Raw genomic sequence first — 113,126 nt, forward strand, 5'->3', positions numbered from 1 at the left:
TAAGACTCACACACACAAACACACTCTCACACACACAAACACTCACACACACAAACACTCTCTCACACAAGCTCTCTCTTACACACTCACACAAACTAACTCTCACACACTCTTACAAATAAGACTAACACACTTTTAAACACTCTGTCACACAGTTTCTCTCACATATATTCTCACTTTCTCACACACACATCTTATTTCTCACTCTCATATTCTCATTATATTCACACACACAAACTCTCTTACACACAATTGTTTTGCAGTTACTGTGGATAAGTGGCACATTTATTACTGTAACACCCCTACTTCTTAAAGCCATACCTTTACAAGGTAGTTTTTTTACATATCCTATGCTACAACAGGACAAGGGAAATGATAAATAAGAAAAGTAGGAATAAGTAAATATAATACTTTCTGCCATCTCTACTGTGCAGCCATTGATAAGGTACTAGCTTAGGTTGGAAAAAAGTGTAGAACCCAGCTCTAATATAGAAAAACTTTTAACCATCATCTTCTTCAGGCAAGGCATATTTATACTGACCAGATTAGGGGATTCATTCCTCATGTATTATAGACACCTTGTTTTCTGTTATATATCCGCCTATCAATTGAGAATATTAGCCTGAGAGGTGCAGTGTTACTGTGAATATACTGCAAAAGCCTCTACAATGACTTTATTTGTTATCTGAAAATTGTTGTTATGGGCAGTATTAGAAAAAGTAGTAATAGGAAAGAAACAATCAGCTGCACTTGCGGTACAAAAATATGTAAAAAATTCATTTTTATTGGAATTCCTTAAAAACAAGGTACATACAGGCTTAGCAGGATGAACATCCTAACATGTTTTGTGCCTGACACGGCACTTAATCACAGGACCTTAATCGCCTGGCGAGCTTGTGATGAAACGGCAAGTTTACTACATATCTGGTGGTCTTGCCCAAAACTGGGAAAATGTAATAGCACATATAAATAAAACACTAGCATCTCAACTCCCAATATCTCCAAATATCTTACTCTTCCATAAACTACCGAAACTCAAAGATGACATTAAGACAGCTTTGCTATATATTTTGGTTAATAGTGCTAAAATACTAATACGACAAAGATGGAAATCACAAGAAACACGTACACTAGCTCTGTGGAAGGCACAGGTAGAAAGCATTCTGGCCCTAGAGAGGTATCACTTTTACAAAACAGACAGGATTGGCACTCATGAATTGATGCTCATGAGATGGAATGCTGCCAAGATTTGAGGGCAGTGGGCGTCGCTAAGTACCTTTGTGGCAGTCAAGACGTTCGAGGCGTTCACCTTCCCCCTCTAACCCTCCTCTTCACCTCCCTTCCCGCTCCTTTCTTCATCCCACCCCCTCCTCGCTAATGGCAATGCTGGTCACTGGTTTGCATCTTACATTTCTTTTCATACTCTATTTAAAAGTTCAATTAAATGTACAATTACTGTTTTTATTGTTATATCACATTTGTCTATAATGTATCGTTATCTTATGTATTCTCAATAAAAAACACCAGCTGGCTCTTTATCATAACACGAAGGGGATGCACTCTCCCCGAAGAAAAAGACTCTGTCTGGAACTTTGGACTTTACACTGGCTTATAAGAGATGCATGGACTGTATAGTTTGTATCCTAAATTGTAACTGTGATATTTGGACAGATCGCTGTGTTGCTACACAGAACGAGCAGTCGTTTTGAATCTTGTATTTTCTATACATGATTTTAAATAAAGCATTTTGAAAAAGAAAAAAAAATATGTGACACACTATGGCCCTGATATTCAAAGTATCTACAGACCAACAAGAAAATGCCTTTTGGGCCATGCAGTCCTTCAATATGTCGATATATTTAAAAAAAAGGGGGCGGACCGGTTAAGTACCAACGAGTGGCGATGTGTCTCCCATTGGAAATAATATGGATTGCGGCTTCTGCTAAAGTCAGTTGCCGCCCCCTCCACATTCACGGCCAATTGGCCGCAAGCAGGGGGTCAGTTGACATGAAGTGCACAAACAGCGCTCTCACTGAAACCTAACACAGTTTCCATGTATGAACACTTCAAATAATTCCTGTGTAACCTAACTGTAACTACACCTACACTACCTGCCTCACACTGTAAAGTCTCACCAGTGAAAAGGGGGTGAGACAAGCATGACTGAAACCGTATACGTAACCTGAACTTCCGAGATTGGAATAAATCGCACTACTGGCAATGTATCCCAATCAAAATGCAGGTTACTCCCCTGAAACGCCCAGCTAACTCCCACAGAACTACATCTACGTCATGTCTTCACTATAATTAACTAATAAAGACAAAAATACCCTCTTTCTATTATAACTATAGGAGCTATGTCAATACATGTATACACAATGTTTAAATAATACGCATTTTCCTGTATAATGCATATTAATTTTCAACCCTAACTAACTTGGGACAGTATGGAAGATGCAAAAAAACAAACAAAAAGAGTAATTTTAAAATGTATTTCACCCTGTACTGTATTGAAACACATTATTAACACATATCTTTAAACCCTTAGAACTTTTTTATTTCAATTATTTTAAAATCATTTTTATTAGAAAGTATTATGAGTGTAACTTTACTTTTAAATCTATCTTTGATGTGTTTTGTGCAACATTTTATTCGAGTGTAACAGTTAGTTAACCAGTTAATCTCTTAAATTGAGCATGAAAATACTTGAAATTATATATTTGTTCTATAATCTCTTCAAATATCTTAAATATGTATGACTAGAAAAGGAAAAATTAAAATAGATACAAATTAGATTTGTATTAGCTTGAATTGTGGCTATGATAGAATGAAAGGAACACACAAATAATGCACGTGCACACATGTGCAACTATATATATATTAGGCGGGATCAGGTTTAGGATTAGGAGGGATCCTGGACTAAAAGAAGTTGCACCCAGGTGGTAAATCACCATAGAACAGGCTAACAATGGTATTGAGCTGGTTGTTCATTCCTGTGAGTGCATTTCTCTCTGTGTGTATGTATATATATATATATATATATATATATATATATATATATATATATATATATATATATATATAAATTAGTTATTTTGATTTATTTGTTTTCATTAGAGTCGTCTTCTTTGACTTATCTGGTGGACACTACCGGATCCATGTCTGATGACCTTCAGCAGTTAAAATTAGTCAATGGATGGCTCCTTGACAGAGTTTCACAGAGATTCCCGTGTGGCGTGAGGCAGTACACCATGGTGGAATTTAATGATCCAGGTATAATATTTTATTTAACATACTTGAAATTATTTACATTCTAGCTCTGATCTCAACAAGCTTTATAAGTATTTTTCAGAAGTAAATGACACAAATCTCTACTTCAACATATTGGAGAGAATTACAAACAACATATAACACAAATAATGTCTGTCGATCATAAAAAATGAATCAATACACAAACAAAAAATCCAATTGAAAAAATCCAAACTCTCCTCACAAGTAACATGGCTCCTGTTGGTGAGAATTTCCCCGTTTCCACAACTTTTTTTTATGGATCCTTGAAAAAGATGTGGAAACGGAGAAACGGATCCTGGATGCTTAGGAGGTGTGTCGCTGGGAAGGGTGAGACCACCGTAAATATTAGCAAACAGAGACTGATTGACTTTCAGTGTATCTTCTTATAGCAGTTCCTTTGTATAAGTGTAACAGTCATTACTGTATATAGATATTGACGGCAGATAAGAGCCATAAACCCAACAAGTCTGCCGATATTTCCTAAAAGTATAAACTTATCTAGTCCGTAGGATAGCCTTATGCTAATCCCAGGAATTCTTAAAGCCCCCCACAGTGTTTAGTATAATACAGGAGTATTTATTTATCTATTTATCTGTACACATTTTTATTATTTGCAATTTTACTAATTCTGTATTTTGGGTGAACACATAGATTTTTTTATACATTTGAATTATTTTCTTCTTCCTGTCAGCTGTTGGGCCTGTAAAATATACTGTTTCAAAATCTGAATTTGGAGACTTCTTCAATAATATCAAGGTGTATGGAGGAGGAGATTGCCCAGAATTGGCTGTTGCTGGGCTGGAACTAGCCCTGAAATCTTCACCCCAAAATTCATTCATTTTGGTCCTGACGGATGCTTCTGCTAAAGATTACAATAATGCAACCCTAGTAAATGACGTCTACTCACTGATAGCTGAAAAGCAATCACAGGTACAGCATTCTGTAAGATGCAGATTGATTGTTTTTAAACTGACATGCAGTTTTCAGTAACATGAGATAATGCCATGAACAGAGTGCATTACATGAAGCAATGTGGGTTTCTAAAGAGACAATTAAAGTAAAAATTAAAATTAATAAAAAATAATAATCTAATAATAAATAAAATAAAAAATTGATTGCGTGCTAACTGCGCTCAACTGCGCGGACAGGTTAGCACGTGTATTACAAGTGAAAAGGAAATTGGAATGTAAAATATTTCTTTTTCAAGACACATTAATATATATATATAAAAATTGATTTGAAGTTATATTGCATATTTCAAGGTATTTAACAGAAAATGGCTTAAAAGCTAAATATATATATTTACAGTATATATATGTTTATGTATGTGTGTATATGTGTTTATGCAGTATGTATATGTGTGCATACATATTTACACATATAAACACATAAATACACATGAATATACATATATGCAAATAAAAATACACACATATATAGTACATATTTAGAAATAAATATATACATAATCATATAATAGACCTTTTCCAGTTAGATTGTCATATACCATATCCCTTTTAACCTTTATAAAACATTTTTATCAATATTTATATGATTTTTTTTATCAGAATATAATTTTATATATGAGTGTAATCGTTTATTTTAATATGTTTTGAATGTGTTTTGTAAACTTTTTTGTGTAACCCTATTACACTAGGGGGCTGATTCATTAATGTTCATACACTGTCTGCATTTATCATTCCACAAGCATTTCTCACAAAATGCCGCCCCCTCCACATTCACGGCCAATTGGCCGCAAGCAGGGGGGTATAAATAAACCCGATCGTATCTGATCAGGCTGATTGCTGTCCGCCGCCTCAGAGGTGACGAACGAGTTAAGGAGCAGCGGTCTTAAGACCACTGCTTCTTAACTTGTTTCCGGCAAGTCTGAAGGCTCGCACGGAAACAGCAGCATACGCTGCTTCTTAAATCGTCCCCTATGTATCCAGTCACACTAATCGTGCACAGTTTATGTTTGCGCTTGAGCGTAACCTTTTACTTCCTACATGTAATATGCTTGTTAGTTAGCGTGGTCACCATTTGCAGTTTAGCCCTATGTTTTCACATGTCCCTTTAAATGAAAACATGGCTGGTAGGCGTCTTGCTCTGCTTTTGGCAGCTGTTCAGTTCAGTATTAATAATGTGCAATGTTTTGTCTAAAATGCACTTAAAGAGACAAAAAAAGTTTAAAATGCACAATACAACACTACTGTATTCTTTAAAGCAATGGTAACCTTTTTTTTTCAGTAATTTTTATAACATGAAATAACATTAATAAAACATCTTTTAAATGCATTTTGTTTGCAGAAAAAATATATATTTGAATTCTCTTTTTTAATCCCCCTCATGCTAAATCTTACAGCCAATAGTAAGACTAGTACCTCCCACCTGCCCTTTGTAATTCTATAGAAGCCTGCTCTTCAAGTGATAGTACATCCTAGTGTTTGTGAAATGCTAGCATTTACCAGTGCAACAAATAAAAGAGGACTTTCAGTCATGAAGTATAAACTACTTCATGCTGAAAGTTCCTTTATTTGTCTGCAGCATTCGCAGCACTAAGCGCCTCAGGCCGCCCACGGCAGAACGTTATTTTATCACTGAGGTGATCTTATCCAATAGCATGCTAGCTACCCGGCATAATGCCAGCTGGTCTGCATGGCTATTAGCTAAGAGGTGTAAACGTCACCTCATTTAAATAATAGCATTCTGCCGTGGGCTGCCTGAGGTGCTCAGTGCGGCGAACGCTGCAGAGATAGAAAGGAACTTTCAGCATAAAGTATTTAATACTTCATGACTGAAAGTCCCCTTTATTTGTTCCAATGGTAAATCCTAGCTTTTCACAAACACTAGTATTTACTTTCACTTTAACACAGTATAGTATAACATTGTGTGCTCTCTTAGGAGATAAGCATCATGAGTATTCACAGATACTACAGCATTAAGAAAATAGTTAAAGTCACAGCCCTAAACTAAGCAGGCACACATACATTATCATTAGAAACAACTCAGCACATGAGTATTCAGATTCAAATTTAGCTACCTTGATTTTGGTAGATATGAAATCCTTGTTTCCATAACTTAGTAATGATTTTGTCCGTAAAACTCTCTATATCAAACCTAAGCAAGAAAAAAAAGCGCTGCTCCATTTAGAAGTTAGAATATATTATTTTTATTTTTGTCAAGAGGTTCTTCCCTGTCCCATGAATCCTCCTGAACCTAGGTATCCAATCAGGGCACAGTTCCAGAATAAGTGTATATGCGTGCATGCAGTATTAAGCAGTGACAAAATAAAACGGACATAATTGGCCTATTGCATTTGTCAACCACAGTGTTATCACATACCCTCTTTGACCAGGTGGACCAGGAAAATAATTCCTGTATTCTGTATTATTCACTATGTGCTCTTTCTCAAAAGTGACTTTGAGAAACCGCAATGAAGCACAAAATGCGTTAGGGACTCAAGTGTCTGCTTTTAGCACATTGAAATAAAAGTAACATATTACCATGTTTACCTGGGTTACAACTTCTACCTTGGTTACTGTTGCATTTTCTCCTCCTACCTTATAAGTTTGTCCCACTTAAAGCCCCCAGAATCTACCCATAGGTTGCTTGGTGCCTGTCGATTGGACATTAATACCTTGATTTGTTACTTGACTTTTCTGCAAGATTCAAATAAATTTGAATGACTTCTTTTTACTAATTCTTTTTTTGACAATTTGTGTTCTACAGTTTCATTTTTTTGTTTTTTCCTTTATCTCTAGGTGTACTTTTTAATTACCAATCTTTGTTCAGGTGTATATGCTCCTGATTTTATGATATACAGAGAGATTGCACAAAGGAGCTTTGGACACGTATTTGAAGTTAGTCTATCAGAGCTGGGAAAAGTAAGTTGGTAACCTTCAGTTTGACATCCACCTGTGCTAAGAACATGTATTTACAAGGCTGTTAAATATTGAACAGGACATGAAAATGTATGACATTAATTTGTGTAAAATATAGATATTTCAAAATTCCAACCACTACCCCATAATGGTTTCTATTTGTGAAGATCGATGTATGTTGGCCTGCCCGTCACCCACCCTATTCTACTAAATATTCTCAGTTCTCTAGGTGCTTGTGAGACTGCCAATCATGGTTTAAATAATTTATCTCAACAAATGCTTCAGTGATTTCTTTTATGGTAATACATCAGTTTTGTCGTTATCAAAAGAAGTTAAAGTGATGATAAATCTGAGCATTTTAAAAACCCTAGGATTTACCATCACTAAAAATAAAAAGGACTTTCAGTGATCACTTTGTTACAAAGGGAGCTAAACTTACCCATTCTGTGTAGTGACCGCCTTACTTTCTTCCAGGATATTAGCGTTTCCGGGCTCCCATGGCACAGCACTCTTTTTTTCGATCTGGCCACCTTACTACCTCTAAACCAATAGCCTTGCTAGTCATATGACTTTATGCTAGCATGCCAATTGGTTTAGAGGTGGAAAACGTCACCTCACTGAGAACAGAGCACTGTGCCGTTGGCAGCCAGAGCTGCTGAGTTTAGCGAGGAGATTGTGGCACAGAAAGGGTAAGTTTAGCACCCTTTTTTACAAAGTGATGACTGAAAGGCCTGTTGTTTTATAGTGATGGTAGACCACAGAATGTTTTAACCACTTGGATTTACATCAGTAAAAGGCTTTTTATTGGGTCCTTCAATCTATGATCTATTGTCTTTGCAGCATTTCTTCCAGGATATCACCACCTCATAATCAATAAATTAAAAAATGAAATCTTAGTAATTTATGTTTCTAAAACAACAACAATACATGAAATCCCCATTATTGTTGAGACTTCCAGGAAAATATAAACTTTTTACATCATCTACTTTGGAGTAATGCGTTTTCCATTAGTAACCACATCCAGTCTTCCACCAAATACTGTCATTTCCACTTGCAAAATATTTCTAAAATATTATTTCATTGGTTTACTTTTCAACAGAATTTCATATTTTCCCTTATTATAAATTTGTCTTCAGACTCAACCACTATTCATCTTCTGCCACACCTATATATGATGGTCTATACTGGCAGCTATTAGACAACAGGATCAAATTAAAAAACCTTCTTCAATACTGTACACAATACTATGGTTATAAATTCTTCAAATACTCCCCCCTCACTATATCTGTGACCAGGGGTGGAACTACCATTGGTGCAGCAGGTGCAGTCGCACCAGGGCCCAAGAGCTGGAGGGGGCTCATAACAGCCCGTCTATACATAGTTGTGTGCAGAATGTTTACAATCCTAATGCGGGGGAGCCTTTTATTAGTGCAGGTTGTAGGTCCATCTGTCTATCTATCCTAAAAATCATTATACAGAGCAGAATGTATATTAATACTTTTGCTTTCTACTGAGTTACCTTTGGGGGGTCCCAAAACAATCTTGCACCAGGACCCTCTGTTGAATAGGTCCGTTACTGTCTCGGACCCTACCCTTCTCTGACCGAACATCACTCTCGCTAACAGAACTTTTCTCATGCTGATCATGTGCTGTAGAACTCTTTACCTTTATATATTGCACTCTTCTATAGTCTTGAAGTTTCTTTTATCAACACCTGACTGTTCAGAGAACCTTTAAATTCCCTAAGTTGCATACAAGGCCAATTCTTTAATCACTCATCATTCAGACATCAACCAGTCTCCTCAACCTTTGTTCTCCAACAACCTCTTAGATTGGATGATGATGATAATAATGCTGAACACATTTTCACATTTACATTAGTGTGCACTACTGAATTTACTAATAATATTGCTTTTTTATTACACATTTCCTAGGTGATGTATTATTTGGACTTTACACTTTCCAGGCCTGTTAACAGCTCCAGACGACTGTTCTCAAAAGAATATAATGGGGGCAAACATGCTGATAATTTTTCAGTTACAGATATTTTTACTGCTCTAATAGTGACCACAGATGGAGTGTTTTACTCAATAAAGCTAACTGGACCAGACAGTATGTATTAAAACAACTATAAACTGTGGCAATAGCTTATCTATCTATCTATCTATCTATCTATCTGTCTGTCTGTCTGTCTGTATATTTGTTTGTTTATCTACGTATCTGTTTATCTTAAGTCTTTTTTAAAGTTTAAAACCTCTATCTTATGTCATACATTTGTTCTCATCTTAAGATAATGAATGTTCAGGCCTACTTTTATTTAACACAATGCTTTAAAGGAATACTCTAGTCAAAATTAAACTTTCATGATTCAGATAGAGCCGGCAACATTAAGCAACTTTCTAATGTATTCCTATTATCAAATTGAATTCTTTCTCTTGGTATTCAGCACCTGGGAAGCACTTTCTGATTGGTGTCTAAATGTAGCCACCAATCAGCAAGAGTTACCCAGGCTCTGAACCAAAAATGGGCTGGCTCCTAAGCTTACATTCAAATAAAGATATCAAGAGAACGAATAAAAAGTGATAATGGGAGTAAATTAGAAAGTTGCTTAATATTGCTGCTCTATCTGAATCATGAAAGTTTAATTTTGACTAGACTATTCCTTTAAGCCATATGTGCCCAAAAGGTAGGTTCCAGCAAAACTGACCAGTGGATCACAACATTGTTGGGTGACTTTGCCAATTAAAGGGACATTGAACCCAATTTTTTTCTTTCATGATTAAGATAGAGCATGCAATTTTAAGCAACATTCTAATTTACTCCTATTATCAAATGTTCTTCATTCTCTTGGAATTTTTTTTAAAAAGCTTACATGCCGGCCCCATTTTGGATGAACAACCTGGGTTGTTTTTGCTGATTGGTGGATAAATTCATCCACCAATAAACAAGTGCTGTCCGGGGTTCCAGGCTTTCTTTTTTCAAATAACGATAGCAAGAGAACGAAGAAAAATTGATAATAGGAGTAAATTAGAAAGTTGCTAAAAATTGCATCCTCTATCTGAATCACGAAAGAAAAAATTTGGGTTCAGTAACCATTTAATGATGTTAATATGGTTCTACTAAGGCAAAAATAGACAAAATGTGCTTGAATAAATTCTTCACCACAACTGTGTATTGTTTAAATTAACAATAATAATAATAACAACAATAATAATATTTTCCTCTAAACTCCAGGTTCTGATGTTAAAACAAAAGTCATTGTATCTGAAACTTGGGGATCCATGCACCTTGTGAAAAAACCTACTCCAGGAAATTGGAAAATGAATGTCCATGTTGAAAGTTCAGGTTCTGTACGTGTGGAGGGCTTTCAAGGTATGTTAGCTTTATACTTCTAATGCAGTTTTAACTTGTTGTTTATATTTATATTGCTGAGATCGCTTGGCTGTTATTTGTTTTGCTCATTTTAAAATGTACAAAAGAATCACAGAGCTCCAATGATGACGCTGTAGACACATTTTGCTCACTCATGCAGGTGAAATGGACACTAAGCTCTCTGAGATTTTACATCCATTTATATTTATCCTCAAGAGGAGAGGTTAACAAAGAAGAGGCTTTTTTAACATAGGATAACATTGCAGCCCCATTACTAAAATGATACTTGGGGGTCAAATTATCAAGCTCCAAATGGAGCTTGATGCCCCTGTTTCTGTCGCTGGAAACAGTCGTTTTGAAGCAGCAGTCGAAAGACAGCTGCTCCATAACTTGTCCACCTGCTCTGAGGCTGTGGTCTTCAATCCGACCCGATGCTATAGGATCAGGCTGATTGACACCCCCTGCTAGCGGCCGATTTGCTGCAAATCTGTAGGGGGCGGCATTGCACAAGCAGTTCACAAGAAGTCCAGTCTAATAGAAGGAGGAAAAACACCCAATATTAAAGAGTTTTAATTCCTCCCACTTTTCCATGATCCCGCAGTCATACATATGGTTAAGAAGGAGACATTTTAAGAAGTGCAAAATGGTACTGCTGACTGTATATAAAATACAAGGGCAGATCTTGTGGACTCTCACCATAATGAAATAATTTCTTTCTCAATATTGTTAGAGTCCATGAGCCATCACATGTGGGATCCTATGCCCAAGCTTTGAAGTCCATGAGACCAACATGAAATAAGGTGGGAAAAAACAGTTAAGGCACATAAAGGCATTATATAAGCACTGTGACCTGCAGAAATTTACTACCAAAAGCAACCTCAGAAGAAGCAAACATGTTGAAATGGTGAAATTTGGTAAAAGTGTTCAAAGATGACCAAGTAGCTGCCTTACAAATATAATTAATGGAAGCTTCATTCCTGAAAGCCCAAGAGGTAGCAACTGCTCTAGTAGAATCAGCAGTAATTCATTCTGGGGAGACTTCACGACAGCCAAGTATGCATTGTGAATTAAAGCTTTAAACCATGCTGCCAATGATATTGCTTTAACTTTTTGTCCCTGCGGGGACCAGAAAAAATGGATAAACAAAGGAGATAAATTTCTAAATTCTTTTGTAGATTGAAGATAAAATGTAAATGCCCTGACTACATCCAAATTAGAATGTTGCCTTTTTAGGAGTTGGACTGGGAGATCGAACTACAATTTTCCTGTTATCCCAAGATACAACCAAAGGAAGGAAAGAGTAGTTAGTTCTTTAAACTGCTTTATCCTGATGCAAAAATCAGGTAGGAAGAATCACAAGAGAGAGCAGAAAGTTCAGGCACCCTTCTGGCCCAAGAGAAAAAGTACTTTCTAAGAGAACCTTGGATCATTAAAAGAGGTACTGTCCTCTAAAGAAATGATAGTCCACCTAGAGATAGTGATGTCCACCTTTGGAATAGTCTACTATGCCTTAAATCTTTCAGAGGGTAAAGGGAACATGTTTTTGAATTTGGCCGAGGGAAGAAAGGGGATGGCTGGTTTGTTCCATTCCTTGTTATTTAGGTCAGAAACCAAATCAAGAACAGGAAAGGTAGATGGCTTCTTAGGGACTGCCTTATGGAACTTTTCCACAGATTGTCTGCAGATGGCAGGTCCTCAACCTCCAAGGCTATTAAAATCCCCAGTTAGAGAGCATGTATGTGCTCTGACCTGAATTTAAAGGACACATCTTCTGCTAATTCGTCAGCCAAGGGTTCTCCTGGGTTTTTGAATAATTATCCTCAGCAGAGGAGGAAGATTCTGTTTTAATTGTACTCCTGACTACTCTTTGGGATGTCACACATTAACTTAGGGCCAACGAAGAGTGATTTTCTGCCCTTTGCATGTGTTTGCATTTAACTGATGGAGACATGAAAGCCATCAGTTAAGAAATTGCAGAGTAAATATAATGTTTGAAACTAGGAGACAGCGCTGTAGAGCTGTCCTGGAAATAAACCTGGAAGTAGTAAATCCCTGAGCACTCAGCTGCAAATGCAATTCTGCATGACCCTGTCTAGCATTACTCATAGACTCTGAGTATAAATGGCATAACTGAATGGGGGGGGGGGCACCAACAAATACTACATAGCAAACATTTTTGTGAAGGGGTTAAATTGTCAGTAGATTGCCTTTCCAAGGGGTCATCATGATGTCCGGAGATGTGAGCTGCACCAGTTTTCTCCATAATATGTAGAATATAGTAAAAAAAAAGTCAAGAATCTACAAGTAGATAGCAGCATAGAAATACATTAGAGGCCAAGAAAGGTGTTACCCCCTAAGGGGAACACAGTATAACTGGCACAATGTAAAACTGAAGTCCCTAGAAGGGAATAAAAAAAAATAGACACGTCTCTTTAAAAAGAAAATATGTGTTTTAAAATGTAAAAGTGTAAGGCTTACAGTAGTTGTGTACTGTCCCCTTTAAACAATAAGACATTTTAATGAAATAGCTATTTTAATCAGGCCCAACAAAGAAGAGGTTAAAATAAGGAAATGTGCCCCTGTTCTGTTAGGCCTGAGTGTCTAATTAACCTTTCCTCCTGAGAGCTTCTTCCCTGCTTGAGAAGATGGCTACAACATAGAAGAGCAGATTAATTTATATTTAAAGTGGTAAATATAAAAAGACAATATTCAATTTTTTAGATATTTTTTTCTTTTTAAAAGTGCCTAAAACTGTGTTATCTGGTGTACATGACTATGTCACCAGGCTATGTGACACATGATCATGCTAATAGCCTGCGTGCTATGAAGGTAAATGGTTCTTACCTGTTAGCCCCTTTGTCTACCATGCTCCCCTTAGTTGCAGAAAACTATTTTCAACAGGTAGGCCTATCTGAGGCAGCGTAAGCACAGTGTCAAGGATATCTAAGGAACAGTACACTGTAGACCACAGGATTGGTGGGTATGCCCACATTTCACCAGGGAGGCTTGTGGTATCTCCACACTGGGAAAAGATTTTCACTGCCTGCCTGAACTCCTGTCCACTCCTCTGCTCTGTTTGTAGGTTTTCAGAGAAGAATACAGGATCTAAATGTTGTGCTGATCAGCGCTTCAAGTTTCATCATCACTCATTGCTGGGGGCTAAAAATTGATTAAGTGGGAGGGATTAAAACTCTGTTACGTTGTGTGTTTTGTCTCTCTTATTAGACTTGACTTTAATAACTGAAAGGTGACCCTGAAGGAAGTCTATGTAAGGGTGATTAAGGAAGCTAGACGTGGACCCATTGCTCAGTGTACCTAAAGAGATATGGCTGCATCTCACTGACGAGGCTCACACTAAGCTGAAATATACATCTGGGGTTTTGCCGTTTCTCTCGTTCAGAGAGGGACTGCCTGGTATTTCAGGGCTGGACTGTACTGTTAAGTAAGGATCAGACTGATTTACTACAGGAAAGTTCTCTGTGAAAGGCACATGTTGAGAAAAAATGAGGCTGCTCCTAGGGTAGTAACTAGCCATAGAACAGGCTATTATGCTGTTGTTCGTTCCCAGGTTCAGCGCTTCTCTCTTTTGTAGATAAATAGCAGAGATGTTTATTATATGGAGTAAAATTAGTTAATTTCCAACAAGAAACAAAAAAATGAATTCCTCTAAAACTTGAATCCTTTTCTATTGTAATCAAGAGCAATAGCCTTTCCTATTTTTACCCACTCTAGTACAAACAATCTGTAGATTGACATAAACCCAAAGTGCCAGATTACAAGTGTAGCGCTAAATATCGCTTGCGAGCACACTATAATGTGCACTGGTATTACAAGTAAATCGAAATGCGAATACAACCTCGCGTTCGCATTGCTAGGAAGCATTGTGCTCACGAGAATGCGCTTCCATGGGCTCCTAAGGGGGCCTCTTTCAGATGCTGTCACAGACAGCATCAGAACCTTGCGCAGTGAAGGGGGTAAGTAGTTGGTCCATTTGTTTGAATATCCGTTTTTCCTTACGAGTTTGCATTCGTACTGAAACGAATGTACGTGTCTACAGCTTATTATTATCATTAAGGTAAATGGTTTAGCCAAACAAAAGGTGTCAACTTGCCCCAATAGATTTTTAACAGCACACTCAGTCATATTACTTCATTGTTTCATGTTTTTAGGATATAGGAATCTACTGAACTTTAGTTCAGTATAATTTGTACTTTCCCTTTAAGTACGATAGATTGCTAAGCATTGTTTTTAGAGAAATATGACGTCATTGAATGTTACAATATTTATATTTTACTCCAAGATATAAACCCTAATTTTATCTTCTCTATTTTCTTTTAGCAACGAACACGACATGTAAGTAATGCTTGTTTTCTTATTCCTAAAACAAAATGAGAAATTATTTTACATCACTTGTTAATTCTTACAGTTAAAATATGGACAAAAAAGTAACATGTTTATATTGTATAGCTTCCGAGTGTAGAGTGACATGTTTATATTGTATAGCTTCCGAGTGTAGAGTGACATTCTTATATTGTATAGCTTCCGAGTGTAGAGTGACATGTTTATATTGTATAGCTTCCGAGTGTAGAGTGACATTCTTATATTGTATAGCTTCCGAGTGTAGAGTGACATGTTTATATTGTATAGCTTCCGAGTGTAGAGTGACATTCTTATATTGTATAGCTTCCGAGTCTAGAGTGACATTCTTATATTGTATAGCTTCCGAGTGTAGAGTGACATTCTTATATTGTATAGCTTCCAAGTGTAGAGTGACATTCTTATATTGTATAGCTTCCAAGTGTAGAGTGACATTCTTATATTGTATAGCTTCCGAGTGTAGAGTGACATTCTTATAATGTATAGCTTCCAAGTGTAGAGTGACATTCTTATATTGTATAGCTTCCAAGTGTAGAGTGACATTCTTATATTGTATAGCTTCCAAGTGTAGAGTGACATTCTTATATTGTATAGCTTCCAAGTGTAGAGTGACATTCTTATATTGTATAGCTTCCAAGTGTAGAGTGACATTCTTATATTGTATAGCTTCCAAGTGTAGAGTGACATTCTTATATTGTATAGCTTCCGAGTGTAGAGTGACATTCTTATATTGTATAGATTCAGAGCATAGAGTGAGTGTAGAGTGACATTCTTATATTGTATAGATTCAGAGCATAGAGTGAGTGTAGAATGACATTATTTATATTGTATATTCAGAGAGTAGAGTGACCTATTTATATTGTATAGATTCAGAGTGTAGAGTGACATTATTTATATTGTATAGATTCAGAGTGTAGAGTGACCTATTTATATTGTATAGCTTCAGAGTGTAGAGTGACCTATTTATATTGTATATTCAGAGTGTAGAGTGACCTATTTATATTGTATAGATTCAGAGTGTAGAGTGACCTATTTATATTGTATAGATTCAGAGTGTAGAGTGACCTATTTATATTGTATATTCAGAGTGTAGAGTGACCTATTTATATTGTATAGATTCAGAGTGTAGAGTGACCTATTTATATTGTATATTCAGAGTGTAGAGTGACCTATTTATATTGTATATTCAGAGTGTAGAGTGACCTATTTATATTGTATATTCAGAGTATAGAGTGACCTATTTATATTGTATATTCAGAGTGTAGAGTGACCTATTTATATTGTATAGATTCAGAGTGTAGAGTGTCATTTTTATATTGTATAGATTCAGAGCATAGAGTGACCTATTTATATTGTATAGATTCAGAGTGTAGAGTGACATTTTTATATTGTATAGATTCAGAGTGTAGAATGACATTATTTATATTGTATATTCAGAGTGTAGAGTGACCTATTAATATTGTATAGATTCAGAGTATAGAGTGACCTATTTATATTGTATATTCAGAGTGTAGAGTGACCTATTTATATTGTATAGATTCAGAGTGTAGAGTGACCTATTTATATTGTATATTCAGAGCATAGAGTGACCTATTTATATTGTATAGATTCAGAGTGTAGAGTGACATTTTTATATTGTATAGATTCAGAGTATAGAGTGACCTATTTATATTGTATAGCTTCAGAGTGTAGAGTGACCTATTTATATTGTATATTCAGAGCATAGAGTGACCTATTTATATTGTATAGATTCAGAGCATAGAGTGACCTATTTATATTGTATAGATTCAGAGTGTAGAGTGACCTATTTATATTGTATAGATTCAGAGTGTAGAGTGACCTATTTATATTGTATAGATTCAGAGCATAGAGTGACCTATTTATATTGTATAGATTCAGAGCATAGAGTGACCTATTTATATTGTATAGATTCAGAGCATAGAGTGAGTGTAGAGTGACATTATTTATATTGTATAGATTCAGAGTGTAGAGTGACCTATTTATATTGTATAGATTCAGAGCATAGAGTGACCTATTTATATTGTATAGATTCAGAGTGTAGAGTGACCTATTTATATTGTATATATTCAGAGCGTAGAGTGACCTATTTATATTGTATATATTCAGAGTGTAGAGTGACCTATTTATATAGTATAGATTCAGAGTGTAGAGTGACATTATTTATATTGTATATTCAGAGCATAGAGTGCCCTATTTATATTGTATAGATTCAGAGTGTAGAGTGACCTATTTATATTGTATATATTCAGAGCGTAGAGTGACCTATTTATATTGTATATATTCAGAGTGTAGAGTGACCTATTTATATTGTATAGATTCAGAGTGTAGAGTGACATTATTTATATTGTATATTCAGAGCATAGAGTGACCTATTTATATTGTATAGATTCAGAGTGTAGAGTGACCTATTTATATTGTATAGATTCAGAGTATAGAGTGACCTATTTATATTGTATAGATTCAGAGTATAGAGTGACCTATTTATATTGTATAGATTCAGAGCATAGAGTGACCTATTTATATTGTATAGATTCAGCGAGTAGCGTGACCTATTTTTTATATTGTATAGATTCAGAGTGTAGAGTGACCTATTTATATTGTATAGATTCAGAGTGTAGAGTGACCTATTTATATTGTATAGATTCAGAGCATAGAGTGACCTATTTATATTGTATAGATTCAGCGAGTAGCGTGACCTATTTTTTATATTGTATAGATTCAGAGTGTAGAGTGACATTTTTATATTGTATAGCTTCAGAGTATAGAGTGACCTACTTATATTGTATAGATTCAGAGCATAGAGTGACCTATTTATATTGTATAGATTCAGAGTATAGAGTGACCTATTTATATTGTATAGATTCAGAGCATAGAGTGACCTATTTATATTGTATAGATTCAGAGTATAGAGTGACCTATTTATTTTGTATAGATTCAGAGCATAGAGTGACCTATTTATATTGTATAGATTCAGAGTGTAGAGTAACCTATTTATATTGTATAGATTCAGAGTGTAGAGTGACCTATTTATATTGTATAGATTCAGAGTGTAGAGTGACCTTTTTATATTGTATAGATTCAGAGTGTAGAGTAACCTATTTATATTGTATATTCAGAGCGTAGAGTGACATTTTTATATTGTATAGATTCAGAGTGTAGAGTGACCTATTTATATTGTATATTCAGAGTGTAGAGTGACCTATTTATATTGTATATTCAGAGTATAGAGTGACCTATTTATATTGTATATTCAGAGTGTAGAGTGACCTATTTATATTGTATAGATTCAGAGTGTAGAGTGTCATTTTTATATTGTATAGATTCAGAGCATAGAGTGACCTATTTATATTGTATAGATTCAGAGTGTAGAGTGACATTTTTATATTGTATAGATTCAGAGTGTAGAATGACATTATTTATATTGTATATTCAGAGTGTAGAGTGACCTATTTATATTGTATAGATTCAGAGTATAGAGTGACCTATTTATATTGTATATTCAGAGTGTAGAGTGACCTATTTATATTGTATAGATTCAGAGTGTAGAGTGACCTATTTATATTGTATATTCAGAGCATAGAGTGACCTATTTATATTGTATAGATTCAGAGTGTAGAGTGACATTTTTATATTGTATAGATTCAGAGTGTAGAGTGACCTATTTATATTGTATAGATTCAGAGTGTAGAGTGACCTATTTATATTGTATAGATTCAGAGCATAGAGTGACCTATTTATATTGTATAGATTCAGAGCATAGAGTGACCTATTTATATTGTATAGATTCAGAGCATAGAGTGACCTATTTATATTGTATAGATTCAGAGCATAGAGTGACCTATTTATATTGTATAGATTCACAGCATAGAGTGAGTGTAGAGTGACATTATTTATATTGTATAGATTCAGAGTATAGAGTGACCTATTTATATTGTATATATTCAGAGTGTAGAGTGACCTATTTATATTGTATAGATTCAGAGTGTAGAGTGACATTATTTATATTGTATATTCAGAGCATAGAGTGACCTATTTATATTGTATAGATTCAGAGTGTAGAGTGACCTATTTATATTGTATATATTCAGAGCGTAGAGTGACCTATTTATATTGTATATATTCAGAGTGTAGAGTGACCTATTTATATTGTATAGATTCAGAGTGTAGAGTGACATTATTTATATTGTATATTCAGAGCATAGAGTGACCTATTTATATTGTATAGATTCAGAGTATAGAGTGACCTATTTATATTGTATAGATTCAGAGTATAGAGTGACCTATTTATATTGTATAGATTCAGAGCATAGAGTGACCTATTTATATTGTATAGATTCAGCGAGTAGCGTGACCTATTTTTTATATTGTATAGATTCAGAGTGTAGAGTGACCTATTTATATTGTATAGATTCAGAGTGTAGAGTGACCTATTTATATTGTATAGATTCAGAGCATAGAGTGACCTATTTATATTGTATAGATTCAGCGAGTAGCGTGACCTATTTTTTATATTGTATAGATTCAGAGTGTAGAGTGACATTTTTATATTGTATAGCTTCAGAGTATAGAGTGACCTATTTATATTGTATAGATTCAGAGCATAGAGTGACCTATTTATATTGTATAGATTCAGAGTATAGAGTGACCTATTTATATTGTATAGATTCAGAGCATAGAGTGACCTATTTATATTGTATAGATTCAGAGTATAGAGTGACCTATTTATTTTGTATAGATTCATAGCATAGAGTGACCTATTTATATTGTATAGATTCAGAGTGTAGAGTAACCTATTTATATTGTATAGATTCAGAGTGTAGAGTGACCTATTTATATTGTATAGATTCAGAGTGTAGAGTGACCTTTTTATATTGTATAGATTCAGAGTGTAGAGTAACCTATTTATATTGTATATTCAGAGCGTAGAGTGACATTTTTATATTGTATAGATTCAGAGTGTAGAGTAACCTATTTATATTGTATAGATTCAGAGTGTAGAGTGACATTTTTATATTGTATAGATTTAGAGAGTAGTGACATTTTTATATTGTATAGATTCAGAGTGTAGAGTGACCTATTTATATTGTATAGATTCAGAGCATAGAGTGACATTTTTATATTGTAAAGATTCAGCGAGTAGAGTGACCTATTTATATTGTATAGATTCAGAGAGTAGAGTGGCATTTTTATATTGTATAGATTCAGAGTGTAGAGTGACCTATTTATATTGTATATTCAGAGCGTAGAGTGACCTATTTATATTGTATATTCAGAGTGTAGAGTGACCTATTTATATTGTATAGATTCAGAGTGTAGAGTGACATTTTTATATTGTATAGATTCAGAGTGTAGAATGACATTATTTATATTGTATATTAAGAGCGTAGAGTGACCTATTTATATTGTATAGATTCAGAGTGTAGAGTGACATTTTTATATTGTATAGATTCAGAGCATAGAGTGAGTGTAGAGTGACATTATTTATATTGTATATTCAGAGAGTAGAGTGACCTATTTATATTGTATAGATTCAGAGTGTAGAGTGAGTGTAGAGTGACATTATTTATATTGTATATTCAGAGCGTAGAGTGACCTATTTATATTGTATAGATTCAGCGAGTAGCGTGACCTATTTATATTGTATAGATTCAGAGTGTAGAGTGAGTGTAGAGTGACATTATTTATATTGTATATTCAGAGCGTACAGTGACCTATTTATATTGTATAGATTCAGCGAGTAGCGTGACCTATTTTTTATATTGTATAGATTCAGAGCATAGAGTGTAGAGTGACATTATTTATATTGTATATTCAGTGCGTAGAGTGACCTATTTATATTGTATAGATTCAGAGCATAGAGTGAGTGTAGAGTGACATTATTTATATTGTATATTCAGAGCGTACAGTGACCTATTTATATTGTATAGATTCAGCGAGTAGCGTGACCTATTTTTTATATTGTATAGATTCAGAGCATAGAGTGTAGAGTGACATTATTTATATTGTATATTCAGAGCGTAGAGTGACCTATTTATATTGTATAGATTCAGCGAGTAGCGTGACCTATTTTTTATATTGTATAGATTCAGAGTATAGAGTGACCTATTTATATTGTATAGATTCAGAGCATAGAGTGAGTGTAGAATGACATTATTTATATTGTATATTCAGAGCGTAGAGTGACCTATTTATATTGTATAGATTCAGCGAGTAGCGTGACCTATTTTTTATATTGTATAGATTCAGAGTATAGAGTGGCCTATTTATATTGTATAGATTCAGAGCATAGAGTGAGTGTAGAATGACATTATTTATATTGTATATTCAGAGAGTAGAGTGACCTATTTATATTGTATAGATTCAGCGAGTAGCGTGACCTATTTTTTATATTGTATAGATTCAGAGTGTAGAGTGACATTTTTATATTGTATAGATTCAGAGTATAGAGTGACCTATTTATATTGTATAGATTCAGAGTATAGAGTGACCTATTTATATTGTATAGATTCAGAGCATAGAGTGACCTATTTATATTGTATAGATTCAGAGCATAGAGTGACCTATTTATATTGTATAGATTCAGAGTGTAGAGTGACATTTTTATATTGTATAGATTCAGAGTATAGAGTGACCTATTTATATTGTATAGATTCAGAGCATAGAGTGACCTATTTATATTGTATAGATTCAGAGCATAGAGTGACCTATTTATATTGTATAGATTCAGAGTATAGAGTGACCTATTTATATTGTATAGATTCAGAGCATAGAGTGACCTATTTATATTGTATAGATTCAGAGCATAGAGTGACCTATTTATATTGTATAGATTCAGAGTGTAGAGTGACATTTTTATATTGTATAGATTCAGAGTATAGAGTGACCTATTTATATTGTATAGATTCAGCGAGTAGCGTGACCTATTTTTTATATTGTATAGATTCAGAGTGTAGAGTGACATTTTTATATTGTATAGATTCAGAGTGTAGAGTGACATTTTTATATTGTATAGATTTAGAGAGTAGTGACATTTTTATATTGTATAGATTCAGAGTGTAGAGTGACCTATTTATATTGTATAGATTCAGAGTGTAGAGTGACCTATTTATATTGTATAGATTCAGAGTGAAGAGTGACCTATTTATATTGTATAGATTCAGAGTGTAGAGTGACATTTTTATATTGTATAGATTCAGAGTGTAGAGTGACATTTTTATATTGTATAGATTTAGAGAGTAGTGACATTTTTATATTGTATAGATTCAGAGTGTAGAGTGACCTATTTATATTGTATAGATTCAGAGTGTAGAGTGACATTATTTATATTGTATAGATTCAGAGTGTAGAGTGACCTATTTATATTGTATAGATTCAAAGCATAGAGTGACATTTTTATATTGTATAGATTCAGAGCATAGAGTGAGTGTAGAATGACATTATTTATATTGTATATTCAGAGAGTAGAGTGACCTATTTATATTGTATAGATTCAGCGAGTAGCGTGACCTATTTTTTATATTGTATAGATTCAGAGTGTAGAGTGACATTTTTATATTGTATAGATTCAGAGTATAGAGTGACCTATTTATATTGTATAGATTCAGCGAGTAGCGTGACCTATTTTTTATATTGTATAGATTCAGAGTGTAGAGTGACATTTTTATATTGTATATATTCAGAGTGTAGAGTGACATTTTTATATTGTATAGATTTAGAGAGTAGTGACATTTTTATATTGTATAGATTCAGAGTGTAGAGTGACCTATTTATATTGTATAGATTCAGAGTGTAGAGTGACCTATTTATATTGTATAGATTCAGAGTGTAGAGTGACCTATTTATATTGTATAGATTCAGAGTGTAGAGTGACATTTTTATATTGTATAGATTCAGAGTGTAGAGTGACATTTTTATATTGTATAGATTTAGAGAGTAGTGACATTTTTATATTGTATAGATTCAGAGTGTAGAGTGACCTATTTATATTGTATAGATTCAGAGTGTAGAGTGACATTATTTATATTGTATAGATTCAGAGTGTAGAGTGACCTATTTATATTGTATAGATTCAAAGCATAGAGTGACATTTTTATATTGTATAGATTCAGAGCATAGAGTGAGTGTAGAATGACATTATTTATATTGTATATTCAGAGAGTAGAGTGACCTATTTATATTGTATAGATTCAGCGAGTAGCGTGACCTATTTTTTATATTGTATAGATTCAGAGTGTAGAGTGACATTTTTATATTGTATAGCTTCAGAGTATAGAGTGACCTATTTATATTGTATAGATTCAGAGCATAGAGTGACCTATTTATATTGTATAGATTCAGAGCATAGAGTGACCTATTTATATTGTATAGATTCAGAGTATAGAGTGACCTATTTATATTGTATAGATTCAGAGTATAGAGTGACCTATTTATATTGTATAGATTCAGAGCATAGAGTGACCTATTTATATTGTATAGATTCAGAGTATAGAGTGACCTATTTATATTGTATAGATTCAGAGTGTAGAGTGACCTTTTTATATTGTATAGATTCAGAGTGTAGAGTAACCTATTTATATTGTATAGATTCAGAGTGTAGAGTAACCTATTTATATTGTATAGATTCAGAGCATAGAGTGACCTATTTATATTGTATAGATTCAGAGTATAGAGTGACCTATTTATTTTGTATAGATTCAGAGCATAGAGTGACCTATTTATATTGTATAGATTCAGAGTGTAGAGTAACCTATTTATATTGTATAGATTCAGAGTGTAGAGTGACCTATTTATATTGTATAGATTCAGAGTGTAGAGTGACCTTTTTATATTGTATAGATTCAGAGTGTAGAGTAACCTATTTATATTGTATATTCAGAGCGTAGAGTGACATTTTTATATTGTATAGATTCAGAGTGTAGAGTAACCTATTTATATTGTATAGATTCAGAGTGTAGAGTGACATTTTTATATTGTATAGATTTAGAGAGTAGTGACATTTTTATATTGTATAGATTCAGAGTGTAGAGTGACCTATTTATATTGTATAGATTCAGAGCATAGAGTGACATTTTTATATTGTAAAGATTCAGCGAGTAGAGTGACCTATTTATATTGTATAGATTCAGAGAGTAGAGTGGCATTTTTATATTGTATAGATTCAGAGTGTAGAGTGACCTATTTATATTGTATATTCAGAGCGTAGAGTGACCTATTTATATTGTATATTCAGAGTGTAGAGTGACCTATTTATATTGTATAGATTCAGAGTGTAGAGTGACATTTTTATATTGTATAGATTCAGAGTGTAGAATGACATTATTTATATTGTATATTAAGAGCGTAGAGTGACCTATTTATATTGTATAGATTCAGAGTGTAGAGTGACATTTTTATATTGTATAGATTCAGAGCATAGAGTGAGTGTAGAGTGACATTATTTATATTGTATATTCAGAGAGTAGAGTGACCTATTTATATTGTATAGATTCAGAGTGTAGAGTGAGTGTAGAGTGACATTATTTATATTGTATATTCAGAGCGTAGAGTGACCTATTTATATTGTATAGATTCAGCGAGTAGCGTGACCTATTTATATTGTATAGATTCAGAGTGTAGAGTGAGTGTAGAGTGACATTATTTATATTGTATATTCAGAGCGTACAGTGACCTATTTATATTGTATAGATTCAGCGAGTAGCGTGACCTATTTTTTATATTGTATAGATTCAGAGCATAGAGTGTAGAGTGACATTATTTATATTGTATATTCAGAGCGTAGAGTGACCTATTTATATTGTATAGATTCAGAGCATAGAGTGAGTGTAGAGTGACATTATTTATATTGTATATTCAGAGCGTACAGTGACCTATTTATATTGTATAGATTCAGCGAGTAGCGTGACCTATTTTTTATATTGTATAGATTCAGAGCATAGAGTGTAGAGTGACATTATTTATATTGTATATTCAGAGCGTAGAGTGACCTATTTATATTGTATAGATTCAGCGAGTAGCGTGACCTATTTTTTATATTGTATAGATTCAGAGTATAGAGTGACCTATTTATATTGTATAGATTCAGAGCATAGAGTGAGTGTAGAATGACATTATTTATATTGTATATTCAGAGCGTAGAGTGACCTATTTATATTGTATAGATTCAGCGAGTAGCGTGACCTATTTTTTATATTGTATAGATTCAGAGTATAGAGTGGCCTATTTATATTGTATAGATTCAGAGCATAGAGTGAGTGTAGAATGACATTATTTATATTGTATATTCAGAGAGTAGAGTGACCTATTTATATTGTATAGATTCAGCGAGTAGCGTGACCTATTTTTTATATTGTATAGATTCAGAGTGTAGAGTGACATTTTTATATTGTATAGCTTCAGAGTATAGAGTGACCTATTTATATTGTATAGATTCAGAGTATAGAGTGACCTATTTATATTGTATAGATTCAGAGCATAGAGTGACCTATTTATATTGTATAGATTCAGAGCATAGAGTGACCTATTTATATTGTATAGATTCAGAGTGTAGAGTGACATTTTTATATTGTATAGATTCAGAGTATAGAGTGACCTATTTATATTGTATAGATTCAGAGCATAGAGTGACCTATTTATATTGTATAGATTCAGAGCATAGAGTGACCTATTTATATTGTATAGATTCAGAGTATAGAGTGACCTATTTATATTGTATAGATTCAGAGCATAGAGTGACCTATTTATATTGTATAGATTCAGAGCATAGAGTGACCTATTTATATTGTATAGATTCAGAGTGTAGAGTGACATTTTTATATTGTATAGATTCAGAGTATAGAGTGACCTATTTATATTGTATAGATTCAGCGAGTAGCGTGACCTATTTTTTATATTGTATAGATTCAGAGTGTAGAGTGACATTTTTATATTGTATAGATTCAGAGTGTAGAGTGACATTTTTATATTGTATAGATTTAGAGAGTAGTGACATTTTTATATTGTATAGATTCAGAGTGTAGAGTGACCTATTTATATTGTATAGATTCAGAGTGTAGAGTGACCTATTTATATTGTATAGATTCAGAGTGTAGAGTGACCTATTTATATTGTATAGATTCAGAGTGTAGAGTGACATTTTTATATTGTATAGATTCAGAGTGTAGAGTGACATTTTTATATTGTATAGATTTAGAGAGTAGTGACATTTTTATATTGTATAGATTCAGAGTGTAGAGTGACCTATTTATATTGTATAGATTCAGAGTGTAGAGTGACATTATTTATATTGTATAGATTCAGAGTGTAGAGTGACCTATTTATATTGTATAGATTCAAAGCATAGAGTGACATTTTTATATTGTATAGATTCAGAGCATAGAGTGAGTGTAGAATGACATTATTTATATTGTATATTCAGAGAGTAGAGTGACCTATTTATATTGTATAGATTCAGCGAGTAGCGTGACCTATTTTTTATATTGTATAGATTCAGAGTGTAGAGTGACCTATTTATATTGTATAGATTCAGCGAGTAGCGTGACCTATTTTTTATATTGTATAGATTCAGAGTGTAGAGTGACATTTTTATATTGTATAGATTCAGAGTGTAGAGTGACATTTTTATATTGTATAGATTTAGAGAGTAGTGACATTTTTATATTGTATAGATTCAGAGTGTAGAGTGACCTATTTATATTGTATAGATTCAGAGTGTAGAGTGACCTATTTATATTGTATAGATTCAGAGTGTAGAGTGACATTTTTATATTGTATAGATTCAGAGTGTAGAGTGACATTTTTATATTGTATAGATTTAGAGAGTAGTGACATTTTTATATTGTATAGATTCAGAGTGTAGAGTGACCTATTTATATTGTATAGATTCAGAGTGTAGAGTGACATTATTTATATTGTATAGATTCAGAGTGTAGAGTGACCTATTTATATTGTATAGATTCAAAGCATAGAGTGACATTTTTATATTGTATAGATTCAGAGCATAGAGTGAGTGTAGAATGACATTATTTATATTGTATATTCAGAGAGTAGAGTGACCTATTTATATTGTATAGATTCAGCGAGTAGCGTGACCTATTTTTTATATTGTATAGATTCAGAGTGTAGAGTGACATTTTTATATTGTATAGCTTCAGAGTATAGAGTGACCTATTTATATTGTATAGATTCAGAGCATAGAGTGACCTATTTATATTGTATAGATTCAGAGCATAGAGTGACCTATTTATATTGTATAGATTCAGAGTATAGAGTGACCTATTTATATTGTATAGATTCAGAGTATAGAGTGACCTATTTATATTGTATAGATTCAGAGCATAGAGTGACCTATTTATATTGTATAGATTCAGAGTATAGAATGACCTATTTATATTGTATAGATTCAGAGTGTAGAGTGACCTTTTTATATTGTATAGATTCAGAGTGTAGAGTAACCTATTTATATTGTATAGATTCAGAGTGTAGAGTGACATTTTTATATTGTATAGATTTAGAGAGTAGTGACATTTTTATATTGTATAGATTCAGAGTGTAGAGTGACCTATTTATATTGTATAGATTCAAAGCATAGAGTGACATTTTTATATTGTATAGATTCAGAGCATAGAGTGAGTGTAGAATGACATTATTTATATTGTATATTCAGAGAGTAGAGTGACCTATTTATATTGTATAGATTCAGCGAGTAGCGTGACCTATTTTTTATATTGTATAGATTCAGAGTGTAGAGTGACATTTTTATATTGTATAGCTTCAGAGTATAGAGTGACCTATTTATATTGTATAGATTCAGAGCATAGAGTGACCTATTTATATTGTATAGATTCAGAGCATAGAGTGACCTATTTATATTGTATAGATTCAGAGTATAGAGTGACCTATTTATATTGTATAGATTCAGAGTATAGAGTGACCTATTTATATTGTATAGATTCAGAGCATAGAGTGACCTATTTATATTGTATAGATTCAGAGCATAGAGTGACCTATTTATATTGTATAGATTCAGAGTATAGAGTGACCTATTTATATTGTATAGATTCAGAGCATAGAGTGACCTATTTATATTGTATAGATTCAGAGTGTAGAGTAACCTATTTATATTGTATAGATTCAGAGTGTAGAGTGACCTTTTTATATTGTATAGATTCAGAGTGTAGAGTAACCTATTTATATTGTATAGATTCAGAGTGTAGAGTGACATTTTTATATTGTATAGATTTAGAGAGTAGTGACATTTTTATATTGTATAGATTCAGAGTGTAGAGTGACCTATTTATATTGTATAGATTCAGAGCATAGAGTGACATTTTTATATTGTAAAGATTCAGCGAGTAGAGTGACCTATTTATATTGTATAGATTCAGAGTGTAGAGTGACATTTTTATATTTTATAGATTCAGAGTGTAGAGTGACCTATTTATATTGTATATTCAGAGCGTAGAGTGACATTTTTATATTGTATAGATTCAGAGTGTAGAGTAACCTATTTATATTGTATAGATTCAGAGTGTAGAGTGACATTTTTATATTGTATAGATTTAGAGAGTAGTGACATTTTTATATTGTATAGATTCAGAGTGTAGAGTGACCTATTTATATTGTATAGATTCAGAGCATAGAGTGACATTTTTATATTGTAAAGATTCAGCGAGTAGAGTGACCTATTTATATTGTATAGATTCAGAGAGTAGAGTGACATTTTTATATTGTATAGATTCAGAGTGTAGAGTGACCTATTTATATTGTATAGATTCAGAGTGTAGAGTGACATTTTTATATTGTATAGATTTAGAGAGTAGTGACATTTTTATATTGTATAGATTCAGAGTGTAGAGTGACCTATTTATATTGTATAGATTCAGAGCATAGAGTGACATTTTTATATTGTAAAGATTCAGCGAGTAGAGTGACCTATTTATATTGTATAGATTCAGAGTGTAGAGTGACATTTTTATATTTTATAGATTCAGAGTGTAGAGTGACCTATTTATATTGTATATTCAGAGCGTAGAGTGACATTTTTATATTGTATAGATTCAGAGTGTAGAGTAACCTATTTATATTGTATAGATTCAGAGTGTAGAGTGACATTTTTATATTGTATAGATTTAGAGAGTAGTGACATTTTTATATTGTATAGATTCAGAGTGTAGAGTGACCTATTTATATTGTATAGATTCAGAGCATAGAGTGACATTTTTATATTGTAAAGATTCAGCGAGTAGAGTGACCTATTTATATTGTATAGATTCAGAGAGTAGAGTGACATTTTTATATTGTATAGATTCAGAGTGTAGAGTAACCTATTTATATTGTATAGATTCAGAGTGTAGAGTAACCTATTTATATTGTATAGATTCAGAGTGTAGAGTGACATTTTTATATTGTATAGATTTAGAGAGTAGTGACATTTTTATATTGTATAGATTCAGAGTGTAGAGTGACCTATTTATATTGTATAGATTCAGAGAGTAGAGTGACATTTTTATATTGTATAGATTCAGAGTGTAGAGTGACCTATTTATATTGTATATTCAGAGCGTAGAGTGACCTATTTATATTGTATATTCAGAGTGTAGAGTGACCTATTTATATTGTATAGATTCAGAGTGTAGAGTGACATTTTTATATTGTATAGATTCAGAGTGTAGAATGACATTATTTATATTGTATATTAAGAGCGTAGAGTGACCTATTTATATTGTATAGATTCAGAGTGTAGAGTGACATTTTTATATTGTATAGATTCAGAGTGTAGAATGACATTATTTATATTGTATATTAAGAGCGTAGAGTGACCTATTTATATTGTATAGATTCAGAGTGTAGAGTGACATTATTTATATTGTATATTAAGAGCGTAGAGTGACCTATTTATATTGTATAGATTCAGAATGTAGAGTGACATTATTTATATTGTATAGAATAGATTCAGAGTGTAGAGTGACATTATTTATATTGTATATTCAGAGCGTACAGTGACCTATTTATATTGTATAGATTCAGAGTGTAGAGTGACATTATTTATATTGTATATTCAGAGCGTACAGTGACCTATTTATATTGTATAGATTCAGAGTGTAGAGTGACATTATTTATATTGTATATTCAGAGCGTACAGTGACCTATTTATATTGTATAGATTCAGAGTGTAGAGTGACATTATTTATATTGTATATTCACAGTGTAGAGTGACCTATTTATATTGTATAGATTCAGAGTGTAGAGTGACATTATTTATATTGTATATTCAGAGCGTACAGTGACCTATTTATATTGTATAGATTCAGAGTGTAGAGTGACATTATTTATATTGTATATTCAGAGTGTAGAGTGACCTATTTATATTGTATAGATTCAGAGTGTAGAGTGACATTATTTATATTGTATATTCAGAGCGTACAGTGACCTATTTATATTGTATAGATTCAGAGTGTAGAGTGTCATTTTTATATGGAATAGAGTGTAGAGTGACATTGTAGAAGGGGTTAGAGAGGACAGGCTTAGAGAACTAAGGTGCATGAGTTGAATATTTTTATATAAATCGCTATTTTTGTACATAAATTCATGTGTTTCATTCCTTTACTTTCACCATATTTAAACTTAATTTTCATCTATGTTCTCTATTTGCTTTATAATTATTATCAAATCAAATACTGATTCCTTAGATTTGTTTTGAACTTATAGTTGTATAAAGTTATCAATTATTATTATATTGATTTTTATGATATGCTTTTCTGTAAATGATTTTTTTCAACTGCATGTCCCATGCTTCCTAGTAAAGGCAAAAAGCAAGTTATTTAACCTATGTTTTCAAAATGCTGCAAATCAAATAGCTAGGACAAGCAATTTGCAGCATTTTGAAGAAATCTAGATTACAAAATGAATTCTACTATATATAGAAAACAATTTTGTATTATTTAAAAATGTTTTAGGCAGAACAAGCAATATTAAAAACGTCCTAGTCTACTTTCATTATCAAGCATTTACAGTATATAAATATATGGAATTGGCTTATGACTGTCCCCTGATACAATGGTCAAGGAAATGGAAGAGAACTTTGAAATTTGCCATAAAATAATCTACTGTTCATTTGAAATACAAATAACGTTTTACTGCATTATCTGTTTGTAATGTATGTACTGTTTCTGCAATTCCACTGCATTTAATGGCCCTTTGAAGACATGGCTAAATTAAGTCTGTTGTTTTTGTATTCTATGCTTTTAAGGGTGTTTGAAACACCTAGCAGTTCATGAAGGACAGATAAAAGTTAATTAACTAATTTTTTTATATTTCTTCAGCAGCAGTAAATTGCTCACAGTGTCACCCATATGCTACTTGTGAAGAATATCTTAATATCCAAGAGTGTTCCTGCAATGATGGTTTCATTGGAGATGGATCCACATGCTCTGATATTGATGAATGCGAGTACGATTGGTCCAACAATTGCTCTTCACCTTTTAGTGTCTGTACAAACACTTTTGGTTCATACAGATGTGACTGCATTAGTGGATACACCAAAAACTCAAGTAATGAATGTTTTGACCCAAATGAATGTTTGAACTCTAGCCACAGCAGATGTGATGGTATAGCCAAATGTATGAAAACCAATAGTAACTGGTCCTGTTCATGCCCACCTGGCTATTATGGAGATGGGTTCCATTGTGAGATTGATGAATGCACAAACAATGTCTGTGGACAAGGAATGGAGTGTATCAAACAAAAGGGATCCTACCAATGTTCAGATCCGTGTTTCAACCATACCATTCTTGAAGAACCATGGAGAAGCATGTCCAACCCAATGGATAGCCATTATTGTGACATTGATAAATTTGGGTGGTATAGATTCTTAGGCAGTGGAGGAATTCGCATGTCAGAAATCTGTGTACCACAAGAAAGATGTGGCACTAGTGCCCCAATGTGGATAAGTGGTACACACCCCATACTCTCTGATAGAATTGTAAATCGTACAGCTTGTGCTCACTGGAATAATAACTGTTGTCAATGGTCAACCTCAGTTCAAATTAAGGCTTGTCCAGGTGGATACCATGTCTATAATTTACACGGAACTCCATTTTGCAGATTGGCTTATTGTACAGGTAAAGTCCTTCATAAAATATCACAAACTAACAAATAATATCTAATTTTGCAAACCTGATGTTATTGATGTCTATTTATTGTACTTTTTATCTAGATCCTTCTTCTCTAAATGACTCCTGTTCATTATGTGCATCAGATGAAGAATGCCGTCTGGTGGATGGAAAATATGGTTGCTATTGTAAAGCTAGACATGAAATAGTTGGTACGTTTAAAAACATGAATTTTACAGAGCTTGCACAGTTTCACATACTGCAGAATTTTCACAGATTGGGAGCTCTGTCCTATTGTCCATTCCTCAGTGTTTGCTTCAGTGCTAGTGTCCTTGTTTCAAAAATATAACCAGATACTGCACAGACTCCGCCCACTAAACATCCACAACTTCCACCTCAAACCAGTTGGGGCTCCACACCTATACCTCCACCAGCAATGCTTCCTCACACAGCCTAGACCTCCCAGTATCCAAAGGAGCTTGGGAAGTATAAAATAACACAGACTAAATGGCAAAATGGACATGGAAGTCAAGATTAAACTTTCATGATCTAGATAGTGTGATAGTGTGTGCAATTGAAAAGATCTTCTGTTATTGAATTGTCTTTGTTGTCTTGAAGTCCTCTGTTAATGAGCATACCTAGGTATGTTCAGGAATGTGTATGTGTCTTGAGCACCATATGCCAGCAGTGTTTTTATGTAAGCAGCCTATAGAGGGAGCTGCAGTAGGCAGTGCTAAATAACAGCAGAGATCACTCACAGCTCTGCTTTCACTTACTGCTACTGCACACAGTATTTGGATGTCTCATATCCAAAGACAGATGCTCAAACAGCCTTTATTAAGCACAGGATTCTACAGTTAACTATCGGCTAGATTACGAGTTGTGCGTTAAGGTAAAAAAGCAGCGTTTACAGGTCCAAACGCTGCTTTTTTACGCCCGCTGCTATTACGAGTCTTGCAGGTTTAGGGGCACCGCACACTCTTTTGGCCTTACCGCAAAACGACTTACATAAACTTTGTAAACCCTTTTTTCTATGGGACTTCCATAGCGCCGGTATTACGAGTCTGTCCTGGGAGGCCAAAAATTGAGCGGTACACCCTCTACCTCCAAGATTGCTAACGCATTCTAAAGTCAGTAATTATGAGTTTTACATTACAACGCTGTAGCATAAAACTCATAACTAAAGTGCTAAAAAGTAAACTAAGACCCATAAACTACCTATTAACTCCTAAACTGAGGCCCTCCCACATCGCAAATACTAAAATAATATTTTTAACCCCTAATCTGCCGCTCCAGACATCGCCGCCACTATAATAAACATATTAACCCCTAAACCGCTGCACGCCGCAAACACTAGTTAAATATTATTAACCCCTAATCTGCTATCCCAAACATCGCCGCCACCTACCTACATTTATTAACCCCTAATCTGCTATCCCTAACATCGCCGCCACCTACCTACATTTATTAACCCCTAATCTGCCGTCCCCAACGTCGCTGCCACTATATTAAATGTATTAACCCCTAAATCTAAGTCTAACCCTAACCCTAACACCCCCTAACTTAAATATAATTGAAATAAATCTAAATAAAATTCCCATTATTAATTACATTATTCCTATTTAAAACTAAATACTTACCTATAAAATAAACCCTAAGATAGCTACAATATAACTAATAGTTACATTGTAGCTAGCTTAGGGTTTATTTTTATTTTACAGGCAAGTTTGTATTTATTTTAACTAGGTAGAATAGTTACTAAATAGTTATTAACTATTTAATAACTACCTAGCTAAAATAAAGACAAATCGACCTGTAAAATAAAACCTAACCTAAGTTACACTAACACCTAACCTAACCCTACAATTAAATAAATTCCCTAAATTAAGTACAATTAAATAAATTAAATTAGCTAAATCACAAAAAAATACTAAATTACAGAAAATAAAAAACAAATTACAGATCTTTAAACTAATTACACCTAATCTAATAGCCCTATCAAAATAAAAAAAGCCCCCCCAAAATAAAAAAACCCTAGCCTAAACTAAACTATCAATAGCCCTTAAAAGGGCCTTTTGCAGGGCATTGCCCCAAAGTAATCAGCTCTTTTACCTGTAAAAAAAAAAAAATACAACCCACCACCCACACAACAAACACCCCAAATAAAAACCTAACTAAAAAAACCTAAGCTCCCCATTGCCCTGAAAAGGGCATTTGGATGGGCATTGCCCTTAAAAGGGCAGTTAGCTCTTTTGCAGCCCAAAGCCCTAACCTAAAAATAAAAACTACCCAATACACCATTAAGAAAACCTAACACTAACCCCCTGAAGATTGACTTTCTGTTCTGAAGACCGGAAATCCATCCTCAAGGAAGCAGCAGAAGTCTTCATCCAACCGGGCCGAAGTCCTCAATGAATCCGGGAGAAGTCTTCATCCAAGCCGGGTGAAGTGGTCCTCCAGACGGGCAGAAGTCTTCATCCAGACGGCATCTTCTATCTACATCCATCCGACGCAGAGCGGCTCCATCTTCAAGACATCCGACGCGGAGCATCCTCTTCATCCAGAGTCTTCTTACTGAATGAAGGTTCCTTTAAGTGACGTCATCCAAGATGGCGTCCCTTAGATTCCAATTGACTGATAGAATTCTATCAGCCAATCGGAAGTAAGGTAGAAAAATCCTACTGGCTGATGCAATCAGCCAATAGGATTGAAGTTCAATCCTATTGGCTAATCCAATCAGCCAATAGGATTGAGCTCGCATTCTATTGGCTAATTGGAACAGCCAATAGAATGCAAGCTCAATGTACCCAGACTTTTTTTTATGCACACTTTCTTCTGAGGCACCAGATCCTACTAAGCATGTATGTTTCTGTGATTGGCTGATTGGTGTCACATGATATAGGGGGCAAGTAAATGGAAGGAAATTTTGACATATCTCAGAAAAAATATACTGCTTATTTGGAATTATGCAATTCCATTGTATTTAATAATCCTTTAACCTCTTAATGACCACGACATAACACGGCATACCACAACATAATACCCTGTGTGTCACTTGTCATTAAAGGGACACTGTACCCAAATTTTTTCTTTTGTAATTCAGAAAGATCATGCAATTTTAAGCAACTTTCTAATTTACTCCTATTATCAATTTTTCTTCGTTTTCTTGCTATCATTATTTGAAAAAGAAGGCATCTAAGCTTTTTTTTGGTTTCAGTACTCTGGACATCACTTTTTTATTGGTGGATGAATTTATCCACCAATCAGCAAGGACAACCCAGGTTGTTCACCAAAAATGGGCCGCCATCTAAACTTACATTCTTGCATTTCAAATAAAGATACCAAGAAAATGAAGAAAATTTGATAATAGGAGTAAATTAGAAAGTTGCTTAAAATTTCAGGCTCAATCTGAATCACAAAAGAAAGATTTTGGGTACAGTGTCCCTTTAAGGATTTTTCGTCCTGCAATAGTGCGGGTCTCATCGCCACACTATTACAACCTCCCTCCAGCAGGCCGCACTTTTAAAAAACCATCCCCATTGAAAGATCAGCAACGTACAGGGTTGTTAAGGGGTTAAAAAATAATTATAATGCTTTGTCTTTAACATTCTTTTTCAAGGCATTGAAGACTTAGATGTGGATCTGATCTGTAATCAACATGAAATGAAAGCTTCCGTCAGAACCTGCCAGCTGAAGAGTCTTCATCTAAATACCACAAGTGTGCACCTTGCAGACAATAACTGTGTTGGATTTAAAGATGTCGGAAAGACCAGTTTAATTTCTGCTGTGTCTCCTCTTAAAGTGGGAAAATGTGGTACTCAGCTATCTGTAAGTATGTCATGATAAAATGTTAGGTCTAATAATTAATTGGACATGAAATAACTTGTTGATTAAAAGACAATAAATTTACAGGTTTAGTGTCAACAATTTACAAATACACCTTGTTGGCTGCAAGTGTTTTTCAATGTGCCAGAATCCCTTACCACTCCTTTTATTTACAGAAGCGGTCCACAGCACCTTGTGTAAACTTAATCTTTTATTGGAGACTGCTTAAAAACTAAGTGACGTTTCGGGGTCTCCCCCTTAATCATACATGTTTCACACATATCACACAATGACTTATAAAGTCAAATTGGTGCTAGATTTCTCAGTAAATTGTGTTGCACTGCCATCTATTGGACTTAGAGTGCGACTACATGTCCATGATACTTTGTATATTTATATATTAATTAATTTTTGTTACAAGTATCCAATAGCCCTACCATTCTCAAAACATTATTATCCCTCAAATTAAAAACATATTATGTCCTATGCATATACAGTTTGGACAAGGCATAAGAGTATATATACAGAAAAATTATTATTCTAAGAACACAGATAGATCATAATCTTTATCTAGACCCTTAGCCCTAAGTTTTTTAACCTGTGAATCCATTCCATTTCCCTTTGTTTCAATAATGTATCCCTGTTCACACCATTGCGTTGTGGCCCTACATGATCAATTACCTGCCATCTTAATTGACTCACTTAATGTCCCTTTCTCTTGTTAAGTGTATCCAGTCCACGGATCATCCATTACTTATGGGATATTAACTCCTCCCCAACAGGAAGTGCAAGAGGATTCACCCAGCAGAGCTGCTATATAGCTCCTCCCCTAACTGCCATTACCAGTCATTCTCTTGCACCCAACGAATAGATAGGATGTGTGAGAGGACTGTGGTGATTATACTTAGTTTCATACCTTCAATCAAAAGTTTGTTATTTTATAATAGCACCGGAGTGTGTTATTCCTTCTCTGGTAGAATTTGAAGAAGAATCTACCTGAGTTTTTCTATGATTTTAGCCGGAGTAGTTAAGATCATATTGCTGTTTCTCGGCCATCTGAGGAGAGGTAAACTTCAGATCAGGGGACAGCGGGCAGATTAATCTGCAAAGAGGTATGTAGCAGCTTATTATTTTCTGACAATGGAATTGATGAGAAAATTCTGCCATACCGATATAATGTAAACTCAGCCTTAAATGCAGTAGCAGCAACTGGTATCAGGCTGTCATGTATGTATATTTTACACTTCAGTATTCTGGGGAATGGCACTTCACTGGAATTATACTGTATGCATAAAACTTTAGCCTAATTTGCAGGGACTAGCAACAGGCTTTTTAATAACACTCAATTTATTAATGTTAAACGTTTTTTGCTGGCATGTAAAATCGTTTAATTTTCTGAGGTACTGGGTGAAAAAATGTTTTGGGCACTATTTTTTTCCACTTGGCAGTCGTTTTATTTAATTTATGACAGTTTACTGATCTCTCTCACTGTTATGTGTGAGGGGGAGGGACCTTTTTTGGTGCTTTTGCTACGCATCAAAAAATTCAGTCAGAAGTTTATTGTCTTCCCTGCATGATCCGGTTCATCTCTACAGAACTCAGGGGTCTTCAAAACTTGTTTTGAGGGAGGTAATCACTCACAGCAGAGCTGTGAGATTGTAGTTGACTGTGATAAAAAAAAAAAAAAAAAACGTTTATTTCTGTATTTTTTTTTTTTTTTTCTGCTATCAGGGTTAGTTATCCTTTGCTAATGGGAGCAATCCTTTGCTAAAATTGTGTTTTTTACAAAGATTTGATGCTATAACTTTTCAGTTTATTAATTTTCAACTGTCATAACTTTTTCTGTGCTTCTTATAGGCACAGTACGTTTTCATATTATAGTAAATTACTTGAAAAGTATTTCCAAGTTGCTAGTTTATTTGCTAGTGTGTTAAACATGTCTGATTCAGAGGAAGATATCTGTGCTATATGTGCTAAAGCCAAAGTGGAGCCCAATAGAAATTTATGTACTAACTGTATTGATGCTACTTTAAATAAAAGTCAATCTGTACAAATTGAACATATTTCACCAAACAACGAGGGGAGAGTTATGCCGACTAACTCGCCTCACGTGTCAGTACCTGCATCTCCCGCTCGGGAGGTGCGTGATATTGTAGCGCCGAGTACATCTGGGCGGCCATTACAAATCACATTACAGGATATGGCTACTGTTATGACTGAAGTTTTGGCTAAATTACCAGAACTAAGAGGTAAGCGTGATCACTCTGGGGTGAGAACAGAGTGCGCTGATAATATTAGGGCCATGTCAGACACTGCGTCACAATTTGCAGAACATGAGGACGGAGAGCTTCATTCTGCGGGTGACGGTTCTGATCCAAACAAACTGGATTCAGATATTTCAAATTTTAAATTTAAGCTGGAAAACCTCCGTGTATTACTAGGGGAGGTGTTAGCGGCTCTGAATGATTGTAACACAGTTGCAATACCAGAGAAAATGTGTAGGTTGGATAAATATTTTGCGGTACCGGCGAGTACTGACGTTTTTCCTATACCTAAGAGACTTACTGAAATTGTTACTAAGGAGTGGGATAGACCCGGTGTGCCGTTCTCACCCCCTCCGATATTTAGAAAGATGTTTCCAATAGACGCCACCACACGGGACTTATGGCAAACGGTCCCTAAGGTGGAGGGAGCAGTTTCTACTTTAGCTAAGCGTACCACTATCCCGGTGGAGGATAGCTGTGCCTTTTCAGATCCAATGGATAAAAAGTTAGAGGGTTACCTTAAGAAAATGTTTGTTCAACAAGGTTTTATATTGCAACCTCTTGCATGCATTGCGCCTGTCACGGCTGCAGCAGCATTTTGGTTTGAGTCTCTGGAAGAGACACTTGAATCAGCTCCATTAGATGAGATTACACACAAGCTTAAAGCCCTTAAGTTAGCTAACTCATTTATTTCAGATGCCGTAGTACATTTAACTAAACTTACGGCTAAGAATTCCGGATTCGCCATTCAGGCACGCAGAGCACTGTGGCTAAAATCCTGGTCAGCTGACGTTACTTCTAAATCTAAATTGCTTAATATACCTTTCAAAGGGCAGACCTTATTCGGGCCCGGGTTGAAAGAAATTATCGCTGACATTACAGGAGGTAAAGGCCATGCCCTGCCTCAAGACAGAGCCAAACCTAAGGCTAGACAGTCTAATTTTCGTTCCTTTCGTAATTTCAAAGCAGGAGCAGCATCAACTTCCTCTGCACCAAAACAGGAAGGAGCTGTTGCTCGCTACAGACAAGGCTGGAGACCTAACCAGTCCTGGAACAAGGGCAAGCAGGCCAGGAAACCTGCTGCTGCCCCTAAGACAGCATGAATCGAGGGCCCCCGATCCGGGAACGGATCTAGTGGGGGGCAGACTTTCTCTCTTCGCCCAGGCTTGGGCAAGAGATGTCCAGGATCCCTGGGCGTTAGAGATCATATCTCAGGGATACCTTCTAGACTTCAAATTCTCTCCCCCAAGAGGGAGATTTCATCTGTCAAGGTTGTCAACAAACCAAATAAAGAAAGAGGCGTTTCTACGCTGCGTACAAGATCTTTTATTAATGGGAGTGATCCATCCGGTTCCGCGGTCGGAACAAGGACAAGGGTTTTACTCAAATCTGTTTGTGGTTCCCAAAAAAGAGGGAACTTTCAGGCCAATCTTGGATTTAAAGATCCTAAACAAATTCCTAAGAGTTCCATCGTTCAAAATGGAAACTATTCGGACAATTTTACCCATGATCCAAAAGGGTCAGTACATGACCACAGTGGATTTAAAGGATGCTTACCTTCACATACCGATTCACAAAGATCATTACCGGTATCTAAGGTTTGCCTTTCTAGACAGGCATTACCAGTTTGTAGCTCTTCCATTCGGATTGGCTACGGCTCCGAGAATCTTCACAAAGGTTCTGTGTGCTCTTCTGGCGGTACTAAGACCGCGAGGAATTGCGGTAGCTCCGTACCTAGACGACATTCTGATACAAGCTTCAAGCTTTCAAACTGCCAAGTCTCATACAGAGTTAGTACTGGCATTTCTAAGGTCGCATGGATGGAAGGTGAACGAAAAGAAGAGTTCTCTCTTTCCACTGACAAGAGTTCCCTTCTTGGGGACTCTTATAGATTCTGTAGAAATGAAGATTTACCTGACAGAAGACAGGTTAACAAAGCTTCAAAATGCATGCCGTGTACTTCATTCCATTCAACACCCGTCAGTAGCTCAATGCATGGAGGTGATCGGCTTAATGGTAGCAGCAATGGACATAGTACCCTTTGCACGTCTACATCTCAGACCGCTGCAATTGTGCATGCTAAGTCAGTGGAATGGGGATTACTCAGACTTGTCCCCTACTCTGAATCTGGATCAAGAGACCAGAAATTCTCTTCTATGGTGGCTTTCTCGGCCACATCTGTCCAGGGGGATGCCATTCAGCAGGCCGGACTGGACAATTGTAACAACAGACGCCAGCCTACTAGGTTGGGGCGCTGTCTGGAATTCTCTGAAGGCTCAGGGACAATGGAATCAGGAGGAGAGTCTCCTACCAATAAACATTCTGGAATTGAGAGCAGTTCTCAATGCCCTTCTGGCTTGGCCCCAGTTAACAACTCGGGGGTTCATCAGGTTTCAGTCGGACAACATCACGACTGTAGCTTACATCAACCATCAGGGAGGGACAAGAAGCTCCCTAGCAATGATGGAAGTATCAAAGATAATTCGCTGGGCAGAGTCTCACTCTTGCCACCTGTCAGCAATCCACATCCCGGGAGTGGAGAACTGGGAGGCGGATTTCTTAAGTCGTCAGACTTTTCATCCGGGGGAGTGGGAACTTCATCCGGAGGTCTTTGCCCAAATACTTCGACGTTGGGGCAAACCAGAGATAGATCTCATGGCGTCTCGACAGAACGCCAAGCTTCCTCGTTACGGGTCCAGATCCAGGGATCCGGGAGCGGTTCTGATAGATGCTTTGACAGCACCTTGGACCTTCGGGATGGCTTATGTGTTTCCACCCTTCCCGATGCTTCCTCGATTGATTGCCAGAATCAAACAGGAGAGAGCATCAGTGATTCTAATAACGCCTGCATGGCCACGCAGGACTTGGTATGCAGATCTAGTGGACATGTCATCCTGTCCACCTTGGTCGCTACCTCTGAAACAGGACCTTCTGATCCAGGGTCCCTTCAAACATCAAAATCTAATTTCTCTGAAGCTGACTGCTTGGAAATTGAACGCTTGATTTTATCAAAACGTGGTTTTTCTGAGTCAGTTATTGATACCTTAATACAGGCTAGGAAGCCTGTTACCAGAAAGATTTACCATAAGATATGGCGCAAATACTTATATTGGTGCGAATCCAAGAGTTACTCATGGAGTAAGGTTAGGATTCCGAGGATATTGTCTTTTCTACAAGAAGGTTTAGAAAAGGGTTTATCCGCTAGTTCCTTAAAGGGACAGATTTCAGCTCTGTCCATTCTTTTACACAAACGTCTGTCAGAAGTTCCGGACGTTCAAGCTTTTTGTCAGGCTTTAGCTAAGATCAAGCCTGTGTTTAAAACTGTTGCTCCACCATGGAGTTTGAACTTAGTTCTTAATGTTTTACAGGGGGTTCCGTTTGAACCCCTTCATTCCATTGATATCAAGTTGTTATCTTGGAAAGTTCTGTTTTTAATGGCGATTTCCTCGGCTCGAAGAGTCTCTGAGTTATCTGCCTTACATTGTGATTCTCCTTATCTGATTTTTCATTCAGACAAGGTAGTTCTGCGTACTTAACCTGGGTTCCTACCTAAGGTGGTCACTAACAGGAATATCAATCAAGAGATTGTGGTTACATCTTTGTGTCCTAATCCTTCTTCGAAAAAGGAACGTCTGCTACACAATCTAGATGTAGTCCGTGCCCTGAAATTTTATCTACAGGCAACTAAGGATTTTCGACAAACGTCTTCCCTGTTTGTCGTTTATTCTGGTCAGAGGAGAGGTCAAAAAGCTTCGGCTACCTCTCTCTCCTTTTGGCTTCGTAGCATAATACGGTTAGCCTATGAGACTGCTGGACAGCAGCCTCCTGAAAGAATTACAGCACATTCTACTAGAGCTGTGGCTTCCACTTGGGCCTTTACGAATGAGGCTTCTGTTGAACAGATTTGCAAGGCTGCAACTTGGTCTTCTCTTCATACTTTTTCCAAATTTTCCAAATTTGACACTTTTGCTTCTTCGGAGGCTGTTTTTGGGAGAAAGGTTCTTCAGGCAGTGGTTCCTTCCGTATAAAGAGCCTGCCTGTCCCTCCCGTCATCCGTGTACTTTAGCTTTGGTATTGGTATCCCATAAGTAATGGATGATCCGTGGACTGGATACACTTAACAAGAGAAAACATAATTTATACTTACCTGATAAATTTATTTCTCTTGTAGTGTATCCAGTCCACGGCCCGCCCTGTCACTTTAAGGCAGGTAATTTTTCCATTAAACTACAGTCACCACTGTACCCTATGGTTTTCCTTTCTCTGCATGTTTTCGGTCGAATGACTGGTAATGGCAGTTAGGGGAGGAGCTATATAGCAGCTCTGCTGGGTGAATCCTCTTGCACTTCCTGTTGGGGAGGAGTTAATATCCCATAAGTAATGGATGATCCGTGGACTGGATACACTACAAGAGAAATAAATTTATCAGGTAAGTATAAATTATGTTTTTCAACAAAATGTAAGGATAAGGGAGCCTCTAAGTTTTTACATCAGATGTTTGATCTATGTTGGCTCATTTTTCTAGGTGTTTCCCCTACATAGACCATAGAGCATGGGCATTTGATAAGATAAACCACAAACTTTGACTCACAGGTAAAAAAGCCATTGATTTTACATTTTTTTACCATTAAGTGGGTGGTAAAAGGATTCCCCTTTAATGATTAAGCTGCAGCTCATGCAACTAAGACAGGGGTAGATTCCTATTTTCTTACTTCCTATGTATGTTTGCACAGATTTTTTTCTCTGGACCCATCGGTACTTAAGTGGTCTCTGAGGTGTTTAACCCTTCTATGAGCCTTAAGTGGAGAATGGGATATTTTCATTACAGCCACATAATATATGCCAGTGTTTAGTGACTATCCACTTGATATTGTGGCTAAGAGGACTATATTGTGAAACAAACACCATCCTATCTTTATCTTCCTTCCTCCTGTGAGTTTGTTCCCCCTTCTTGATTTCTTTTTTTTTTTTTGCTGTAATAGTCCCTTAGGATATCCTTTACTCACAAATTTGTGTTGCATCTCCTCTAACCTTTGTTCCACCCTGTTCTTCCTACTCACAATCCTTTGTACCTTTAGTAAAGAGTCTATAAGGTTCCTAGGGTGGAAACTATTGTAATGCAATAGTGTATTCCTGTCTAGACTCCTTGCCCAATGTATTTAGAGGAACATGGCTGCACCTCACTGACGAGGTCTACAGAAGGCTGAAATGATCATCTGGGGTTGTCATGTTCCTTGCTCAGAGTCGAATTGCCTGGTATTTCTGGGGTGGGCTGACCTAACTTGCAGGTAACTCACGCTAGAACAAGCTACTAAGCTGTTGTTCATTCCTGGTAAAGCGCTTCTCTCTATGTATGCTCTTGCAGTTGTAGTTTGCATCCAAGCACAAATGCAGTTCTGTTGTTAAAAGTATTCACTATGATTTTCACATGAGTATCTAATATGTATCATTATTTCTCTGTTTGCAAATTTAAATATGAGGTTTGTTTTTGGTACTCACAGCTCAGCACCTTTCCTGGATCGAATACAGGAAGCGTAAGACATTCAGGAGACAACCCCCCTGATTCACTTTTATAGGTTATAGATTTGCAAATATGTAGTAATGCCAACACAACCTCTGGTACTAAATTGAAAATAATCACAGAGGAGTATATGGAATCTGTCTTTATTTTAACTGTGATTCCACTGGAACTTTAACAGATGGCCAGGATATAATTATAATAAAAATCCTTCATTAAAAGAAACATTAGAAACTCAGCCAGCTTTATGCGTTTTGGCTAAACAGTGCCTTTCTCAAGAACATGTATTCAGATTTAAAATGTTAGATTTGATTAAATTTTTTTGAGAAAGGCACTGTTTAGCCGCAACGCGTAGAGCAAGGTGAGTTAACATTTTTACCATCATTGTTATATCCTGACCGTGTTTTAAAGTTCCAGTGGAATCACTGTTAAAATAAAGACATATTTCATATACTCCTCTGTGATTATATTCCATTTAGTACTGTAGGTTGTGTTGATGTTATTACACTATTTGTTGATCTATCTCTTAAAAAAGAACATTGACCTGAAGATCTGATGTTTCCTATATGCAATCCAGAGGAGGAGCATAGCTGGTAGTATTGAACATTGGGTTGGAGCAGAGAACTGATTTGCCATTTTTTGTGTTTTCTACACGCTACATATTTTTCTTTATTTATGAATTATGAGGCTACCTAGTTTGATAGAAAAATCTCATAAACATGAAGTAAACTACATGAGCAATATTGAATTTTCATTTATTTTTTCAGTTCAATCTGTGAGTTTTAGCGGCATAAGGTGTTGCCATATTAACTCTTGCATTTACTGTGAGACACTGCTGTCTTGTAATCTGTTTTATTTCTTACAGGAAGTAGAATTTAGCCAGTTTTATCTAACTTAGAAGCTCTAAAAAACACTAGCACATCAAGCAGGGAGGAACTACCATGGGTGCTGCTGAGCCAATGGCAAAAGGCATATGTGCATAGTCACCAATTACTAGCTAGCTTGCAATATTGCTCTGGAGAATCTTTGCAGAGGATAAACACACAATTATATGCACGTAAAAGTCCAATAAAGAAATGCTCTTACATATTACAGCATTTAATTTTGCACTTTTATGTTTTTTTAAGTATCATTCTTCATATTCGAAATTATTCTATTACTGTCAATCATATTGCACCATCCAATTAGGGTTGTCAAATATTTTTGAACAAAATAAGAGAGGCTGAGGAATCAACAGATTTTAACAGTAGTTACTAAAAAAAACACTTTGAGGCCTATTTAACAAGGTGCGGACGGACATGATCCGATATTGCAGATCATGTCCGCCGCACATCAATAAATGTTGACAGCGTACGCTTTCAGCATTTATCATTGCACCAGCAGTTCTTGTGAACTGCTGGTGCAACGCCGCCCCCTGCAGATTAGCAGGGGATGTCAATGAACCCGATCGTATTGCGAGTTCTGTCCGCCTCCTCAGAGGTGCTTGATAAATAGGCTCCTTTATTCTACAATGTGATTCAGTTGGGTACAACACAATTCTTCATTCACGTAGTCAACAACTTTCTGCTAATCTGTAAAATCTGTTGCTCATTTAAGACACAGTGGGAGAGAAGACATTAAACTGTCAGATACATCAAAATTTTAACTAAATAAGATTACAAAATTACGTGTGAAATTCATTTTTTACATGGTGTAAAAAGAAAATAAGGTAGAAAAATGTTCTGAGAGCAGATAAATAAGAGAGCCTGAGAGACTGTAAAACGGTTTGGCCAATTAATGGAGGGTTGGCATCTGTACCTCTAATATACTGTGGGGCTGATGTATCATGCCCTTTATGCATCTTAATGCATCTTTTTCCGTGCGAGCCTTCAGGCTCGCCAGAAACAGGAGTTAAGAGGCAGCAGTCTTAAGACCGCTGCTCCTTAACTCGTCCGCCCCCTCTGAGGCGGAGGACAGTAATCCGCACAATCCCATATGATCGGGTTGATTGATACCCCCTGCTAGCGGCCGATTGGCTGTGAATGTGCAGGGGGCAGCATTGCACAAGCTTTTCACTAGAAATGCTTGTGCAATGATAATTTATCGATGTGCGGCGGACATGATACGCTACAGTGGATCATGTCCGTCTGCACATTTGATAATTCGGCCTCCCTGTATCTGCACTTATCTGCAAATATTTTCCTATCTGCCCCTTCATTTTGACCAAGATCTGCATTTTTGCTTTCCTAACTTCAAACATTTTGCCATTCAGAACCTTTTTAGACCAGCACCTATTTTTGTGATATTCTCTTCCTCTCTCCACAAGACTTGCCCCAAGCTTTCAGAGCTTCAAGGATGTCCTATAACACTACTGCCGAGGGACTATACAACCTATTTCCTACCTTAAATCCTTCTTCTTTTGTCATCATTTTCCCTTTTAACCTCTTTAGCGTTTACACTAATTAATCTCCCTGTCCTTACACCAGCTTTTTGCAGGTGCTCTACATTAGCTAATAACTCACTGGCAGAACACATTACATCTTCATATTGCATGTATTGTCTTTTGTAATTTTAACCCTGTCAGCCTGTAACTAATGTCAGTAGCTGTGTATATATAATTGCACTCTATTTTTTCAGAGGAATAAAACACATGCTATCTACTCAAACACTTTGCATGTGTCTTTGGAAACAAACCAGATTATCATGAGAAATCAGGAATTCCAGGTGCGATTTGCTTGCGCCTATCCATTGGATATGAAGCTCAGCCTTGAAACTTCCTTAAAACCAGTACTCAGGTACTTTATAAACCGATCCACTATCTCTTTAATTTCAGAAATGGAAATGCACAGGTTAGCTATTAGTTTATAAATAATGTTATGCTATAACATATAGATTGCAAGAGAGTGATACAACTTTATACAACCATAGTGTGTAATTAACAAACATACTGGCACTTTCATGGTGTTGGTTAAATGTCAGCGATGAATATGTTAAAAGTTTTTCTTATAACAAGAAAACAAATGAATAAAAAGGGGCACTGAAGTGGGAATGAGCATAACTGTATAGTTTGTTTAGGATAGTGCCCACCTACCTGTGACTCATATCTTTTAATGCTTCCAGGTAAGTAGCAGTACCTATGGCCAGAAGGTTGGGAGAATAAACAGAGCATTGTGGGCAGATTCCCTGTAACTTCAAGTAGGTTGAGGGTGGGCTATGGTATATGTCAGGCTTACTATGGGGCAGGGTAAAAGGCACACCTGAAAGGTAACAAGTTTAAAGGGCCATAATACCCAAATGTTTAAACACTTTAAAGTGATGCAGCATAGCTGTAAAAAGCTGACTAGAAAATATCACCTGAACATCTCTATGTAAAAAAAGGAAGTTATTTTACCTCAAAAGTTCCTCAGTAGCCACCTCCCATTGTAAAGGATTTCTAAGCAGCATATTAGTGTGTCTGTCCTGGGACAGCTGAAAGGATGAGCCTCGTGCACTCTCATATTATTTCACCAATCAGGTAAAGGAAGCTTACTATGAAATCTCATGAGAGTTAAGTCAAATCTCATGAGATTACAGTAAGAGTTCATGACCTCAGCACTGCTGATGCTGATTGGCTGTTATTCATTTCTTCATTTTTTTATTTTTTTTTTACCTGCAGCTGGGAGCAGGTGAAGTATAACTTTTTACACAGAACTTACTCTGCTGAGCTGAGGAAATTGTGAGGTAAAATATCTTCCTTTTTTACATTGAGATGCTCAGGTGATATTTTCCTGTTAGCTTTTTACAGTTATACTGCATCAGTTTCAAGTGATTTAGCATATGAGTATTATGTCCCTTTAAGTTTGCAAAACTGGTAAAAGTTAGAGCAAAGAGAGTGCAGTGGCGGGGACAGTTGTACAGAGGTCTCAAACTTGGGCGATACTGCAAAGTGCCTGATGTTTAGGGCTTCTACTTAAGTGTAGTTTTATAAAAGAAATACTTGAAAAAGAATTGTCCTTCACCCAGAAGAAAATGTAATTTTTTGTTAAAAAATTCTATATATCTATATAGCTATCTAGCTATCTATGTATAAATATAAATATATATATATATATATATATATATATATATATATATATATATATATATATATATATATATATATATATATATACATGTATGTAAATAGATAAGAACAATGCTATTTCAAGTATTTCTTAAAACACCTTCATCTTTAGCCGACTTGGCTTAGCTCACCTTAGTGCTTGAGCGAACGCCAGAACAGGGTTTTGTAGTGTGACCCATAGAAGTCTATGGGGTGAAGGACTTAGCCCAGCCGCACTGGGCTAAGTGCGACCTCCAGATGTAAGCACGCCTGAGTGGCTCAGCTCACCTTCAGGTTAGTGCTTGAGTGAAAACCAGAACAGGGTTTGCAGCGTGCCCCATATTGGGTGAGGGACATTCAACTTGTAATAGGAGCACAAGAGTTGGAGCGCTGTTCATTTAAATTGAGCGGTGTTAGTGATCCATAGTTCTAATATTTTTGAGCTCCGCTTGTAATCTATCCTTAGGGGCCGAATTATCAATGTTCACCGCACGTCAATAATGCCGACAGCATGCACTGTTGGCATTTATCATTGCACAAGCATTTCACTAGAAATGCTTGTTCAATGCCGCCCCCTGCACATTCGCAGCCAATGGGCCGCTAGCAGGGGGTGTCAATCAACACGATCATAGCTTATCGGGCTGATTGCTGTCCGCCTCTTCAGAGGTGGCAGACGAGTTAAGGAGCAGCGGTTTTAAGACCGCTGCTTCTTAACTCCAGTTTTCGGTGAACTTGAAGGCTCATGCGGAAACAGATGCATTCTGTTGCATTTGGGGCTTATTAATTGGCCACTTAGTGTGTCCTAACCTTTCAATGGAAATCTCAAAGCCGTAGTCTTGTTCTTTTTTTGCGCATATTACAAGTCGCTTGTTAAGTGTGTGCGGGTGTGTAATCTGAGATATTGCTTTCTCTTTTAATGCTTTTGAAAACCTAATAATAACTAAAGCTGTTGTGCTTTGAAATACATATTAAAGGGACATTAAAGTCAAAATTAAACTTAAATGGATTGGATAGAGAATGACATTTTAAACAAGTTTCCCATCTACTTTAATTCTTTTTAGTTTCTTTTGTTAAAGAGTAATTCTAGGTGAGCTCAGGAGCATGCATGTGTCTATAGTTATCTGACAGCAGTGTTTGCAACATTGTTTATTGCTGTGTTATACAATGTTGCAAATACTGCTGCTATAGACTGCTAAAGACACATGCATGCTACTAAGCTTCTATCAGCCTGCCTAGGTTTATGCTTCAACAAAGGATACCAAGAGAAGAAAGCAAATTTGATCATAAAAGTAAATTGGACAGTTGTTCAAAATTGCATGCTATAGGGCCAATCTATCAAGTGTCGGTCGGACATAATCCACTGTAGCGTATCATGTCTGTCCGACCGTCTTCACCAAAATTGTTATTGTTTAAAAAGATAGATAATCCCTTTATTACCCATTCCCCAGTTTTGCATAACCAATACAGTTATATTAATACACTTTTTACCTCTGTGATTACCTTGTATCTAAGCCACTGCAGACTGCCTCTTATTTCAGTTCTTTTGATAGACTTGCATTTTAGCCAATCAGTGCTGACTCATATATAACTCCACGGGAGTGAGCGCAATGGTATCTATTTGGCACACATGAACTAGCAATGTCTAGCTGTGAAAACTGTCAAAATACACTGAGATAAGAGGAGGCCTTCAAGGGCTTAGAAATTAGCATATGAGCCTACCTAGGTTTAGCATTCAACAAAGAATATCAAGAGAACAAAGCAAATTTGATGATAAAAGTAAATTGAAAAGTTGTTTAAAACTGCATGCCCTATCTGAGTCATCGAAGTTTAATTTCAACTTGACTGTCCCTTTAACTCACCACTTAATGTAACTGTAATATGAGCACAATAAGCGCGCTAAGAGAGCTTCCTGCACTATCCATGAAAAGCATAGGAAGCGCTAAAAAGAGTTGTGGCTGCATTAAGTTGATTTAGTTAAAATATTAACAGCACACCACATGTAATATGGATTTGAGTGTAAATAAGTATGATAACGCTCCACTTATAATCTAAGCCTTAATCATCTACTTATAATACCGATTGTGCGTTAGTCTTTACGCTATTGATTATCGTCCATTTGTACTGTAATCTAGGACAAAATATTTAATATTAAAGGGACATTGTACTAAATGTTTCTAGATTCCATCCAAAATAGAATAGCTCAAAATGTTTTACAGTGATTTGTTGTTTAAAAACAAAAGATGATCTTCCTGTGCTGTATAGACCAACTTTTCTATTCAACTTGTCCCAATCAGGCTATGAACAATAGAGAGCTGTGTACTGGGTGTATATTCACTTTCTGTTATTTTGCATTTACATTTAAATACCTTTTACAATTTTCATACAGAGATCAATTTAACATATTTAACTTCTGCTGTATGATATAAATTATAGAAACATACTGTTTCCCTTTAATGGTGCTGACTAAAACCGTGCAATCAAATAATGCATGAACTTTATTTATCATTTCTTAGAATTGGTCATCAATCACAGGAAACAGGGTGTTAATGTATTATGAAAGTTTTCACACTTGGTTGTTATCCTAACCAATTACATCAATAGAGAAAAGTCTTGAAATGACCATGTATTTTATGTGACCTATCAGCAAATCTTTTTTTTTTAACCTTTAAACCTATTAAATTTTGTATATCACGTATAACATTATGAATGTTGCAGTGCCATGAGTTTTACCCTTGAAGGAACAGGAACATTTACGATGCAGATGGCAGTCTACAAAGATCAGAGCTTTCTCTCCCCTTATGAGGGTAAAGAAATAGCGCTATCAACACAATCATCATTATACGTTGGCGTCATCCTGGATGAACCAGATACTTCTCAGTACGCCGTGGTGATGAAGAATTGCTATGCCACTCCAACCAGGAACGCTGATGATCCCGTTAAATATTACATAATAAAGGATAGGTAAGGATGAGAGAGTTACACATTTAAAGGGACATGAAACCCACATTTTTTCTGTCATGATTCAAATAAAGCATACAATTTTAAATAAATTTCCATTTTATTTCTATTATCAAATCTGTTTTGTTCTCTTTGTATCCTTTGTTAAACTATATCTAGGTAGGCTCAGAAGCTGCACATAAATGCATTTTGTCATAGCTCCCAGTACTGTATTGCTCCTCCTTCAACAAAGGATTCCAAGAGAATGAAGCAAATGTTTATGTTTTAAAATATTGCAAGCAACCACTGACAAAAATAATAAATTCCTGGGTGTAGTGTTTACATTTTATAAATTACTATTGAAAATGAACTTGTTTTCGTTATGCCCATTGCAGCCTGTATGATCATGACGAGCTGTTCTAGTAATGTCCAGGGGGGTCGCTGATCAGAAGCTGTTTTTGGCGATTTCCTCTGCACTACATGCCAGGGGTGATTGTTGGCCTAGTGAGCAGCACTCCCAAGCTTTCACTAGGAGTGTCACTCATATTGCCACAATCAAGAGGAGATGTCACAAAGGGGCGGAGTTAGCATAGCTGCAAAGGAACTAGATGAGGGAAGGTGGTTCAAACCCCTTGATCTCAGCTCCCTTAGCAGCTACAGATGATATAGACCCATCATTAGAAAGAACATTTCCTTGAATAGAGATATCTTAACAAGTCCCTAAAAATAACACATTTGGTGACACACAAAAAATCTGAAATGTGTTCAGAACCCCAATATTTTTTTATTTTTTTTATAGCTGACAAATCAATTTTTAAATGTCTGTATAGTCAGGTGATCTCCATGGTAACAGTGATCAGCTGGCAAAAAAACGTGCTTTCATTTCTTCTCTGGCACAAATGGGACCCTCTAGTTTTAATTACAGTATTAGCCCCATTTTAAAATTTGGGTGCCTTTGATAACAATTTAGCAAGGTGATCACAACGAACTATTGTTATTTACTAAAACCCTAACAAAAATATACACTTTTCAAAATCAGCTTAGCACAGGGTTGTGAAAAAGCCTAGCACCAGAGGGGTTAAATAATTGTGACCATTTGACCAACATAAAATAGACAATTGCAAACAAAAATGTGAGGAAAAACAGAGAGAAAATATATCTAAAATTGAATTTGATGACCACAATACTTTGGTATCATCAACTGAACAGTCACTGCTCCAACTTCAGAACATAACGGTTAAAGTGACTAAAGGGGAAATGAAACCCATTATTATTTCTTCATTTGTTGTATTAATTGCCTTATGATCTTTTATTATTTAAATATGTTCCGTTTAGCTCATGTTATTTTGATTCTAGTAATACTAGAGTTTGATCATTAAAGGGACACTGAACCCCAAAAAAATTATTTCAAGATTCAGATACAGCATGCAATTTTAAGCAACTTTCTAATTTACGCCTATTATCAATTTTTCTTTGTTCTCTTGCTATCTTTATTTGAAAAATAAGTCATCTAAGCTAAGGAGCCAGACAATTTTTGGTTCCAACCTTGGAGAGCACTTGTTTATTGGTGCTGTCCAATCAGCAAGAACAACCCAGGTTGTTCACCAAAAATGGGCCAGCATCTAAACTTACATTCTTGCTTTTCAAATAAAGATGCCAAGAGAATGAAGAAAATGTGATAATAGGAGTAAATTAGAAAGTTGTTTAAAATTGCTGCTCTATCTGAATCACGAAAGAAAAAATGTGGGTTCAGGGTCCCTTTAACCAAGAAATGGTGACTTTTAAATAGATGATATTATTTTGCCTATAGATATAAAGTGGCTTTTTCCCTTCATTCTGCTATTGGCAATTCGGTAACATTTTATTTGTTGTTACAGATGTCCTAACAAGCAGGACTCATCTATAAGAGTGTTTGAAAATGGCGTCTCTGCAATTGGAAAATTTTCGGTTCAGATGTTCAAGTTTGTGGGAGATTATGACCGGGTTTACTTGCACTGCGAAATTAATCTGTGCAATATTACAACAGGAATGTGTCAGCCTGTAAGTGTGTGTCTATCATAATGTGTTATCAATAGAAACTCAACATTAAAAGGACAGTAACATCCAAATTAAACTCTCAAGATTAAGATAGAGCATTAAATCTTTAATAATAATAAAAAAAATCCAATTTACTTCTATTAACAAATTTTGGCTGCTAGCAGGGGGTGTCAATTAACCCAATTTTATGCGATTGGGCAGAATGCTGTCCACCACCTCAGAGGAGACGTACGAGTTAAGGAGCAGTGGTCTTAAGACCGCTGCTTCTTAACTCCTGTTTCCGACGAGCCTGTATGCTCACGCGGAAACAGTTACATTCAGGGCAGTTCGACCCTTGTTAAATGGGCCCCATTGTGTTATCATTGCTAGCTACAAGTGAGCTTGACATACTAATATATATATATGTGTGTGTGTGTGTGTATCTATATATGTGCATATATTTAATATATACATATCTTCCAACATTCATTCCTACATTCTACAGTTTTGCTCCACCCCATACTTCCAGCGTTCTGCTATCATAACCTTTTATGTTTTGACTCCAGTAGAAGGTACATGAGAGTGCACGTCTGTGATAGTATTGTATGCAACAATGTATAACATTTCTAGAAAAATTGTTGCAAGCACAGCTACCATAGAGTGCTAAAGAAATGTTTATGGTGCAGAGCTCTTATGAGCCTTCCTATATTTATACTTCAACAAAACATACCAAGTGAATGAAGCAAATTTGTTAACGAAAAAAAAATTACTTTTTTTTTTCTTTCTTTCTATTTTTTTTAAATTGCAAGCACTAGCTAAACCATTAATGTTAAAATCTGACTTTGGCTTTACTGTCCCACTGAATCTCAAATTTACAAGTAAATCATTCAATCTTATTTGTAATAATGTTGCATCATATATATATATATATACTGTTAATAACTTGCATATTATTAAACACTAGAAATTTCTATTTAATTAATTTATTTATTTTATTTTTTGTAGACTTGTTCTGGAATTCGACCTCGCATTTTTATCCCTGAAACTGACTATGCTTTGTTCTTGGGACCCATCATTTTAGGTGAGCTAAGAATCTGGATTTAAGTAGAAGTGTTGCTAAAATCAGATTTAAATGCTATTATGTCCTGCGATCACTTTCTGAGTAGCACATCATTTGTACGTGACTATACTCTCTCACTCTCTCTCTCTCACACACTCTCTCTCACACACTCTCTCTCACACACTCTCTCTCACACACTCTCTCTCACACACTCTCTCTCTCACACACTCTCTCTCACACACTCTCTCTCTCACACTCTCTCTCTCACACTCTCTCTCTCTCACACTCTCTCTCTCTCACACTCTCTCTCTCTCACACTCTCTCTCTCTCTCACACTCTCTCTCTCACACTCTCTCTCTCACACTCTCTCTCTCACACTCTCTCTCTCACACTCTCTCTCTCACACTCTCTCTCTCACACTCTCTCTTTATATATATATATATATATATATATATATATATATATATATATATATATATATATATATATATATATATATTAGATGTATATGAAGAACAACCAATCTAAAATGCTTTAAAGGACCCCAAAGATGTGTTTCATATTTGTTTTTCTCTTAAAGGACAGTCTACAACAGAATTGTTATTGTTTTAAAAGATAGATAATCCCTTTATTACCCATTCCCCAGTTTTGCATAACCAACACTGTTATATTTATACACTTTTTACCTCTGTGATTGCCTTGTATCTAAGAACCTTCTTCCAGCCCCCTGATCACATTACTTTTTATTTATTATCTATTGACTTGCATTTAGTACTGTTTTGTGCTAAACCTTAAATAACTCCTCGGACGTGAACACAATTTTATCTCTATGGTCCACATGAACTAGCAGTCTCCTGTTGTGAAACACAAATAAAAAAGCATGTGATAAGAGGCTGTCTGTAGTGGTTTAGAAACAGGCAGACATTTAGAGGTTAATATGTTATAAAGTATATTAATATAACAATGTTTTTTGTGCAAAGCTGGGGAATGGGTAGTTAAGGCATTATCTATCGTTATGAACAATAACAATTTTAGTGTAGACTGTCCCTTTAAATTGCCTGCTAGTAAACTTTATTAACTATTTATTTTTGTCCTTGCCAGACCAATATTCAGCATTTTCAGCCGCTGTTGGTAAGTACACTGCAGAATTATTAATACAAACAAAATATTAACTGTTCCTTTGTTTTCCTTAGAATAAATCAAATGATTATACAGAATAAAGGCTCATTACAGTTAGTAATAACGGAGTCATAAGCTACTGAAGTTGTACAGCTAAAAGTCATTTACGGCTCCATTTAAGTACCAGGATTCAATTAAAATATTCTAGGCAATGCATTCAGTCAGTCTGTTCGTGTATGCGTAATTTAATGTTGTGTTAACCCTTCCATCAGAAGTTAGATCTCTCACCCGGCCCCTTACACTTCCTGCTTTTCAAATAAAGATAGCAAGAGAATGATGAAAAATTTGATAATAGGGGCTTAAAATTACTGCTCAATCTGAATCATTAAAGAAAACATTTGGGTTTAGTATCTCTTTAATTATTTTCTATGGGACACAAAATGGTATTTGGCAGCAGTAATGCCTTCCGACAGCGGCTTTTTTTGACTTTGTGAACTGCACAAACCCAATTGCGGCTCAGTGAAAGCGAGCCCTAAGTTGGCAATGATTATCGGATAAACAGAGAGAGATATAAAATATTTTATAAATTAAACAGTGATATCCTAACACAATTATAAGCAATGTTTCCCCCCATAATTGGGATGCTCTAGATTTCCTTCCTCTTGACCAATCAACTCTTACACCTGACTAATGTGTAAACACTCGCTGATTTCCAAAACATACCCTATAACGTTGAAAAGCAGAGACAAATTTCAAGTCATATTTAGTAACAAACTGTCAGTAAATTTTGAAAGATTTTAACACTTTTATTTCTAATACACACATACTTTTAATAAACATAATTGCAATACATTTCTATTTAAAGTATTGTAATTTATTATTATCATTTATTTGTATAGTGCCGTCAAATTCTGTATCGCTAAATTTATCTGTCCATTCGCTTTTAGAAAAAAAGTGCTTTGCACTGCTCTACAATATTTTAATGTTTGCATTTTTTTGCATTTAAAGGAACTGTCTACACCAGAATTTGTATTGTTTAAAAAGATAGATAATCCCTTTATTACCCATTACCCAGTTTTGCAAAAAGGCACGACAGAGAAATACAGTTTTTACCTATGTTACCTTGTATCTAAGCCTTTGCACACTGCCCCCTTAGTTCAGTTCTTTTGATAGACTTGCATTTTAGCCAATCAGTGCTGACTGCTAGGTAACTCCACGGGTGTGAGCACAATGTTATCTATATGGCACACCTGAACTAACGCCCTCTAGTTGTGAAAAATGTAAAAATGCATTCAGATAAGAGGCATATGAGCCTCCTAGGTTTAGCTTTAAGCTAAGAATACCAAGAGAACAAAGCAAAATTGATAATAAAAGTATATTGGAAAGTTGTTTAAAATTACATATTCTATCTGAATCATGAAAGTTTACTTTTGGCTAGACTGTCCCTTTAAAGACTAATTTTTGTTTTATCTGAGTGTAAACACATAGATTATAAGATGTTTTTATAAATTAAAAAAATATATAAATGCACAGTTAGGGTTCAATGTAACTTGCTGATATCCCCTAAAATTGCAAAAAGGCACGACAGAGAAAGGAAAAAAAGTAGAATTATTTTATAAAATTCATGATCAAAAACATTATGACTCCACATTCATTTACTTTTCCTAAGTAGCAACATTTAGGATTTTACAAAGTAGTAACTGAAAAAAAGAAACATTAAATTGACTTGTTTAGATAATGTAGCAAGAACTAAAATAAATAAAGCATTCTAGCACAATAGCTGGAATTCCAATTCACTAATCATCCCAAGGTGATAAGTGTTTTTTTTTTTTTGTTTGTTTTGGAAGAATTGCTGAAAAATTAAACAAACAATAAAATCATTATATTTTAATTATTATATAATTGTGCAGTATTGATGCCGCTATGTATCCCTTTAAAGAAATGTTGTTTAATGTATAAGTAACTTATTATAACATTAAATCTAATATATATATATAAAGTCCCAAAAGATATTGCACTCCTATTCACCAAATATGGCAACTGCTGGGGTGCATATGTCAAAAACTGATACAAAGTACAAAAAAGGCAGCACTCACCGGTGTTAGCAAAAAATAAAAATTAACTTTTAATATAGCATATTAAAAAACAAAGGGAGATTGCATGACGTTTCTGGGCTGTACTGGCACCTTTATCAAATTATCCCAAAGTGGAGACAGTCCCAAAGTCAGTTCATCCTCAATGTGATGCCCCACAAAAGAAAGTATGAAAAGTACATATATATACAGTATATACACACACAGTAGATATATGTATTCGTTAAGTAATGGATTAGGAAGATGGCTGCCGCAAGCCACAATTATTCTTGTGAGAGTGAAACACACTAAGATCTGGATTTGCATGGAACGATGTGCACAAATGCATTCACATAAATTGAGAGCATATGTATATATTATATATGTGTATGTGTGTGTATATATATATATATATATATATATATATATGCAGTGCTTAATTATTAATATATATATACAGTGCTTAATTATTAATATATATATATATATATATATATATATACAGTGCTTAATTATTAAACATATATATATATATATACACAGTTCTTAATTATTACTATATACAGTATATGTGTGTGTATATATATATATATATATATATATATATATATATATATATATATATATATAGTAATAATTAAGCACTGCATTGCAAATGATCTGCATACAAAAAAACTACTTTTACAGCATTTTAAGATATCACTTTTTTCAGCAAAAATCTCTTTGTTTTGCAGTCAAGGGATATATACTCCTTGTAAATCCTTTTGAATAATGTACCTTGTTGCAGATGAAGTTCTGAATCACGCATTGTTCACTCCAGGCTCACTAGGGGTAGTGGAAATAAAACACAGTTATCAGACTTAAATTACAGATAAGGAAGGCAAAATAAATAAAAGTTTTTTATATATATATTTACTATGCATAAGTAAAATGTTATGGGCAATTACATTTTGAGTTTAATGTCTGTTTAAAGGGACTTGAAAGCCCATTTTTTTTTTTCTTTTATGATTCAAATAGCACAAACACTTTTACATTAATTTATTATTTTATTATCAAATTTGCTTTATTCTCTTTATATCCTTTGTTGATGGAGCAGCAATGCACTACTGGGAGCTAGCTGAACACATTGGTTGACCCAATGACAAGAGTCATATATGTGCAGCCACCTATCAGCAACTACCTACGTATACTTTTCAACAAAGGATATCAAGAGAATGAAGCAAATTAGATCATGGAAATAAATTGTGAAGTTATTTAAAATTACAATTAGCTCTACCTGAATCATGAAAGTTTAATACTGACTTTACTGTCCCTTTTAGTAAATAGCAATATTACACTTATGTACTTGTGTGATCCTTTGTAAATCTCAGATCTGCAAAGGATTATGCGTTAAAATTAAAATGTAATTCTTCATAAAATGCTACTAACAATGCAAATATAACAACATTACATTATACATTTGTTATATATTATTTTGCTTGCTAATTTAAAATACATATGAACATTGTGCTTGTTCCACAGCGTGAGTTCAAAATGTGAATTACTTTTCTGAGCCATAGCATTTACCCAACAGTCTTCTCAGTCATGTGTTCTCTTAAGGTGGATTAGAAGTTTGCAATATCAGTGAGGGTACAAGATAGTTTATTTGTTATTACTACAGAACATACTCACACAAGCAAACCCACAAACAATTCATAAAAAGCAGTGATCAGCAGTGATTAAATAACCATTAAATGATGTAAAATTGCATATTAAACATGTGCATAATAAAATGTTAAATGACCAATAGTTTTTAACAATATTAAAAAAATCCTTTAATTTCCCTGCCCCATGTGTCATGTGACAGCTATTAGCCAATCACAAACTTATATATATATATATATATATATATATATATATATATATATATATATATACTGTATGTACTGTGTATATACTGTATGTACTGTATGTATATCTATATATATATATGTGTGTGTGTGTGTGTGTGTGTGTGTGTGTGTGTGTGTGTGTGTGTGTGTGTGTGTGTGTGCATATATATATATAATCATAATCATGAAAGTTTAATTTTGACTTTATTGTCCCTTTAAGACCACTGCTTCTTAACCTCAGATTAAATGTAGGTGACGCAATTCTACCTGTTCCCAGGAGAACAGGTTCCCTAGTTGGGAACCTTGTCCAATGATAAACTGTGCCTGATGTGGGCTTTTACAATGCAATACAGAGAGTAGGTGCCTTTCAAAACTGTGAGCCTGTAAGCATATCAATATAAAGTATTGTGTATATATCAATATGTATATTTAGTGATGAAGTAGAGATTTTAAATTAGATTGTATCTGCTTGTTTAAAAAGAAAAAAAAGGTTTAATACATTATATTTAACTATGTGTGCAGAATTAGTGTTAAGATGATAGAAGAGGGATTTCACCCACTATTTCATCTACTGCCCATGGGGTCGATTTATGAAGCAGCGGATGCTGATTCCGACCCACTTTGCTTCAGGTCCACCTGAAGCGGAAGTTAACAGCCCTATCAGATACTAGCGAATGTGCAGGGGGCAGTATTGCACAAGCATTTCACAAGAAATGCTTGTGCAATGATAAATAAAGCATTTATCGATGTCCGCCCGCACAATAATAAATCGTCCCCCTTGTGTGAACAACAATGCTTGTTCATTCACCATATATATGGACAGGATTGTACAGGCTAGAGAGGCTCCTTTTGTTCTCTAGGAGTTAGAAGATTCAGTGAAAATAAAAAGCATACAAATATACCCATTTGACAAAACAAAGGTGCATTTTGCTGATTTTTGCAGTATCCAATTAACATTTAAAGGGACATGAAACCCATATTTCTTCTTTCATGATTCAGATAGAGAATCCAATTTACTTCTATTGTCCAATTAGCTTCATTCTCATGCTGTTCTTTGTTGAAAGATATCTAGTTAGGTATGTCTGGAACACTACATGAAAGGACATAGTGCTGCCATCTAGTGCTTTTGCTAATGTATAATATTGTTATAAAACTGCTGCCATCTAGTGTTCTTGCTAATGTATAACATTGTTATAAAAACTGCTGCCATCTAGTGCTCTTGCTAGTGTATAACATTATTATAAAACTGCTGCCATCTAGCGCTCTTGCTAATGTATAACATTATTATAAAACCGCTGCCATCTAGTGCTCTTGCTAATGTATAACATTCTTACAAAACTGCTGCCATCTAGGGCTCTTGCTAATGTATAACATTGTTATAAAACTGCTGCCATCTAGTGCTCTTGCTAATGTATAACATTGTTATAAAACTGCTGCCATCTAGTGCTCTTGCTAATGTATAACATTGTTATTAAACTGCTGCCATCTAGTGCTCTTGCTAATGTATAACATTGTTATAAAACTGCTGCCATCTAGTGCTCTTGCTAATGTATAACATTGTTATAAAACTGCTGCCCTCTAATGTTCTTGCTAATGTATAACATTATTATAAAACTGCTGCCATCTAGTGCTCTTGCTAATGTATAACATTATTATAAAACTGCTGCCATCTAGTGCTCTTGCTAATGTATAACATTATTATAAAACTGCTGCCATCTAGTGCTCTTGCTAATGTATAACATTGTTATAAAACTGCTGCCATCTAGTGCTCTTGCTAATGTATAACATTGTTATCAAACTGCTGCCATCTAGTGCTCTTGCTAATGTATAATATTGTTGAAAAACTTCTGCCATATAGTACTGCAGACATGTGCACAGTCCTGACTCCTGATCATACCTTCCTGCTTTTCAACAAAGAATAACAAGAAAACAAAGAAAATGTGATAATCAAGTACATTAGAAAGTTGTTTAAAATTGTATGTTCTATCTGAATTATGAAAGAAAATTTTGGATTATATGTCCCTTTAATGTAACTTTTAACATTGAGCATTTCATAGGCAAATTGTAAATTTTTACAGCTCTGCAAGACTGGATCTATTCAGTATATGCACCATTTTTTAAAGGAAGAAACTGAAAAAAAAAAGATATATGAGTTATGGGGAGAGATACCTTTTCATTACAGCAAATTTCCAATGCTCACTGGTAAATTTGAGACAAAAACTAATTATATATATTTTTTTTTTTCTTCAGGAACATCTTTTGATCTTCTGACATCTCTCGCTTTGCTTTGGATTGTACATCTACTTCTCTAACATCTGTATTAAAGTTTTGCATAAAATATATTATATTCCTCATCAGCTGAATAAAGGTTTTCTCCAATATGCTGAATACTGTATGCTAAAGGAAGTTGCAATACCCTGTTTACTAATGTATTTACAGCACTGATTTCTGACATTTATATCTTGCCTCTGTGTGTAAAATATTTTTATTTAATTTTAATACCATAACTATAATGAAAGAGATATATATTTGAGTACACTCCATCTATAGAGTTCTGTAAACTAGCGTGTTTGTTTTGCTGTTTGCTGTGGAAATATTTCAATAAATGTGATATTTAAAAAAACAACCACATTGTTTATATGAAGCTGAAAATAGTAAAGATATGTCCAAAATTTTTAGTCAGTTTTAAAATTGCCTTGACTCTGCCCAATATATTGTACTGATCATGGCCTGCACACTTGCTCCATCTTCTAACTGGTCCCATATAGGGATGGGCGAATGTTTCTAAAAATTCAAAATTTAAAATGAATTTTGATACATTCGTTTGTTCGTTCGTTCAAATCGAATTTCGAATGTATTATATAACATTCTAACATTCTAATTTTGAATTTTCGTTTTAGAATTTTTCAATAAAATTCGAAAATATTGGTTCAAATAATAGAATGTTTAGCTATGTATTCATTCAATTTCGAAATGTAATATATGTAACATTCGAATTCGAAATAGTATTTCAAGTCTACAACTGTGTTGTATAAATGTAACATTTGAATTCAAAATAGTATTTCTAGTCTAATACTGTGTTTTATAAATGTAATATTCGAATTTGAAACAGTATTTCTTGTCTAATACTGTGTTTTATAAATGAGACATTCAAATTCGAAATAGTATTTTTAGTCTACAACTGTGTTTTATAAATGTAATTTAAGAATTTGATGTGACATTCGAAAACCGTAAATAACATTCGATAATAGAATTTAAGAATATTCGTTCTTTTCAACATTCTATTATGTTAATCAAATTTTTACAATAACCTTCATTCTAACATTCGCCCATCCCTAGTCCCACAATGTCTGGTTCTGGCCTAACATACACAGTTGTGACTTTTTGCTTGCTCATTGGCTTTTGTCTCTGATTAACCATTTGGTATCTAGAAATTACTCTGGCTATTCCATTATTATGTGGGGCCTTTATATAATTCTAAAATAAAAGTCTGGTCTAAAAATATTACAGTCAAAGAGCTTTTGTATCACAAGAAAACACTTTAATAATTACCAGAAATGATAGGTTCATGGTAGTACACCTGAAAATTCAATGTTAAACCCTATTTTTTAGGTGCTTATAACATTGTATTGTGTTAACAAATGTCTGACAAATTTGGTGTTCCTGTGGGGTAGCTCAGTTGCTGAAAAAATTCAAATTTTGAAATAAATTGGTTTAGTATTTTTAGAGTTAAGCTATGAAATTAAAGTTATTTTTTTCCTATCTCAACATTAGAGATGTTGCCTAAGATTAAAACACTAAAAATGCTGCTTTTTGTATGAGAAAGCCCTCCAAAGAGAAAATCTGTGATGAAGATTAGAGGATTGAATGCTGTGAGAGAACGAGTTATTTTATTTTTAACAGTGTGATTTTTTAAAAATCCCTTACAGTTGCTTAAAGGGATACTAAACCCAAATGTTTTCTTTCATAATTCAGATAGAGCATGCAATTGTAAGCAATATTCTAATTTACTCCTACTATCAACGTTTCTTTGTTCTCTTGGTATCTTTATTTTAAAAAGCAGGAATTAAACTTTGAGCCAGCACATTTTTTGTTCAGCACCCTGGGTAGCGTTGCTGATGGGTGACTGCATTTAGCCACTAATCAGCAAGCAGTACCCAGGTGATAAACCTAAAATGGGCCGGCTCCTAAACTTTCATTCCTGCTTTTTCAAATAAAGATACTAAGAGAACAAAGAAAAATTGATAATAGGAGTAAATTACAAAGTTGCTTAAAATTGTCTGCTCTATCTGAATCATGAAATAAAAAAAATTGGGTTTGTTTTCCCTTAAATTTAGGAAAAGAACCTAATATGGCTTTAGAAATGTAAGAAACTATTTTGTGACAGAGGGTGATTATGGGTGTACTGTCGAGCAGTTGTTTCAGTGCCTGAATACATTGCAGAGCTGGGTGCAGTTTCAGTTCAGCAACAGATTTTTTTCTGAACTGTGTGGGATGTGCTTGTGAAGGGTAAAAAAACGTTTACCTCATTGCTTGTAGAAGATAGCAAAATTCAACCCGTTCTCTTTCTGTGCCAGATTACTGCAGCATGTTGTTGTTGCATCTCCTACAGGTATGCCCTCTACATAGGGTTGCCACGTCGGCCATATTTTGCTTGATACTTATGAGTAGGCTGACAATATTGCCGCTTTAAAAAGGGACACATGAGAAATACATATGTCAGGGCTGTTTAAAGAAATGGTTTGGAATAATGTTTCATTAGGAGAACCCTGACTTATGTATTTTTCATATGTGTCCCTTTTTAAAGCGGCAATATGGTCAGCCTACTTATGAGTAACACATGCTGCAGGGTGTGCAGAGGGGAACATAAATTGCACCCCTGTACTGCACACAAATAGTGATCCTGGAAGGCACTATTCATGTTCCTCCCTTCATACCCTGCAGCATGTGTAACTCATAAGTGTCCAGAAAAACATGGCCGAGGTGGCAACCCTACCTCTATAGCCTTCACTGCAACAACTTGTTAGAGCAGTCCAGCGCAGAAAGAGAAAAGAGTGAACTTAGCTATCTTCCACAATCAATGAGATAAACGCAGCAGTGTGTATTAATGTTTTACAAGCGACCTGTAGAGGGAGCTTTAAAATGCAGTAGCTTCTGGCATTGTAAAACAGTGATAATTTTAACTGTAGAATCATGTTTAATAATGGCTGTTTGAGCACAAATTAGAGTGTCTGTCTATGGAGAGAAATACTGTGTGCTGTAATAGTAAGTGAATAGAGAGCTGTGAGTGATCTTTGTTGCTACTCAGCACTTCAAGCTGCAGCTCCCTCTACAGGCTGCTTGTATAAAAACACTACTGCCCTATAGTGGCCAAGACATGTGTACACTCCTGAACCTACCTATGTATGCTCTTTAACAGAAGATTCCAAGAGAACAAAGTCAATTTGATAAAAGTTTTTTTTTTTTATTGCACACTCTTACCAACATTTCCCAAGCTCCTTTGGATACTGGGAGGTCTAAGCTGTGTGAGGGAGTCTTGAGCATGGGGCCATAGGTGGTATGTGGGTGGATCACAACTGGCTGGGGTGAATGTTCTGTGAGAAGGGTTTTTTTCATGACATGGGGAAAGTTTGTGCAGTACCTGGTTTCCTTTTTAAATCAGGACAAATTCATTAAAGCAAAAGAAGCAAGAGGGAAAATAGGACAGAGCTCCCAATCTGTGAAAATCCTGCAGTATGTGAAACTGTAAATTAGACATGTGCATGGCGAAAAAATTTGGTTCGGTTCGGATTTTTTCGAATTTCGGTTCGGAGCGATTCGAATTCAGAAAAATTTGAATCAATTCGGTTCGGATTTGTTTCGGATTCATTCGGATTCAAATAAATTTGGTTCGGATTTGTTTCGGATTAATGCGGATTCGAATAAATTCGGCTGGATTCGGTTCGATTCGGTTCGGAAATTCGGAATTTCGGTAAGTGTTAGGTGGGATTAGACTAGTATTATGTACTGTACATTAGGTGTAACCCATAGCAGAGTGATATAACCTAATATACTGTACAATACTAGTGTAATCCATGACTATCCGAATCTACCGAATAAATCCGAAGTAATTCGGATTTATTCGGTAGATTCAGCACTATTTTAATTCGGAGATTCGGTTCAATCCGAATCTCCGAATCGAACCGAATCGAATCGCACATGTCTACTGTAAATTCATATTTCTAATGTACCAACTATTTCATGTCTTGTATAGTAGTAGTCATAGTCATTATTGAAAGAGGCTTCTAGATAAAAAGTGAAATAAATAGACATAAATAACATCAGGTTTGCAAAATTAGACATTATTTGTTAGTTTGTGATGTTTTATGAAGGATTTTACCTGTACAATAAGCAACTCTGCAAAATGGAGTTCCGTGTAGATTATAGATATGGTATCCACCTGGACAAGCCTTAATCTGAACTGTGGTTGATGTATAACAACAGTTATCCTTCCAGTGAGCGCATGCTGTACGGTTTACAATTCCATCAGAGAGTATAGGGTGTGTACCACTTATCCACATTGGAACGTCAGTGCCACAGCTATCTTCTGGTACACAGACTTCTGACATGCGAATTCCTCCGCTGCCTATGAATCGATACCACCCAAATTTATCAATGACGCAATAATAAATATCCTCTGAGCTGGATGTGCTCCTCCATGGTTCTTCAAGAACAGTATGGTTGAAACATGGATCTAAACATTTATAGGACCCCTTTTGTTTGATACACTCCACCCCTTGTCCACAAACATTGGTTGTGCATTCATCAATCTCACAATGGAACCCATCTCCATAATAGCCAGGTGGGCATGAACAGGACCAGTTACCATTGATTTTTATACATTTGGCTATACCATCACATTTCTTGTGGTTGGAGTGCAAGCATTCATTTATGTCAATACATTCATTCCATGAGTTTTTGGTGTATCCATTAATGCAGTCACATCTGTATGAACCAAACGTGTTTGTACAGACACTAAAAGGTGAAGAGCAATTGTTGGACCAAGTGTACTCGCATTCATCGATATCAGAGCATGTGAGTCCATCTCCAATAAAACCATCATTGCAGGAACACTGTTGGATATTAAGATGTTTTTCACACGTAGCGTCTTGGTGACACTCTGAGCAATTTACTGCTGCTGCAGAAATATGAAAATGGTTAATGAACTTGTATCTGTCCTCCAAAAAACTGCTATTAATTTACAAATAGCCTTAAAAAGCATTGTCTACATAAACAAAGAGGCTTATTTTAGCCATGTCCTCAAAGGACTTTTGTATACAGTAGAACTGCATAATCAACACATACATTATATAAAAACAGAGCATGCAATTTTAAACAAGTCTTCAATTTACTTCTAGCATCAAGGTTGCTTTAATATTTTGGTATCCTTTGTTGAAGGAGGAGCAATGCAATTCTGCTAGCTAACTGAACCGTACACATCAGGTGAACCAATGATAACAGGCATATGTGTGAAGCGTCCAGTAGTGAATTGCTGCTCCTGAGCCTACCAATGTGTGCCTTTCAACAAAGGATACCAAGAACGCAAAGCAAATTAGATAACAGAAGTAAAGTTGGTTAAAGTTGTTTATAATGGCCTGCTCTATATGAATCACAAAGGAAAAAGTTTGGGGTTTCTGTGTCCCTTTAATTTAAACTTCAAACGAGCAGTAGATTATTTTCAAAGTTGTCTTCAATTTATCTGACCTCTGTATCATGTGACAGTCATCAGTCAATCTCATATGCGTATCAAATGTAAATTTTGCACATGCTCAGTAGGAACTGGAGCCTCACAAAGTGTGCACATAAAAAGATTGTGCACAACTTGATAATGAAAGTAACTTGGGAAGCTTTTTAAAATGGCTTTTTCTCCTTTAATTCTGAAAGCTTAATTTAGACTATACTCTCCCTTTCATAACATTTCCTAAAAATGCTACAAATGACCTAAACTAGCTATTTGAGTTGCAGCATTTTGAAAGCCTGGGTTAAATCATTTGCTCTTTGGCCTCTCTAGGAAGCGTGGGACGTGCATCATTTGCACACGAAATAAAAACGGTGCTTCATGGTCCTTTCACTTTAACAAGTTTTCAAGGAGATCCATTTACAGCAGAGTGTGTCTATTAAAGAGTAATGAAAGGAATCAGGTGGTGCTGACATCACTCAGAAAGTTTACAAAAAAGTGTTATTCTAAATCATAACATCTTTGTGCTAACAAACTCACGAAAACAGAAGTGGTCTCAAGGACGTGGATTAATAGAGAAAATACTTTGGACCTGAAGGGCCCAATAATCATGTTGTGAAAAACCATGTTGACACAGCAGGGGCAGCCTTCATGGAGTTATCTAAAAAAAAAAAGGCTGTCCCTGTGAGTGGCGAGATGTCTCCCATAAATGTAATGGAGCTCACTGGAAAAGGAAACTTAAGGGGACAGTCTACACCAGAATTTTTATTGTTTTAAAAGATAGATAATCCCTTTATTACCCATTCCCCAGTTTTGCATAACCAACACAGTTATAATAATATACTTTTAACCTCTGTGATTATCTTGTATCTAAGCCTCTGCAAACTGCCCCTTTTTTCAGTTCTTTTGACAGACTTGCAGTCTAGCCTATCAGTGCATGCTCCCAAATAACTTTGCGTGCACGAGCACAGTGTTATATATATGAAATACGTGAACTAACACCCTCTAGTGGTGAAAAACTGTTAAAATGCAATCTGAAAAGAGGTGGGCTTCAAGGTCTAAGAAATTAGCATATGAACCTCCTAGGTTAAGCTTTCAACTAAGAATACCAAGAGAACAAAGCAAAATTGGTGATAAAAGTAAATTGGAAAATTGTTTAAAATTACATGCTCTATCTGAATCATGAAAGTTTATTTTGGCCTAGACTGTCCCTTTAAAGTGAAAGTAAATCCTAGCGTTTTACAAATGCTAGGATTTACTATTGAAACAAATAAAGGGGACTTTCATTCATGAAGTATAAAATACTTCATGTAGAAAGCTCCTTTATTTGATTCAATCGATCGCCATTTTTACCTTGTACAGGAACCCACGGCAAAAAAAAAATTTGGCTAAGAGGTGACATTTTCACCTCTTAGCCAATAGCCGTGCGGTAAATCCGGCTCCCATGGGCACCAAGCCAGATTTACTGCACGGCTATTGGCTAAGAGGTGAAAACTTCACCTCTTAGCCAAATTTTTTTTTGCCGTGGGCTGCTGTACAAGGTAAAACGGCGATCGATTGAATCAAATAAAGGAGCTTTCTACATGAAGTATTTTATACTTCATGAATGAAAGTCCCCTTTATTTGTTTCAATAGTAAATCCTAGCATTTGTAAAACGCTAGGATTTACTTTCAATTTAACTAGGGAGAGAGGTGTTAGCATGGAGCAGGTGGAGTACATTAAAAAATAAATATTGCAGTCAATACAAATCAGATTGCTCTGCTTTTAGTGTATAATGCCTTACAATCCCCTCTATATTTGTAGACGTGTTTTTATATTAGGGTTATAAGCGTTTAATATATTTTTACACAATCTCTCCACCTTTTAGTTTACGGGGGGGGAAACAGCGAGATCTGCAGGGGCGGAAATGTTTAGATAATAAGCAAGACTTGGAAAAACATTTTTAGCTACACTCGTGGAACGCCTTTGTTTAGCCCACTAGCAGAGGCAGGGAAAGTCATTAACAATACGGTTTAAATTTTGTTTTTTTAATATGAATTTCCAAATGTTTTTTTTTTTCATGTGCAGTGAAGTTTTATTATGATTGCACCCTCAATAGTTTTTTTCCTTTATAATTTCAATACAAAGTTTAATTTTTCCATAAAAAATGATTTTTGCAGAACACTTTTGCTACATTTTTTAATGTGATTAAACAATACAATTTTTGACTATGTATTTTTATTTAAATATTTAATTTATTTGATTTATACTCTTCTTTAAATTACAATTTTTTGGTGATCCCTATTGTAATATATGCAAATGCCTTCACATAGTCTTTGAGAGACACAGTGCTCTCAAGATAGAAACTGCCTTTTGAAAATTAGGACAGGGGCTTCAGTACTGGTGAGATTTCTTAGAAAATCTTCCAAACCCAGAGAGCTTTAGAGCATTGGGTCCACAGTCAAAAAATTACTTCTAAACATTTAAGACTTACAAAGTATGTTGCAAAGTTTTATATTGTCAGTTGAGACTTTTCTGGTAGATATAAACATTTTGGACTTTTTAACTATCAGTTATATCATTTTATTGATAAGTTCATGAACATGATACATACTACAGCTACTGTGGGTTCAGGTGTCATGATTGAGGGCCTGTTGATAAAACATCCATCTGAGAGAAACTATACTGCAGATTTCACAGGGGCTGAACTCACTGATTGCTATAAAAAAAAAAAGGTGGAACTTGGACCTCCCAGAGAGATGAGAGATTCCTCCCTTAAAGCTCTCCACTCAAATTATTTAAAATGATCCTCCAGCACTCGAGATACTTCTCTAAGGAGTGATCTCTGCATTTACACTTTGTGCTTTATATTTTATATTATTTTATACTTCAGATTAGGTCCTTTCAATATTATTAAATTTTAAGCGACAGTCTAGTCAAAACTAAGCTTTCATGATTCCAATAGGACATGAGATTTTAAAGAACTTTTCAATTTACTTCTATCATCTTTAGACCGCTGCTTCATAAACTTCTGTTTCCGGCGAGCCTGATTATTTTCTGATATGACAAATTTGTCTGAATCTGAATTCACAAATCTAACTACTATTGTAAATCAGAAGCGAAATATAAAGTATCATAAAGATTTCTAAACAACTTTTTTGTCCATATTTTAACTGTGCTACAGAATTTTGCAGCGCTATACAAATTAATAGTAATAATAACTGTAATATTTCAGAAGAATTAACAAGGTTTGTAAAATAATTTCAAAAGATTTATCATTATTGTTTTTTGAATAAGAAAAAAGAAGTATTACTTACATGCCGTGGTTTTTGCTAAAAGAAAATAAAGAAGAGAAAATTAGGGATTATATTTTGGAGTAAAATATAGTAAAAACAATACTAAGCAATCTATTTTACTTAAAGGGGCAATAAACATTATAAGAGCTGCTGTTTAAAATCTACCGGGGCAAGCTCATACCTTTTGGTTGGCTCCCTCCTTATTACAAAAATAAAAAAGCTGCAGCAAAGTGGGCGGACGGAGGCGCCAGCGATATGACACATTTGAAAGTAAATTGTAAGGAAAAACCTGCAAGTGTGATTGCTATTTACAGGGATGTTACACGTTTTTATGATAAATTAATCTACTAAGCTTTAGTTTAGTATAACATTTAAAGAGACATAAAACAGTATGAACTAACATAAGTTTCTAAACATATAATGCAGTCAAAGCTTACCTGCAAAGCGGTTTCTGTTTTAGTTTTCTCATTCTATCTCCTCAATATTTAACGGGGTGCTATGTGTTCAAGAAGTGTTCCTTTTAGAGAGGTTGGGTTTTGATTATGGACTTTCTTGTAGTGTTAAGATAAATTGTGTCTCTTATATCCTGCTTCAATATTTTTAATATGTTCTAATATTCTCGTTTAGAACGTCCAATGTACTGTAGATTACAACCACACTCTATACAATAACCTCTTAAGAAAGTCTAGTTGTAACCAGAGGAAACGCGTCAAGGAGTTTGCAGGTCCTATCCGACGCAAGCTGTAATACCCTTGCGTTGCTCCGCTCACCTAGGACATATAAAGCGGTCATCACACGCTGAAACTGCACGACCGAAATAGCGGACCGAGGTAAAGACTTTATAGCTTACAGTCAAGGACTTCATGGTGATATCTTTTATTGCACACTTTGTTCTGATATCTTGTACGTCTGTTTTTTACTTGCGCTGTTTTATTTCATTAAAACTTTTACCTTTAGAGTGGTTTTGCGCTTGTTTCTCCTTTTGTCTTTTTCAGTGCTTTTTGGGAGGTGAATCACAGATTTCCCCCTGTTAACTGAGCGGCATCCACTGCAATTTGGATCTGAGATTCGTCATTGGACTTTTTATCACAGACACCTGAGTGGAAGGATATCCTTTATAATAACCTTAGGAACCTCTATATATCCGGGTGTGACTGACTAGGTTTCTAACACACAGATCCATTGAATTTATATTCAGCCTTTTATTCAGCAATTTATTTTATTTTATCCATATACTATTGCTGTTATATTATATATTATTAGTGACACATGTCATATAGTTTTATACTGTGATTGGGAAGCGCAGCCTTTGCTATTTTTTGTTTTTACACTCTATACAATATACTCAGTTTTACAGCTGGTAAGTGTATTGAAGGTACAGATCTTATTACTGGAGTTGGACTTTATTGTTTGGGTTGTTTGTCGCTGTTGTATGCATGTGTGCATCCAACACATTGTGGCATTTTAAAAAAACTCTACTATTATTTTCCAACCAATTCTTTTAGGAATGAGTTGTTTTAATTTACTTGGAGTTAACATATGTTTATAGATTCTTATTTTTTCTAAAATTTGTTGAAAGGAAATCTCCTAATGATAATGGATCATTATTTATTTATAATTATATATATATATATATATATATATATATAGAGAGAGAGAGAGAGAGAGATAGATAGATAGATAGATAGATAGATAGATAGATAGATAGATAGAATATTGGAATGTGAAATATTAGTATTTATTAAAGCTGAACTAGAACACAGGTGAAATAATCAACTAATGGCTGAGAGCAGGTTAGTTACCATGGTTACAGATCAGCTGATTATTTCACCTGTGCTCTAGTTAAGCTATAATGAAAACCTGGACTGTTGGGGGTACTTGAGGACCACGGTTGAGAAACACTGGGTTAGAGCACTTAAAAATATGCAATATCGTTTACATGCGAGTAGGGTGGATTTTTTTTTACTTTTTGTGCACATCGGGTTAGCTTGCAAGCAAAACGTTTTACTTTCAACTTGTAATACAAGCTCTACCCGACGCACGCAAAAAGCTCACTTCTAGTGGTGTTAAATACCGCTCCATTTGTAATCTAGCCCTAAATGCACAAATTAATAGCCCGACTGAAGAGCTCATGCAAAGGTTAAGGGAGTTTAGAAAAATATGCACCAAACACAATATAAATACATTTAAAAATACAGTTACCCTCATATAAACAATATCTAATAAAAATGATTCATATAAAGGTCCATAATAAATGCCCCAGATTTGAATACCAATAAATTAAAAACATTACATTATATTTAATTTAATGAACTTAAAACAAAAGAGTGCTAATAGTACCCTAAAATCTCAAAGTATGAAAAATAGTCCCAAAATTATCCTCTGTAAAACGCCCATAAAAATGGGCAGTTTTTCTCCCCTCTCTGCCCGTGTCCAATCAGCATTGACTTGCTGATCAGACATGGAAGCAGGCACACAACAGCACACTGGCAGAGGATCAAAGTGAAAGCCCACTGGCACGTTAGCAGAGCAACTGGTTGCCCCTAGCAACATGTACACAAGCGCTCCTAGCGTGTCAGTTTAGGCAGCCTGCTGTACCCGGATCCATTTTCCCTACCACTTTTGTAATAAAAACTCTAACAAATACATTTTAAAGCCTCTTAAGTGCCACAGAATAGGAATAATAAATATATAATAACAGTTTATTCTAGTATATAAAATACAATTTGCCATTATACATGTTTAAAAATTATAACTTTCAATCCAAGCAAGAACTGAACTAAGCTTGTAAAGTATCCAAATAGCAGCAGGATCAAAATGAAAATATAGCAGCTATTAAATTAAATAAAAGCACCTGGCAAACTCAAAAACCAAAGACCATTTAAAGTGAATGTAAACTTTGATGAATGAAAGCCCGGTTTTTAAAAATATTATTAAAAACATGGGCACTTTCATTCATCGAAGTTTAGAAAGCAGCCGTTTTGTTTAAAAACTTACCTTTGTTCTTTTCACAGCCAGAGCAGCTTCCCCCACCCGGAGATCCTCTCTTCACACATCAGCAATGACTAATACGAATTCCTCCAATCATAGCATGGCCTCAGGCAATGACTCCCCTGGGGGGAAAGCCATGATTGGAGGAAGCCGGATTAGTCATTGCTGATGTGTGAAGAGAGGATCTCCGAGTGGGAAAGCTGCTCTGGCTGTGAAAAGAAAAAAGGTAAGATTTTAAACAAAACGGCTGCTTTCTAAACTTTGATGAATGAAAGTGCCCCTGTTTTTAATAGTATTTTTAAAAACCGGGCTTTCATTCATCAAAGTTTACCTTCACTTTAAATTATTTCACTCAACGATGCAGAAGGCTTCAAGGGTTGCCATAGCGCAACCATTGCCGATCGGCTCCTTAGTGAATGCAAGCAGACGGGTCAGATTGTTTTTTGATTGAAATCTGGCAGCCTGATCTTTTTCCATTACGCTGCGAGGAGATGAGGAAAAACTTGACTGCGCATGCTTCAATTTACATGTCAGTCGTGTGACTCACAGAATAATTGGAAGCTGAATAGCAGCTGTCCATGGGCAGTGCAATCATTTTAACTTTGTAAGTAAATTATCTTTTAAACACCAAATTATTTTTAATACATGTATATTAGTAATGTGTTAATCCGGTTATCAACTTTTTATAAACCTCTAGATAAAAAAACAATTATAGTGACCCTTTAATTTAGAAAAGTTTTAAGGATTCAAAGGTATATGGTTTATAAAAAGGTGTTTGAATGGAAAGGCCAATCATGTACTGTATGTACTATATATATATATATATATATATATATATATATATATATATATATATATATATATATATATATATATATATATATATATATATACATATATATATATATATATATATATATATATACACACATACATATAAATGTATACATGTCTAAATATGTGTATATATGTATGTGTGTGTGTGTATTTATATATATATATACATACATATATATACACATATAAATAGATAAATATATATGTATACACCACACACACACACACACACACACACATATATATATATGTATATATGTGTGTATATGTGTATTTATATATTTATATGTGTATATATGTATATACAGACATATATACACATATAAATACATAAATACACATGTACCCCCCCCCCCCACACACACACACACATATATATATATACCCTTTGACACCTATATATATATATATGTATATATAGATAGATAGATAGATAGATAGATAGATAGATAGATAGATAGATAGATACAGTATATACACACATTTGCTGTTAAAAAAGCCAATTCTTCTTAGCTGATCTTTCCTGCTGAGGATAAAAATGGATGGTTGTAATGAGCTGACACATACAAATCTCAGAGAGCTTAGTGTCCCTTTAGCATGAGTGAAACTGTAACCACAAGGGCTCAAAAATTGTGTCTGCAGCTTCGCCAATGGAGCTCTGTGAATCTTTTGTACATTTAAATATGAGCAAAACAAATAACAGCCAAGCAATCTCAGCAATATAAATTTAAACAACAAGTTAACCCTGCATTACAAATCTAACATACCTTCAAAGCCCTCCACGCGCACAGAACCTGGACCCCCAGCAGTCACATTCATTTTCCAATTTCCAGGAGCAGGATTTTTCACAAGATGCATGGATCCCCAAGGTTCAGATACAATGACTTGTGTCTCAACACCAGCATCTGTAGGTTAGAGGAAAATATTATAATTGTTATATTTGCTGTTATTATTATTGTTAATATAAACAATACAAATAATCCTATTGAGTTTAGCCTTTTACACATAAAGATTATGGGCTAGCACCAATATCATTCAAGTTATATCAATAGCACTTTTATTTTTGCGCTCATATTACAAGTTGAAATTATTAATTATCGCTCATACAAAAGTTTAGTGTGCGCTAAAATCTGAATGTCAGATAGCTCAGGTGCGCTTAATCCCTTACATAATTAGACTTCTATGGGGGCACTGAAATAGTCCTGTCGGGAATCGGTGTATCGCTTAAGTGCTAAGCCAAAGCTGTGCTAAAACTCTGCTCAAGTTCTTCACTTTACTACTTCCGCATACAGATCCTAATGAAGGCTCTTATTATATCCTATATACGTTAAAATCCCTGCACACATACATACACATACATACACATACATACATATACATACACATACACATACATACACATACATATACATACACATACATATACATACATATACATACATATGCATACATATGCATACATATACATATACATACACATACATATACATACACATACATATACATATACATACATATACATATACATACATATACATACACATACACATACATATACATACACATACATATACATATACATACATATACATACATATACATACATATACATACACATACATACATATACATACATATACATACACATACACATACATATACATACACATACATATACATATACATAAATATACATATACATATACATACATATACATACACATACATACATATACATACATATACATACATACACATACATATACATACACATACATACATATACATATACATACACATACACATACACATACATATACATACATATACATATACATACACATACATATACATACACATACATACATATACATACACATACATACATATACATACATATACATACATATACATACACATACACATACATATACATACACATACATACATATACATACATATACATACACATACACATACATACATATACATACACATACATATACATATACATACATATACATACATACATAAACATACACATACATACATACATATACATACACATACATACATATACATACACATACACATACATATACATACATATACATACATATACATACATACACATACATACACATACATATACATACTACACATACACATACATATACATACATATACATACTACACATACACATACATATACATACATATACATACACATACACATACACATACATATACATACACATACATACACATACATACACATACATATACATACACATACATATACATACATACATACATACACATACATATAAATACACATACATACATATACATACACATACATACACATACATATACATACATACACATACATACACATACATATACATACATACATATACATACATATACATACATATACATACATATACATACATATAAATACATATACATACACATACATATACATACATACACATACATACACATACATATACATACACATACACACACATACATATACATACACATACATACACATACACATACATATAAATACATATACATACACATACAAACATACATATACATACACATACATACATACACATACATACATACATACATACACATACATACATACATACATATCGTATATACAGATACATACAGTATATATAGGGTTGCCACCTCAGCCATGTTTTCCTGGACACTTGAGTTACACATGTTGCAGGGTGTGCAAGGAGGAACATGTATTGTGTTTCTGGACAGCACTATTCATGTTCCTCCCTGCACACCCTGCAGCATGTGTAACTTATAAGTGTTCTGTATTTTAAGGGACAGGTGGCAACCCTAATATATACATACATATACATACATACATACATATACATACACATACATACATATACATACACATACATACACATACATACATATACATATACATACATATACATACATATACATACATACATACATACATATACATACACATACATACATATACATACACATACATACACATACATATACATACACATACATACAGTATATACATACATATACATACACATACATACAGTATATACATACATATACATACACATACATACATATACATACATATACATACACATACATACAGTATATACACATACATACATATACATATACATACTACACATACACATACATACATACATACATATACATACATATACATACACATACATACATATACATACACACATACATACTACACATACACATACATACATACATACATACATATACATACGTACATACACACACATACATACATACAGTATATACATACATATAGCAGAAAAAGAGGACTCTCTGTGAAACACCGAACCACAACTGACAGAACTCATGATTTCCAGCTCCCGGGCAGCAAAGCTGACCCTAAAGCAACATGGGACCCCATCCCATAGAGAGTGCCGAATTATCGATGGCAGCTCCCTACCAGGAAAGCCCAGACCCCAGAAGACAACCAACACCAGCAGTAAGGCAACCAATGGAGGAAGGAACACCCGTGAACCCCCCCCCCCCCACTGGGGAGTATAACAGGGACAACAAAAGTACATGGTCAGACCCAACAAAGCAGACAGATCCCCGACCTCTACTCCAAGAAACGGACCCAGCCCAAAAAAGGGCTGGTAATGTCCGCCTCAAAAGAGAATGGAGGTCCTAAGAGGAAACTACCCACTGGAAACCCTCTGACCAATTACTAGTAGCTGGCAAGCTATCAAGATTCCATGATAGAAAAATAAAGCTGACGAGCGCACATTCCAAGTGCAAGTAGCTGCAGCTGGTATCAAACTGCAAACCTTCCGCTTGCTGGGCAGCAAAGCTAACCATCAGGCTACTACACCGGGCTCTACATGCTCGGGTTACGAAACCAATACACAGTCCCCTTCCCTAAGAAGGAACAATCCCAAAAGGGAAGATAGAGCCCAGTGCTACCACGATACCCTAATACCAGAGTCAGCCCCCCTGGCATCCCACACGCAAGGAGGGAAGCAAAGAATCCTTAAACAAGAAGATAAGGACCCACAGGGCCTCCATGGAAACTTAATACTTCCAAATCCTCTCCAAAGGGACAAAGGCCAAGGAGACCACTTCCCCTGCCGTAGGCAAGGTGAAGAGACCAAAGAGAATGCTAAAACAATACCATTGAGTAATGACCCAACGGTCATTGCTACCAGCTCAGTCGAGACAAACAATCTTGAGCCTTAAATGCAAAAGTTGCCACTGGCGACAACCAAAGATCCACCTGAAAGGCAGAAAATTAACCTTCAGGCAGATACCAAATCTCCCATGAGAGTTAAAAACCAACTCCCCGAAGGGACAAGCCACCCAGGACCGAACACAACAACCGGGAACCCAAAATCTCAGACAAGAGACATGTCCCTAAGCCAGACCTCCCGAAACCGGGTACAGGCTGAATATCCTGAGGAACCACCAAGTTACCTCATATGGAGAAGGGCACTTTAGGTAGTGCCTACCACACCCCAATGTCCTTGAACATTGGACACTCGCAAGAGACTCATATCAACATCCTAGAAAAACCTCTAGCCAGGCCTCCGAGAAGGCAATCCTCACCCATAGGTGGATCTGGACCCACCGCTTGCAACCCTAGAAACCAAGAGTTCCTATATGTTTGAGTGCAACACTCCAAGTCCAGGGACCCCGGAGTTTACCAGAGACAGGGCTCCATAAAATGGAGAACATACTACATAGCTGGATTCAACACACATCCCTAGACATGTGGGCAAATAAGTGACCCACTAGACTCTTAGGCAGAGAGTGAAAGATTCTCACATGATCAGTCTCCCAGAAATCCTGAAATAGGAAAAACATGTGCAACCCCACCATTCCCGCTGAAAAGCTGAGCAGAGGCGGTTGCCAGGGAAAAAAGGAGGAGAAACTCAACCCCTGCGCTCCATCTTATGAGAGCGTGCGATAAACAGAAAAAGGGGGGAGACTGACCTATCCGAACTCCCGGACTCAGATGACCAGACCACTCAAGAAGGGAAAACCAGTCCCAGCAACCTCGAGGGGCACCTGCAACTAGGCCACAAGGAAAAAGACACCTGGAAAATACCAACATTGATACTAAAATAGTTATCCAAACTGGTACCCCAACTGTCCAGTGGTCATCTGAATCTCCAAACCCCTTGGGAATGGAGAACCTCGGTTCCAAGGCCAAGCCTCCAGAACCTTCGAGGAATCATAGACTGATCCCCACATGAAGAATGGCCGAGGACCTATACAACCCCTCCGATACTCCGTTCATTGAGGACGAGGAGCAAGTTGACGCGTAAAAAACGAAAACACCCCTCAAGTAATGGATAAATAAAACATAAAACGAACACTCCAACAAAGTGAATGACTTGACACCCAACAGGATAACCAGCACCGGCACCACGTGGGTGGCATGAACCTTAAGAAACAGCAGCTAGTACCCGACCAGTACCTGCCTGGCACAAGGAACACTTGAAATTGTCCAAGGTCCAAGAAAAAATTGAAGCCCCAGAGGGATCATAAACATAAACTATAATCATAACTAAGTTCTGATATAGAAAACGAGTAGCTTCCAATGAAGTGCGCACGCGACCACAAAATTGCAAGTATCAGTTCCAGAGAAAGAATTTTCCCAAACTGGAAAATCATAGCAGACATGAGTTTCTTAAAACAAATCAAATATATCCTGACTGGATTAAATAAAATGAAGGCAGCACCCGAGGGTGAACGCCCAAGAAAAAACAGCATGCCAACCAGACCAGCCGATTAGATGCCCAAGCTCAGAACTGGAACAGATACTTCAAGAAAGAAAAACAGAGATGATAAAGAGATTGCTTCATCCCCACATGTCTAATCCAGTTTGCCATCCGGCACAGAAGACCGAGGATCCCTCGGCCCAGTAGGGCTGGAATCCTCCAGCACCGCAAAAACATGCCTTAACAAAACATGAAGACGTGCCAGTCTAAAACGGAAGGCAAAATGTTCCCCCGCAGGGTCGATGGGCAACTCCGGCCTGAGGGTGGGGCCCCTGAAGCCTCAGAGGTCATCGCTTCCCCAGAAGGTCTAACTGACTCAGGCGATCCCACACTCGACGAACCCCGGTTAACAGAACATGGACAGTGTCTTAAAAATACCTCATTAGGGAGATATAAATGTGCCAACGCCATAGATATGTCCAAGTGGAACCGTGCTGTAACTTTTGGAGGAAACAAGCCTCCTTCCGGAGAAGGAGTAGTGGCCATAGGGACACCTGCTTGGGTGGAAAAAGAAGGTTCTGAGTCACACGCCTCCCGGGACATGGGATCCTCAGGGGCAGATGGCTCAACCCACTCTAAATTCCCTGAATCGGGGGAAGAGAGTACTCTAGAACGGCAATCAGAACATAACTGATGGGCATGGATAACCCTGGCCATTTCATACTCTTCGCAAGACGTGTACTCCGAATCGGAGATGTCCATCTTCAAAAAATCAGAATCCTACATAACTGGGAGATTGCAATTATGGGCAAACACTAACGACACCTTACACCTCCAATGGCTGGGGCACTCACCACCTCCCGAGAACCAGACAACTAACGAACAGACTCTCTCCGTCACCACTCGGTCAATGTGCGGAAATGGAATAAAACGTGACCACACCCAGTCACGAGGTGCATCGTGTAAGCCAAAAAAATGCGTCAGTCAATAGGACTGCACAAAATGATGACGTAAGTCTGTTATGTCTGAAAAGCCATGAGCCCACGTATCATTACACAATAGCAGACAACATCACATAAAAAACATGATTACAGTCCCCCCTGTTCAATAAACCCCCTCAGGAGATATAAACCCTTGATTCCATAAGATAAAAGAGACCCACTGGGACCCTGACTTCTTTCGTTTAACATTACATTCACATATTGAAATAAAATGAAACGATCTTACCGGAATCTACGCCATGGAACAGGAACACAGCCTTTCAAGTGTGACAGATAATAGCCTCGCTTCTGACATGGACTTGAGTAAATAAAGGCAGCCAGCAAAACGCATCAGCGCTGATTGCCCAGGAGCTGTTAATATGAGTCAGGATGGTTTCACAGAAAGACTCTCTCTTCATCTCCGGACTCTAACTTTCACCCATGCTCTTACTGAGAGGCTGACAGGATTACTTACAACTCCAGTCCCATTTCGAAGAGTACTACCATCCATGAGAGACTATCTTCAATCTTCTGACACTTCTCTGCCAACATCCTGAGATGAAAGGCAAAAAATGACTGGGGGATGAGGGGAGTAGGAGAGGTATTTGAGCCTTTGGCTGGGGTGTCTTTGCCTCCTCCTGGTGGCCAGGTTCTGACTTCCCAAAAGTAATGCATGCAGCTGTGGACTCTTCCTGTTTAAGAAAAAAATAAAAAAAATAAAAAAATATATATATATACACACACACACACATATACACATTTAGACATATATATATATATATATATATATATAGATGCACACATATAACAGTCCTTTCCAGTCAAATACCTAATCATATCCCATATCCCTTTTAACCCTTAAAAATAAATACTTATATAAAATGTTTTTTTCAGAAAGTTTATATATGACTGCAATAGTTAATTTGAATGTACACTTTAGCACAGTTGCTATGTTGCTTATTACGTTCTGCGCTACTTGTAATCAATCCCTATGTTCTGATCCACTGGTCAGTACTTACAGTTTTTCTGGAACCTACCTATTGTGCACATATAGCTTGAAGCATTGTAATAAATAAAAGTAGACCTGTGCACTCATTATCACAGGATAAAAACAGATATATAACATAAGATAAAGGTTTTGAACTTTAGCAAAGACCTAAGATAGGCAGCCAGTTAGATAAAAAAACAAATAGATGATAGATAGATAGATAGATAGATATAGATAGATAGGCCATTGTCACAGTTTCTAGTTATTTTTATACATACTATTTGGTCCAGTTAGCTTTGTTGAGTGAATGTCTCCATCTGTGGTCACTATTAGTTCAGTTAAGTTATCTGAAACTGGAAAACTGTCATCATGGATTCCCTTATTATATTCTTGAGAGAACAGTCGTGTGGAGCGGTTAACAGGCTTGGAAAGTGTAAAGTCCAAATAATACATCACCTGGAAACATGTAATGAAATATTTAACAACATTATTAATAGATTCAGTAGTGCACACTAATTAAAATTAAAAATAAATTAAAATTAAGAGGTATTGGGAGACAAAGGGTGGGGCGATTGGTTGACATTTGTTTTGATCATAGTGCTGGGTCCATCATGAGTGATTAAAGAGTTTGCTTTGTATGTAACTTAAGGAATTTAAGGATTCTCTGAACAGACAGGTTTGGAAAAAAAAAGCTTTCAAGACTGCAACACATAAAGAGAGATAGTTCTACAGAACAGGATCAGCTTGAGAGAAGTCCTGTAAGTGAGAGTAATGGTCGGATCAGAGAAGGGTTGGGTGAGAGGCAGTGTGAGGAGGGGTCTAGGGGAGTATTTTGAGACTATATTATGGTGTACAGTATTGAATGTGTATATTAATTTGATCCTGATGTCTAATAGGAGCCAATGTAGAGCATCATATATAGGTGTGGCAAAAGATGAATAGTGGGTGAGTCTGTAGACAAATTTAGAATAGGGGGAAATATGCAAGTGTTTTAAGAAGAAGGCCAATTAAAAAGGAGTTGCAGTAATAAAAAATGTTCACATTTTTCTTGTGTCGGGTTGAAAAAGACCACATTTCTATAAATGTTTTGCAAATTGAAATGACAGTATTTGGTTAGAGACTGGATGTGGTGTGTAATGAAGAATCCAGGACCAAGTATTACTTCAAGGAAGATGATGTAATAAGCCTTTGCTTTCCAGTAATGGGGATTTCACTTATTGTAGTTTTTGGAAAATAAATTACTAAAATTTTAGTTTTTACAAGGTGGGGTGGATATCCTAGAAGATATGCTGAAGAAATAGTCTCTGAGGCAGTTTAGAAGGGGGAGCAATAGGCTTGGATAACATTTATTTGAGTGTCACCAGCACAGAGGTAGTACTGAAACCCATTGGAATGTATTAGTTAATCATGCAAAGAATCACAGACTGAGGGCTCCAAAATACAATAAAAACAAAAAGTCCAGCATCTGATAATAATAATAATAATAATAATAAAAGGTTCTTTGTTTCACCATGTTAAAATATACAGGACACAGCCACAGGTTTTCCAGTAAATCCTACGCATTTCATGCCGCGAGGCACTTCATCAGGACTTGTTTTTATTATTATGATCTGATCTGTATGTATTTTCTCATAAGGGACAGGGGAGTCTCTCTGATACAGCAGTGCCATTTGTTTACAGACCTCCTGGAAGACTGTAGATAGGTAATAAAATTGTTGCCAATGAAATGCCTGATACTGGTGCTCTACAAAGCCGTGCTTGGCATCCCCTGCATATACTGAAGTTTGAGCAGGCTTCTCTCCAGAGATCCTCTCACCAGGAGGGACCTTTAGGTCCGTTATACATTAACATCGTTTATACCAATAAAGGTAAGCCTACTTTGCTTAGTATAGGCTTTATACTTTCACAGTGGGACTCAATGGTTAATGCATCCCTTAGACCACAGGCATTTATCTGTGGATACCTTTATGCAGTTACCAATTACAAATTTACTCCAAAGCAGAGTCTTTTCACAATAGTTGTTATACTTTCTTTACTTTATTTGGACCCAAGAAATAGCCTTAACTCCTTTTGGTAATGGCCAAACTGATGTATTACCAATAAAGCAATCACTAAAGCATTTGTTGAGATACATTATTTAAACTTTGATAGGGCAGTGTCCCACGCACCAAGAGAACTGAAAATATTCAGTAGAATTGGGTAGGTGACTGGCAGGAGAGAACACACCTTATTCACTTTCACAAATCAGAAGCATTTTGGGGTAGTGGTTGGAATTTTTAAATAGTTATATTTTACATAAATAAAGACATACATTTTCATGTACTATTCAATATGTAACAGCCTTTTAAATGTTACATTCTTAGCAGAGGTGAATATCAAACTGAAGGTTACCAACTTACTTTTCCTAGTTCTGGGAGACTAACTTGAAATACATGTCCAAAGCTCTTTTGTGCAATGTCTCTGTATATTAAAAAATCAGGTGAATTTATCCCAGAACAAAGACCGGTAATCAAAAAGTACACCTAGAGGGAAAGAAAAAAATGAGGAGTAAATTACGTAGAACAAAAACTGGCAAAAAACAAAATTCAGTAAAAAGTAGTTTATGTGTAGTTGAATCTTTCAGAAAAGACAAGTAGCATATCAAGATATTTATTGCCAACTGGTTGCTAGGGACAGCTCCTGCAGTTACAAAATGCAAACAAGAATGAAGCGGAGTATAAAGGCACTATCCATTTAGAAAAAAAAGTTAAAATGTCCTTCTTTATTTCATTCAGTAAAAAACTTTCGGCACACAAAGGCCTAGATTTAGAGTTCGGCGGTAGCCGTCAAAACCAGCGTTAGAGGCTCCTAACGCTGGTTTTGGGCGCCCGCTGGTATTTGGAGTCAGTGATTAAAGGGTCTAACGCTCACTTTTCAGCCGCGACTTTTCCATACCGCAGATCCCCCTACGCCATTTGCGTAGCCTATCTTTTCAATGGGATCTTTCTAATGCCGGTATTTAGAGTCGTTTCTGCAGTGAGCGTTAGAGCTCTAACGACAAGATTCCAGCCGCCTGAAAATAGCAGGAGTTAAGAGCTTTCTGGCTAACGCCGGTTCATAAAGCTCTTAACTACTGTACCCTAAAGTACACTAACACCCATAAACTACCTATGTACCCCTAAACCGAGGTCCCCCCACACCGCCGCCACTCGATTAAAATTTTTAACCCCTAATCTGCCGACCGCCACCTACGTTATATTTATGTACCCCTAATCTGCTGCCCCTAACCCCGCCGACCCCTGTATTATATTTATTCACCCCTAACCTGCCCCCCACAACGTCGCCGCCAGCTACTTACAATAATTAACCCCTAATCTTCCGACCGCAAATCGCCGCCACCTACGTTATCCCTATGTACCCCTAATCTGCTGCCCCTAACACCGCCGACCCCTATATTATATTTATTAACCCCTAATCTGCCCCCCTCAACGTCGCCGACACCTGCCTACACTTATTAACCCCTAATCTGCCGAGCGGACCTGAGCGCTACTATAATAAAGTTATTAACCCCTAATCCGCCTCACTAACCCTATCATAAATAGTATTAACCCCTAATCTGCCCTCCCTAACATCGCCGACACCTACCTTCAATTATTAACCCCTAAACTTCCGATCGGAGCTCACCGCTATTCTAATAAATGGATTAACCCCTAAAGCTAAGTCTAACCCTAACACTAACACCCCCCTAAGTTAAATATAATTTTTATCTAACGAAATAAATTAACTCTTATTAAATAACTTATTCCTATTTAAAGCTAAATACTTACCTGTAAAATAAATCCTAATATAGCTACAATATAAATTATAATTATATTATAGCTATTTTAGGATTAATATTTATTTTACAGGCAACTTTGTAATTATTTTAACCAGGTACAATAGCTATTAAATAGTTAAGAACTATTTAATAGTTACCTAGTTAAAATAATAACAAATTTACCTGTAAAATAAATCCTAACCTAAGTTATAATTAAACCTAACACTACCCTATCAATAAAATAATTAAATAAACTACCTACAATTACCTACAATTAACCTAACACTACACTATCAATAAATTAATTAAACACAATTGCTACAAATAAATACAATTAAATAAACTAGCTAAAGTACAAAAAATAAAAAAGAACTAAGTTACAGAAAATAAAAAAATATTTACAAACATAAGAAAAATATTACAACAATTTTAAACTAATTACACCTACTCTAAGCCCCCTAATAAAATAAAAAAGCCCCCCAAAATAAAAAATTCCCTACCCTATTCTAAATTAAAAAGGTTACAAGCTCTTTTACCTTACCAGCCCTGAACAGGGCCCTTTGCGGGGCATGCCCCAAGAATTTCAGCTCTTTTGCCTGTAAAAGAATAAATACAATACCCCCCCCCCAACATTACAACCCACCACCCACATACCCCTAATCTAACCCAAACCCCCCTTAAATAAACCTAACACTAAGCCCCTGAAGATCTTCCTACCTTGTCTTCACCATCCAGGTATCACCGATCCGTCCTGGCTCCAAGATCTTCATCCAACCCAAGCGGGGGTTGGCGATCCATAATCCGGTGCTCCAAAGTCTTCCTCCTATCCGGCAAGAAGAGGACATCCGGACCGGCAAACATCTTCTCCAAGCGGCATCTTCGATCTTCTTCCATCCGGTGCGGAGCGGGTCCATCTTGAAGCAGGCGACGCGGATCCATCCTCTTCTTCCGATGTCTCCCGACTAATGATGGTTCCTTTAAGGGACGTCATCCAAGATGGCGTCCCTCGAATTCCGATTGGCTGATAGGATTCTATCAGCCAATCGGAATTAAGGTAGGAATTTTCTGATTGGCTGATGGAATCAGCCAATCAGAATCAAGTTCAATCCGATTGGCTGATCCAATCAGCCAATCAGATTGAGCTCGCATTCTATTGGCTGTTCCGATCAGCCAATAGAATGCGAGCTCAATCTGATTGGCTGATGGGATCGGCCAATCGGATTGAACTTGATTCTGATTGGCTGATTCCATCAGCCAATCAGAAAATTCCTACCTTAATTCCGATTGGCTGATAGAATCCTATCAGCCAATCGGAATTCGAGGGACGCCATCTTGGATGACGTCCCTTAAAGGAACCGTCATTAGTCGGGAGACATCGGAAGAAGAGGATGGATCCGCGTCGCCTGCTTCAAGATGGACACGCTCCGCACCGGATGGAAGAAGATCGAAGATGCCGCTTGGAGAAGATGTTTGCCGGTCCGGATGTCCTCTTCTTGCCGGATAGGAGGAAGACTTTGGAGCACCGGATTATGGATCGCCAACCCCCGCTTGGGTTGGATGAAGATCTTGGAGCCAGGACGGATCGGTGATACCTGGATGGTGAAGACAAGGTAGGAAGATCTTCAGGGGCTTAGTGTTAGGTTTATTTAAGGGGGGTTTGGGTTAGATTAGGGGTATGTGGGTGGTGGGTTGTAATGTTGGGGGGGGGGGGTATTGTATTTATTCTTTTACAGGCAAAAGAGCTGAAATTCTTGGGGCATGCCCCGCAAAGGGCCCTGTTCAGGGCTGGTAAGGTAAAAGAGCTTGTAACTTTTTTAATTTAGAATAGGGTAGGGAATTTTTTATTTTGGGGGGCTTTGTTATTTTATTAGGGGGCTTAGAGTAGGTGTAATTAGTTTAAAATTGTTGTAATATTTTTCTTATGTTTGTAAATATTTTTTTATTTTCTGTAACTTAGTTCTTTTTTATTTTTTGTACTTTAGCTAGTTTATTTAATTGTATTTATTTGTAGCAATTGTGTTTAATTAATTTATTGATAGTGTAGTGTTAGGTTAATTGTAGGTAATTGTAGGTAGTTTATTTAATTATTTTATTGATAGGGTAGTGTTAGGTTTAATTATAACTTAGGTTAGGATTTATTTTACAGGTAAATTTGTTATTATTTTAACTAGGTAACTATTAAATAGTTCTTAACTATTTAATAGCTATTGTACCTGGTTAAAATAATTACAAAGTTGCCTGTAAAATAAATATTAATCCTAAAATAGCTATAATATAATTATAATTTATATTGTAGCTATATTAGGATTTATTTTACAGGTAAGTATTTAGCTTTAAATAGGAATAAGTTATTTAATATGAGTTAATTTATTTCGTTAGATAAAAATTATATTTAACTTAGGGGGGTGTTAGTGTTAGGGTTAGACTTAGCTTTAGGGGTTAATCCATTTATTAGAATAGCGGTGAGCTCCGATCGGAAGTTTAGGGGTTAATAATTGAAGGTAGGTGTCGGCGATGTTAGGGAGGGCAGATTAGGGGTTAATACTATTTATGATAGGGTTAGTGAGGCGGATTAGGGGTTAATAACTTTATTATAGTAGCGCTCAGGTCCGCTCGGCAGATTAGGGGTTAATAAGTGTAGGTAGGTGTCGGCGACGTTGTGGGGGGCAGATTAGGGGTTAATAAATATAACATAGGGGTCGGCGATGTTAGGGCAGCAGATTAGGGGTACATAGGGATAACGTAGGTGGCGGCGTTTTACGGAGCGGCAGATTAGGGGTTAAAAGTGTAATGCAGGGGTCAGCGATAGCGTGGGCGGCAGATTAGGGGTTAATAAGTGTAAGGCTAGGGGTGTTTAGACTCGGGGTTCATGTTAGAGTGTTAGGTGCAGACGTAGGAAGTGTTTCCCCATAGGAAACAATGGGGCTGCGTTAGGAGCTGAACGCTGCTTTTTTGCAGGTGTTAGGTTTTTTTTCAGCTCAAACAGCCCCATTGTTTCCTATGGGAGAATCGTGCACGAGCACGTTTTTGATGCCGGCCGCGTCCGTAAGCAGCTCTGGTATCGAGAGTTGCATTTGCGGTAAAAATGCTCTACGCTCCTTTTTTGGAGCCTAACGCAGCATTTGTTTGAACTCTCGATACCAGAGTTAAATTTATGGTGCGGCCAGAAAAAAGCCTGCGGAGCGTTAACAGCCCTTTTACCGCCGAACTCTAAATCTAGGCCAAAGAAAGTCTGAGCCCAGACACACAGGAGCTGTAGCCACCAATAAGCAAGCGCTATCTAGGGTGCTGAACCTAAAATGGGACAGCTCCTAAGCGTTTACATTCCTGCTTTTTAAATAAAGATAACAAGGGAACGAAGAAAAGTTGATTATAGGAGTAAATTAGAAAGTTGCTTAAAATTTCTGCTCTATCTGAATCATGGAAGAAAAAATGTGTGTTTAGTATTCCTGTAATAATAGAAAAAAGTAAACAAATGTATATATAAAATGACTAATACACAAACATAATAATTAACCATTTAAGCAACAATGTTCCAAAATTCATTACATATGGGGCTGAATTATCAAGCCCCGAATGGAGCTTGATGCCCCTGTTTCCGTGCGAGCCTTTAGGCTCGCCGGAAACAGTAGTTATGAAGCAGCGGTCTAAAGACCACTGCTCCATAACTTGTCCGCTGCCTATATGATCAGGCTGATTGATCACCCGAACTGCTGGGGCAATGATAAATGCCGACAGTGTATGCTGTCAGTATTTATCGATGTGCGGTGGACATGATACTCTTTAGTAAATCGGCCCCATGATGTTAATAACCTATTTACAAAAAAGAAAGTTATATATATTTTTATACAATCGTATGGATATGTAAAGGGTTTAGGACAAAGAGTATATAGCATGTAAAGTCTATCTATTACAGCCTCAAGATCCCAATACTACAAATAACGACCTAAATGCCTTGATAAAGCTTTAAATCCCAGATTTCATTGATAACTGTAGGATAATCTGTTTGTAGATTGTGGATCCAAAAAAACTCTTGTCTATCAAGTTTTGCTAGCCTTTCTCCCCTGTAATACATTTTGGGATCCAATCTATTGCCTGAAACTCAAACAGAGGTAGGATGTATTTTTTAACAACCTCCTGCGCGGTTATATTCTTAGAGTGGGACAAGTCTCCACAAATAGGTTTATTCAGCATAGAAAAAGTAACAAGAAGCTGTAATACGTTTTGAAATGCCTTCTTTTAGATGGAACAAGAACATTTGAGTACAATTAAACACAAATAATACAATTATTTACAAGATTTGCTAAAAAGGGCAGAACCAGGTGGTCCAACCAACAGACACCAAGTAATTTATGGGTCAATTCTGGGTGGTTTTAAGTGGGACAAATGTATACAGTAGGAGGAACACATGTAATATAATCACAGTAAAAGTTGTAGCCTAGGCAAACAGGGTTAAACACTAAAAGTAAACTTGTATTTCAACATGTTAAAAGCATATGGACAACGCCTTCAACAGACACATGAATCAGCTAACGCGTTTTGCACTTCGGCAACCACTTTCTCAATGTCGACTTTGTGAAAAAACAGACACTAAAGCACAACAGTTGTCTAGTGCTATTTGCTGAGCATTGTGAGATGATTTAAACCATAAAACGCTGACTGTTCATACATTTTGCATCTGTCTTAATGGAAAACATTGATGAGGCATCAACTGACCATCAAAAGTCAAACGATGGAAGTTGTCAGACTGTTCAAAGAGCTTCTTCACGCTTTATATAGACATCATTTACGACTTGGATTTATTATTTGTATGCTACTGTTTACATCAATCTTGATGCAAATAACATAAGCTATTTTTTTATTATTCTTTGCGAAAACTGTTTGTTTTTTGGATGACACAATGTCCTACAATAACATTTTCCTCTAAGGAATTCAACAGGTTTGTGATCTGATAAATTGTGGCTTGTGTTAATTAAAATGCTGTTAAGCATTAAAACATGTAATCAAATTATTAATGTAAGTTAGGCATTAGAAAGATATCTTTATAATGTCCTATTAGAAGAGACATCTGTTTTCACTAATTATGCCAATGTCAGGTATTACCCTAACAGTTCAGTATGGCTCCACTGATTAAAATGTGTATTTATATGACAACTGCATAATCCTCACTTTATTAAGTCAACTAAGGAATTCCTGGTGTATATTTGCCTTAGCTACATTGAATTATTCATTTAAGTGCTCTATATATATATATATATCTGTTGAATTGACTAAAGTTAACCTGGAAGGCAGGAAACGTGAGTAAAGCTCCTGTGTTGTATGAACTATGGATGCCTTGGAGAATTTTTAAACTTATACAATAAAGTTGGACTTTTTATAATACTTTTTCAGTTGAATGCCTTTCCAACTCTTTTTTAAGTTTGATACTAAAGTATTGAGCATTTCAAACTTTAAATTTTGGCTCTTTAAAGAAACAGGAAACTCAGATTTTTTTAATTTAACAATTCAGATAAAACGTACACTTTTAAAAAAAACTTTCCAATTTACTTCTTTTATCAAATTTCCATGTTTTCCCTTATTGTTTTCCCTTAATATTCTTTGTTGGAAAGTATACCTAGGTAGACTCAGGGGCAGCAAAGCACTGATGGAATTTAGTTGCTTATTGGTGGCTGCACATATACAGTATGCCTCTTGTCTTTGGCTCACCACATGTGCTCAGCTAGCTCCCAGTAGTGCATTGCTGCTCCTTCAACAAAGCATACCAAGAAATTGAAGCAAATTAGATAATAGAAGTTGTTTAAAATTATATTAATAGATAATAGCAAGTTGTTTAAAATTATATGATCTATCTAAATTTATGAAATAAAAGTTTCATATGTCTTTAAAGGGACAGGAAACCCAAAAATGTTTTTTCATGATTTAGAAAGAGCATACGATTTTAACAAACTTTTTAATTTACTTCTATTATCTAATTTGCTTCATTCTCTTGATATCCTTTGCTGAAAAAGCATATCTAGATAGGCTCAGTAGCTGCTGATTGGTAGATGCACATAAATGTCTCTTGTTATTGGCTTACCCATGAGCATTGCTATTTCTTCAACAAAGGATATCTAAGGCAATTTGGATAATAGAAGTAAATTGGAATGTTGTTTAAAATTTTATTCTCTATCTGAATCAGAAAAGAAAATGTTTAGGTTTAGTGTCCCTTTAATTGTAAGATGTATCTGAAAAAATAAAAATATAATTTTGACTTTCACTTCTAGTTGAGAAACCCAAATTGCTTCCTCCAATGCACTCTGCTCTTGACATTATATCCTGTTACTGAAAACTGCTTGTCAGTTTAAAAAAAACTACATTTGCAGAATGCTGTACCTGTGATTTCTTTTCGGCAATGAGTGAGTAGACGTCATTTACTAGGGCTGCATTATAGTAATCTTTAGCAGAAGCATCCGTCAGGACCAGAATGAATGAATTTGGGGGTGAAGATTTCAGGGCTAGTTCCAGTCCAGCAACAGCCAATTCTGGGCAATCTCCTCCTCCATACACCTTAATATTATTGAAGAAGTCTCCAAATTCAGATTTTGAGTCACTATATTTTACAGGCCCAACAGCTGACAGGAAGAAGAAGGAAAAAAGACTATTTATATTTTGATGCCTCAAGTTATTAATATTGAAATTATAATTTATTTGTAAAGCAATACTGAATTCTGATGTACCCAGGAACATGAATAGGGGTATATAATTACCTAAACTCACCGGTAATCACAGATATAGGCCCCGATAATTGAAAGTGCTATGAGGCGACAAAATATTCGTAAGGATCCGCCAATATGTATATAATATTCCAAGCTCCTGACATAGCGCCATCGCTAAGAGGCATTTACTATACATGCCATTGGCCGGCGATGCTGGCTATAGACAACATTGCTAGTTCTGTTTTACAGGTAGTGTTTTTTTATTTTTTGTAAATTAGGGAGTCTTAGGTTAGGGGTCTTGGGAGGTTAGCAGTTAGGGGGTTATTGTGGTGTGGTAATGGCAGTTTAGGGGATTAAGTAGTGTATGGGTTATTGCAGATTAGGTGTTAAAAATGTAGAGGGGAATTGTGCGATGGGGGTGTGGCGATTAATAGTGGTTAATAGTGTAGCAGTGTAGTTTGCATTGGGAGTTGTGACGGTCAATAGTGGTTAATAGTGTAGCGGGTAGTTTGTGATGGGGGATATGAGGGCTTAGGGGTTAATAGTGTAGCGGGGTAGTTTGCAATGGTGGATGTGGCAGTTTAGGGGTTAATAATGTAGGGGCTGGATAGTATAAGTTGAAAAACTTCATTATAATTTTTTGGTTTAGTGAATTATTTTTTTGTGAGCCCAAAGTTTGAGGGTAAAATGTGATTGTGTTAAAATGATCGCATTAACTTTGTTTCAGCTTGTAACATGATCGCAAGTAAAGCAATCGTGATAGTCTAATATCGCAATCGAGTTAATGTTAGCGCTCCACTCATAATCTAGCCAAATATGTATAACAATAACATTGTTGCAAACATTAGTGGAAACACTGCTTTCACCTAGTAATCAAGAAACATACACACTTCTGAACCTACATAGGCATGCTGCTCAACAAATGATACCCAGAGAACAAACTCAATTTCAAAATAGCAGTAAATTGTAATTTATTTATTTTTTTAATTGTATACTCCTATAAACCTGAAAGTGTGCTTAGTTTATTAATGGGTAAGATTATGTAAATTTGTTAGCAGAATTAGATTACTGTTATTATTTTATCATTGCATGTTATAGCTAAAACATGAAAGTTTCATTTTGATTTCCATATACCATTAACATTTTGGAATACGTGTATCTGTAGGCGGGCATTACAACTTTCCATTGTACAACAAATTTAAGATTTGGGGGTTACACGTTGATTTGTATTAAAGTGATGGTAAACTCTCCCCTTTTTTAAATCAGATCTGGAATGTAAGCGCTATTTTAGATGGAGTTTAATTCATTAGCTGTAATGAAGATGCAGTATAACATGCTTTTTAATATAGATATGAAATTCAAATACTGCATGCTCCTCCGCCCACTTCAAAAGTAAATTTTCTGTGAGCTAACAGATTGAATTGTTGTCCAATCAGCGCTCTCCCCATATGGCACTTTTGTTGTAGCTAGAGCATTGATTGGAGAGTAATTCAATCATTTAGCTGACAGGAAAATTGACTTTTGAAGTGGATGGTGTAACGTGGGGTATTTGAATTTCATATCTATATTAATAACTAAGTTATAGTGCATCTTCATTACAGCTAATGAATTAAACTCCATCTAAAATAGCGCTTACATTTCAGATCTGATTTTAAAAAGGGGAGAGTTTACCATCACTTTAACTCTCCCCAATATGTTAATACAGAGTTTTGTGTCATTTACTGCTGTAAAATGCTTATAAAGCTTGTTGAGATCAGAGCTGGAATGTAATGCAAAATATGCTGAATAAAGTTTTATACCTGGATCATTAAACTGCACCATGGTGTACTGCCTCACGCCACACGGGAATCGCTGCAAAACTCTGTCAAGGAGCCAACTGTTGACCAATTTTAACTGCTCAAGGTCATCACCCATGGAACCAGTAGTGTCCACTAGATAAGTCAAAGAGGATGACTCTATGGAAAAGAAATAAATCAAAATAAAAAACAATGTTATTGCATTTGTAGGGAACTGTGTGTACGTGCACGTGCATGTGTTCCTTTCATTCTTTCATAGCCACAATTCAGGCTAATTTAAATCAAATTTTTTTTTCCCTTTCTAGTCATAAATATTTTAGAGATTATAGAACTTACATAGAATTTTAAGTATTTCCAATTAGTTTCTCAATTTTAATATGAGGAGATGAATTGTCAAGTCTGTAGAATTTTCCTGATTATACAGTAAGGACTAAGCAATGGCATCTACATGAATATTAGTGGCCTGGATCTGTCTGGTGCTGGTAAATATGGTATATGTTTGCATGAAAATATAAATATATAATTGGATATGCTTTGTCAAGTGCAAGTGACCATATGCATACATATGTATGCTTGGCATCTGTATATATTGCCCAATAGGCTATGGGGGGAGCATATATATGTATGCATTGGTGTCTGTGTCTAAGTGACTAGGCACAAGTGCTTACCAGTACAGCTAGACAGAAAGACAGACAGACATATAGACATCTGTGTTGAATCATCATCTTTTTATTTTTCAAGAGATCAATGTATACAGAATTCTCCAAAAAATGATTCAGCCTCCCCCATAATGAGCAATAAGAATATTCTAAATCATTGGATATTAATTATTCTATCAGCAAAATTATTTGATTACAAAAAGCCTTTGACTTTGAAATGAAGTCACCTAATTGTTATGTACCAGACTTCTTTTTAAGTACGCTTTTCTGTATTACTTTTATATTTTCCATTAAGGTTGTGATAAATAAAAGCACATTATGGGCTCAATTAATCAAGCCTTCTCCTGCCCTTCGACTGCAGGTTCTCACAAGAGAACCTGCAGTCAGTATTTATCAAGCTGCGGTCATCAGACACAAGAGAACCTGTAGTCAGTATTTATCAAGCTGCGGTCATCAGACACAAGAGAACCTGCAGTCAGTAGTTATCAAGCAGCGGTCATCAGATACAAGAGAACCTGCAGTCAGTATTTATCAAACAGCGGTCATCAGACACAAGAGAACCTGCAGTCAGTATTTATCAAGCAGCAGTCATCAGACACAAGAGAACCTGCAGTCAGTATTTATCAAGCAACGGTTATCAGACACAAGAGAACCTGCAGTCAGTATTTATCAAGCAGCGGTCATCAGACACAAGAGAACCTGCAGTCAGTATTTATCAAGCAGCGGTCATCAGACACAAGAGAACCTGCAGTCAGTATTTATCAAGCAGTGGTCATCAGACACAAGAGAACCTGCAGTCAGTATTTATCAAGCAGTGGTCATCAGACACAAGAGAACCTGCAGTCAGTATTTATCAAGCAGCTGTCATCAGACAGAAGAGAACCTGCAGTCAGTATTTATCAAGCAGCTGTCATCAGACACAAGAGAACCTGCAGTCAGTATTTATCAAGCAGCAGCCATCAGACACAAGAGAACCTGCAGTCAGTATTTATCAAGCAACGGTCATCAGACACAAGAGAACCTGCAGTCAGTATTTATCAAGTAGCAGTCATCAGACACAAGAGAACCTGCAGTCAGTATTTATCAAGCAACGGTCATAAGACATAAGAGAACCTGCAGTCAGTATTTATCAAGCAGTGGTCATCAGACACAAGAGAACCTGCAGTCAGTATTTATCAAGCAGCTGTCATCAGACACAAGAGAACCTGCAGTCAGTATTTATCAAGCTGCGGTCATCAGACACAAGAGAACCTGCAGTCAGTATTTATCAAGCAGCAGTCATCAGACACAAGAGAACCTGTAGTCAGTATTTATCAAGCTGCGGTCATCAGACACAAGAGAACCTGCAGTCAGTAGTTATCAAGCAGCGGTCATCAGATACAAGAGAACCTGCAGTCAGTATTTATCAAACAGCGGTCATCAGACACAAGAGAACCTGCAGTCAGTATTTATCAAGCAGCAGTCATCAGACACAAGAGAACCTGCAGTCAGTATTTATCAAGCTGCGGTCATCAGACACAAGAGAACCTGCAGTCAGTAGTTATCAAGCAGCGGTCATCAGATACAAGAGAACCTGCAGTCAGTATTTATCAAACAGCGGTCATCAGACACAAGAGAACCTGCAGTCAGTATTTATCAAGCAGCAGTCATCAGACACAAGAGAACCTGCAGTCAGTATTTATCAAGCAACGGTCATCAGACACAAGAGAACCTGCAGTCAGTATTTATCAAGCAGCGGTCATCAGACACAAGAGAACCTGCAGTCAGTATTTATCAAGCAGCGGTCATCAGACACAAGAGAACCTGCAGTCAGTATTTATCAAGCAGTGGTCATCAGACACAAGAGAACCTGCAGTCAGTATTTATCAAGCAGTGGTCATCAGACCCAAGAGAACCTGCAGTCAGTATTTATCAAGCAGTGGTCATCAGACACAAGAGAACCTGCAGTCAGTATTTATCAAGCAGCTGTCATCAGACACAAGAGAACCTGCAGTCAGTATTTATCAAGCAGCAGCCATCAGACACAAGAGAACCTGCAGTCAGTATTTATCAAGCAACGGTCATCAGACACAAGAGAACCTGCAGTCAGTATTTATCAAGTAGCAGTCATCAGACACAAGAGAACCTGCAGTCAGTATTTATCAAGCAGTGGTCATCAGACACAAGAGAACCTGCAGTCAGTATTTATCAAGCAACGGTCATCAGACACAAGAGAACCTGCAGTCAATATTTATCAAGCAACGGTCATCAGACACAAGAGAACCTGCAGTCAGTATTTATCAAGCAGCGGTCATCAGACACAAGAGAACCTGCAGTCAGTATTTATCAAGCAGCGGTCATCAGACACAAGAGAACCTGCAGTGAGTATTTATCAAGCAGTGGCCATCAGACACAAGAGAACCTGCAGTCAGTATTTATCAAGCAGCGGTCATCAGACACAAGAGAACCTGCAGTCAGTATTTATCAAGCAGCGGTCATCAGATACAAGAGAACCTGCAGTCAGTATTTATCAAGCAGCAGTCAGGCACAAGAGAACCTGCAGTAAGTATTTATCAAGCAGGGGTCATCAGACACAAGAGAACCTGCAGTCAGTATTTATGAAGCAAGGGTTATCAGACCCAAGAGAACCTGCAGTCAGTATTTATCAAGCAGCGGTCATCAGACACAAGAGATCCTGCAGTCAGTATTTATCAATCAGCGGTCATCAGACACAAGAGAACCTGCAGTCAGTATTTATCAAGCAGCAGTCATCAGACACAAGAGAACCTGCAGTCAGTATTTATCAAGCAGCAGTCATCAGACACAAGAGAACCTGCAGTCAGTATTTATCAAGCAGTCGTCATCAGACACAAGAGAACCTGCAGTCAGTATTTATCAAGCAGGGGTCATCAGACACGAGAGAACCTGCAGTCAGTATTTATCAAGCAGCAGCCATGCACAAGAGAACCTGCAGTCAGTATTTATCAAGCAGGGGTCATCAGACACAAGAGAACCTGCAGTCAGTATTTATCAAGCAGGGGTCATCAGACCCAAGAGAACCTGCAGTCAGTATTTATCAAGCAGTGGTCATCAGACACAAGAGAACCTGCAGTCAGTATTTATCAAGCAGTGGTCATCAGACACAAGAGAACCTGCAGTCAGTATTTATCAAGCAGCGATCATCAGACACAAGAGAACCTGCAGTCAGTATTTATCAAGCAGAGGTCATCAGACACAAGAGAACCTGCAGTCAGTATTTATTTAGCAGCAGTCATCAGACACAAGAGAACCTGTAGTCAGTATTTATCAAGCAGCGGTCATCAGACACAAGAGAACCTGCAGTCAGTATTTATCACGCAGCAGTCATCAGACACAAGAGAATGTGCAGTCAGTATTTATCACGCAGCGGTCATTAGACACAAGAGAATGTGCAGTCAGTATTTATCACGCAGCGGTCATTAGACACAAGAGAACCTGCAGTCAGTATTTATCAAGCAGCAGTCATCAGACCACTGCTTCCTAACCTCTTCTCCATCTCTTAGGTGGAGAATTTCAATCTCCCCAGTCTCATCTGACCGGGAAGATTGACAGCTCCTGCCCATGTGTGATTTGCTGTGCGTGGGCAGGGAGCAGTGTTGCATTCAAGTGCAAAATAGCACTGGTGTGCAATGCTGAATTCCGCCAACGGAATTATGCCCGCCAGAGGAGAGCTGCGGCGGACAGGGATGCATATGTACACCCCATTTTTTATAATGTAAACCTTAGGGAAGAAAATGCCTCCCTGCAGAACTTCATGTACAGGGTAAAGAGGCTGGAGACTGGGTGTCCCATGTACGAAGCAGCGAGAGCTGCTCCAGAGCCCTTGCGGGGCAGGTTCACACATGCAGAGAGAAATCACAGAGAGCTCGCTCCCTCTCGCTGATTGAAAGTCGCGCAAATGTAGGGGAGGGCATTACACACTCATTGGAGTGTGTAATGATATATACGGGTCAGCAGACAAACAGATCCGCTGCCTGTATGCGGCGAACGTAGGAGGATAGCTTCACAAGTTGAGAAGCTGTCTGTCCGCCTTTTAATACATGGGGCCCCTAAGTTCAGAGCAGAGTTGTGAGCATTCTGTGGGTGAAGTCCGGGTGGGAGGAGGCAGAATCTATGGATGTTCCATGGTCAGGGCAGACAGTGATGTGGGTGGAATCAGGCTCCTTGGAGGTGTGGCTAAATGGCTTGAGGTTGTAACTAAGGAATCAAGGATGTGCTTATGTTTGAAGGGACAGCAGTGGGACTGTAAAACTTAACCACCTTGTAAAGTCATCTAAGGTTTATAGGGGTGCAACCTAAATGATTGTTTAAGAATTTTTTAATAAGAATAAAATGGTGATTTCTTCTGCAGTTCTTTATACAAGAATAAACACTCATACCTGTCTGGGAAACGCATTGCTTTGTGTCATCTGTTAAAAAAAACAAAAAAAACAGCATAAAGCAAAGTGCTAACATATATTCAAAAACATAATGTCCCAAGCATTATAAATGATTGATACCAACTCTATACATACTACAGGAATTGTTGAATTCCTATACTGTACTTCTGATGTACACCTGAGTACCTCATTTCCTAAAATGGTGATTAAGCAAAGTATGCAGTTGCCTATTTTCATCTTTACTCTTTGACAAGATAGTTAGGTTTCTCAAATTAAAAATAAACCTTTAAGTGCTGATCCCTCATGTCGTCACTCTAAATGCTTAACCAACTATATAAAAACATATATAAAACATATCCCCCCTTTGAATAACACATTACACAAAGAGCTAGGTATTAAACCATATGATGGTCACATTTATTTGTAATAACAAATTTTATTAACCTTTAAAGTTGGCTTCATAAGCCTTAACCTATGGTGGCGGCAAGCAGGGCCCTAAGAACTAACCCCATATAGCCAGAGGTCACGACCCTTGAAGGGAGGCTTATTGATTGGATGGGGGGAGGGGTCTAGCGAGGACCCTGCCCATGATCATGAGTACAGACGCATTGGGGATCTTCAGCCAACAGACCTGCGGGGCACCCCCCAGGTTATGACCTGGGGAAGTCATCCCCACCAATTAGCCTGACTATCACCCTTCCAGACTCTGTACTCTGACATTGTAGGGCTGTGGTCTCCCACCACTAGGAGATCAATATTCGTTTTTGCATAAAAGAATGACAGGAAAGCTCCAGTCTCTAAGGCGCCAGGCTAATGAGCCCTGCAGCAAACTACCTCCGGGAGCTCCATACCTTAAAAGCTAAGGGATTACTAAGACTAGGACAATTAACCCTATTCCTGCCTTTTTTCCACTAACCAGCAACTGAAAGAAAGCCATATAACGGCCTGATGTCACTACCAAACTTATACATGTAGGGAATGGGCGGGAGGGGAAAACTTCCAGGCTGTAGTTACCAAGAGGCAGAACCTTTGCTCACTGGGTTTAAATCTGGTAAGCTAAACCCACCCCTAACTTTGCAACTTAACTCCAACTACGGGTCTTTCTTTCCACTAGAGGGCCAGGCACTTAATTTTGTTCCAGTACACTGGCTACCTTACACTACCATACTTCTTTTTTTATCTAAGTGATGTTTTACAATATATTTTAACAGGACTTTATTTAGTAACTTAGCAGTTGTTATTCAGGTCACATACTGCTAAAAGAAAACAGTTTCCTCCAGTTCCCTTTTCTGGGCATTTAGATGGATCTGATAAAATCAGTGCTGCTATTAGACTGTAAAACCAGCTAACAAGGTTGGAACTTTGAGGTGCTACACGAACAAATCTAAAAAGTGTAATTTACTATAAAATCTAAAAGTGTGCAAACAAAGTTACTCGCTAGATAAAATAATAAGTATGTCACATAAAAAGTCTTCATATGGACTTGAGACAGATACAGGTGCAGTGCTGGTAACTCCAACTGCCCAGAATGTCTCCTAAATACTTCAAAAGACTGCACTGCTTCACCAACTACAAAAGTCAATCTGGAACAAAAGTTCCCAACGCGTTTTCAAATTTTAGATGAAAAATTTATTCAAAAAGGATAGAATTTGTATATCTTAGAGGAACATAAGTGGAATTTTATAACATTTGCTAAAAAAAAACAGATATACTTAAAGGAAATGAAACTTGCATGATTCAGGTAGAGCGTGTAATTTTAAGAGACTTTTAATTTCACTTCTATCCTCAAATGTGCTTCGTTTTCTTGGTAACTCTTGTTGAAAATAATCCACACATATCCTACACTAGTGGGAGCTGAGTGCTGATTGGTGCCTGCACACATTTGTCTACATGTGCTCAGCTAGCTGCCAGTAGTGCAATGTTGCTCCTTCAGCAAAGGATAACAAGAGAATGAAGCAAAATTGATAATAGAAGTAAATTGGAAAGTTTTTTAACCCTTTCAGTGCTAACGATGGCTCTGAGCCATCACAAATTGTCCCAGTCAGGTGCTGACCACGGCTCAGAGCCGTCGCTAGCACTCACCCACCTTGAGGGCAATCTGGGCTCCCACCTACTCCCATTCCGGTGATCCAGCCTGAATAGTAAGAGGCATCACTGCGGCTTCACGATTCACGCGGTGATGTCACGCCCAATGACGTGATGACGTCACCGCACAACTTTATTTAAAATTAACAATGGACAATATATGGAAATGGTGGCATACTGCATAAAAGTCTGTATCTCAGGCATCTAAGCAGCTACAGACCCCCAAGGCCTACCGTTGTAAAGGTAATCGTATAACCTTCCCAACGGTATAAGTCTTGGGGATCTGGGATAAAAAGTAAAAAAATAAATATGTTTTAAAAAAGCAAAGAAAAGAAAAGCTCAAATCCAGCTCTATTTGAATCATGAAAGGAAATTTTGGGGTTTCCTGTACCTTTAGAAAAAAAATTAAAAAGTCAGAAACCACTTCTTACTATTATAACAAGTTTTGCAAGATAAAGTAAGTTACAAAAGGTTGCTTTGGTATCTGTTTGTAGCATACCGATAGGTATCTCTTACTAAAAGATCCTGATCTCAGATAGCATTCAGCAGCTCAGTAATATGCTCCTTTACACAAGCCTGATCAATTGGCAAGAAATCCACAGGGTGCACACACAAATCAGTAACTGTCTATGTACCACAAACCAATCTCTTTTAGCTGACTTTTTATATTATACTCCATATTGAATAGTGATCATACAGTGGAGGCACAAAATGAAAAAGGAATTATATACAATCAAAAAAATATTTCCAAATTAAAATTGTTTAAACTAATTTGTAAACTAACAGGAAGTGCATGTTTGTGCGCAACAATCTAGAAACTTACCCGGTTGTCTTGTTGATGTTGACACTGTCCATCCACACAACAGTAGTAGTAAAACTGTGGGCTGATGGGTCAGCGCCATTCTCCTCCGTCTGTGTGATGTCCCTTTAAACTAAAATTATAATCCTTTATTTATTATTATTATTATTATTATTATTATTATTATCAGGTATTTGTAGAGCGCCAACAGATTCCGCAGCGCTGGAATTTATTACTTATGTTTGCATAGCAGTTTGTATACAGACAATACAACATTATATTACACAGCCACTTACTGGTCGGTCAACTGGTCAGATGAGTTACTGGGGTGTGCGAGATACAGCAGCACCTATTTAAAGGAACATATTAGTAGTAATAGAAATAACATGCTCTAATTCGTAAGATGCACTACTGTGTGTTTAACCCCAACAAAGCCATGCCTCTGCTTTTCAAATCGGTAGATGTATATGGGTGGCAGTGTGTGTTTGGGTGCATGTAGATTTCTATGGGTGGCAGTGTGTGTCTTTGTGTGCATATATATGTCTATGTGTGGCAGTGTGTGTGTGTGTGTGCATGTAGATGTCTATGAGTGGCAGTGTGTGTGTGTGCATGTAGATGTCTATGGGTGGCAGTGTGTGTCTTTGTGTGCATGTAGATGTCTATGTGTGGCAGTGTGTGTTTGTGTGCATGTAGATTTCTATGGGTGGCAGTGTGTGTGTTTGTGTGCATGTAGATGTCTATGTGTGGCAGTGTGTGTGTGCATGTAGATGTCTATGGGTGGCAGTGTGTGCCTTTGTGTGCATGTAGATGTCTATGTGTGGCAGTGTGTGTTTGTGTGCATGTAGATGTCTAAGGGTGACAGTGTGTGTTTGTGTGCATGTAGATGTCTATGAGTGGCAGTGTGTTTGTGTGCATGCAGATGTCTATGTGTGGCAGTGTGTGTATTTGTGTGCATGTACATGTCTATGTGTGGTAGTGTGTATGTGTGTGCATGTAGATGTTTATGGGTGACAGTGTGTGTTTGTGTGCATGTAGATGTCTATGGGTGTCAGTTTGTGTGTTTGTGTGCATGTAGATGTCTATGTGTGACAGTGTGTGTTTGTGCATGTAGATGTCTATGAGTGGCAGTGTGTGTGTTTGTGTGCATATAGATGTCTATGGGTGCCTGTGTGTTTGTGTGCATGTGGATATCTATGGGTGCCTGTGTTTTTGTGTGCATGTGGACATCTATGGGTACCTGTGTGTTTTTGTGCATGTGGACATCTATGAGTGCCTGTGTGTTTGTGTTCATGGGAATATTTATGGGTGACAGTGTGCGTTTGTGTGCATGTACATGTCTATGGGTACTTTTGTGTTTGTAGGAACCTCTATGGCTGATTAATTTAAAACTAAATGACTGTGAGGCATGGAAGGTTGTACTTTAAAATTTATGTGGGTGGAAGGGGGCGTGCATTTTAGAATTACACCCTGGGAGCCAGATTCTTTGCCCTAATAATAAATAAGGTGCATGTGCAGGATACAGAGAGTGAGCACTATAAATCAATTTGAGTGGCCTTACTTTGCTTATATATTTAACCCCTTAGTGACCAGACAACTTTTCCATTTTCTGACCGTTTGGGACCAGGGCTATTTTTACATTTCTGCTGTGTTTGTGTTTAGCTGTAATTTTATTACAAGCACAGAGACTTCATATTTTGCTATCTCTTTCCTTTACTGTTCAATGCAGCCTCTAAAAGATCATAACATATAACATCAATAAATACAGAAATTTTAAATAACAGAGAAAAAGTATTTTTTTTTTTAAATTTAAACAGTATGACCAGTAGAGCAAAGGAGAGACTTGCCAATAAGGATGCAAGTAACAATCACCAACTGACCAATACAAAATATAACGTCCTCTTTCTTTTGCTGCTGTTGAACAGATAAGTACAAATTTTCAATGCTCCTCATTTTATTTTGTTTTTAGGGTTTTATTTTATTTCAATAAACGATTATTTATTTTATTTTTTATTATGTATCTTATTTTAATTCTCTTATCTTAATCTTATTGTTTTTCTAAAGATTTTATTTGGCATTTTTTTCTAACTTTCTTATTTACTCTCTTTTCTTCGTATTTTTCGTTCTTTATTCCTTCCTTATATTTCATGTGAGCTACGCTTGCGCTTTTGTCCCTTTCGCTGTGCTTTATATCCGATTGCTATCCTATCTTAGGTGATTCCCCTGTGTCCTCCATTTCCTCTAACTTATCCGCTCACGTGACCGCCGCCATTTTGTGAGAGTTTCTCACGACGTCACGCGTCTGTGTTCCCGCCTTCAATCCGCATCCATCCTGATAGCAAACATTGTTTCAAAAAATTTCTCCTGCTACATTGTATTATTTATTCTAAATTGTCTCCGTTTCAAGTTATATTTGTTCCTTTTTGTAATAGCCTTTGTCTGCCATCTAGTGTCCACATTATTTTACTATCTTTTCAGAAAATTTTTATTTTGAAATAATTTAAACTAATTTTAAAAAATCTAAAGCCTGAGATATAATTTACATTATTATATTCAGTCATATAATGTTTTAATTTGTATTCCATATATATATATATATATATATATTGTCAGAAAAAAATGATTATTTATTTATTAAATTTTTAACCCTATTTAATATTTTTTAAAAATATATCTAATAAAGATCTGAATGAAAATAAATTTCAATCCATGATTGATTCATCCATGTCTAAATGGATGTCCAAAATTACTGATATTTTAGCAGAAAAAAACTATCAGTTCTAAAAGTGCAACAAAAAGAAAATATTCCTCTGCTATACAAACTAGAAAAAAATTAATTTCCAAATCTAAACAAAGATTACAGGAATCTAACATTCCCACGGGCAGGGGAAGAAAAATATGTGTCAAAAAGACCCTTAATCCCAAAAGGGAAAAATTGGGAATTTCAAAACCTAAACAGCTTCTGGTTAAAGATTTTTCATCCTCTTATTCTGATATGTCTTCTAATGACTCAAATAACTATTATAAGTCGGTTTCTTCTGATGATTAACCTATAAACAAGAAACCTAAGAAATGTTTACAAAAATTAAATCATTTAGAAGGATGAACCTGTTTTCCTAGACGCCCTTGGTAATATTAGGTTTGATCCGGATTCATTACACCACCCCAGATCAGCTGAATGGGGTCCAGATTTAGACATGGCAAAGTTTGTGGAACATCATATTCGAGTTCCCTTGAAACCTAAATCAAGAAACAAAATGAGGGCAGAATGCCCTAGGCCTTTATTGCCCAAAAAATAGCCATTTAACCCTAGAAATTGACCCTAAAATTCTTAAATTTATTGTTACCCCTGGCTATAAACTTAAAAAAGGTATGGATACATTTCGGAAATCCTGCCAGGATAAACTATTAGATTCTATTGGATTCTAGTGGACCAATAACTAAATTATTAGAATTTTCTTTTTTGAAAGATCTAAATAAATATGCTAGTACTTTTACTACTCTTAGCAAAGTTAAATCTTCTTTTAAGAAAATTTTTCAAAATAATAATAATTTCTCTGACAGGGCCGGGAGAAGCAGAGGTCGTTTTCCCGGCCGTAGTTCATTCTCACGACCTCCCTATACTCAATCACAACAATTCCAACCTTACTATGGAAATCAAAGATCTTTCCAGGACACTTCCAACCAGTTCTTTCCCTCAAGATCACGTCCTTGGAATCAGAGAAATTTCCGTTCCAGAGGGAGATCCCACTTCCCACAAGGTAATTTTTTTAAATCTTACAGAATTCCTGACTTCTCCTTCTTTTCCTCATATAATTGGTGGAAGACTTCTTTGATTCTCCCAGAATTGGACTCTTATCACTCAAGATCAATGTGTGATTCAGTCGGTTCGGGGAGTTCTGATAGAATTCAATTCTATTCCAATTCAAATTGCTTATCCAAATCCAATCCATTTTTCAATTCAGGAAAAAAATCTTATTCAAAAAGAAATATCAAATTTAGCAAACAAAAAAGCTATAATTCAAGTTCCTTTTTCTCCAGATCTTTTCATAAGCAATCTGCTTCTGGTGAAAAAGAAAAACGTTCAATTTCGTCCTGTAATAAATTTAAAAACTCTAAATTCTTTTGTTGTCTATCATCATTTCAAAATGGAAGGAATCCATCTTCTCAGGGAATGTTTAATAGACAACGATTGGTTAATAAGATTAGACCATTCAGACGCTTACCTTACTGTTCCAATAAATCAATTCCATTGGAAATCTCTAACTTTCATTTGGAAAGAACAATTTTGGAGTTTTACCTGTCTTCCTTTTGGCCTTTCCTCTGCACCTTGGATATTCACCAAACTCCTAAAACCTGTAGTTTCATGGTTAAGAATGAGAGGTGTCCGAATCATTATTTAATTGGACGACATTCTCATCATGAACCAGGATCCCGTTCTTCTAAAAGAACAACTAAAGTTAACTATTTCCCTCTTAGAGAACTTAGGATTTTTAATCAACAAAGAGAAATCAATACTTCTTCCCTTGAATTCCCTTATCTTTTTGGGTTTCCAAATAAATACCTTGAATTCAACCCTCAGCCTTTCAATTCAAAAATTGAAAAACATCAAAAAAGAAATTACAAAATTATTAACAAATCAACTAGTCTCCATCAGGTCAATAGCCAGAATAGTGGGGTTACTCTCATCCTCTATTCAGGCTATTTTTCCTGATCCTCTACATTATCGGGAACTCCAACGTCTAAAAATGTCTCATTTACAGAAAGGCCTTTCTTACAATCATTATATTCCCCTATCGTCAGAAGCAAAAGAACAACTTCAATGGTGGCTAGCAAACATAGAAGCCTGGAATGGAAGAGCCATTTTTGGGAGTTCTCCAGATCTAGTGATAGAATCAGATGCGAGCGGTTCCGGTTATGGTGCCCGTTGCGGGCCTTGTATCACCAGAGGAAAATGGTTGGGGAAAAGAAACTACATATAAATTGTCTGGAACTTTTGACTGCAAAGGAACCTGCCAAGAGTTTTTCAAATATTTCTGCCTCAGTATCCATTCTCCTCCGTATGGACAACGTGTCAGCAGTTCGTTATCTAAATCATCTGGAGGTACCAAATCCAGAGATCTTTCAAACATCACCAAGGAATTTATTCACCTCTGCTTAGACAAAAATATATCAATCAGAGCGGAATATATTCCAGGCCTTTCCAACACTTCGGCAGATTGGGGATCTCGTTTTCTGAGGGATGCAAGCGATTGGAAACTGAATCGAAATATTTTTCTTTCTCTTCAAAATTTGAGAGGTCCTTTTTCTATGGATTTATTTGTCTCTCATTTGAACTTACAATTGCTCCCATTTTTCAGTTGGTGTCCAGATCCAGAGGCCAAAGCGACAGATGCCTTCCTTCAGAATTGGACCCCTCTAGGCACCTATGCTTTCCCTCCTTTTTCAATGATTGCGAGAACCATTTCAATTACTCGAAAGGATCAACTATCATTACTGATAATCACCCCCCTTTGGCCAACTCAACCCTTGTATCCTTCCCTTCTATAAATGTCTTACTTTCCTCCTCTCCTTTTACCTCACTCTCAGGACCTTCTTACAGATCCAGACGGGAACTTTCACAACCTCATTATGTCCCAAACTCTAACTCTCGTAGCCTGGACAATATCAGGGAACCCTATTCTCTCGACGGACTTTCGGAGGGAGCTAAACTCCTCATTCAAAATTCCATTGCACCAGGTACTAAAAAATCCTACCGCACAGCATGGTCTTAATGGTCTAGCTGGTGTCTTCAAAGGGACCTGGATCCCTTTTCAGCTAATGTCAATCAAGTGATTAATTTTCTTTCTTCACTTTTTGATTCCGTTTTAGCCTACCGTTCTATTAATGTTTCTCGTTCAGCAATCTCTGCATTCCACTCTTTGGTTAACAATTCTCCTATAGGTCAACATCCTTTAATCTGCAAGTTATTAAATAAGACTTCAACGTCCTCCAACCCCTAAATATAATTTCTTTTGGGACATTGATTTAATTTTTTTCTGTTTAAGAAATGGCTTTCTAATGATTTATTATCTTTAAAACAATTATCAGCTAAACTTGCTACCCTTTTATGTATTGTTTTTTTTCGTAGAGTTTCTGATGTTAAAGCTTTAGATTTTAACTCTAAACGTTTTTCTCCTGAAGGAGTCACTTTTATTCTGTCTCGCAGAACAAAAACCCTTACTTCCTCTATTTTCTATCCTTACCTTCCTTCTGAACCTGCTTTATGTGTAGTTAAATGCTTAAACGAATATGAATTTGGAACTTCTTCCTTTAAACTTTCTTCTTCCTTTCAATTATTAATTTGTTTTGTTTCTCCCTTCTCTCCTGTTACTTCTACCACTATTGCAAGGTGGGTTAAATGGGTAATGAAAGGAGCTGGTATTGACGTCTTTTTCAGCACATTCAGTCAGAGGTTCAGCGGCTTCTAAAGCATTTTTGAAATCTGCCTCTCTTCAACAAATTTTAAACGCTGCTGATTGGTCATCTGACTCTATTTTTAAACAGTTTTATTTCAAACCCATTCAACCTGCCTCATTAAATTTATTTTCTTAATAAGCTTTAAACGAGCAAAATATGAAGTCTCTATGCTTGTAATAAAATTCTGATTATCCTAATTTGTGAAGGAATAATCTAGATTGTATTAAAGACACAGAGACAAATATTTTCCCTCCCTTATTGTTATACCCTCCCATATGTTATTACTTACCTTTATTTTTTCTTATAGCTCCAAATCAATGAAGATGTTTTACGAAATGAAGGTTTTCTTCTATCCACTCATCAGTCATATTTCAAAGCCTTTTCTTATTGGATGAGAAAAGTTTCTTCTTGACTTCGTCTGGACGAATTTCTTCCATCAAGAGTTTTCCTGTTTTTGAGACTCTTCTTCTGGATTTTTTTCTATTGTTGTTGTTTTTTGAGCATTTTTAAAATGTGTTACTTTTTCCTCCAATTCACCAGCATCGGCAAGAAAGAGGACGTTATATTTTGTATTGGTCAGTTGGTGATTGTTACTTGCATCCTTATTGGCCAGTCTCTCCTTTGCTCTACTGGTCATACTGTTTAAATTTCAAAAATGTTAACTTTTTCTCTGTTATTTAAAATTTATGTATTTATTGATGTTATATGTTATGAACTTTTAAAGGCTAAATTGAACAGTAAAGGAAAGAGATAGAAAAATATTTGTCTTTGTGTCTTTAATAAAATCAAGATTATTCCTTCACAAATTAGGATAATCTGAATTATCCTCTTACTCATTTACTGTACCCACACATATTATATACCGTTTTTCTTGCCATTAAATGGACTCTTATAATTAACTATAATAAAATTATAAAATATGATGAAAAAAAAACAAAAAAACTTTTTCTAACCAAAGTTTACATGTTCTTTGCTTTTTTTGCAAGTTATAGGACAATAAATACAAGTAGCACTTTGCTATTTCCAAACCACTTTTTTTTTTCAAAATTAGCAATAGTTACATTGTAACACTTTAGTTTAGCTGTCCCCCTTCAATACTCTGCCCCCCCCGATCCCTTGCAAAACCATTTATTCCCCCCCCCCCCTCTGTATCCATCCTTCCTATACATTGCTAATGCATTTAGGTAAATGTGGAGCACGCGCATGCACACGCCCCATCCCCCGCCCACCCGGCCGCACTCCCGTAGCGACGCGCAACAGGATGTAAGGTGAGATCCGGATACAGGACTATTGATGGGCCGCACACCCGCCTCCCTGCTATAGCTCCCACCCACCAACAATCAGCACCATCGATGGCCGATGCAGAGAGGGCCACAGGGTAAAAAAGGGGATTGCAGTGATGCCTCAATATCGAGGCATCAGAGCTTCAAACCCCAGAGGACATGCCAGGCACGTCCTCGTCGTTAAGGGGTTAACCCACCTGCAGGATTAAAAGGACAGTCACCAGAATTTTTAATGTTTAAAAATATAGATAATCCCTTTATTACCCATCCCCCAGTTTTGTATAACTAACACCGTTATATTAATATACTTTTTACCTCTGTGATTACCTTGGGCTCCATTTATTAAGCATCGGATGCGGCTTCGGAGCCCCATTGTTTCAGGTCAGCCTGAAATGGAAGTTAAGAAGCAGCGGTCACCACCACCACCAGGTGGTGGTCTGAAATCATCCCGATCCAATTGCGATAATTGTTGGCCCTGCTAGTGGCCAATTGGCCACCAGTGGGCAGGGGGCAGCATTGCACAAGCATTTTCACCAGAATTGCTTGTGCAATGATAAATGCAGACAGCGTATGCTTACGGCATGTAGCTCATTCGAGTGTACATGATTCGCTACAGCGAATCATGTCCGCTCGCCCTTTAATAAATCTAACCCCTTGTATCTAAGCCTCTGCAGACTGCCCCCTTATTTCCGTTCTTTTGACAGACATGCATTTTAGCCAATCAGTGCTTACTCCTAGGTAACTTCACGTCCGTGAGCACAATGTTATCTATATGGCACACATGAACTAACGCCCTCTAGTTGTGAAAAACTGTCAAAATGCATTCAGATAAGAGGCGGCCTTTAAGGGCTAAGAAATTAGCATATGACCTACCTAGGTTTAGCTATCAACTAAGAATACCAAGAGAAAAAAGCAAAATTGATGATAAAAGTAAATTGGAAAGTTGTTTATAATTACATGCCCTATCTGAATCATGAAAGTTTATTTTTGACTAGACTGTCCCTTTAACATATAATAATATTCAAGAAAAAGTACAATAACAAAACTGTTCTAACATTTATTTAATTTTTTAACTTTTATGTCCCTTTAATTATCTGATTTTGTCTATAGCTATTCATTTTATTATCTGACAAACAATGTGTATGGCTATTGAGACAAATTTTCTGCACAAGAATTGAAAAAACTTTGCAATTAAAAGAACAGTAATTTGACTATTTAGTAGCTGAATGCAGGGCTAGGCAGTGAATAAAAAGTAGCCCTGAATTTTTTTTTCTTTTAAATATAGTAAGAAGTTAATTCCCCCCTGCCCCCCTCACATTTGAAACCAGCCTCCTAAGCAGAACAGGACAGCAGCACACATCAAAGAAACAGATGATATTAACAATAAACAGATAATACTTAGGTCAGCCGTCCCCTGGCCCACTAACCTTTCTGCCTGTGTTAAGCTGTGCAGTGTTCTGTTGTGAGACGTTCTCAGCACCAGGTTCAAGCAGTGAGAAGAAGAGAGAGAGGGATGCATTTGAGAGTGTAGATTGTGAAGTGCTGCTTAAAAGGGTGCTTAAAAATGGGCAGGACCACAATACCCCCAACAAGTATCTATTCTGACAAAAAAGTGCACAATTTATTCTTAATCCCTTGTGCAAAGGTCTATGATGCAGCTGTCTCTACTCTTAAATTGTAGCCAGCCCGGCTCCAGCTGCTGTAGCCCACTGGGAATTTTCTGGCCATCGTTTGTCTAATGTTTATTTCTTCAGAATTCACCATTAATACTAAGGGAATTTTTGTAAAGAAATTATTTCTAAAGAAGTGTAATCCAACCATTATTAGAGTATTGGAAATTGTAACTTCTTTTATCCTTTGATAACGTGCATTTCACAATTTCCAACATAATAGTATTATATTATTTATTGCATTGTTAGAGTGACTGTAACGTAACTCATTGACTTCCCATTGGCTGACATGATATAAGTAGGTCCATTTTTTTTTTTTTTTTAAATCCTTCTAACATGAACGGAATCCCAGCATAGATCTAGTAATACCTTTATACTGTATTTGATGTTTGCTTTGTATATATATATATATATATATATATATATATATATATATATATATATATATATATATATATATATATATATACACAATTCAATAAACCAGCACTCTCTGTTCCTGAGTAATATCCATAATGTTGGGGTGCCACCCAGAAATAAATAGCAAATAGTCCAGAAGGTGCACTCGCTGTGATTCAAAGTAACTTTAATGCAGAGTTTACGTTTTCAGTGAGTAACCCCCGTCCTCAGACTCTAGTGAAATAAAGAAAACTAGAGTCTGAGGAAAGGAAAGAAATACCTTTTAATTTTGATAAAAAAATCTATTAAATGAAGGTGATTTCCTAGACACCTCAGACCCCAATTCTGGACACCTATATTGACCCAATTTAAAAAAACATTAAGGGTCTTTTGAATTTGAAAATAATTTAAGTACAATAATAATAAACTATTGCTAGATGTAAAACCCTTATCAAGGCTTTCTCCTCAAGCTGCAGTGGAACTATAACTAGAAAAAGACTTACTAAGTGAATCTGTGTACTATGGTAATTATGTTCACTGTGATAATTATGTTCTCTCAATATTACTGGAAAAGAGAAAATCACACAAAAGACAGTATAATAACAGTGTTTATTATGAACTTATTGTAATAGCACAAATCAGTAATCAGCTTATAAATGTATCACAGCTAAGAAGTTACAATATAGTAACACAAAACAGTGATTAAACTATAAATGCATTACTTATCTTCAGGTTTCAGGTAAGGTATTAATGGCATACAATGGCAAACAACAGGCAAGTCATCACAAGGGCTCTGACAGTCATTATTCAGTGGGACAGAGGCAGCAGATTCCACGGGTGCTGTATGAAACTTCTCTCCAAGATGTTACCCAAAGACTCCCTTGCCCCCATTATTAATTATAATAATCAAGCCTTAAAGGGACAGTCAAGTCCAAAAAAAACTTTCATGTTTCAAATAGGGCATGTAATTTTAAACAACTTTCCAATTTACTTTTATCACCAATTTTGCTGTGTTCTCTTGGTATTCTTAGTTGAAAGCTAAACCTAGGAGGTTCATATGCTAATTTATTAAACCTTGAAGTCCGCCTCTAATCTAAATGCATTTTGATAGTTTTTCACCACTAGAGGGCATTAGTTCACGTGTTTCATATAGATAAACATTGAGCTCATGCACGGGAATTTACGATGGAGACAGCTCTGATTGGCTAAAATGCAAATCTGTCAAAAGAACTGAAATAAGGGGGCAGTCTGCTGAGGCTTAGATACAAGGCAATTACAGAGGTAAAATGTGTATAATTATAACTGTGTTTGTTATGCAAAACTGGGGAATTAGTAATTAAGGGATTATCTATCTTTTAAAACAACAAAAATTCTGGTGTTGACTGTCCCTTTAAGTTTAGAAGGTGTGTCAATTATTTCATTTAGCAAGCGTTTTAGCAAAAAAAAACTTCAGGTTAGTGCATAGTTAGATGAATTGTTTTGCATGAAATCATTACCATTTTCCAATCCCATGCAATGCGTCAGGCAACACAGAAATAAATCTAGCCTTTTCTAAATCACAGTGCAACTGATCTAAACCATTAAGTGCAAACACTTTCAAAATGATAGCTTCTGTTTTGGTACGTGCACACGCAAATGTGGGCTCTGATGTTACCTGGAGAAGCTTTAATGTACAATCCACGGACCTTGTACTATGACAGTGGGAAACTGTATGAAATGCGAAAGCACCTTCAGTTGCAGCTGGA

At 36.1% G+C, this 113,126-nt stretch overlaps 2 protein-coding genes across 2 annotated transcripts; one reads left to right on the top strand and one right to left on the bottom strand.

The window, feature by feature from the left end:
• The first annotated feature begins 3,125 nt into the window (after positions 1–3,125).
• On the top strand, positions 3,126–53,774 carry LOC128641729 (uromodulin-like). The gene is made up of 13 exons (XM_053694254.1): positions 3,126–3,273; positions 3,983–4,221; positions 7,053–7,175; positions 9,107–9,284; positions 10,407–10,544; positions 14,883–14,897; positions 31,262–32,059; positions 32,155–32,262; positions 35,670–35,878; positions 46,274–46,431; positions 50,433–50,678; positions 52,532–52,694; positions 53,676–53,774. Exons 1-13 carry the CDS (start codon positions 3,159–3,161, stop codon positions 53,772–53,774), a joined length of 2,589 nt encoding a protein of 862 aa, XP_053550229.1. The 5' UTR covers positions 3,126–3,158.
• An 11,231-nt stretch (positions 53,775–65,005) lies between these two features.
• On the bottom strand, positions 65,006–101,676 carry LOC128641730 (uncharacterized). Its single transcript, XM_053694255.1, has 10 exons — positions 101,598–101,676; positions 98,690–98,719; positions 93,637–93,792; positions 91,515–91,753; positions 83,746–83,868; positions 81,625–81,802; positions 74,381–74,518; positions 73,320–73,337; positions 65,172–65,966; positions 65,006–65,076 (listed from the first exon to the last, which is right to left on the bottom strand). The coding sequence occupies exons 1-10, from the start codon at positions 101,674–101,676 to the stop codon at positions 65,006–65,008; spliced, it is 1,827 nt and encodes a 608-aa protein (XP_053550230.1).
• Between the last annotated feature and the right edge of the window lie 11,450 nt (positions 101,677–113,126).

This window comes from Bombina bombina, chromosome 11 (genome assembly GCF_027579735.1).
Source record: "Bombina bombina isolate aBomBom1 chromosome 11, aBomBom1.pri, whole genome shotgun sequence".
NCBI lineage: Eukaryota > Metazoa > Chordata > Amphibia > Anura > Bombinatoridae > Bombina > Bombina bombina.

Excerpts from the sequence above, each read along its gene's own strand:
- LOC128641729 (XM_053694254.1), top strand. The coding sequence starts at position 3,159 with ATGTCTGATGACCTTCAGCAGTTAAAATTAGTCAATGGATGGCTCCTT. Across the intron at positions 4,222-7,052 it reads TAGCTGAAAAGCAATCACAG|GTGTACTTTTTAATTACCAA; the intron begins GTACAGCATTCT and ends CTTTATCTCTAG. Across the intron at positions 52,695-53,675 it reads CAACAGGAATGTGTCAGCCT|ACTTGTTCTGGAATTCGACC; the intron begins GTAAGTGTGTGT and ends TATTTTTTGTAG.
- LOC128641730 (XM_053694255.1), bottom strand. The coding sequence starts at position 101,676 with ATGGCGCTGACCCATCAGCCCACAGTTTTACTACTACTGTTGTGTGGA. Across the intron at positions 98,720-101,597 it reads AACATCAACAAGACAACCGG|ATGACACAAAGCAATGCGTT; the intron begins GTAAGTTTCTAG and ends TTTTTTTAACAG. Across the intron at positions 74,519-81,624 it reads AAAGCTAACTGGACCAAATA|ATGCTGGTGTTGAGACACAA; the intron begins GTATGTATAAAA and ends TCTAACCTACAG.